This window comes from Aptenodytes patagonicus, chromosome 2 (assembly GCF_965638725.1).
Source record: "Aptenodytes patagonicus chromosome 2, bAptPat1.pri.cur, whole genome shotgun sequence".
NCBI lineage: Eukaryota > Metazoa > Chordata > Aves > Sphenisciformes > Spheniscidae > Aptenodytes > Aptenodytes patagonicus.
This window is the reverse complement of record NC_134950.1, coordinates 51,295,844-51,436,158: the sequence shown is the minus strand read 5'-3', so window position 1 is coordinate 51,436,158 and position 140,315 is coordinate 51,295,844. Positions and strand designations below refer to the sequence as shown.

The following is a 140,315-nucleotide window of genomic DNA, read 5'->3' as shown; positions in this document are numbered from 1 at the left end:
TTAAGGAGAAAAGCAGTGTTTGCAAAGCACAGGATTCACTGCTTTATTTAGAATATTGATTTAATACCTTAATGTGATATAACAGGGAAACTTCCCAAATAGAAAGTATTTAGACAGTTGCCTGGTTTCCATTCAGTGAGGAGGATGACTCCGGATTATTAAGACTGCTATAGATTCAAAGATTTTCTGCTCGCTGGTAAAGACTGCCTTGTGGTCGCAGGAAAAACCTCTGGGTTGCCCTTCTCCCCAGCCTCCAAACATTTTGCCTCCCATGACACAGTGCTGTACAGCATGGCTATTTCCCAGGACCAGTGGGAAAGGCACTGACTGTATTGAGTGGCTTCCTGCTGAAACTTTTTTCTTTTGAGGAACAAGCTTCCTACGGTTATTTGGCATGCTACTTCAAAACTTGAAGCAATGATTCAAACACCCTCCACCGCCAGAACCACTGCAGATAGATAGTTACCAAATTCGATAAGTTTTGAATCGGTTATTTTTTTTGTGTTGGAACAGTAGTAAACAAATCTAGTAAATGAATGCTGTAAATTATTTATATATGTATATATAGCATATATATATATAAGAAAAACAGTACTTTGACTAAGCTATAGTTTGCAAGATATCGATGGCATCAGGCAAAATTGTTTTGTATAATTAAATGCTTAGCTTTACTTTTTATGTAAAGTGCAGCATTTTCCATATTTGTGTACTGTATCTTATTGATCAGATGTTTAAAATTATTTTAAATACTGCATTAAAGCAATTATTTTATTAAAAATAATAAATTGGTAACTTTTGTTTCCTAACGTGAGAAATTCAGCGTCTGAAGCTGTCTCACCATGACTAATGGCGTGGCTCTGAGAGCGAGCCCCGGCTATCTGCCCATCACAGTAATTGGCACGGTTGCTGCACGTGACGTATTAACGATAAGCATCTCTATTTTAAGGTTTTTAAACAGAACTAGGTGACAGAGCAAAGAATTACTTGAAGGGAGGGGTGGGCAGGGAGGAAAAGCAACCTCACATTTGCCTGACTTCCCCCAGTCAGTCAGCACGGAGGCTGGGGTTTGTTTTTTTTTTGTTAACAGCTGGGCAGAGGTGAGCGCTTTGCACGTGTTCTGGGAGGTAAAAACACAGGAACCATCTCAGACTTCAGCAGTGTGCAGTGGAGGCATTGTCCTAAATTATTTTTAAGGCAACTCAATTAAGCGCAGGTTGGAGAACAAAGATGAGCATCTGCATATTGGCCTGCCTCTTTGTCGTCTTTAAACAAATGTGATACTTAAAATGAAAGATGTTGGAGAAAATAACTTACTTATATATAATCTGTTTATCAATTACGACAGATGATTCAGGTGTTTTTATGGCCTGCCTGCGATGCAGATTGCATGCTTTCATTGCTGCCACAGCAAGTTGTCTCCTTCACCAGCAGTTCCTCCCTGTGCGCCTGTTTTTCAGCAGGTCTTTAGGCCTAATTTCAGACAGGGACAGATAAGGCCTCGGTGCAAAGGCTAAAAATACTTGTCTCCCTCCACCTGCCTCTCATTCGAACTCAACTTTGTTTCTGAGAAGAACAAGCGTCCTCTAAAGTGGCACTTGGGAGGCACTTGAGTTTTGCTCAGCCACACCAGGAGTTAAAGGAGAGATGACCGTGGGTTCACTTCCCACCTTTTCCCTGTCTCGTTACCCTTTATGGGAAGGTGGACTGCTCTTTATGCAAACACTAAAAGCCCAGTCATAAGGTGACGAGGACAAACCCTGCCGTCATGCTCCCTTGCCTCTTGGTTCTTGGCATGCTGTGTTCAAGCTTGGGGACCTAGCAGCAGAGCCGTCTATGCCACCGATGCTGCGAGGGCTCTAAAGCTTACTCCAGGCACTTCTTGCTGTCCAGATGGCGTGCTAGCCTAGTGGCTATTTCTGATGCACCGAGCTGCCTGGGGCACTGTTCCTGTCACTCGAGTATTCTGCCTTTAGAGAAAATAGTATGTACAGTTGGAGGGGAAAGCTGTTGTTGCTGGCTCTTAACTACTACTATCTTAAAAGCATAGCATGCCAAGTTTTGTATGTTACATGGTGACAAAAGGGGCCCTGTACTCTTTCTCCTCCAGCTGTTGCTTTTTTCCTTTATTGCCATTTTCAAGTCCTACCACTGAATCCAGCCCTTTGCACTGCCTTTGACTCCAGCTTTTCCCTTCTCCCCCTGGGAAAGACTAGCTGGAGTGCGCTAACACACCTCGCAGCTTTGTTTGAGGTTTAATGAGGAAGGTAGTGGGGGCCCGTGAGAGGTTGCTAGATGATTCCTCAAAGCCGTTGCACTCTCTTGGACACTTTGAAACGAGTAGCTTAAGGCTACTGTTTGCATCAAGTTGTTCTAGGCCCACGCTCTTGTAGGCACCTGTGTCCTGCCATGTGAGTGCACTGCTTGGCAAAAAATGCCGTCAGCTGTTCTGCAGCTACATCTCTTTGTTCTGTTCTTTGCTTTCCTCTTCATTTGTAATCAGTGGGGTGAAGAAGGAAAGGCTAGGGCAAATGAGGATGTCCTGAAGGGGCAGACAGTCCAAGTGATTGGACTTGATGAAATGGGCTTGCTCCCAGCGACTCTTCAAATGAGGGCTGCTGGGTTTCTGAGGCCAAGTGCTGCATACACTTCCCTCTGCACATAGCACACATCATGTCTACACATCCTCCGAGAGCTGGATCGAGCCATTGTTATCCAAAGTCCCGTGGCTGGAGCCTGCAGCTCTGGAGATAACTGCAATCTGCAGTGAAGGCTTTACTCCTTTGGTGAGTGCAAAATTGAGTACCAAGACTGAAGAATGTAGCACACCAGACCTCTCTGTTTTGCCACTTTTGGCACTGGGCTTGTTGCCACCTGTCAGTGGCTTGTCCTACCCTCCTCTAGTGGAAGGCTACCTGTCTGCGGGCCACAATGCCAGTGTTTCACTTGGTGCAGGCCTTTTGTAAGCTAGGCAAGCACCCCTTTTGGCTTTGTAACACTTTGAAGGAATAGGCAAGAAACCTGGTCTTTTCCTTCCAGATACATCAGTCCTTGTTCCTACCACCTCTTCTTTCCTCTTGTACTATAGGCATGAGCTTTTCACTCCTTGCCTGCTCTCTCTAGCTATTCTGGTGTGTTAGCCGCTAACTTCGCTACCCAGTCTCTTCTCAGGATCCCTTGCTTCACAGTTCACAGGTTGCCTCCAGGCAGCCTGCTTTTGAAAGGGTTTTTGCTGTGAAGGAGGGAGGAAAAGGAGGACCTCCATCCTGGACTTGAAAGTTGAATGGCTATTCTGGAGTAGAAGAAGGTGGTGGTTCCTGCTGGAGACCCCATTAGAGCTGGTCATCCATTCTCTTCCCCAACCCCCATCTCGCAGTCCCACAGCTCTTCCAGGTATCTCCTCTTCAGCCTCTTGCTGTTGCAGAAGTAGGAAAGGGTATAGCTATGCCTTGCGTGATTCAGCTGGACATTGGGCGGTATCAGGACCGGTGCTGAGGCCCCAGTGGATGACCAGTAGGTGCTTCTCCAAAGCTCTGCCCATCAGTATTGCCACTGAAAGACTCCTTCCCCTGGGGAAGCCGTGTGTCCCTGCTGTGCCCTGGCGGGAGGGAACAAAGGCGCGGGGTTCTTCTGCTTGGGTACTGCTAAGGCACCAAAGTCGTCTGCATCTCAGCAGCTTGGCATGCATGCCTCTGCTCCGCAGGCTTTCCTTGAAGAACTGCAGTTATCGGTAAGCAGTTACTCTCTCTACCAGGTCACAGGGAATATTATTTAAAATCTATCTGGAATGAAAAAATTATCTGACAGATCATCTGTATCTTTTTGAGAGCTAATTCATAATTATGTGTAGTTCCCCAAGCTTCTTGAGATATTTGCACTTCCACTTTGAAGTGTTTAGCGTGACGGGGTTTATTATTTACAGTTATTTGAAGGTGTTTCTTATTTCTGTCCTTAGAAGCTGGAAGGGAGGAGGGGGAGTATTTTTTTCAAGTAATTACGTGTGAATATACATGTAGTCCATGTATATAAGGTTAGCTAAGTAACTTTTAAAAATACCCTACTTCTTGTAAGGGCTGATTTATAACAGCTCCCAGGTGTGAAACTCCAGCAACAAGGAGAGAGGGAGGAAGGAGACAAATTCTTGAAGAGGTTGCAAGTTTTAATATGTTAAAATCCTTTGATACCTTTGTGCAAAATTGGGCAGAGAATAAAGACTCCCTTAAAGAGCTGATCAGCGGGACTTCTCAAGAAGGGAGGGTAGGAAAAGGAGAAGGCACTCGGAGGATCGGAAACAGAGCTCGCTCCCCTCTCCAGGAGCTTCGGTGATACCTTTATGTGCGTTCTGGCAGGGGCTTTCATTTACAGAAATGACAGAAAAGGGCCTTTCAAAAAAAAAAAAAGATCCATCAAAGTAGGTATGTATTTAATGAAGCAGACTTATTGATTAATTTCTTTTTGGGAAGAAATCCTTAAATCGTTGCTTCCTGTTCAATGCAGTTTTCATTCTTAACTTCATGTTTGCTAAAATTTGGAGAAACCCTCTGTAATCATCTCCTCTGTCTTTGAAGGAGTGGCAGGAAGGATTATCGCCAGCTGCAGCCCGGTGCTGCGGTCCGGCCACAGAGCTGAAGCACTGCAGGATGCGGGACGGGGGGATATGTGCTGTCCGTGGGAGTCGGTGGCCTGACTGATGCTGAAAGAGGGGGACTGGAATGAGCAGAAGCTGCGTAGATACAGCGTGGGCTATTCAGTATCTCAGAGCCAAAGCAGTTTTCCTTTACTGATGTGAATAAACCACAGAATGATGTGAATACAGCCCATGTGAGCATCTGCCTTGTGTCGAGCTGACATGGTAATCAAGGTTGCGCTACTTCTTGTCAAGGCCGGGGCTGTAATTTTCTGCACCCTGCCTTCCACCAGGCATTTCATTAGCCCTTTGCAGCACGGCTGATGGGTGGTGCGAACTCAAACAGGCCTCATCTCACACAGCTCTCAGAGTCTTTGCTTCTAATTTGAAACCTTTAGCCTTCTTTACTGCAGGGGGGAAAAATTGCAAGTGACCCAAACTTCAGGTACAGAGGGCAAATATTAAAATTAAGGTTGGTTTTTGCCTTTGAAATTTCTCGCTTCTTAGAGACTGTTGGTGAGCGATGCCCCAGAGCTGGGGAGGATGGTTCCAGAAAGAGAGCCCCTCGAGTGGGTAATCAGCCCTTCACAGCAGTCTGCTGGGGATGCTGAAACAGAAATCAGTGTTTCGAGTTCTTTTTCCCATGCCATAAAGAAGAACCTGTGGGAAGGTTCTGCCTGTGTCCTTACACAAAACCAGGATATCCAGTAATTAGTGAGAGATACCTCCAGGGCAAGCTCAAATTTTGCAACACTTCCCAAGGCAGGGAAAATGCCCTGGGCTAGGGCAGTCTTGGGAAGAGAGTGAGTCAGGAGGCTTTTTTTTTTTTTTTTCTTTTTTTTCTCTATACTCTTGATCAAGTCAAAACTTAAGAAAACTTTGCAGGGACCCGACTCTTCCAGACCTCCCTGTGTGAGGCTCCTCCACCTCCTGGGGTAGATGGCTGCCTTTTCAGGCTTTTTCTCTGTAACAGGCTAAACTTTTTGCAGTCCTGAGCCGCAGCTGAGTTTCCAACGATGACTGGGGGTGGGGAGGATGGCAGGGGCAGGGTGCTGCCTCTTTTGGTGATTTTTTTCCCCCCAGACACACAGGTTTCTGCTCGAGAAGGGATTTAAAACCCTGTGTAGCTGTCAGCTGCCTTGGGCTGCGCTTCAGCACGTAGAAGAAGTCGAAGCAGCGTGGGGTTCGGGCAGGGTGGGTGGCACGGGTGCGATAGGTGGCGGGGGCCGGCAGCGACTCGCCCGCAGCTCCTGCACGGGGACCCGGTCCCGGGAGGGGCAGTGGGGCTGCGCTGGCAGAGGCGCCCTTGGGAAAGCCGCCCGCTTGGCAGAGGGCCCGGAGGAGCCTGCACCGCCCCACCGCCCCAGGGCCGCCGGGCATGCCCGGCCTGGCCCAGCCTGCCGGGGGCCCGCGGAGCTGCCACGGGACTGCCCTTCCCCTCAGCTGTGCCGGGCCGGGGTCCGGTGGCTCTTGGCCAGAGGATGAGGTCGTAGGCGGGTGGGTGGGAGGCCTGGCTGTGAGGGCTTTGAGCCCACCTTGGGCCGACTGATCCCCCTGGGAGCTCATTGATCTGTCACAACACCGTATGCTCAGCCTCCTCAGACATGTCCCACATTGAGGAGGTCTCCTTGCCAAGCCAGTCTCCATCATGGGCAGTAAGCCATACATAAGGGGCTTGAGCTCCTGATGTCAGGATGCGGCACAAATGCTCCCTGGCTCTTTGAACGAAGAGCCCCAGATGTGTCTGGCTGAGATGCGGGTGCATCAGCTTGTCTTTCCCACTCTTGCCTTTCATCCCTTCCACCTGGTTTCTGTGGTGTTGGATCTCCTTCCCACCTCCCCTCTCTCCCGCCAGCTGCCTTAGTTTTGCGTTTTGCCCTCGTGCTCATGCCTTGCAGCACAAACACACTGTAGCACTGCCTGCCTTCCCTTGCTGGTCTCCCTGGTCACTGCCCTTTCTTAGTATTTTAAGCCCTGGGAATGATTTGCAAACACGAAGTGAACTGTCTGCTTCGTCCAGGCACCCTCCAGCCTGGCTTTAACTTCTGTGCTCAGGTGAAACCTGAGTGAAATGCTCATGGCCAAGCAATGTCCAGACCGGGTGCTCCTACCCTCGTCTTGCACAGCTTGTTGGGCACTTCTGCTCTTCCCAAAAGCTTGCCTTCCTCTTCAGCTTCCATGGCTGCTCCGGTTCTCCTCCCCATCCCCCAAATAATGTTTCCCGTGGATGACTACCATCCCTCCCCAGCCTTCTTCAGGCTCGCTGCTTTGATTGTCTTCCATAGGAGACATCTCCTGCGCAAACAGCTCCTCAGCTGCCACTTGTCTGGGCTAATGGCTCACAGATCTCGATTGCAAACCTGTTGTCCTCTGCACAGGCAGAAATTGTGAGCACCTGGAGACCCTCTGGGCATGCTGAGACATTAAATCAAATCCAACAGGGCTAAAATAGGGCTCAGTTACTTTCTCTTCCCATGATCTGTGTTAATGACTAGGCAATGTCGCTCCCGTTGCACTTGCCCTCTCAAGAGCTTCCAAATCTTGGATGTGACTTCTGGAGAGCGTTGAGGAGTGCTGGCTGCAAAGGTCTCCACTGTCATCTCTGGCCTCCCGAGGTGTCGGTGATGCAGGTTCCCTTTTCCTCAGGGGAGGACAGCTGGCATGGAGCGGTTTTCCTTTCCTAGACACCTATGTGCTCCTACTGCAGAAAGGAGGCAGGCTGTCCCAGGCAGCTGCAGTGCTTTTAGGCTATTAAGCTCTTCCCTTTTGGATGTCTCCTTCAAGTTGTGCTTTGCTGTGATGCCAACAAAAACTTGCTGTTGTTAGGCTTCTGCGGCATCACAGCGAACACCACGAGAAGGAAGCGCTCGCTTGTCAGCAGCTAAAGCCCTGCATTGGGCTTTTCCCTTCATCTAGTTTTGGTAGTTCCCCTTCCAGATGTTCCATCCTCTGAGGATCTCCTTGGCGCATCGCTTGAGGCAGTGGAGTTCCAGGGTGGCGGGGGCTATTTATACTACCCTAATATTTACCATGACGAAGCCCTTTCCTGGAATTAGCTGCAAGTCCCAAACCCACCAACAAGGCCACATCTCATAGCACCTCCTGAGTCTGGCTCCGCATGCTTAGAGCCCGCTGCCGCCCAGTTCAGGGCTGCCACCCCTCAAACCCTCTCCCTCGCAGTGGGGCTCCCTTTTGCTCCCTGCCTGCTGCTCTGTCTTCAAGTGGGCAGGGATGCCTCGCAGAGAATGGAAAACAGTCTCCACTCCCATGGGTGTGGGGTTTTGCCTTCTATCGTGCCAGCAACAGGCTGTCTATGGGAATACAAATGGCGCTCAGCACAGGCTTCAGATAATTAATACTATTTCTTTGAGCTAAGGTAGCAGTTATGCCCCTGATTGATATCTACGGTGATAAAGATACAGTCCTTGCCATGACTGGACGAAAAAAAAATTTGAGAGGAAAAACCAGGATTTTTTGCTACCTGACTGAATATGGGTCCAAAACTCTCACACTTAATCTCCCAAAACAAAACCATCCTCTTTTCATGACCCCAGGAGAGGCCCTTAGATGCTCTCCTAGGGGCTTACGTGCCTGCATGCACCCCAGACCTCCCTCCCCAGAGCAGCTGATGGGGGCAGGAGCTCAGCTTTCCCACAGAAACACATGGGGACAGACAGGTCATGTCCACCACGTCGGTCCAGGACTTGTCCGCCACCCCCAGCGTGGCTGTGGTGGGGAGAGAGCATTTTCCCAGTGCTCCCTGAGGAGAGGAGCCCTCGCCCAGTCTATCCCGTCCCAAGGCAAAGCAAGAGCAGGGAGGAGCCGCTCCAGCCCGCAGTGGTTATTTTAGACTATAAAGTTGTGGGGGATTTTTTTGTTGTTGTTGTTTAGTGAGCAGCTCACTGTGAATTTAACAGATGAGTTTTTCTATTGGTAACAACTCCCCTAACCCCCAAGCAGTTTATTTCATGTGTACAAGAGTAAAAAAGGGAAAAGTAAGAACACCTCTGGGGAAAATAAGGCGTTGGGAAATGGCTGTAAGTGCAAACACAGGATTGCCAAACCCACACGTTCAAAAAGCATGAATCAGATCTCCAAGAATCACAAGACTGGTGGTCTGAATTTCAAATACAAAATCTGGGCAGTTTCTGAAGGGTATTTCCCTCCATGTTTTCAATGCTCTAGGGGAAGCTCCATGCCCTCTGTTTGGGAGCGAGCGCTGGCAGGCTGGAGTCGAGGCTTACACATGCTTATAGGAATCCATCCTTTCTATGTTGGAGCCCGAGACGGTCATCCCACCCTCCCAGTCCCCTAAGCTTGCCTCATTGCTCTACTTTCCCCTGCTGTGGGACATCGCTGCTGCTCCCTCGCAGACCTGCTGAGCCGCCTGGAGGGACAGTTTAGCCCTGGCGCCCATCTTGCCATGGTGGGGATCAACCGCCGCTTTTACTAGGGTTGGTCTTCCCCCCGTGGATAGGTGGTGAGGAAGCAGCGCCTCTATTTTTGTCCCGTAGACTTTAATGAGAGAGAAAGACTGCTTTGAATAGTTCAAAGATGTACATAGCCTGGGCCATAAACCCAAAGCAGCACTGCCCAAGGTAGGAAGAGTTGCCTGCGACACCTGTCTTGGAGGGACATTAATTGCTTTCCACACTATGCAAGACCTCACTATAAGGCAGAGCTGAAGATATTTTATCTGACGGTACAAATTAATACCTCCTCCCCCAAAGTCACCCAAAACCTGAGAAGAAGAGCACTGTGGCAAACCTCCCCAGTGCTAGACTAAGTCGCCCAATTTGCTGGTGCCTGAGCCCCTAGGCAGCGAGCAGCCTTCACCCACACCTCCAAATATGGATGTGCTGGCAGGAGAGGGAAGCTTCTTCCACCTCCTGCCTCACTTGAGGGCCTCTAGATCTATAGCTGATCTAAACTGTTGTTGCCCAACTCAGCCTTGCAGAGTCAGCTTTGCTGCAAGTCCTTTCTTGTCTATTCCTCTGGAGTCCCTCAGCCACTGCCAGCGTCATGATGTTGGTCCTTGCGAGCTCTGTGGTCATCTACAGCTGCTCAGCTACAGCTGTCCACACCAGAGGACCAGCAGGGTGACCTCCATGGGAGAGGCCTCCCAAGGATGATTGCCTACACAGCACCATGAGACGGTCTTCCCAAGCCCACGCACATTAGCATTGCCTCCCCGTGCTGGACCAACATCTCTTCTGCTTCAGCAGAAGCCACTCGCATTCTTGTGCATTGCACCCTTGTCATTCTTACGTCACAGCTCACAGTTACAGGAACGTACCCATCAAGACTCATTGGTGTGAAATGTGGGGAAATCCCAGGCTGCATGGCTCTTCCCGAGCTCCCGTCAGGTAGGCAAATTACTTGTCGCAGGGAGAGGATTCAGGAGCTAGAGGGAATTGCATGCAAATGGGAAGAACAACCGAAGAGCCCCAGTTCTCCCAGACCTGCTGAGGCTGAAGTCTGCAGTTGGCAGTGCACCTGCTTCAGTGAAGGGTGGAGCTGCAGCCGTGCAATGGGTAAAAGGCTGTCATCTTCAAAGCTGAGCACTGTATTTTGCTCCAAAGCACTTGTACCACCCACCCGTGGAAGAGGAATCCGGGTGACTTCCAACCCAGTGGGCAGGGACAGCAACCAGCGGGCAGTGAAACCACTCATGTCTAACAGGAGCAGTAGCTCTTGCAACGGTAGCTCATGAGCAGGAGCTGGTTGGCTTCCAGGGCAGGAATGACTCACAGCCGGTTTATGGTTACCTGTGAGCCATCATGCCCGGCTCCAGGCTCCCCAGGGCCTGGTGCAGCAATGTCTGCTTCCTGAGTTTGGTGAAAGAGAAAAGGTGCCTTGCTCCCTATTGATGAGCGTGAATTAATCCACTCTTGCCCTAGGTTGGAGATAATACCAATAGTACCATGCACTCCCTCCTGCTGCATAACAAGCAAGTGTGGGAGTATCCTTGCCTGAAAGACCAGGCATATTAGCCTGACCTGTAAGTGAAGTAGCTACATCAAAGAAGAAGTGAGAATAAAGTGTACATGCACAGCCAGCGGCAGCGGCACCTTGTAAACATGCCTGCTTGCCTCGGTAGAGGCTCTTTATCTGGTAGATGGTCTCATTTGCCAATATAAATACACACTTGCTAGTGGGAGACAAACATGGTGCGTGTAGCGCAGGAGAAGCTGAAAGAGCAAAGTGAGCCCAGCACATGTGGAGATCCTAGGAAAAGGGCACTGTCAGAGCCCAGGGAGGACAGACCCGGCCATGCCCCAGTGTAGCTCTTGCTTCAATTTCTCTTCTCCCAGTCTCTCTTCAACCGCAGCTACCTGAGGAGGAGAGAGAAGACCAGGAGAAGTCCTTCTCAATGCTCACTGGGGTCACACATGGTACATCACCCTACACTGTTGGTTAGAGCAAAGTGATGATGATGCTCCCAGGCCAACTCTCTGGTGTAGTGTCTCCAGAGGAGGAAAGTTAGCTCTCTCTTCACTCTCAATCCACAGCTGGCCCTCCCAACCCTCTCTTGCTTGCAACATCAGAGCAGCCCATGTGGGCCAAGCTTCCTAGAAGATCTGCCAACACAACGTGTGGGCCTCCTGGTCTCACAGCGCTGGCTCCAGGGATAGAAGATGTGGAGCTCCACGGCAAAGCCATCTCCGGCTGCTCCGTGCCAGCAAGAGCTGTGCTACAGCTGCGTCTCCATCTGAATGCTGCTGTAGGTCAACACAGTGAGCGCCCTCCAGATCTGTATGGGGTTCCCACTCTTCCTCAGGACCGGGAGTACACAGTGCAGGGTGCAAGGCTTAGCCTCCCAAGCCTCTTGTCCACATTGCAAGCCTGGTGAGTGAATCCTACTTGCTCGGTTTCCTGATAGGACTTTCCATGCCCAGATGCTGCCTGCACCCCAGCTGGTGGGCCGTTCCCTGCAGACACTTCTCCCAACTGCCTCTCCCCTGGGATTCACACGCGGTGGTTATTTTGAGACTCAGAACATCAGCCCACAAGTGGCAAGTGAGCGCTTTTACTCACCCCAAGCTCCCCATCAAGTTCTTCAACAGGTGCAAGCTCTGGAAGAGCTCTCAGGCTGTTTCTATGAAGCAATACCTGTCTGGTTTTAGCTACGTGTGCCATCGGCCTGCTGAACTCTCCTTCTTTGAATGGGAGGGATTTCCCACCCGTCGCTGTGAGCTTTCGCTGGTCACAAGGGTACTTCGGTCTGGGCAAGATGGCCTCAGAGGGGATGGCTCTGTTCTTGATTTCTGAATACCACTGACTCTTCGAAAGACTGGGTTTGCTGCTGGGTCTTTGCCCTCAGAGCAGCAGCCCTTACCCAGCTAAATTCAGCTGGGGGAATTCCACCTGTAAGATGTGCAAGTAAGGGCAAAGACATCCTCTGCCTTGTCCCTGTCAAGTTTCTGCTCCCCAAGGCCTTGCTTTCTCTGTTGGTAGTTCCTGCATGCAGCAGCAAGTCTGCTCCCCATGTGTTTCGCTAAAGCCGAGATGCCCACACATTTTTTCCATTGTGAACCTGGCTACATCTCTGCCAGCTCACACAACCGGCTATTGTTAAGTAATTGTTTGAGTCATCCACTGAGCCCACGCCCAAGCAGGCTTTTCAGATTTGACGCATGGGAGATTCACTACTGTTGGCGTGGCTTTGGGGTACTTTGCCACTTGCCTCCGCCCAGAAGGGTGACAGCAACAGAGACACTCCAGATGGGCTAAATGTGGCCATTTTCATGCCCATCCTTGGGTTCCCAGCTCCCAGCCACCACTGACCCTTTTCTCTCTGTAACAGAAACTTAATGCGATACAGAAGGTCCACCAGCTTGCCCCCATGCAGGAGCTTGTGTTTGCCTCCTGATGTTGCTAGAGACCAGAGGTGTCTGTTTCTCTCCCTATCCCCACTGTCATTACCAGGTAATGCAGAGCAAATATCAGAGCTGCTTCCCCCCCACCGGTGATGATGCCTCCTCCTGATCCCTACTTGACATGTGGGATTTATAGTTCAATTTAAGTTTGGCACGGTTGCTACTCTCCAACTCCAGCAATTAGAGGATTTGTGAAGTGCATTATGGAGCCCCGATTTTTCATATGGTCATTCTGGCTGACACCACCCTTTATACTGCCTTTTTACATACACAGCCAAAATGCTCGGCACATTTTCTGAAGAGGGAAGATTAAAAACCCAACCAAAAAAAGCCCAGAAAAGCACCCAAAGTGAATTACTAAAGTTTATAAGGCTAATACTTTATAGGGCTAGTATGCACAGGCCTGGGGCCTTCAAGATAATATAATCTAATACTCGGAGATCCCCTGATGAAAGGCACTATATATGCAAAGTGCTTTATAAACATTAATTAGTTAATGTTGAAAATTTTGCCCAGGGCAAAAAAAAAAGAAAAAAAGAACCAAAAATCCCCCTTCCCTCCCTCCTTCTAGTCCCTAACTATACAAAGTTAATGATTCTGTGTGTGTAAACTTAGAGCATATTTTAATTTCTGTTTACTTCTGGGGAGATGGAAGCACTGGAAGTACTTTCATATACATTATGCTTCTGCAAGCATTGGTAACATGGCTGCTTCTCCTGTCATGTGAATTAAGGTTCATGAATGAGGACACCTCAACACCTACAGCATAATCTTGGCCACAGTGTTTGCAATAAAACTGCCCAAGCTCTACTAGCTCATCCCTTCATACTCTGTAATCACCAACCAACCAACCAACCCATGTGCGAAGGTCTTTGCAACGATAGCTTTCATTCCAGGTCACCTTTCCAAACCTTGGGGAATACTGAGCACAGGGCAGCTGGTTTCAGTGTCATCACCACGTCATATGTCACCATGTAACGTATGCACAGAGAGCAATAGGCAAAGTAATACACTTGTTAGTTATCGCAAAAGAAGGGAAACTGGGCAGTCTGAAGGATAAAGTAGACCTTGCTTTTGTAGCTGGTTGCATGCAGGATGAGGTTGTGTTTCAAAGTAGCTAGTGTAAAAGGCAACAAGTTGTGCATTCAGTGATATTTCCAGCAAGAAACGTATTTCATCTCTCCTTCGTGATCCTTGCTGGGGAAGCATTCAGCTTCTAGATAATGCTACAGGGTCTGCTTTCCCCTGAAGCCCACATATGCGCTGGTCTGCTGGATGCTGTGTAGACCCCCTGGCAGAGCGAGCAGAGCCCACTTTCAGAGCACCATGCTCACCTCCATGCTTTGCAAAGCTTAGGGGCCCTCACAGGCAATACTTTTCCCCAAAAAAACCCTTCACATCCCCGACAAGGCCCTTTCAGACTCTACTCAGCCCAAACAAGTCTGCACCATGCATACTATGCCACAAACCACCACAGCAGCTTGCCTGGCTCTACTTCTCCATACCACGTCCATCAGCAAAAGACCAGCAAGGCCCCTTGACCTGTGGCCAGGACGGGTCACCACCTCCCACTGCTCTTCTCTCCAGCTGCGTGGGTCGCAGACACCCTGAGGTAAGCAGAGGCGCAGGCAAACCACCTCCCTGAAAAACTGGTGGTATCTTTTGGAGCCCCTTTCCCCCATCTGTCCTGTTTAAACCCCAAACTCAAACTCATGCCTGTCAGCCTGGACACTGGGGTAACTGTGCTTGATGGGGCAGGAGAAACTTTAATGATGGAGTGGCAGAATGCAACCTGCTTGCAGCAGCGTGTTCTGAGCCAGCAGTGTTTTTCAGGCCTGGGTCACCCAGGCCCCCGTGGCAGCACCTGGATGTGGGGATGGGGAGCCCCTTTGCTCTGCATCTGCCACCTTCCCTGCCAGCCGGGTTTCTGCATGTGCCTGCTCCTTCCCCCAGCACCCAAAGCAGCCAGCGGTGCCTCCTCGACAGTGGCCCTTTGGTGTGGACCCTTTTGGGCTGCTCTCAGCATTTTGGCTCCCCGCGATGCCACCCTGTGAGATGTTGCTGTGCACTGACAGCAGGACACCCAGCTGGACATTTTCCGTCTGCCTGGACTGTCTCTGGGAGAGGCAGCAGCAAGGGATGAGACCACTGTAAGGTACCACCACTGCCCTTAGACTGAGACTTGTTAACTGCTATGAGCAAAGTCTTAATATGAAGTAAAGTCAGCCCAAATGACCACTGGCCGTGCTGCCAGTGGCTGCCTTGTGCCTCCAGCACAGCCTTCCCCAGCACTCCCTTGCTTCCCCATGCTGCCATGCAAGATCTGCACATGCTGAAGTGCCATCCCTGGCTCAGCACACCTCTAATGGGTCTTTGAATGCAAATCCCACTGGCTGCCAACACATCGAGTTTTGCTTTGGTGCTCCTGCAACTTAAAACCCCTCCACCACACCGCAGTCACTCATGGAGGTGCCTCTTGCCTGGCCAGACTCGTCCAGCACTGGTGTCCCCGGGGCCTCTCACACCACTGGAGAGCAGCGCTCAGCGGCCAGGCAGGTGCATGACCTGAGAACGCATCTCCTCTTCTCCAACTCGTGAGGAGGTGAGTTATCAAGCGTTAATGCTTGTTGGCGCAGCACTGTGCTCAGCAGGTGAAATGATGGGTCCACGAATCCGATGCATTCCCAAGGATCTCAGCCTTAATGACAGCCCCCCTTAGTATCAATGACATCTATTGATGGGGTCTTCGGAGAATCAAAGGCTGCAAAGGTTTGCCCTGCCCTAGTCCAATCGCTGCCACCTCCAGGCATAGTTACGGCTCATCTGAACATCCGACTCGTGCGAGCCGTCTCGGGGGAGTTTTGCCTGTACACAAATGCAAGATCAAGTGAGCGGAGAGCAATCGCTTGCACACATATCTAATACAGATGTACCTGAATGAGCTAAACTATACTTGCACCTCATGCAGTTAAGGATGTTTAATTTTAATCCTATGTCAAGGGGGAGAAAAAAAAATGGTATGAAGTTTTAATAAATAAATCATGCCACCAAGTGCTCAGATCAGTACGTCCTTGCTAGAAACAGTACAGAAAAAGCCGCCTTCCAGCACCACAGAGTGCTTTAAAACATCCCTTCAAATAGATGCTGTTGCAAGCCAGCGATACACCAGTGCTGTTGTGTTGACTTCAGATCATGAAGCATTCGCCATTCTGAGGGCATGCAACACTGAGGAAGAAGAAAAATGTGAAATATTTAGTAGTTTTGATGATCAACTTGAGAACTCTTGAAGACCTCTGATTTTCCGAAACCATTGTGCATCCGCTCTCAGACAGCCTGGCTGCTTTCAGGTGCATCACGCTGGGCACCTGCCAAGGCAGCCGCTGAAATCACCAGTCTGCTTGGAAAATCTAGATGGGAGATTGCGGTGGAGGAAACTGTCTATGCTGCTACTGCTGAAGTTACTGATTTTTACCTCCTCTGTTTTTAAATTACTTGGCGGCATTATTTGCTCTCAAGGAGACAACTGGAAATTTAAAATGCGAGGGACGTCTTTTGTAGTGCAACAGGCAAAAGACTTGATTTTCCTGGGATTTCTTGAGCGTTCAGACCCTGGTTAGGCTCTCACGATAGCAACTAGCATGGGGAACTGTTGTGTCTCAGTCAGATGCTACCAATTTCACCAAAGCCGTCAGTCTGTGCTACAGCAGAATATTTGCAATATGTATTAGGACGAAAGCTGTTTACCACCCACTGATGAGCTTTTATGTGTAAAACCTCCCTTTCACTCTGTGCTGAAGCAAACACTTGCTTTGATAGTTATATGAAAAAAACCTTAACTTTGCTTCGGGATATTTATAACCAAAACATGCAGAATTATTGCAACATAAAGTCTGCTTCACTGGGTCTTGCTGATATAAAAAGGAAAAAAAAAGGAAGAAAAAGAAGGTTAATATAATAAAGAAAAAAAGACAGATGAGTACACGGAACACAGTTCAGATCTACAGCACTATATGGTCCCAGCAATGCCACCAATTCAATTTAAATCCTAAGGAAAAAGCTAATGCTATTGAAGCACTGCAAATTAACAACAGCCCTGGCCTTGTACATCACCCCTCCACGACAACCGGCACATCGAACACCTTCGCTGCTCTGCGCGGAGACAGAGCGGAGGAGAAGTAGTATGGAAGTGAAATGGTTTCTCGTCCTCTGCCCTGCCAAAGGCAAATGCCAGCTCTCGCTGTTGTAAACTGTAAGGCAAGGCAGTCTACAGTGTTACGGAAAGAAAATGAATACCACACTAGCAGGCAGGCAGGCAAGAAGGCAGGCAGAATGAGACAGAAATATTTTTAATTGATGCTAGACGAACATAAATAGATGAAGCTGGCATTAAACAGCACAGCCCTTTTTCTCTCTCTGCCAGGTACACATTTACCCGGGCTCATAACCAAAGGCCAACATGACATCAGAAGCCCTATGGTGTTTTGCCTTTGGGCAACAGCCGGTAAAACTGGTTTCATCTGGCAGATGAGCGTGTGAGCTGAGGTAATTGGTGTGTTCTTTTCTGCCTCAGATTCCTTATCTCATCCTGAATATTCCCATAACCTCCCTTTTTCCAGCCCTTTTGTTTCTCAACAAAAAAAATATTTACATTGAAATAAACAGTGGGAGCCTCTAGATCGCATCGCATCTAGGGGAGACACAGGTGCCGGTAACTTCACAAACAATGAGCAGCGCAATGACAGCTGCAGAAAAGATGAGCTGGAAATGGGGGACTTTTTCTAGTGGGACATTGCCTACTGAACAGAAGGAAGGATAAAGGAGCCTCGCTCAAAAACAGCTGCCGCTCCATTTTTCTTTCACTCCTGAGATCGGTTTGGATTATTTTTCTGCAGTGTTTTGCAACTAAAGAATAAAAAACATCTGAACGTGATGGGACCACAATGTGGGAGTGGGAGTCTGTCTTTCTACACACCGAGGCTGGAAACATCGAGGGTTGCCTATTTCCAGGGCTGCATTAGCAGTGCTTTGCCAGCGCAGCCATCCCAGGTTATGCAGATGTTGAGCGGGCTTCCTGCGGGCATCCCTCGCATCAGTCCCTGCTTTGCTGGCTGAGGAGAGCAGTGATGGAATAAATCCCACCAGCAAAAGCATATTTTCTAGCATATCACTGAATATACATTATGGGGGGTTTTTTGTTAGACTAGCTATGTGGATGAGTGGCTTCATCCATCATAGCTGCTGGTTTGGGATGGCCACAGCATGTCTACAGGGCACACATGCTCAGAAAACTACCGTGGGGCAGCACCACAGTCAGGTAACGTGTGAGTGTGTAAACTGGGTGATGGAACAGACATTTCTGGCTTGTCTGAAACACGTGAACCTCTACGAGCTGCCCCTGGAAAGAAGTTGGAAGGCAAAAAAGATTTTCTCCTCCCTTCCAAATGCACTACTGATAAATATAAACGTAGCAGAAGGACTGGGCACGATGCCTAGCAGAGACTCGCTGGAGATAAGGTCCCTGCTATGACACGTTGGATCAAATCAGGTAGGATGCTGCCTCTGTCATCTGTAACCTAAGGAAACGTGGCCTGCTTTTCAGAAATGTTGTTCTTTCTACTGTTTGCAGGTCCCTCTGGAGCTGGGGGTGCTGGAAGCGTGGAGTCCTTGAGAAATCTGGCCATAGACAAACCCAGACACTTAGTTTTAGCCTCTCACATTGGAACATTTTGAATGTTTTCCCCCTGCTCCCAAGGAAATCACTGGTAAAGCTTCCCACTGAAGTTGAGCTGGATCCCAAGTCTGTCAACCCTGGCCTGTATTGAGGGGGAGAAGAAAATGCAGAACATAAGATAGAAAAGGGAGCCTTTAACCTGCCAAACAAGGCTAAAACACAAATCTAGTGGTTATGTTAAACAGTCCAAATGAAAATTATCCAAATGTACAGGATTATAGGAGAAGAAAGAAAACAGATGACTGGAAAAAGATGATGAAAAATGGGTTGAGGGAGGAGGAAGATATAAAAGGTGGGAAAATGAATGGGAAAATCTACTCCGGGATGAGGGAGACGCCAAAGAAGACGTGAAAACAGGCGACAAGTGGAGGGTCGTCGGTGTGAAACACAGGAGGTGCTGGGTGGAGGGATAGACACAGAGGCCTTGACATCAGGGTCTGAGCCCCATCGGTGACATGAAGAGACTCCACCAAGCAGTACTGTCACCTCCAGAGAGGCTGGAAAATGTCTGAGCTGTTTGTGGTCTCTATGGAAAAAGACAGGGGTAATGGGGCAGGGAAGGAACCGAGGGGGGGTCCCCTTGTTCTACTCACCCTGCTGGATGTGCCTCAGGGACTGAGCCCAGGCAGGTGCTTCAGGAGCCCCTGCTTTTTCCTGAGGGGCTTCAGGGCTTCCTGCAGGACTGAGGAGCACAGGGCAGGGGTGTGCAGCACGATGGGCAGGGCAGACCCAGGTCACTCCTCCACCACGTCCCCTCTGCCCCAACACACACATGTGCACCCCTCTTTGCAGCACCCTGCTGCTCCCAGCCTTTGAGCCAGCGGGGGTGGTGGTGCCTGTGGCCTGCTGGGGGTACCTCAAGTACTTGGGGGGGGGGGGTGCACCAGGTGGCCAAGGGGCTGCACCACTGCTGTGATGTGTCACTGCTACACCCCTATATGTCACATAGATATTTGGGAGCCAGGGGGCTTGAGAGGTTGCTGAGCTAACCCGGGAGGGTGGCTCTCGCCACAGACCCAGCCCCGTAACTGCCAGGCAGCTCAGTGATGGCACGCGATGCTCCTTGGCCACCAGGTTTTAAACCAGGTCCATGAATATGAAGTTGGGAGAGCAGTTTTGAACTCTCCTCCTGTTCGTGTCCTTTCTTCTGTGCTCGGAAATTTTTGGCCACAGTTTGGCCAGGGTCTCGGCATCAGAGCAACATGCTCCCCCCCTGGCTTCCCCTTCCCTTCGGTGAAATACTCGCCAGCACACCACTTCGGCAAGGAGGCAAATACCTCAGGTTCAGAAAACCCATTTTGGACTTTCAAGAACAGTGAAATGAAGCAGCTGCCCATTGTGGGCAATTTAGCTTAATGTGATACTGAAGTCAGCTGTTTAATACACCCAGATGCTCCAGCAGCGAGTGTATTAAAAAAATCTTCAATAAATAATGGAGATGTGAATAGGGTTTTGTTTGTTTGTTTCCTTTTTTAATGAAAATGGCAAAACCAGTAATTTGCTACTGTACATCTGCATCAGTTATTTAATATGACATTTTGCTGTAGTAATAATCCATCAACATCCAGTATTACATATGGATTCATAAAAAGGTTTATGCTTGTGTTGGTGCATTTGCTGTCTGCCAAACCAATTATATACATTTCACAATAAATTATACATATTGAACTGAGAACCTGCTGTGTTAATTGCTCACATTTTTATAGGGGAAAAATGTAGTCATGGAGTGATTTTTCTTTTTAAGCATATTGAGAACATGACAGAAGAAGATGCTATGTCTTCAGATTGTCAGAACTGAAAAATCAATATTTAGCCTTACAATCAGTAAAACAAACAAAAAAATCAGGAAGAACGAACTTTGGGGAAGCTTTCTCTGGTGTCTTCTTACCCCTGTTTCTTTTAGGCGTCTGTGTCTTAGCTTGGTGAGGTATGGAAATATATGCACAATTTCAGTACTGTGGGTGTCCTATTGAAACGAAGACTAAACTTCTACCATACTGATGGCTAAGGACACCCTGAAACGCCTTCCCAAACCGGGGCCCCACAAGGGAGCTGTGAGGAGCACTGGGTCTACCTTTCTCGAAGCTCTGCTGTTCGTTTGTTCGTTCTTCAGCAGCAATGTCATATAATTATGAGCTGCAGCTTTACTGTTCACAGACTTTCTATGAGTAATACTTTAAATATAGTTTATTACATCAAGCTCAGCACTGGCACCCGATGGCTTTCAACCCCCATTAGGACTGAATCCCCATTCTGTTCCCTACTGAAAAAAAAGTTGTAAAAGATCTCTCTCAATTGAAAAAAACGAGAGGACAGAATTAAAACCCCAGATAATACGACAAGGGGAGGAAAGCAGAATGAAGTGATGTCTTACTTTTAAGAAGATGCAAGACAATTGTGATGCTCCAGAAAAAAACAGCATAACTTAAGCATGACACTCAGATGAAGAAATGCATTTGTGGCCTCTTCGGGTCTCTGAGAAGCGAAGGAAGCATGAAAGCCCTTTCCCTGCTGTTTTTTATTTTTGAGGCAACACATGCAGACTATTCTGTTTCTGATGTTGCTTGAAAGGCTCTGTTTTTATTTATGCTTGTTTCATGAGAGTTCCTAGTTGTCACCTGGGAGAAGAGCTCTTCCTGCAAGCGAGTATCAACTTTATCCCACCGCATGGAGCAGAGAAGTTTTCCTTTCCTGCACTTCCCAAAGCAAACCTTTACTCAGGCTCTGCCCTGCCCAGGTTCTCTCAAAACACAATTAAATGCCAAGGTGGGGGAATGGACAGACACAGAGTGCATATTCATTTTTAAGAAAAACAGTCGTGTGTTAGTGTAAATAATGATTGTTTCTGGAAAAAATCTATATATTGTTTCTATTTCTTTTGATGAACTTTCTTACAGTCCACAGCACATGTTAGGCAAGACGGAATGAAGTGATGGCCAGGCAGAAGATTGACTTTGTAATTAATGTACAGATGGTGGCAGGAGAAAGTAATAAGAACATCATCTGTAACAAAACATGCTTTTTCAGGATGTCTCTTCTTTTTTGCCAAGCATAAAGTGGCTGGCTTGTATTTTTTGTTGCAGTAACAGGTGTAACAGTTAAGTTTTTCTTCTTTAAAGAATGAAAGTGATCAAGATAAGATAATTTTCTCCTGCATGCACTTTCACTCAAATTACTGCCCTTCTCTCACTCTGGCATGCTAAGGAAAAAGTACGTGCTAATTACTTCCTCACATGCACGTTTTACTTGCCCTCATCGTTTATCATTTGCACATTTTGCCATCGGTAACCTGAATTAACAAGTGGCATACAAAACATAGACCTAATACCAGAGTTGCCAGTGATCCTAAACGCTTCACCTGTGACGCTGCCGTTAACCATTTTTGATGACTTATAGCTTCGTTTTCGCACATTAAGATCCTTTCTTGTTTGCACAGTGTTCTTCCTTCTGTACGCTACTTCCACCCCTGCAGAGCTGAGCTTCCACTGCAGAGCGGCAGGACTGGGACCCAGGGCGCTGAGCCCTCCATCCAGCTAACTACTCAAGCATGCACTAATTGTCACTCGGGGACACAGCTGGCCCGTCCCAGTAATGCCCTGCTCACACCCCTTTGTGCCTCGCCAGCACCCTCGGCCCCCAGGAGGCCTCAGTGCCTTTCCACGACAGACTTTGATGCCCTTCTCCAGCCTGCTTTCCCTGGTGTAATTTTTTTTAAACAAGTCTTGCTGGTTTATTCAAGGTGCCGGGAGCACCAGGCTTACAGTAACGCTGTTTCATGCAGATAGATAGCACTTTTCCTGGCCTGGCCACAACTTCTGTAGCCAGCACTATTGCCTCTCTGGAAATTTTTTGCACTACTGGTGTGTTGCTCTGCAGAAAGAAGAGGACCTTGACAGCAACAAGTAGAGGGGTAGGGCCACGTTTCTCTCCCTGACAAACCTTTCACATCTTGATCAGTCCAGTCCTCCTGGGAATGACAGAAACACAGAGTGGTTGAGGTTGGAAGGGACCTCTGAAGATCACCTTGTCCACCCCCCCTGCTCAAGCAGTGACACCTCAAGCCAGTTGCCCAGGACTGTGTCCAGGCAGCTTTTGAGTATCTCCAGGGGATCCAGAGGATTTGCCTGAAGGTGGAACAGGGAGCTGGGCACCCAGGACACCCCGCAGCACCCCTCCCACCCCTGCAGCCTGGGCAGTCCCCAACAGCTGGTACAGGAGCTGCCCCAGCCTGCTGCTCCTGGACGGTTACAGCCACGGCAACTTTTGGGTGGTTTCTCCTCACTGGTGCTGCTCTTGCAGCACTCGCTCATGCAGCAAGGCCCAGCGAGCTGGAGAGGGCACCATTACAAGGGGGCCCTTGGTCACCCATGCCAATCGGCCACCACATCTGCTGCACGGAGCACCAGATGAGACTGGACCAGCTGAGTGCTGCAACAAAAATAAAGCCAAGCCAAATACTGAGGACAAGTAAAAGCCCTAATTTTTAATGACATGCATCGAAAGCGGCGGTTCATCTTATATTGCAGCTGTTATCAGGCCAGTTGAGAAAGACAACAAAAAAAGCAACAACCAAGGATGTGGCTAAATGTCTCAAGTTAAAAAACAGATGATGTTTTAAATGAAGGCATACTAACTAAAAGATGCTAGAAAAAGACTAAAACAAAGAGTAACTTTTACTACCAATATGTGCAGAAACATCTTGCTTCTCAGCTCCTCATCACAATATGGCCCCATACCATGTCTTTGGTAGTTCTCATGGACGAGATTAGAAAAGACCCATACCAGACACAAGAGGAAACAGGAAAGAAGCATTTCCTAAACACTTTGAGAAATGCACTTTTTTCCCCTACCAAAACAAACTATATCCTACTCTGACTGATTTATTATCATCTCAGCAGTGCCCTTTGGGCTCAGTGGATATATTAACATTAAGCAGGTAAAGACTTAAGAATAATTTAAAATAGAGCTTACAGCAGAGTTGCAGATCAGACTGATTTCTGCTGTTGTATGGTGAAACTCCCTGCATAACATCAGGGAGGCGGAGAAGGAGCTAGATAGCTTGTTCTAAGCGCAGTCTGCAGCGGACCCGCAGCCCATGGCCAAACAGCCAAAAACTCCCCTACCGGCACATGCAGAAAAAAGCGGGGGGGGCAATAATGCAGAAGAATGGACGGTTGCAAAGGCAAGGACCGGCAGGAGGAAGAGACTTCCCCCGAAGCCTGAGGTGCCCTTGCAGAACCGCTTCACCGCTCTGCAGGCCGAAGAGGAAAGTCCTGTCACACCAGGAGAAGTGCTTGGAGTTGAGTATGCAGCCCGATCTGCCCCCCACATAACAACCAGCGCCACTAAGAAAAGGCGATGGGTGATAGCAGTAGGCAACTCTCTTCTCAGAGGTACGGAGGCACCCATTTGCCGACTGGACGCACTCTCTAGAGAGGTGTGCTGCTTACCAGGGGCTCACATCAGGGATGTCACCGAGAGGTTACCAAGCCTCGTACAGTCCACTGACTATTATCCGCTGCTGCTGTTTCACGTGGGCACCAGTGACACAGCCAGGAGCAGTCTGAGGACTGTCAAGAAGGACTACAGAGCCCTGGGAGCAGCGGTAAGAGACTAGGGAGCACAGGTAATTTTTTCATCAATCCTGCCGGTGAAAGGGAAGGGGTTTGAAAGGGTCAGTCGAATCTGGTGAGTCAACAAATGGTTATGGGACTGGTGCCACAGCCAGGGGTTCGGCTATTTAGACCATGGGACTCACTTTGAGAAACCTGGCCTACTGGGGGCTGACGGGGTCCATCTGTCAGAGGAGGGGAAGAGCATCTTCGGTCATAGGCTTGCCAAGCTGGTGAAGAGGGCTTTAAACTAGAGATGCCGGGGGAGGGGAACCTCGATCCATCCCACTCCTACCAGTTTGATGCCAGGGCCAGCAATAGATGCCCAGAGCCTGGAGAAGGAACACAGGTCAGCAGGAGAGCGCCTGAAGAGCAGCACAAAGGAACTCCAGCCAATAAGACAGCCTCATCGGGGGCCCAACTTAAATGCCTCTATGCAAATGCACGTAGCGTGGGGAATAAACAAGAGGAGTTGGAGATGTGTGCACACCTGCAGGACTATGACCTTATTGGCATCACGGAGACATGGTGGGATGGCTCCTATGACTGAAGTGCTGGAATGGAGGGGTACAGGCTCTTTAGGAAGGACAGGCAGGGGAGACAAGGAGGGGCTGTCGCCCTCTGTGTCAATGAGCAGCTGGAGTGCATGGAGCTCTGCCTGGGGATGGATGAGGAGCCGACCGAGAGCTTGTGGGTCAGGATTAAAGGCAAGGCAGGGACAGGTGACATTATGGTGGGGGTCTGCTACAGGCCACCTGAGCAGGAAGACCGAGCGGATGAGGCCCTCTATAGACAGATAGGAGCAGCCTCACGCTCACAAGCCCTGGTCCTCATGGGGGACTTCAACCACCCCGATACCTGTTGGAGGGACAACACGGCAGGGCATAAGCAATCCGGGAGGTTCCTGGAATGTGTCGATGATAACTTCCTTCTCCAAGTGGTACAGGAGTCAACGAGGAGAGGTGCTATGCTGGACCTTGTTCTCACCAACAAGGAGGGGCTGGTGGGGAATGTGAAGCTCAAGGGCAGCCTGGGCTGCAGTGACCACGAAATGGTGGAGTTCCAGATCCTTAGGGCACCGAGGAGGGCACACAGCAAGCTCACTACCCTGGACTTCAGGAGAGCGGACTTTGGCCTCTTCAGGGATCTGCTTGGTAGAGTGCCATGGGACAAAGCCCTGGAGGGAAGAGGGGCCCAAGAAAGCTGGGTAATAGTCAAGGATCACCTCCTCCAAGCTCAGGAGCGATGCATCCCAACAAAGAGGAAGTCAGGCAAAAACGCCAGGAGGCCTGCATGGATCAACAAAGAGCTCCTGGACAAACTCAAACACAAAAAGGAAGCTTACAGAGGGTGGAAGCAAGGACAGGTAGCCTGGGAGGAATACAGAGAAATTTTCCGAGCAGCCAGGGATGAGGTTAGGAAAGCTAAAGCCCTGATAGAATTAAATCTGGCCAGGGACATCAAGGGCAACAACAAAAGCTTCGATAGGTACATCAGGGATAAAAGGAAGTTGAGGGAAAATGTGGGCCCTCTCCGGAATGAAACGGGAGACCTGGTTACCCGGGACATGGAGAAGGTGGAGGTACTTAATGACTTTTTTGCCCCAGTCTTCACCGGCAAGTGCTCGAGCCTCACCACCCAAGCTGCAGAAGGCAAAAGCGGGGACTGGGAGGATGAAGAGCCGCCCACTGTGGGAGAACATCAGGTTCAAGACCATCTAAGGCACCTGAAGGTGCACAAGTCCATGGGACCTGATGAGATCCATCCGTGGGCCCTGAGGGAACTGGTGGATGAAGTTGCTAAGCCACTATCCATCGTATTTGAGAAGTCGTGGCAGTCCGGTGAAATTCCCACTGACTGGAAAAGGGGAAACATAACCCCATTTTCAAAAAGGGGAAAAAAGGAAGACCTGGGGAACTACAGGCCAGTCAGTCTCACCTCTGTGCCTGGGAAGATCATGGAACAGATCCTCCTGGAAGCTATGCTAAGGCACATGGAGGACAGGGAGGTGGTTTGAGACAGCCAGCAAGGCTTCACCAAGGGCAAGTCCTGCCTGACCAACCTAGTGGCCTTCTATGATGGAGTGACTGCATCAGTGGACACGGGAAGGGCTACAGATGTCATCTATCTGGACCTCTGTAAGGCCTTTGACACGGTCCCCCACAACAGCCTTCTCTCTAAACTGGAGAGGTATGGATTTGATGGGTGGACTGTCCGGTGGGTGAGGAATTAGTTAGATGGTCACATCCAGAGGGTAGTGGTCAACGGCTCAATGTCCAGATGAAAACTGGTGACGAGTGGCGTCCCGCAGGGGTCCGTATTGGGACCGGTCCTGTTTAATATCTTCATCAATGACATAGACAGTGGGATCGAGTGCACCCTCAGCAAGTTTGCAGATGACACCAAGCTGAGTGATGCGGTTGACATGCCAGAGGGATGGGATGCCATCCAGAGGGACCTGGACAAGCTCGAGAAGCGGGCCCATGTGAACCTCATGAGGTTCAACAAGGCCAAGTGCAAGGTCCTGCACCTGGGTCGGGGCAACCCCCGGTCTCAATACAGGCTGGGGGATGAAGGGATTGAGAGCAGTCCTGCCGAGAAGGACTTGGGCAAGGTACTGGTGGATGAAAAGCTGGACATGAGCCAGCAATGTGTGTGCTCGCAGCCCAGAAGGCCAATCGTACCCTGGGCTGCATCAAAAGAAGCATGGCCAGCAGGTCGAGGGAGGTGATTCTGCCCCTCTACTCTGCTCTGCTGAGACCCCACCTGGAGTACTGCGTCCAGCTCTGGAGCCCTCAGCTTAAGAAAGACACGGACCTGTTGGAGCAGGTCCAGAGGAGGGCCACGAAAATGATCAGGGGGATGGTACACCTCTCCTATGAAGAAAGGCTGAGAGAGTTGGGGTTGCTCAGCCTGGAGAAGAGAAGGCTCCGGGGAGACTTGATTGCAGCCTCTCAGTACTTCAAGGGGGCTTATAAAAAAGATGGCGGCAAACTTTTTAGCAGGGCCTGTTGTGACAGGACAAGGGGGAATGGCTTTAAACTAAAGGGGGGGAGATTGAGACTAGATCTAAGGAAGAAATTTTTTACGCTGTGGGTGGTGAAACACTGGCACAGGTTGCCCAGAGAGGTGGTGGATGCCCCATCCCTGGAAACATTCCAGGTCAGGTTGGACGGGGCTCTGAGCAACCTGATCTAGTTGAAGATGTCCCTGCCCACGGCAGGGGGGTTGGACTAGATGACCTTTAGAGGTCCCTTCCAACCCAAACCATTCTATGATTCTATGAAAAAAACCAGAAATGCTCTATTAAATGTAGAGAACAAGACAGTTGTGTTTAAAGGTGTCAGTGAGAAGGTGGTGAGACTCCGTGTGGCAGCGAATTCACTGCTAAGCTGGTGCATGAACAATGTGGTGCCATTGGTTTGGTCTCACAGAGGAGGTTCTTCTCTGAGCCTGACATTCATTCACTCTCCAAAGAGCAACTGGAGGATTTTTCCCTTATTTTTCCAGAAAGTGGCAGATCAATCAGGATTGAACTTGAATGCATGAAACATGTTAAACCACCAAGTTACATGCACTGTATTTGATTTTTCTTAAACTTTGTTTCTTTGTACTTCCTCACCAGCCTTCAAAGTACTCCAAGTACTCTGCTCATGCAATATCTGGTTTCAGGCAAACAGCATGGCAGTTTGCCTGAGCTGAGAAAATATGCTTGAAGTCTGCACTCACAGGCGGCTTCTACATCCTAAGGAAAATGCTTTGTTTTTGTAGCCTGAAAGTATGTCACAAACATGAATAGAATTATACACTCGCTCTCCCTCGCCCTCAATCCTCTTTACCTTAGGAAAAAATTATACACTTCCAATTACAGGGCCAGTTAAAATCAATACAAAGGTGGGAGAAAACGGATCATTTTTCTTATGGAAGTAACTATTTTCATTAATTTTTCATTAGTCCTGCTTTTGTTGTGCCATCCATCACTGGAGGAGCTGGTATGCAGTAGATTACATTTAGGTTATCTTACATGCTTCCAGGATTTAGTAGATATTGCCTGATAAAGCTGCGAGCTTTATGGCTTTAACTTACATCTATCAATAATGCATCAGAAGAGAATTCTTCTGCGGAACAGCTGTCCCTAAGCCAAGCAGCTTTCTCCTGGAATAGCTGCACTGGTTATGGCTGAGACGATAGCACAGCTTTTAAACTGCTCATCTAAAGGCTACAACCGCGAGAAAGAGGAGCAGATGCTTAAGGAGGAAGATAATCTGTGAGGGTTTGAGCCCTTGTTTCCTGCTGTTGTCATTTTCACTTTGGAGCATTTGAAGCCAAGAGCCAGCTGTGCCTTGCCCCATCTCAGCAACCACACCTGAAAAACGTTCCTGCCATCGACCATCCTGGCGTGTCAGGATTTTGTTGTGACCACTATATGAGCGACCAAAGCTCTTTTACAAATTGCACTGGAACTTTTTGTTGCTATTTCCCGCCTCCACCCCCACCCCATAATGCCCGAGTTCTGTGGTAACGAACTGAAACATCATAAACAGAAAATTATAGTCACTACTGAAGAGCTGAGCCAGAGGAAGGAGGTGAAGCCGTCAGTAGACCCTGCTTGAAACATGAAAGGTGAAGGGAATTTTATTTATTTTTCTCTCACTTGGGAAGGAATTAGAAAAAAATCCCAAAGGTATATCAAGCCTAACATGGTTGTAGTGTTACATTTTAAGCTTATTCAGGCATCTCAGGGTCTGAAGTATTTGCTTGAATAGCCTGCAACTCTCAGCTTTAAAAACCACGTGTCATAGCACCTCACCGATTCCAGCCTCTTTCTATACCTCAAGAGGGGTTGTGAAATAGGGTGGCAGCTGAGCATGACTCTTGAAGTGCAGCTTGCCACCCGGGTGGTTGGAAGTCAAGCCTCTTCAGCCTCCCCAGCTGCAAGATGAGCTTATTGCTACCTTCTTCCCTTACAGGTAGAGAGGAGCTTAATTGAAGGTTTGTACAATGCTTTGAAGAGACTAAGCGCTGCATTAGGGCCAAAACTATTACTCTTGAGCTGCCCAGGCACAGCCCCAAGCAGAAGAAAAACAAGCCTCCCGAACTGGAGAAGGCGAGGGAAAGAAATGTTATTTACCTGGTAATAAATGTTTTTAATGTGAGCCACCCAGAGCTGAAGTATTTATTCAGAAACAGCAGCGATTAGTGAAATTACAGCTACAGATCTTCAGAACTAGTGTTCACACTCTGGTTGTTTTGTCTTTTGTTTTTGCATTGAGTGTAATTGCTTGGAGGTTAATCAAATGAAGTATCTACCATCCATTGGTGATCCCCGCTAAGCCCCCTGGTTTGAACTAAAGCCAGAATGAGTGCAGTACATGAGTTTTGGGGACTTCAGCATGTGTAGTTTTTGTTTTAAGTCAATGCCCAAAGCAAGGTGCACACTCAACAGGTCGCTGCCCTGCCCTTTAGACTGCATCCTAACAGCGAGCAGGCAAGGCCAGGCATCCCACGCTACGCACTTTCCTCAGGAAAATTAATAACAACACTGACAAGCCACATAATAGAACAGAAGCTAGAAGACCATTTGGGGCTGTAGATAAGATCATTTATCAGTCCAAACTCCAGAGCACAGAGACAAATCTCCCTCCCTCCATCTCTCCCCTGACCAGCAAGCCAGAGCTGTGCTCCAAGGACCAGGGGATGGGACTCGCTGGGTTGGGCAAGGGCACCAACGCCCCACGCTCCCTGAAGGGCACAAACCCAGCCTGTTCACACCAGTGACAGCCTTTCTGGAGAGAAGAGCTCATGGACCTATAGTTTCAACGGGGCTGAGAGAGAAAAGTCTGATCGAACCATGCTTCCTCTGACCTGCAGTGGAGAATACTGTACTTTGTAGATGCAACATGCAACAGAGACGACGTACAATTGCTGTCGATGCAACAGTACCAACAGCCGATCACCATGCCACGCCTCTTCCCATAATCCCTAAATTACACTAATCTGTAATTCAACTCATAACTTGGGTGTGGGGCAAGTTCACCATGAATACAGAGGACAGAAGATGGGATCTGGCCCATAATATCTGACATCAGCTGAAAAATTATATACTCTTTCTTATTTTAGGTGTATTAAGTCCCTAGTCAACAGACATATGAAAAAAACCCACAGACTCAAGGAAAAGTGGACTTTTCCCCATCTGTCAGAGGACACCTCCATTTCTGGAGCTCACACCCTTGTACAAAGAGAGGATGCTTCAGCAGGTTGGTACTAGGGTTTCCCCCCAGCATGGACGTTAGCATCCTGGTTACCAGCTAGCAGTGCTAGCTCACCTTACAAGGGGATGACTTTTTGTGCTATGTGCCTGCACCTTTTTTTTTGGAAGAGGGATAGGGATACAATTTTAGCAGTTTCAATCTCAAATAGAGGGCCCCAAATGCTGTCAGTTTTGGGGTCTTCAATAACCAGATCAATGAGGTAGCAGCCAAAGCCAACACAGGGACCTGATGCAACGTATTGATTTTTGATGGTGGCGATCCCTCCAGCCCCTCAAGAAATAATAAACCACTCAAACTGAAGTCTGAGAAAAAGCAACTGGTCTACAGGCCCTGAGGATGTCTTGGTTTCATTTCCACTGTAAATAAACCTCAGGCAGTGAGAATGCCTACATACAAATACCAGTTGTCCCTAGAAATAATTCATAATACAGAATTCCACAGTCAAGAAATGACAGATGGAAATAAATGTTTTTATTTCTCTGAAAAACTGACCATTGGTCAATAAAAATTCTTTTCTCACCCCCCAGAATGAAACCCTTCCCCAAAAATGTGAACATTAAAGAAAAACGCACTTGCAAGTCGTTTGGGTGATGGTAAAAACCCTGTAATTAGCATAGCAATCAATTTTTAAAGGTTGCTGCAAAAAATTATGCTCATGAACAAAATGTTTCTCTACAAATTGAAATCAATGCCTGTTTAGCATAAAGAAAAATAATTGAATGGGTGGCTCAACTTTCATCTTTTCAGAGGGTAGTAGGTTGTCCCCATTGGATTTCGTTACGGATACTGTCAGGCATCAAAAAACAATGCCTCACCTATGCCTGCTTGTGCCAATCAAGCACTGAAATGATCAGCTTGCTTCTAGACACGTGGCAATGGAGAGGGAAAACATTCGCTGGGCCAGACTACCTGGCCAATAAGTACCTGGAGATAGAAAAACTTAGCAGCACCTATTTACAAGTAGTACTTCTGGAAAGAGAGATTAACCTAGTGACTAAGTGGGACTTCACTTTCTCCGAAGCAGGGTAAATTAACTCAGTCCTCAATGGAACACTCACAGTTTAAAGGTTCATCCAAGCGTGCCAGGATCCGTACTTACGTTGCGTAGCTGTTTGGTACATTAAGGAGGCAATAGGGGAAGAATTAAACCCTGGGTTGATGGTTATTGCAGAAATCCAGCATTCACGTTACCAAAAAAAAAGGGTGAAGACCCAGTTCCTCTGCCTATGTCTCATTGTGGGAAGGGGTGTTAGGTGGCACCTGCAATCTCTGCATGTCCACAGCAGTTCTCCTGACAGCTGCTTAACCAAGTTGCTGAAGTACAATGTCGGCAGCTACTGTTCACTGCAGCTCTTCCTCTTGTTATTAAATACAGCACCACTGATAGCATGAAATGGAGTCATACTTTTTAATAAAAAATTAGATAAATTTAAACTATTGTACATGTCAAAATTACTAACCTTCAGAAAAGAGCTGACCGTAATCTGGTTGTCCTTGGTTCCCCCCACTCCCCCCTTCCTGGATATATTGCTCATTTGTCTCTTGATCAGTTTTTCTAAAGAACATTTTAAAAACACATGGTTACAAGCCTCAGTTGCGAACAGGACTAATCTCATTTGCTCTCTAAAATCTACATCTAGCTTATATTCCTGCATACATTTTTCATCAGCCATCGCTTTCTTTATTCATGACCTCTTACTCCATGACCGCACCATAATTGCAGTGACATTTACATTCAGGGTCTCGGAGTGATTTTTGGACTCCATCAACAACAAACGTGGGCTCGGTGGGAGGGTGACCAGCCAGTTGGGGATTTGGGAGGAGCACAAAGGTATCCTTGGTGTCATCAAGTCAGACAGGTATGTGCTGAGCAAGCAAAACCGCCAGCTGAGCACAACCTGCCGGCTTCGGAAGCAATGCAACGAAAAGCATTAGTGGCAAAGCTCCTCACCCTCCACACCCAGCCTGTGCAAAGGCTGCGGGCGGCGTGGGTGCTGCCAGCCTTGGGGCAGGCACTGCGGGGCCAATTTCGGGGTCTCTCATGCTCCTGGGCAGGCAGGCTTGGGGTACCTGCTGGCCCAGTGGCAGGGAGCAGGGAAAGGAGCTGCAGCACCCCGGCTCCAGCCTGCACTGGAGCACATGCCCGTATGTAAACATGCTGGCTAGCAGGGCAGGTCTGGATTTGAGAGTACCTTTGGGCTTAACAGGCAGTGTAAACATATCCCCGGGTACACTGCGGAGGCCCCAGAAAGTGAGGCTCCACCTGGAAATGCAGGGAGGGTTTCTGCAGCAAACAGTCTCTGAAACATCACGTCGCCTTGCAGTGGTATCCCCTGTACTCTCAACCCATGGGGACTGGCGTCTTTTTCAACATCACAAATTTCATACCACTTCCAACAGCTTGAAGATCTGTTAAAAATATTTATTTCCCAGGATTTTAGCTTTCTGACTTCTATGCAAACTAACAACCAAATTGTGGGCAGTAAGAGCAAGCATTTGTTTACTTTGTAAGAAGACTACTTGCTGCTAATTGAAAACAAGCATTTTCAATGAGGCAGCTGTTTCAGGACTGTGAATAGACAGATCAGAATCACATTGAAGATCTAATAACCCGCTAATGAACCTTAATTTTTGGAGCCCCCTCCCTCACCCATTTCCACATTTCAATAATTTCAAAACCATTGATATGTGCTGCCAGAGAGTTAAGTATGCCCTCTGACATCTTTTAATAAAAAACAGAAAAATGGTAGCTTTTTTTTTTGAGTTATCAGACTATATTAAAAACCTTGTTACATGTATTTAACAATTTCTTTTTTTTCCTTTTCTTAAATAAATAGCAAAGTGTCACCAAAATGAATGGAACGCCGGCACCATTGCGTCAATAGAAACTTCCATACTAGGATGAATACACAGTCATATTCTGGAATATTGCATAAAAAGATACTTTGGAGGAAAGGTGGTGGTTGCTGGTGCATCTTAGGTGGTGAAAGCATCAACCTGTGAGCAGTCCGTGCAGCGGTATCGTGATGTGGCGCCTTTGCAAAATCTCACCGGCCCAAACCAGGTGGCTGCAGAGGTGGCCTCGGTGAGACCCTGCAAGAGAACAACTCGCAGGACATCTACGCAGGACATCAACTTACCGCCTGCTATCAAGAGCAACACAGCCGATGGCGTAACACGAGGGGCTGACCGTCTCACTCTCTAGGCAGAAGAACACTAGCTTTAAATGAGGGAAATGAACAACATTAAAAACAAACAGGTTGTCTAACACTCAGCAGGGCAAGGGCTTGGAGAGTTGAAGCTGCCAACTCCTTCGTCAAGAGGGAAGGATGCAACTATTCACTGTTACATTGAAGCTTACAGAACCAGGCGTCATTTTTTGACGGGTTTCCCTGGGCTGAGCTGGTGTTATTTTTAAGTCTGACCAACAGCCTCTCTTCAAACCGGGACAAAGCTTAAAAAGGACAGCGCTGAAGGAAGATGAGCAACGTGCGGCACACCAGACAGATCCCGCAACGGCGTCTGCTGCCTTTAACTCGCTCCACCGTGCGCGGGCAGCGCTGCCCACCCGCTGCCTGCCGGAGCGGCCGCCACTCCACGCGCTAGAGTGCAGTGAGCTAAATCCCACCTCTCTGCTTCTGTTGGCTTAAATCAGACCCTCGTTATTTTAAACAGAGTTTATTGTATTTAATACATTATAAAATTTGAAAAAATTGTAGGAAAGCAGCAGATTCAAACCAGAGCATCTCTACCAAATATTAATTATTCTGGCCCCCTTTGAAAAAACACAAAACAAAACAAAAACAACAAAAAACTCATTCAAAAGAAAAGTTAACCTTTCACATCTGTGAGGGCAGACAAAAAGTGTGCGAATTCTGTACAAACTACATTTAAAATTTCAGTCGACTAGCTTTCCAATGCAATGGATGGTCGTCTCCTGAACACCTGCCCATCCACCTCTAAAAAAGACAGACATAAACCTCCATATGCAAATGAAGTTGAGTCAAGGTGTGTACACATTAAAAAGTGGATGGCTGTTTGGCAATGGAAAATGGGTGAAGAGTAGTCTATGTATCCCCCAATGGTAATGGCTTGTACACCGTTAAGTGGGCCCAAGTAAGGCCTAGGACACTTAATGGCCATCAGAGCACCAACCTCAACTACCACTTTTTTGTTGTTGCATTTCCTACCCTTTGACATATACATACATATATATATGTACATACATACATATACATACATATTTTTTCTATATATATGTGTGTGTGTGTTTTCTTTTACACCTTGAGGTTATTATTATTACTACTATTCCAAATGTTCCCATATGAATTCAGGTGTGGTCTCTATATTTGATATAAATGTGTCTTTTATTCAATTTTAGTTCCAGGACTTGTTTGGAGTCCAAACTGCACATGAAACGTCCCCCTTTTTTTTCCTCTCTCTTTTCCTTTTTTTTTTCTTTTTTTTTTTTTTTGCATAAAGAAACATGTCCATTTTAGTCCAGAGGCTCTTGCTTTATTCGAATGACGGAGGGTGCACGAGATGTCCTTCTGAGTTCTCGTCTCAGTACGTATTCACTGAATTGGGAAGAGTCCACCCCACCTCCACATGAGCCAACAATCTCAAACCCTCTTTGCTGTAACCTCTCAAGTACCTGCAAAAAAGAAGAAACAAACACCAATGTGTAAGTAAACAAACAGACTATTTGCTGTCTGAGGACAATAACTGCTGTTTTCAAATGGATCCAGCTAGGAAACAAAAGTGGTTACGCAGATCCGCTAACTGGTTCCCTCAGCTTCGTTATATTGGACTGATTTCTGCTGACTTTGGCCACTGAGCAATAAGAAGAAAAATATATTTTTTTTTTAGTACTGTCAACAAATCCAATATTCTTCCAGCCACAGAAACATGCCTGGAAAGATGCATTCTCTGCTTCACAAAATTTACAATATAAAAGTGTAAATACAGGATTGCACAGCAGATACCGGAGGATGCTGAGCATACACCTCAACTAAATGGTGACAATGTAGGTACTGCAGTCATAATTTCAGAAAAGTTACCATCATATTTTAGAATCATAGAATCATAGAATCGTTTAGGTTGGAAAAGACCTTTAAGATTGTCAAGTCCAACCGTAAACCTAACACTGCCAAGTCCACCACTAAACCATGTCCCTAAGCACCACATCTACACACCTTTTAAATACCTCCAGGGATGGTGACTCAACCACTTCCCTGGGCAGCCTGTTCCAACGCTTGACAACCCTTTCGGTGAAGAAATTTCTCCTAATATCCAGTCTAAACCTCCCCTGGCACAACTTGAGGCCATTTCCTCTTGTTCTATTGCTTGTTCCTTAGGAGAAGAGACTGACACCCACCTCGCTACAACCTCCCTTCAGGTAGTTGTAGAGAGACAGATTTTCTAGAGACTTAAAAACCAACCATGACTACAAAGGTTTGTGGCTACAGTTACCTGTGGTAAAACCTGGGACCTTTTAACTTTAATTATGGCACTAACGAGTTCTACCTATTCACCTTCTTTCCTCCCTTTTCACAACCTGAGTGTTGCTTCCAGTGGGAAATACAATGGCAAAAAAAAGAAAAAAAAAAAACCACAAGGAAAAAAGAAGAGTCAGGCAGGGCTCTCAGAGCGGCCGGGGGGTGTGCCCAACACAGCTCACACAACAAACGATGGTGCAAAGACCTCAGCTCCCAGCACCAGCTCCAGGCTGCTAAGAACATGGTCTCCTTCCACACCACTATTCCACTACTTTATTTTTTTTTTAAATAACCCATGTTCATGCTGGTTTACTGTAACTGCAGGGCTGAGGCATTCTTTCCCTTGTTTATACTCTTTGCTACTTTTATCATCATCTGTATCTGTTCTGCTGCCTAGGCTTCCTTCGCCTCACCTGTGAAGGAGACTCTTCCAGGGCTTCACCAGGGTCGGCTTGTGATGGCCACCAGCCCCAAGGGGGGGCTGATGCTCCTGCACACCACAGGACGTGGGACCCTCTGTCCAGCATGACCAGACCTCACTGGGGTTGTGCTGGGAGCGGGTGCCTACCGAGTCTTTCCCAGCTATTTCACCAATTAGCAAATTGGCTTGCATGTGTGCTGGGACAGCAAGGGCAAGCAGAGCAGCAGAAGGCTGCAGAGGATTGGGGTGGGGGGAGAAGCGAGCTGTGGTTTAAAAACGCTTAAAACAAGACATGCCACATCTTTACATGTATTGCTTCAGGTCGGCAAATGTCTTTCCAAAATACCTGAGCACGGCTAATTGCACAGCAGACAAATCTCAAAAAAGGAGGGGGTGGGAAAAGAGACTCGGAAGCAACCATCAAAACATCTGTGCAATTTTTGTTTACCCTGATCTTTAGCTTTTAACAATATAAGCCAAAATCCCCCAAAAATGTCTCAGTGCAAGCCACTGAGAAATAGAGCAGGAGAACTTAGGTCCTGAGAAAAAATGCGGTGGAAGCAACAGGTCAGGGAGCTAGCCTAGCCCTGGACAAACCATTTGGTCTGTACCTCACTCTCCAGGTCTATTCATAGTCCCTGTCGTGCCTTACATTGTTATTAGGACTGGGAGATGCTTACGTCCCCCAAAAATGGAAGATGCAGCATTATCAACATGGGATCATCATCTCTCTTGAAGCCTGTGCCACTCTGACTCGGGTTTTTCACATCAGTAAATATGCTTGGCAATTCTTATTTGTGTGACAAAAATGTAAGCATCAGAATAAGTGACAAACAGCTAAAGGATACAACTGCTTTGAGAACTATCATATGACATGTGGCTAAATAACCCTCCTTGAAAGTCCTATCCCTTTTCAGATGTAATCTTACATCTAAGGCTGTTCTAAATTTGCATTAGTCACTATGACAAAACAACTCTGATGTTTCAGCATGACAGTAAAGGCCAGTAAGAGACAACTGTCCAAGCGTAACATGGGTTAACCATATCTCAGTAGGTCTAGATAGGTCTATCCAGACTCCTGTGTTAAGTGCTAGCACATATGCAGTGCCTGGCGAGCCTGCAGTGCATACTGCGGCGCTCAGCTCGATTCCTCTGGGGAGAGAGCAGAGCAGAGCTGCTCTATCTGGACAGCAGGACCTGGCAGATGGAAAGACGCCAAGCTCAGCTTGCAAGTCTCTCCTGTGTAAGAACTTGCTGATGAGTCTGCAGCATTTAGGAGGTTTATCTAAACCAAACAGCATCAATAGTGCTAGTGACAACTCCAGACGTGAAGAAATCTTCTCACTCCAAAGTGCTGGCTGTGCAGGATGTGCTAACTAGGTGGAGACAGGTGTGTGAGGTTGTTTGTTTTTAACCAACGAAGGATAAAACAGATGACACTATAACTTATAAGTTTATTATAATTATTCCAGAAGTTACCTGCATTTGTCTCCCAGATTTTTTCTTATCCATTTCATAACAGCTACTGATTTTAGATATTGCTACATAGAATCATAGAATAGTTTGGGTTGGAAAGGGACCTCTAAAGGTCATCTAAGTCCAACCCCCCTGCTGTGGGCAGGGACATCTTCAACTAGATCAGGTTGCTCAGAGCCCCGTCCAACCTGGCCTTCAATGTTTCCAGGGATGGGGCATCCACCACCTCTCTGGGCAACCTCTGCCAGTGCTTCACCACCCTCAGCGTAAAAAATTTCTTCCTTATATCTAGTCTAAATCTACCCTCTTTTAGTTTAAAACCATTACCCCTTGTCCTATTGCAACAGGCCTCTACTATGCCATAAAAAATTAGGAAAAACTGCTGAAAGAGGAGGGTCTTCCCTGACACCGCAGAAATGCATGGGTCCCTATTTGCAATAAGCAGTCGCGCCTTTGTTTTTGTTACCACAGCAAAGACAGGAAGACCGAACATGTTTTCTTCATCCAAAGTAAAAAGTATACGGTGATTTATTCAAGAAGTATTAGAGAGGTCTTTATCAAATGCAAAAGACCCGGGTAACACCGGAAAAAGGACACACTCATTTTTAACCACACCTGTGATAACTTCCCCCCCGCTGTACCCTTCACATTACACGCCTTGCCTGATAGTCTCGTTGAAGGGTCAAAATCCTCCTAGGATGTCACGGTTTGAAATATAGCAGAGGGGGCTGAGGCAAAGTCCCCTCTACGAGGGTAAGACTCAACAGATGCCTTCTCCTGTAGCTGCAGGCTGCTCCCTTCTCCAGAAATACTGGGTCCTGTTTCAGGAGGAAGGAGGAGGAAGAAGGAGGACGCTGGCTGTGTTCTCCCTCTGTGGAAGCGTGGCCCTCCTTTCAGTAGCTAGCCAATGCTACTGTCCCATCGTCTCTTTCTCACATTAATTCCCCTTTCCCCTCACTTCTCACCTGTTACACCCAGAATAAGAGAGCGGGGCTTCACGTTTTTGCTCCTCCGTTCTTCCTATTTAGTTTCAGAGCTCCTGTGGACTCTGGCAAATCGGAACATCTCCGCTACCTTTCTCAGGTGAAGGGACAGCTCCTGATGCCCTCACAACAGGCTCTGTGGGGATGTGGCATCTTCCCTCCCTGGCTTGAGATGTCCCTGTGCCCTCTCATCAAGCCAGAAAACAATTTATAACAAGCAAGGCAAGGGACTGGAAGCAGGCTTGAAAGGTTGCCCTATATTCAAATGTCAAAAAAACGTTTCTCCAAATATGCAATGTCTTTATATTGAGGCAAACATGTATCTCCTACAGCAGGTTTTTAACACTACTGTAGTTTGCTTGCAATGAGATTTGGCGATGACGTGTGCGAATTAAGTCAAGAAAGCAGCCCTGACCCATAGAAGTAAATAACTAGCTGAAAGCCTCCAGCTGATTTTGTTCACCAAAATGCTCCAGCGACAGGGAAGAGGGTCAACCCACTGGTACCTGGCCAGCAGGCTCCCTTCCAAAAAATGCATACGTGACTTCCTACCTGAACTGAGTTGAGGTGACAGTATCCGTTCAGTGGAAATCGGATGACATGCGTCGAGTCGTGATTCCAGCCGGCGTTGACAGAATTACACATCACGTCACCGATTTCTGGAAACACTTCTTCTATCAACGACTTATCGCCACTCAGTGTAATCCTCTCTCCAAGATCTGGGGCAACTCGCACCACCAGGCACTCACACGACTTTGAGAAGCGGCCACTCTCCCGGTCCTGTTTCCACCTTTCCATCTCTCCCAGCATGGGCTGAAGCTGGAAATACTTTGCTTCTTCATATAACAAACTGTAGTCCTGAAAGACACATATATTACTGTGCACAGTTAAGAAAGAGGCATTGCTAATGTGCCGCTTAATGTATACGGTTATTCAGGCTAACGCTGCTCTAGGTCTGGAACCCTTCAGACATAGTTCGTAATTATTGTGTAGGAAGGTGTAATAAAGTAACAGTGCAAGCAAAAAATAACCATCAGCCACTTGAAACAGACTGGGTATAGCAGCACTCGTGAGGGGAGGGGGAGGCTATGCTTGCTCAACTCCCTCCTGCTATGGAATAATCCAGGCAAAAATCCCACTTTTCCCCGTATTTTATCCCCATAGTGATGTCATAGAATAATGACCTCATGGAACAGATGGAACAGAATTCAATCAGGATTCAGAAAATTCATCACTAGGATCCATCGCGTCTTACAGCAATACTAGCAGGCATTGTAACAGGTATAAGAATGTAAATGAGGGAGCCTGCAATGGTTCTTAGTGTAAAATGATTCAGATATTTGCATAATGGATTGCACATATTACTGCATTTTAAAAATTAAGTATTTTTTAATACCTCCCCATTTTGCCAACAGTATTGTTTACTACATCGTTTCAAATGCCAGCACAGAGAGAACGCATTTCTAAGCATAGCCAGTACAGAAGTAATTTAGAACTGATGATCTGGAGTCTGTCTATTGCCATTTTTTAAATTGAAAAAAAAAAAAAAAAAAATCTTGTTTTTCTAGGTTTAAGAGCATAAGAGCATTTGGAAAATACAGAGAAAAGCAATATATGAGAACTAGGGAAGACAGAGGAATAGAATGACAACAAGAGAAGACTGCTAACAGTCAATATGGCCCTGAATTTGAGCTAGAAACCAAATACTCTATGAGAATGGGACACCTAAATCATGCTCAAAATGCTGCTTACATTTAACATGTAACAAAAAAGTCACCTAATCTATATATTTCTAAGAAACAAGTACCACTGTTCACTTTAAGCACCAATCTTTTGGACACCTTAAAGCATAACTGGGAAGGACACCCCTTCGAACATCATGTTGGTTGGGTGAGCTTACCAGGAGTTAAATTTTTAATTTCAGCACAGCTACAGTATATTTATGTGTTTAAAAGGCTCTGCATATATAACTTCTTTATATTGCATGGAATGTGGCTTTTCCTTTTTTCTGCATTTCTGATTACCTTCAGGACGAACGCTGAGAGCAGCACAAAGCCATGCTAAGGCTTCAAAAGAGGGATATGATGCTTATCGGCTACTTCCAAACTCCCACATTATTCAGGTAGGTCTACCCTTGTCACGCACGGGAGCAGTAAGTATGCATCTCTAGCAGATGATTCAAAGGCTGCCGTAATATGGCTCTTGAACTCAACTTCACATCTATTATGCCCCAAACACCTGAAAATCTGTCTCAGGTGCGAGGGATTAAAGACTGCACACCAGCGTGAACTGCTCTAACCCTTCCCCATCACCTCTCCTGGTCAATCTGAATTGCTGTATTTCCTACGGTGAACTAATGGTGCAGCCAGCTACGCTGACATACATTCGTTAAGTAACGATAAGGATCTGTTCTGATGGCAACCGCGGTCTCCAGCACTCTCTTCGCTGACACCACATATACGCCCACATACCTACAAGCGGATAAACACAGAACATCACATGGAGTCTGAAACCCTACCTCTGTAGGCTAATATCTAACATGGTGAACTACCACAAATTTAATTTGTTATTAAAAAGAAAAAAAGCAGGCTCTTTAATAACATTTAAATAATGAACGTGGAACTGTTCAGCCCTGACTTCTCTAAAACTCCAAAATTAAACTTGCAGTATGCGTTCAAGAGTCTGAAGGAGAAAATATTCTATGACTTAACGCTCAAATATTACCACGTGTGCAGTTTATTTTGTCAGTACTGTGATTCCCACACCATTCTCTGCATTTCAGTGTGGGAGTGGAAGCTGGAGCTGCTGCAATCAGAGGGGAAGCATAAAAGCAGATGAGAGGACAAATAATCAGCAAAGCTCACGAGCAGTCAGTTCCAGATTGTAACGTCCTTTCTGTCTCCATCAGCATCCTACGATATTTATTTCCCCTAGGTCAAACACGGCAAGGTTGCTCCATTATGCTATAGCCAGGAGGGGAAAATTTAAGATTGATGCCACTCTAGGAAAGGCTGACAGATGCCACTTTAGCAACCCCACACTTACTTCTGCCACGTACCTGAAATCAAACACCATACCCTAAAAGTCTGCCCCCCCCACCCCCGTCTAGGGCTCTGTTTTGACTACATGCCAGATACTTGCTTTACCAAGGCACATGCAAAACACCCAAGTCCCTTGAAATCTCACCTTGAAATCATCAGGAATGAGGAGTTTCGATGTCCTTAAAAAATTCAAGATATATCTGAACATCTGCCCATCTCTGTCGATGAAATAATGCTGCTTGAGACTGTCGAGGACAATGGGCTCCGTGCCATCGAAAAGCCGGCCGATTCTGGAGAGGAAACAAGAGGCGAGCGGCAGGGTCAGACCAAGCTCGGCTCAGCAGCCGCTCAAACGGCCTGACGCTGCAAAACCTCCTTGCACCGACTTCACCGAAGCAGCTCTGCCGCTCCACTTCATAAGAAAAGGGTTGGTTTCAAACCACAATTTAAGCTGGTGTTTTCCAGTGCGGCCTCAGAAACTTAAGTAGCACAGGTCTGCTGGGGAGGTGGAGGGGGAAGCAGCTGGGGCAGGAGCCTCTCGCACCAGCCTTGCTGCCCAAATCATGTCTCATGATACGACACCCCTTCAATGATTTTGGACATCTCTCCCCATCAGCAGACCCCATCCCCCTAGATGCACCAACCCCCTTGCCTGACTTCATTCTGCTTTCCAGGGGACTGCACCGTGAACCTGATTTAGTTTGGAAATTGCACTTGGGAAATGGGGTTTTTTGGTTGTTTGCTTGGGTTTTGTTTGTTTTTAAACCCAGTTCATTTTTTTGGATGCCATTTACTGCAACCAACACTTGGACAGGCACAACTGAGGGGGCAGCACACTGTGGGAATAAGAAGCTGGGGATACAAAGGCTATTTAGGTTTCAATGTGAGGTAACGATTTCACAGTAAAAATTAACTGTTTGTGGCAGGTATCAATTAGCACATACTAAAATAATCAGGAAAAAATGCTCAGTTTTGACAGAGACCACCCAACAACCACCAGAACCACACAGCCACCTAGAGAACCTCCGTCTGCCAACAGTTCTTGCAACATCAACCGCCGGGCACACACATGTTTTCTAGACGTGTGCCCCACAAACCTGCTTTTGTTAGAGCAGCAGGAAGGGCTGAAAACTCCGAAGAAAAACCCCGCCAGAGTAACACGAAATACATGTTGTGTTTCTGCATTTGCAAAATGCTCCTGAGTCACCTGCAGTTTCCCAATGAAATCAGCAGGAGTAACTAGTAGGTTTGATTTTGTGCGCCTGTTTATACATCTGCACGTGCAATGTGGAAGTACTTTTTTGATTCTTTCCAACACCAGAACTGTAAACAAAATGGTCTCAAAATAGCTTCCTTGCGATACATCACACGGACACGCTGCGTGAAATACTACCGACAATTTGGGATGCGATTTCAGGGCCTTGTCATAACCTGTTACATTCTGAAATACTCTGCAGATTCTGCATTTTCATTATTTTAATGAAAAGGCTCATTCGTATGTAGTTTTTGTCCCAATATAACCAATCTGTTTTGGGAAGCAGCACAGCAAAATCTCTGCAGGTTACTAAAGAGCATACAATAGCATCACCATACATCAGTATGGAGCTAGGGGACTAACAGGCACTTTTGTTCCCTGATCACGCTCAGTTTGTGGCATAGGTAAGGTACAACTCTGTCTTCTCACGAAAAGCATACAGCAAGCAAAACGAACAGTCATGGCATACTATTTTTGTTATAAAAGAAGTGAAGAAACAACCATTCCCCACCACCGGTAGAAAAAAAAAAAAGCCAAAAACTCAGAGGTGATCGGCCCTCCTGGCTGCACAAAGCGTCCCAGGCCAAGAGACACCCCATCCATCAGCCAGCAGAAGGGGATCTCCAGGAAAGGTTCAAGAGGCAAAAGACAGAAGTGGTTCCCAAAGAGGGGGAGACGGCAGGGCTTGCAGCTGGGTCTTGGGGAACTGCAGATGGACGGGGGCTCCAGGTGACCACATGACACTTCACACCCACAGCCATACACCCTCCCTTTGAAAATGGCACAGCCAACCCAAACGGAGTTTGAAGTGATGCCTGTACCCGCAGCAGGAACCTTGGTAGTACACCCGGTAATAAGTTGTGAACAGAATACAAGTCTCACATATTCTTTCTCACCAGCTGGGAGAGATGAAGACTAGGAAAGAAATAAAACCCCATTAACCTCAACTGGCCATTTACAATTCTGTAGGAAATGCCTGAATCAATTCAAGTCACATGAAATCTGTAACATATTTTGCAGAATGATCAGGTACAAAGTATTTTTTTCAAAGTCATCCCTTAGAACAATTCAAGCTTTCTTCCTCAGATACTTGTTACTGCCTGCCCTGATGCTCAAAATTTAAGCTGTGACAGGCCTTATAATACAGGTTCCTTTCACTAGGTGGATGAGCAACATTTATGCCTAATATGGATGCTCTTGGCATTTAGAATTAATTTTCCCCTATACTCAAGCAAGTTGTCTTGGAATCTAGCATGGAATCCACACACAAAACATATATATTTGGCCAAGTCAGTCATTACTGAAATGTATAATGGTAATTGGTTTCTGCAGCATTTTCCCAGTTCTAAATTACTACTATAATTACATATCTACTGCGTTCAGCTCTGGGGCCCCCAACATAAGGAGGACATGGAGCTGTTGGAGCGGGTGCAGAGGAGGGCCACAAAGATGATCAGAGGGCTGGAGCACCTCTCCTATGAAGAAAGGCTGAGAGAGTTGGGGTTGTTCAGCCTGGAGAAGAGAAGGCTCTGGGGAGACCTCATAGCAGCCTTCCAGTACCTGAAGGGGGCCCACAAGAAAGCTGGAGAGGGACTTTTTACAAGGGCATGTAGTGATAGGACAAGGGGTAATGGCTTTAAACTGAAAGAGGGTAGATTTAGATTAGATATAAGGAAAAGATTCTTCACTATGAGGGCGGTGAGGCACTGGAACAGCCCAGAGAAGTTGTGGTTGCCCCATCCCTGGAAATGTTCAAGGCCAGGTTGGACGGGGCTTTGAGCAACCTGGTCTAGTGGAAGGCGTCCCTGCCCATGGTAGGGAGGTTGGAACTAGATGATCTTTAAGGTCCCTTCCAACCCAAACCATTCTATGATTTTATGATTTTAAACCTCTAGGCTTTTTGTCTTCATTTTATTAACTGTTTAGGAGAAGAACAAGATAGTACCAGAGGATGGAGCCTTCTGACAAAACCATAATGCTGACAAGAGTGCACAATCATCAGGAGTGCTACCTGGGACCTGAAAGCCGTTGGGTCTGGGCTGGAAGAATTAACAGAAAGTGCTACCTTAGTGCACTGCTGCTTTGCAGCAGCAGAAAAACCCAAGGAATTGCAAAGTCCCAATTCCCCTCCCATTCCCCCCCCAGGATCACTTTGCAATACACAACTGCACTTTCACATGTTAAAATAGCTTTGGAAGGGTAGACTCCCAGCAGAGAGACTTCTGTAAACAAAATTAAAGCCTTTTTCCTTTTCAGATGGAAAAATGTAAATTCCAAGCTTCCTATATGTGGCCTCCAGGGAAAGACTTGAGATAATATGGGACCCAAATCTGGTGGCATGGTCCTTCTAAGCTGCATTTGCTACACCCATCAGGAGAGGAGATGGGGCTATGCCAGGATTTGGGGAACCACTACCGCCTTCACCCTCCAGCCTCCCCCTGTACTCTTGGCTTCCTGGAAGCACAGTGGCAAGTTCTCTGCTGTGCCTCGCTTGGCAACTTTTCTATACAATAATATTTGAGTAACTCTCCTCCCTGTCACCCATAGCTCCGCTGTTACTCCTGCTCGGTCTGACACTGCAATTATCAATGCTTAAGAGACATCAATCCGCTGGCACGAGAAGGGATTGTTAAGTCATGTTTATTATAATTTCACTTCCCAAGAAAACCTGAAAGATGTTTTTCCCCATCTCCTTCTTGACAACGTTGGCCGATGATTGGCAAAGATAATTTTTTTTTAAAAATGACAAATATGTAACAGCTGAATGGATTGCCAAACAGGAAAGTGCGTTGAAGGAGGCTTGCAAAATAAGCTGATAATTATATGCAGAATTAGCTAAATATCAAGGGTAAAGGATAAAAAAACCGTAGTCCATTTACAAGAAAATGTAGTTTTAATTAAATATTTCAGAAGTAACAGGCTGGAATTTTCTGTATATCAGGAAAATTAATGTCCCATGGGTTGAAAGTGCGACCTCCAATGGGTAATAATTAATGTCTGTGGCTTTAAGTATCATATTCCACTGTCAGAAATCAAACGCTTCAAGGGTTGAAAACATAACCAGTGGAAAACTCTGCTTCCATCAGAGAATTTGGTTTTACTTCAAGGACACAAAACAGGTACAGCCACAAGCCTGGTTTTAGTGGGGAGAAAACAACAGGACATGGAAGAGATCAGTGTTTTAATTCCGTAAAATACTACAGAGATGGACCCTTCTCCCCACAGACCAGCACTCCTGTAACAGCGTTTCTAGACCAAAGAGCTAGCACGGGAAGATGACATTGCTTACAGGATTTCTCAAATTCTTCAGAAAGAAGTCCTGTTTGTCAAGTATAAAAATATACTCAGTCTGCAGCAAAACTGTATACATAGTGTAAGTGTTTATAACCTTGCTCTCTCAGTGTATAAATATTTATATATATTATTATACACATAAAGAGAAAGACTTCCCTTTAGTATATTCTGCCTCAGTTGAGAATTTGGGAAAGCAGCAATAATTAGGAACAAGATGGCAAATATTAATTAAACAAGTCAAATATTGCACATCTTTCTTAACACTAAGAAAAATGACACAGTTCTGCAGATTGTTTTAGTGGCTTCAGTAGACAGAGCTAAAGTTAGTCACTTTTGTAATCAAAGGGATACAAGGAACATGGAAAAGATGCAAGCTTTGATGTCTGCAAGCATGCAGAATATTGCATTACTTTCAATCTAAGGTAGAAATAAACCCTTCTTTTCTCAGAGAAAACAGAGATTCCTTATTATTTAATATATTCAGCATATTATTTTTCATACTGTTGTCATTATCAGAGGACACTACTAACTCAAAACTAACTGAAAATCTTTTGCAATAAACCATTTTCAAGAGTTCTAAGCTGTCAGCTTTCCCTGCTCTCTGTGTCTTTCGCAGAACAACATCAAAGGGAGAAAAACTCCCGGTGTGAAGCCCTTTTAATAACCCGGCAGAGGGAACCGTGCAGCAGCAGGAGCATCGGCAATGCCCTGGCACCCGCAATCCCGCGCTAACGGCAGGGCAAGTAACTGCCTGGGACTCCACCGAGGCTGGATATTCAGCGGCTGGCAAGGGGCAAAGTACTCATGAAAACACATCTCCCTCCCTCCAATAATGAATGACATGGCAAAGAAAAAGTGTTTCAGTTGAAATCTTACTCACCTGGTCGGAGCCACTGTGGCAAAGTGAGTAGGGGTTTGGCCCTTAAAAGGATAAGTGAATGCAAGTTTTATTATCACATCATTATATTTATGTGGCTAATGGGAATGCTTATTTAACACTCTGGGGTGTGCGGAGAGTGAGCTGGAATAGGCTTTTACTTTTTTTTCTCTGAGACTTTTTAGTCCACGTTGTCCTTATTAATTTCTTTTCATTTTCTTTTACTGAGTGCTCAAAGGCAATTTGCATAAGAGCCCATTATAAATTAGATCTATTAAATGGTATGCTCATCTCATGGCTATTTAATTTTACTTCCTCGTATGTCTAAATTACATAATTTTGCACTGTCCCCTAGAAGCTAGTACATTTGAAGAGGTATCCACACCAGGGACAAATGCTGTCCTACCCAAATAAAGAACGATGAGGTTTCTATTCTTTTTTCAGAGGACCATTATGACGGTAACAACCTGCTCTTCTTTTTTTAATACCTCACATCATTTGGATCCACAGTAACCAAATACCTAGCAATCTTTATAACTCTGCATAACAAAAGTTGGCTCATAAACATGATATAACAGAATACGTTTGCAATTTTCAGGAACATATATTATGAAAACCACATTTTAACCAAATACCCTGTTGTAATCTCTTGCTCTCAGTGCTATTATAATTTGTTCTTATCTCATCCTCCTTACATTTAATTTAAGGTTTCATGTCCATGAGTCTCAGGAATTCCTTGGCACAGACAGTTCCTACATTATCAGAAGAGGCATGAATACAATGATTATAAAGCAAAGGTAACAGGGGAAAAATGTATTAAAACCTAAAATCTCATTAAACCTTCTATAGAAAAGGTATTTATATAGAGGCCAAAATGACAGAGCAAGAAGGATGTACGGGAGAAGGTATTAAAACACCAGTTCTTATGAGATTTAAAAGAAAATGTTACATGGCATTTTAAAGAACAGATAAATCCCAGATACCAAGTAGAAGGATGTCAAACCTTTGTGGAAATATTTGCTAAAGATTAAAGAACTGAATCATTTACATGGAGATCATTTCAAACATCTTAAGATTGTTATTCGAGCATGGAAGCAAAAGAAAAGGTAAGGGCAAGCTCAGAGGGCCAATAAAACATTTAGAAGAAATTGAGATAGACAAGAAGTGGTAAATAATCTTAAATGCAGAGTAAAGCATGTGAGGAGCAGATGGGAAGGATCTGAAATGATGAGTCGGGTGGTACCGTCAGGGAACGCATAAGAGACCAAAAAAAAAAAAAAAAAGAAACATGGGATTTTGGGATTTGCTATAACCTGCCTGATCAGAGGCAGCACCAGGAGCAGAGATGAAAGCAAATCAGATGTATTACAAAATGAACTAATAGTCATTGGATCTAACCCACATGGACAAACTGACACATTAACTGGAAAAGAATAAGTTGCACAACACCGTGTAGTCATGTTGCAGGAATGCTACCTACACGAGACCTAACTATGGCTTTCTATGACGCAGATGAGCATAGAGATGATGAGACGTGTAAGTAAACGACAGCCGAACAAAAGAGGATATATGGGTCACAGGAAACATTGGGGTGAACTAAAAAATGGATGGCTAAGGCTCCAGAAGTCAATAGCAACACCCTAACCTCTGTTTGCCTGAAAAGGAAGTTTTTCCAAGAAAAATTAAACCCTGTATTTTCCCTGCTAAACAGGTGATCTAGCTACCTAGGAGATTCACACCAGAAGTAGTAATTACACTATCAAATACAGCCAATACAGGAACTGCCCCGATGTACATAACATACTGGTTGACAGCCTTATGGTGGGTGCAGGGTGCCTGAATGTCCAACAGAAGTAGACCAAAAAACGTAGGCTCTGTCACAGCCTTCTCCCAGGATGTTCAAACCCCCATTCCCAAACTCAGGACCGTCATCCACCCAGACCCAAATGGCACGTGTAGAAACGCTGACATTTTAGGAAAGAAAGGAATAAATAGTTGGGATGGGATGTCAAGAGCTGGCGACTCATGTCCAGAAAACTATATATGTGGACAGATAGAAACCATCTCCCACATCGCAGGATGGCAGCAAGGGTGAGGCCAGGAGAGCACTATCCCCAGGACTGCGGATGACAGGCCGGGGAGTTTCTGTTTACCATATACCTTCTCTCTCTTCTCTGGTATACCAAAGAGATACAGACAGATAAGAGGAACAGGCTGCAACCCAAATCTGCATCTTTTCACACAAGGCTGGGCAGGTAAGTGTTTTAAAAGCAATTTCAATACCGTGGCAGCCAAACCTCCTGAACCTCTAGGCTGCGTTACAGGCTTCAGATGTGGCTGAGGGGTGTCTGTCCTCTGCTCTCCAGCTGTTCCCCCACCCCAAACCAGGATCCTCATCCCCGCAATCCCCATCACTTTTGACAAAGTGAGGTTCCTCCATCTGACAGATACTGAAGTTGATGACACTTCCCAAGACATCCCGTCTATCCCTGACCCTCACAGTTTTGCTTGTCTCCAGACACCAAGCACTCCCTCAAGCCCTTTGGGTACCATACAGACCCATCTCCAGAAAACGTAAGTCTTGCAATCCCAAAACAGGCTGTTCCTTCAGCCAGACCACTATCTACAGAGTGGTACCACAGCCCCTCTTTTCCTCTAGGACCCTGAGACACCTCTCCGACCGGCTGGCTCTCTGATTGACCCACCCTGCATGCCAAGTCAAGGAGACTCGGAGCAGGGGAGGAAGCTGCAGATACCTGCCGCCGTCCCTCTCACCACGAGAGGTGTTTTGCTTCAGCCATTTGTGAGGACATCAGGCAATGAGCAGCTACACACAACAGCTCGCCTGCACACCCGCTGCTCCATAGCCGCAGCTTGACCACCGGTATTTTATGCTTTACGACACCATCTCTCCTTGCGCTTTTTTTTCAGGCTCGCTCACGCACTGGATATACTGAAGAGCAGACGGCAAGCCTCTAAGCCCCACATCTCCTACAGTGTTTGGTATCTTGCAAGTAAGTCCTTAAAAACTTTTTAGTTTTCCAGAGCATATCAAAACCACTTTTCCTAAAATCATTTAAAGCAATGAAATGTTAAATCAATTATTCATGCAAATACTTTTTCCATCTCTGTTTTTTGTAACCAAGTTTTCTTGGCAATGATAACATTTCACAGAAAAATTAACAAATATTCTCTTTGCTTGCCAAGATAATTTTACTAAGCTTGAATCCGATTTCATTGAGGTATGTTATTTATGTTTTATCTTGAGGGAAGCTGCCTATTAAGTTAGTAGCAACCGTGTCCTTTTGCTTATGACACGGTTATTACCAAGTTATCAGGAGTACCTTTAAGTTATTAGGGTGCAATGACAAATTAAGTACTTTGCGTCATAATTAGCTAATAACTTTTGAATTATATTTTAATCATGTTTAAGATGGCCAGGTTTGCTGTGAGTACAGATAATGGAGGATATGAGCAGAACCTGAGTGTTTATTGTTCAATACCAAAAGCCAGAAAGTAGCTAAACCGGTGGATGCAACAACATCCCAAAGGCCATGACAATCTATATATTCAGAACACTGAACCCCTTCGCAGGCAGCAATGTAAAAAAAGTAGGACTTGTGTCTCGGGATCATGTTTAAGTAAAAAGCAAAAATATATCAGCTCCAACCCACTCTCCTTTGAGCCTATCAATTTTTCTTAAAAAAAGACATTAGCAATACCCATCTTCAAATCCCCATCGATAAACCTGTAAATGCAGATTCCACAAAGAGAGAACACTGTTAAAGCAACTTAGAAAAAGCTACCAGAGCCATTTCCCTTTCAAAAAATCTGGATGTTGGAAAAAAACCCAAACAACCAACAAAAAAAATCTTCTCAGAATGGGGAAATTCTTTGATGTATTCCTTCATACATCAAGTTTGCCCCTCAGCTTTCACAAATTTCATTCAAACCACTATTAGCTCTCAGTATTTCCTCTGTACCCTCGAGAAGACTCAGCATCAAAAATCCACGTACAAATCACTGGAAATTAGGAAACACTCTGAGATTCTCCATGAAATCCCTTAGAAAAGTAGCAGCAAAATGAGTTCTGGATCCAAAACCAACAGATACCCCAGTTAAGCACATATATGCTATGTGAGAAGCGCTGTGATATCACTAACTCTGCCCCTTTCCAGGATGTTACTTTGGGAACCAGGCATCACACTTCATTATGCCTGGAGCCCGTGCCCCTGTAAACGACAATCATTGCAATGAAACCATAACGAATCAAGCTTTCCAAGATCTTCACAACTCTGACTACTTAGCCAGAAATCCTGTCTATGTTGTTCTGTTAACTGCTGCCTCCTCCAAGAGAAAGGACAACACGTTTCCATAGGCACGACAAGAACACACTTGCCCTTCCCTTTGCAAGAGTTGCACAGACTCCTCCTGCGTTGCAGCCCATAAAGGCAAGAAATTGTACAACTAACCTCTGCGTGCTGTACGGGGGATCCTATGGGGAAAGAGGCCACTTCTACATTAAAGCCTAAGTAAAAGCTTCTCATTAATGAATAAAATTCAGAGAGAGAAAGTGCTTCTAAAACCTTTAGCTGTTAACTATGGCGAGCCTGTATCCCCAGAAAACGCCATCCTCCAGAGCCCAGAATGGAATGAAGTATTCCCAAACATCCTCGCTCCTCTGCTCTCAATAAATACCCGTGAAAGTCACTTGCAAAGTTCGTAACATCCTTCTCAAGTGCAGTTCACGCAGAGGACAACAATTTGCTACTGCTAGCTTGTGCAGCAGAAGCCTGTAAAACAGATTAACAGGTTTCAGCCCTGCTGCTGAACTTGGGCTCGGACTGTCACAAGACAAATTTGCCAGGAAAGGTGGAAAGGATGTTCAGCCTGCTTTTTTAAAGCCCTGCAAGAACAGACAAAGGAAAAAAATACACATATAAAGAACGTCATTAAGGTAGTCAAAACAAGCTTCACGAGTTAAGATATGTCAGATATTAGAGACGCTCCTGCAACTTTCATTTGCAAACTTCCCTCTGCACTTTAGACTTGGTCTTTAATGACCTACTGTTTTCTGACGGCGCCCTCAATCCAGGCAGCACGCGATCTGGGGAGAAGCCAGGGTTGTAGAGTGTAGCAGGCTGTTGCCCATGGGACCCCCGCTTCATCTGTTGGAGGAGTAGGAGAAGGTCTAACGGATAAGGAAGGGGTTTCAGGAAGGGAACGCAGGTAAGGCTGACGGGGGCTGCCCTGGAGAAATGAACTCTGTCCAAGCGTGTGTCAGATTTCCTGCACGATGCTACCACTAAGCGTGCCTGCCTTATCTTTTGAGTTCCTTTGAATGAAGCAAGAAGGTACTAGACTAAAGAATGCTGCAAAGAAAGCATGCAGGAATGACTTTTCAGAACAGGACTCCAATAATATGCAGAAAATACAACCCAAGGACACATGCTGAACTGTGAGGAGGAACAGGAGCTGCTGATGACCTGTTTATTAATTAAGCACCACATCCCTCTGTGCACAGCAGCAGGTAATCACGTATTGGAGATGGTATTACTACACATACACCATGAAGATGACAAACTAAGGTCATCCTGGCTGCCCTAATAATGTTTTCCTATAAAGCTGACTTTAATTGCAAAGAGAAAAGCTGCAAGGCCAGCTATACAATAACACATTTATTATACTTCTCTTGAACATTTGTGTTTCTCTTTACTATTTAGCACACCTGCTCACAGATTCCTCCACCTAGACCGAAAATGGTACTTCCAAGCTAACATTCTAGATTATAAATTCTTTGAGAAAGGCAATCCAGATAGCATGAGAGCATACACAACAGAGGCAACTAAGATGGGGGTGTTATGAGCACAGAATTTAGTATGAGAAACAAAGGACCGTACACTGCTCTTGTTTTGGTTAACTCTGACTTATATACATTACAGTTACATTGCTGTGATTCTTAGTGTGGACACACACATGTGCCTACATAGAGAGACATGTTTATACCCGTATAACTCATTCCCATACATTTACATGTTTAACTGCTTCCATGCTAGAGGTTGAAATGATTTAAGCATTTCAGTAACTAGGAAAATCACACCATTAACCAAATCAGTTAATACAAAACCTGTGCGCTAATCAGTTAAGAGGACAGGAAAGTCCACCTAAAACAGCTTAGACAGTGGCTCTGAGCAATAAATAACGCTTAATGCATAGGTTACAAATGCCAAAGTCACGCCTGCACATTCTGCTGGTGGTGGGGGTGATAAAAAGCACACAGATAACATTATTTCCATTGACAAACTTTACATATACAAAACAGCGGCTTTATTGTTTATTAAATTAGATGCTGTCATGGTGTAATCATCCCTGCAGCCATACCAAACCCAACAGTATGGCAGATGTATTTCTGTGGAGGAGGTAAAGAGAGAAGAAAGGAAGAGAACTGAGATACAGTACAGAAGCAATATAGCCCCATAAATAATGGTGGAAGGAATAATTAATCCACGTATGTGAAAACAGATGCTATAATTGCAGCCAGTGAAATCCTCAAAAATACCACATGACAAAACTAAATGTTACAACATGATGCCTTTAATACATGACAGCCAGGATGTGATTCAGCTGCTTAAGCACAGGTGGCTGGTGCCACTTGAGATGCTCTAGGGCATCTCTGGGACTCCCAAAGGGCTGGGGGATGGCACAGGGACACTACTGCAGACTCCTGCCCTCCTGGAGCAGCCACAAGAGTCCAGGCTGGAACCATGCACGGGCACTAGCTGCCCATGTTAAGGCAAACATATCCCACTCACAAAATGACCAGAAACTAACTGTACTGAAATCTATATATTAAACACAGTTTAACACTGTTCTTCCTAGATACTCATTTCAATGGAAAACTAGGCTTTGTTAAATAAAAAATAACAAATTTATATGATATGAAGTTGCGAGCAATAGTTTGCAGTGCTCCTAAAATGCACAGGAATCTGTAACGTTTTTAATCTAAGTGCTGTTTTACCCTGCAATTCAGGTTACCCTCACACAGAGGGGCTGACTGTTCTCTAGCTTCTTCCCGAGATGCAGCTTTACCAGAGGAAATACAGAAGAGTGCCATCCGAAGTCGTATGACACTGCAAGTGTGTTAGGGTCGCCGTTTCCTAAATGCAGGCAGTCAGCCTCAAGTATTTTAGCAGGGTGCTGAAGTGAGCTGACTCTAGGATTGAGCTACAGCCAATGGACAGACACAGACACCGAGGGAGGGCAGCCCAGCCCAGGCCAGCCCACCTACACGGGACTGGATCTCGTTCCACGTACGCCTCGTGCACCGCTTCACTGGTGATCGCACAGCTGAAAAATTACGACAGCTCTGTCATGTAGCAACTAATAAATTCTGAATGCAGGCAAACAAACGGGAAACGATCTGTGGAGAAACAGTCAAATAAGCATAACTCCATCAGTCTGAAGGATTTACAACAGTGAGGATATAGATCTTACCTCTGTTGTGATCTTCCTGGTAGAAACCAGCACAGCCCAACAGCCAAAATTCCCCTGTGGCAATTCCAGCCTGCTAATAAACAAGAAGTTGCCTACCAAGCTGAGCACTGCTTTTAAACTAGCAGAAAGATGGTGATCATGGAGCAGCCTACTGCTTGAGTTTGTACGTTTTCATTCTCTCATTCACTTAATTTTGAAGCCTTTCTCTAAAAAGACAGAACCGAATTTAACTACAGTTGGATTAAAAAAGGAAAAAAAAAAAAAAGCCATTGCCTAAGGGTCTTTCTATACAGCATCTGCCCTTGTCCCCAGACACTGGTACCACCGCACAACTCTTGTATCAGTAGATTAAGTTGCAGCTTGCACTAACTAATGACTGGTACTGAAAAAAACCCTGATCAACAACCAACACAGGTATGTATGCCAAAAGGTTATGACTCTGCTACCAACAAGAAGAAGAAAAAAAGCTAACATTTTAGTGAGAAAAATCCTGAATTTCAAAACTACAGTTTTTCAGAATAATGCAGGTTCCAATACACGTTCAAGGAGAGAAAACTGTTTCAAAAAGGTCTCTTCCTCTCTGTGCTTGCTGAAAATAAAACATGTTACAACAACCTTGCATTACCCCCTCCACTTGTGTAGCTACTTAATACCAATACCTTTTGCTCTACATCTGAATGTAATAAAATTTTAATTTAGCAGAAATCCAGGTGTTTTGGCAGATTTCTGATTTTTTTTTCTCTTGCGTCACCAAAAGGCATAGATATAATTGTTTTCTACTATCTTTACAGGAGATCTACAGAACCACATTATCGAAAGGTGCAGAAGCCTGAAAATAGTTTGGGGTAATCAAGAGCTGCACTGTTTCATCAAAGCTCTCCACCCCCATCTCTCCAGAAGCCGCTGATGTTACAATAAACAGTTTGGGGCTACGGGAACATTCTCATTATTTTCCATTACCTTCCTAAAGAACTACTTTTTGAGAGTTTACAAGCAGGCAGAATCCAATTAACACAATGAAAGGAAAGGATCTAGAGAAAGAGAATGTCTTAAAACAACCAACTCTGACTATGGAGCCGGACCATCAAACTGTATTCTCTTGCTAACCGCCACATGCACGAAAGTCTGTATTTATTTGCATCAAACAGTCCCATGATGGAAACCTACAGTGCAGTCCTTGGCCACTTGCTTTTGCACAGCTTTTCTTCCCCCAGTGTATACCACAAGATGCCTACCAAAAAAATCACAGGAGGTGAAATGGCCCTGGGTGCCCAGTTGTGAAGCAGCAGGCAGAACCTGCTGCTGAGCACCAGCTTCGTGATGGGTTTTAACAGGAGGGAGAAGGCACCTGAGGTCAGATTGGGCTCCGATATTACCACTGATACTGCAGCGATACAGTCAACAGAAAAGCAGCAAGAGGACTGAGATTTGCTTGCAGCTGCCCCTGTCAGATCCTTGCCCTAAGCCCTACTGTATCCATAAGCCCCACTCCATCCCTGCATCCAGCACCCCACCCAGAGCTCCAGCCGCAGCGGGCGGCAGCAGCGCAAGCACACGAGTGATCTTTGCCACCTCTAACTGCCACCAGCCGATACCTACCTGCTTGGATGTTAAAAGACCTCTGGCAGAGATATGCCCCGGGGATTTACACTGCTGTAAGGAAGGAAGGAGTCTGCCATATCTACGCCAGTAGTGCAAAGGCAGTTAGCGACAGCTTCGCAGGGATCGGTGAGAAGTGTTGACTAAGACTTGAGCCTCATAACAGGCTGTCAAAAGGAAGTGGTATTTCTCCACTACGCTTCAAGGGCTGGTTGATCTTCACGGAAAATCCTCTGCTAAACAATACTGAGGGGTACAGAAACAGCCACTGTATGATTGCAGACAGCAGCTCAGACTTCTTTGCAGGATCAAAGTCAGACAAGACATGTTTGCTCCTTAGAGTCTGTGAACATGGCCAACATTAAACTCCACATCTAATTTTGGGAGCACATAACTGGCTTATTATTTATTATCACTGGACGCTTAGATAAGACAAAGAAGGTGTTTCACCTCAGTCTCTGAAGCAGGGAAAGCTGACAGGAACGCATTCCTGCCAGCTGAACCGCGCGGAGTCACTTCTTACCACGGGGACCGGCTCTCCCCTGCACTACCCGCCCTCCCAGCCCTGCCATGCCATGCCGCCACAAGTGTGTTGTTACTACGGCAGAATAGTATTAGGACAGCAATGAGGAAAATAAACTCTCTCTGCTATGATGGATGTGCCCTCATTTCAGACGTACATTTAGTCAGCATGTGCTACAACAAACTTGACCTTTACTGGGACTAGATTTCACTGACCCTGTTTTTTTCAGGACCTCACCCCATTTATTTTGTTCTGTCTGCAGCCTCTGCAATTTCCAGCTGACAAAGCTTTCATCACCGCTCACATTTCCCAGCGGAAGCACGCTGCAAAGAAAAATATTCAGGCATGCAAGGCCAAGGGACAGTCGCCTTCCTGTGGTCCTTCATAGCAACAGAAAGGGCCCTTGGAAGAAATGCTCCCGGAGGAGCTGCGGCCAAGCTGTCCCGATCGGGAACAGCCCAGCATGCCCCGGCAGAGCTTCTGCAGGCTCGGGGACAGGCTTGGAGAACAACATGACTAATTTTTTTCTTTGAATGAGAACTGCGCTATCAGCTTTATGCTTTTTGCATGGTACAGAAGCCTGTTATATGTTCTTCATCACTCCTAGGGCCCTTCATGTTTGTCATGTTTTCAGGACTTCGTTAATAAGGAGAAGGAAGAAGGACTCACACCTCTGATTTAACTCTTAGCATTTTAATAGGAAATAAAGTGACCCACATGGAAGCTAAATGCAATTGAAAGTTGCAGCCATACCAGCTGTTTCTATTTTCAAGCCGATGCTTTGTGCCTTGTAATGATACCAGACAAGCAGCGACTTCCAATAGCATCCTTTTCACCCTTCCTTTTGTTGAGCCTCCTGAAGAGAGAAGCATGAAACATACCTGATTAGGGCTTTTATTTCTACTTCCCAAGCGGGGAATTAAATGCTCACCTGGAACTGGACCTCTGCGGGTCCAGAGAGCAGCATCCATTCAGTTTCGGAGAGCTATACCATTAATCCAAAGCAGAAGCAGGAACGTGCAATTGTAGCTCTGCTGATGAGTTTATCGGGGTTAGCTACTAAGCAAGAAAGGGCCAGTATGAAGGGCATGGCCCAAGGCCCAGCTTTATGGGACAACAATATTAGAAGCTGGGAAAATGAGAATGCCTGATACAAAGCGGAGCCTCCAAATACGCTTTAGCTACAGAAAGCGGCAGTTTTTCCTCCTATTCCTTTCCTGTGAGTTAGGTCTTCCATGGGGGGAAAATACAAGCAGGGACGTAGCTTTCCTGCCACCGTTCCCCCAGCTTACATGTTCCTAGAATAGCATTTATCACCACTTCCCTACTCGTGTGTCTCCTTCACACTGAAAAGACGGACACTATCACGGGGTTTTCCTCTGTGGCAGCATGCTGGAGCCAACACGACTCCCTACAGCATTACTGCAGCAGGGCTAGAAACAGGCATGAGCAGGGATACGGCACACCACCTTCGTCAGATTTTGGAAGGCCAGAGGGAAGATTAACACTCAGGGGAGCTTATTCACAGGAGAAGCTGGTAAAGTAAAATTAAACCTTAATATTCTGCAAAGGATGAGGACCTTGTTTTTGAGAACGTTAGCAAGACATGAGAAAAATCCATTTAAAAGTCAGGCACTGGTATATCAGGAGCCAATCATGATGGACAGCAAAATGTTTTGAAAAACTAGAAGAGGAAAATAAATACAGTCTACATGTTTGAAGAGTATACATGCTAACTGTCTGCTTTTCATATGCTTGATGGTGACTTCAGTCATATGCAGCTGTATCCACAGCACTTGGAGAACAAGCAAATCATCTTACTGTTTCAAACAGAACATGAGCAGTTTCATGTGACAGGCTCCAAGTATAAAATTGAAAAAAAAAATACATTTTTCTAAAACGCTGAAATTATACTGCTAGTAAACTAGAACTTCATAGCAAAAGTGAATAAACACTAGCTTTTGAGGCTGGAGAAATTACCATCATGGTGTTATCTAATCTCTCCCCAGAAGTCAAGAATTATGACTAAACCCTTCCAACACAGATATAGCCTGAAATTCTATGTCAGAAATACGTCCAATTGCATTTGGCAACACTTCGTCAAGAGAGAGGCTGACTATAATTGGATGAATATTTGAAGTGCTTCATTATTCATGTAGGAAGGCTAGGTAAAAAGTGTTTTGTAGTCCCAAGACACTGGAGGGTGTGCGTTATTGGGTAATAACCAATTAGGAATGTTGACAGCGCTCTGCCTTTAGGATCACCCTGGCCAACAAAGCACCTGGGTGTATGTTGTTGTGCAAAGGCACACACCCACTGCCTACTGCTCAGTTTATTTAAGCAAACCCTTCACCAGAGGAAATGGAGGACACCCCAAAGGATGTGCGTTTGACAACTGAGTTGCATTCAAAAATACTGCTTCTTCATTCTTCCCTTTTCCCTTCAAAAATACATTTTTTCAACAGCTCTTCTGAATTATTGATACTACTGGTTATTGGAAACAAATCTGATTTTTTCTCTGTTTTATTGCACATAATCTACCAAAGAGCAACATTATTATTATTATTATCATCATCCTTATTATTTGCAGTAAGGAAACACAGACAGCAGAAGATCAACTCCTAACCACATAATCTGGTAAAAAACACCACTGTGCCATTAAGTAAATACTGCAAACTCAGAACAACAGAAATCAAAGATCTTCCTTTCATGCTAGTCTAAGAAGAACATACGAATCATTCGTACAGGCATGCAAAAGATTTAAAAAAACTTCAGTGTTTAAAAACTAACAGTTCTGACACTTGCTCACAAGAACCAGAAATTCAACACCAATTCAGCTCATGATAGAGCAGTCCAACCCTTTCACTACCTCCCAAAACAAGGCTAGAATGCATTGATGGTACAAACACCGATTTTTCTTTCCTCCTTTATTTTCTTTATCATTGTAATGCAAAAAAAATCTGAAAGTTTGTATTCTGATTGAAAGCAAAGCAATTTTGTATGAGATGCCCAACAGGGCTTTCATACCCACAAAAGAAACATTCAAAACTTTTCCTGAATGATTTGCTTGTTTCAAACATGTAAAATATGAATTCTATTTGTTATAAGTAGGAACATATCAGTTTTTCTGCAGCTCTCATTTTCTGGCTTGTATTTAGCCTGTCCTGTGGCACTGAGAGTACTGCAGCATTTTCTCTGAATTCCCCTGATTGCCACCTCACCCTCTCCCCCATGTATCACAGACAATGATGTTTTGATGAAGCATCACGCACGGGCCCTCAAGATAATGGATTCAATGGGATACACTTAAAAGATCATTTTTCTCTTTTGTATTGACTGCTTGCGCTGCTCTAAGACAGGAAGGGCTTTCATTTTTTATGTAAGCTGTAAGACCCCGAGGGCCCTCTAAACTGTTTAAGAGGGATCAATTTTCAGATGGGTAGAAGGGGCCCGGCAGACCTTCACGGTTTGGAACGCCTTCTTCCCCTCGGATTGCTGACAAGTTTGGGCAAACCTAAAACCAGCTCCCAGCAGAGCCGCTCTCTGGCAGGGCAGCGCTTCCTACTGTTTAGGATTTGTGGTTAGCATTCACACAGAACTATAATTTATAGTATGCATACAGGGAACAAAATAAGAAAAAAAAAGTTTCACAGAAGCAAAATAATCACTACCGCTGATGGAGATAAACAGCAATAGAGCTGCTAAGCAAAGCAGTCCTTGGCACTGGTGTAGCGGCAGGAAACCATTACCCCGTGACAAGGGTTTAATACACTGACATCGCTGCAATTACATCCAGGCAACCTAACAAAACAAATTCATTGTATGGCAGAAAATATTTCCAATTCAACATTGCAACATTTATTTTTTAATTACAGCACAAAGAAGGCTTTTGGGGTGTGGAAGGACGTAATCCATCATTTGCTCTGAAGTGACACACTTATGGCAAATGCTGTGTATTATAACTTTCTATGCCACAATAAGTAACTACAAGCAATTTCTTAGGCAAGGAATGCAAAGGGTTTGGGTGTGGTCCTGGGAGATGCTGCTTATCCCTCCATCTCCCTCCGTGTCAGTGGGAGCCGAAGGCAAGCCACATGTTGCTGCACTGGGACTTCAATCACTCCTGTTTCACGCGTGTGTCACACAGCTCATGACAGCTCTCTACCTGCAACGTGCCTCATATGAAAAGAGTTTTTACCGTTCAAATATGGCCTGCGCGAGAACACAAATACAATTTTTAATTAAAAGGAATGGTATTTTAATAGGTCACTTAAAGAACATTTATGTCTACCATTTGACTGACAGGCATGTCACATTTTAACATGAAAATCCCACTGGGGTTTAAGAGAGAGAATTAATCTTTATCTTTATAAATTGATGAACTACTGAGGTATACCCCATTGCATTTAATACCACTATGCTCAACCACCTCATCTTACGAACAAAACCCCTGTAATCTTTCTATTACTTTCCCCTTTCACCTTCTTAATCCTTCACAAACAGAAAGTTAATTCATGGAAACGAATTGCCAGTGTTGCTCCCCTTCACCGAGTGCCTGTTCTGCAAAATGCAGCGGTGTGTAGAAATATAAGAGACAGGTCTTCAGTAATTAGCTTGGGTACCAGATGCGGCACAGCTGAGTTAGCTGGAAGCAGGATAAACGAGTCCAGGTGGAGTGTTGCACTATATTGCTTTGAGCATCTGAACTAGCCCAAGCGTCTACGCACATGGCACTGCACAGTGGAAGGATGGGGTGGGAAGGTGACCATGAGACCACTGCTTTCCTAAAGGTGTGCCCCTACAAGGCATGCCACAAGAAGTAGCTACAAGCTCATCTTAAATACTTTCAAACTGTTGGAGGAGCCCCCCAGTTCTCTGAAGCAGGCAGAAAGTGCCTAGAAAATTGTCCAAATGAGGTGTAGAGACAACTGCGCTGGAAGAGTCCTACAGATCCAAGCTAATGTACACATCACAGCTGGAAATAGTTTACTTTTATTATCAATTCAAAGACTCAATGAAATAGATCAATATCAATGAGCCTCAGAGCATCCTTCCAACTGATGTCACTAAGTGTGAAAGCATCATCTACAAAATCTATAAAATATGTTGGCTGCTTAACTACTCAAAAGAAAGCTCACCATTAACAGCAGCCAGAAAACCAAGGATGTGTGGGGAGAAAGGGACAAGCAAGCAAGCAATGTGCCTTGATCTGGTCAGGTAAAGATCACCTGTGACCTTTGTGAGCTCTGACTCCTTCCAAGAAAGATAGAAAAGTATAGATGAAAAAGAAATTAAGACAAAGCAATGAGTGAATTCAGACGATAGAAGTAGGGTTGATGTTCAGAGCAGAATGGGGACAGAAAAAAAGATATTGAAGGGCAGGAGTCTGAGATAGTCTACAGCTCTCGGGATGTTGCTAAGGGGAAAGAAAGATTGAGAACAAATGACAAAGGAGAAATAAAGCTTGCCAGATGACAGTTGTCTGGTTATGACATGACCACATTCGAATAAACAGCAAAACAGTTAAGTTAGAGGACACGTCCACATAACAGGAACTGGTGACTTTCCCCTGGCCAACACAGCATTTATGTGTTATTTGCATTAAAACAAGTGCAGCTAACCATTGGGTCCTAAGCATTTTTCACCATTTCCTGTGCAACCCTTGCAAATAATCCCCAAATGGCAAACAGACTTGTATACGTGAAACCCAGCCAGAAGGTTGATCATTACCAGAAAGAAGTAAGCCAGAAATTGGAATCTATATCCTAAAGCTCCAAACACACCCAAGAGGTGGCCTGGTGTTGACGGTAAAACTGGAAGCCAAATGTTTACTTCTGCAATTATGTACGTACTAGATGCCAATTTGCTTAGCAACTACATTGCAATTTATGAACGACCAATGAAGTACAAACAGTTCATGTGGGAGCAGGATGAGAACCTAGTGCTAACATACAGAGGTTCCTGAGTGCAGGGACTGAGTGTAACAAAAGGCAAAACAAACCACTGAACCTCAAGACTATGGTTCAAACCTGGACCCTATCAGAAATGACCAATAAGCAGAATACTTCAGTGCCACCTCAGTTTCTAATGGGCTTTTCCTTATCAGACCAGCAAGACCCATAGACTCAACACTCCTTTTTTCCTTCCCGAGTATTTTCTTGGTCGGTTAGAATGAGAAATACTGCTTGGGTGCCTTCAGCCTGGTTTATGAAGCCATGCTACTGGGTAGAAAAGTGCAAACACTACAACAACAAACTGTTCCTCACCAACAAACTTCCATCCACGGAGCTGATATCAAGCATCCTTTGCAATAAAAGGATTTCTCAGAGCACAGACTGTTCAACTAGTTATTGACAACCTCCCCTCTCCCTGACTTACAGGTTGATCCAACCCATACAACCTCACACATACCTACTGGGAAAGGGATCTATGAGCCATACTGACAATACGGATATGGATTTTCTTCTTTCCCCTCAAGAAAAATGTTTGTTATTTCAGAGGACTACTAGCCTCAGAAATAAGGAGCTGAAGACTTTAGCTTTGTAACACTCCTGAATGTAGAAATTTATTCCCCTGAATATTTCCATCCACAGTGTCATAGCCATGCAGCCGTAGTTAAGCATGACATGAACCCCTGCGATGTAAAGTCTGCACATCTACTTTCTCTGGGTCTGTGTATCTGCAAAGAGTACTCTAACAGTCCACTATCTTGATTTTGCTCTCATTTTACACATGTGAGTGCAAAAGCATTGAACAAGTAGAAAACACTGCTTTTTATCCTCCAAATAAGTAATACACAAAACCACTTTTACTGACACTTAGAACAGGAAGACGTCAACTCCGGCCCCTTTCAGTGATGACTCACCACCAGTTACTGACCACATGATGTGAGAACCTGCTAATCTGACCATGGTATTTCTTTCACCTAGTCACCAGCCACAAGCAAGAGCAACGACTTGCTGACCTTGCAAGTTAGACATATTACAGGACTAAGATTCGGAAAATATTCACTTCTGAGGCGACAGTGATGACTGACCTGTGGTGATCATTAATTGAGGCAAAATGAGGTCAATATATACCCTGAGTTCAATATATACACCTAGAGATACAATTAATCTTGGTTCAGCCAGGACCAGAAAATACGCCTCTGAGCTCTTTATTGACAGATGTGTGTTACAAAAGATTTCTCTTTACAGAGTCAGTTGTGTAAATTCTCTGAATTTCTTGAAATAGGCATAAAGTATACTATCATTCACAGTTCTGTTTCTATTTTTCCCCCAAGTTTGTATATGTGGTTACACCAACCAAAACAACTGTACTGCCTAACTGTATTGAGTCTGGTCCTCATGAATCAACATTTCATTTTTTACTAATACATGTTACTGATGATACCAACATCATCAACTGTTTCTATCTCAGTTACTGACATCTATAAATATTTATGCTTTGAGATAGTAATCTTTTACACTTTCAATCATCATCCCAAAGCATTTTACAAATTGCTTTTTTGTTAACCTTGGTAGGAAGCAACCAAAGCTCAAAGTTAAATCAGTTATCTTTGGTCACAGAATGGGTCAGTAAGAGAGTCAATGTATTTCCCTGTCCCAAGCCCTCCCTTTCCCTTACCACAAGACCATGAAACAATCAAATGATGAAATATAAAAGGTGAATAACTAGATGAGCAAGCCAGGATAGGTAATGAAGATTAAACTGAGCCTCTGCCAACTTCTTCTGCCTATTCCCCCCTGCCAGGAATGTTACAAAATATTAAAAATCTGTGACCTGGACCATTCAGACTAACACAGCTGATCTAGTGTATAGCAATATTGAAAACTCTGAAGGAAGCTTGCTCTCCACAATTTGCAACGCAATGTTTGTTCTTAAAAAGTGCAAGCCTACTGTAGTCTTTAGCTACTGTAGTGTCACGGTGATTTAAGAACTACCACCTCATCAGGCTTTGATATTGCTACTCGAGAAAGATCACCAGATACCTCCACAGATTGGGATGTACCTTTCAGGAAGATGAATCCAAATAAGGAGAGTGGAAATAAAAATGTAGTAACACCCATTCTGTTAGTATTTCCTTAAAAAAAAACCAAACAAAAAACCCAACCAAATTCTCATTAGTTAGAAAACTTTGGATTTCTTTCTTTAGCCAGTTAGCATCACATGACAGCAGTTTGAGAGGTACTATCCAAGGTGAGTATGAAACGTGCAACAGGGCTGCTCTCGTGGAGACATTGCAGAGGGAGTCCTACGCAAAGTGCAGAACACCCCCACCACAAGAGACCTCCTACCGAACCACAAGTCTCCAGCATGGTGTTGCAACCTGCAGAAGTTTGAACTAAGGGCCACGTTGGTGTCTTATTTTGGAACCAGGGACAGTCTACAGACAACAGAAACTGCCAAAGCTCTGAAACAGGTAAACAGTGCTAACCTGCCTAATTTGCAGCGTGTCCTTGGAGGTCCACCTACGTAACCTATAAAGTGTAAGTCTTGCTTGCAAACTGTCAAAAAAGGCCAAGGACAGTCTGGGCATTCTCCTAAGAAATTCTCTGCTCTTGATGCAAAAGAAACCCTTACCAACCAAAAAATGCCAGTGTCCTAACTGGATCCAAGTGTGTGAAATTTAATTTCCCTGAGGGCTGACAGTGAAGATTGGGTAAGAAAACTGGGACATGATTGGATTGGTTCATATGAAAACCTGAAACAGCCCTGGGCAGAAATTTGGAAGTATTGTGAAATACCATATAAGAAGAATCCATCTTCATATGCAGGTAGTAACTCAAGATGGGAGATGTAGCAATGCAAACAGATATCCCGAAAGGTTCTACAAAGAAATATATACAAGGATTTTAATGAATTCTTCCCATTCTGTGGTGGGAATACAGGATGTGGCAATCCAATGCCATGGTGTTATGCAAATATTTGTACTAGATGACTTGGACAGAACTAATTAAAAGTCCAGATACTTTGAACCTATGAGATAGACAACACTGCTGATATTACTGATATCAGACAGCTGATGCTCATATGATCGAAGTTAAACATCTTCCCATTTAGTTCTGATAGCCAGTTGAGGTTGTCTTAGCCTGGTGCACAATAACGTTTGGTAGATACCATACAGACAGCATTAAGGCTGAGAGGTGTAGGAATGCCGACTCCAAGCAAAGGGTTCGATCCTACTGCAAGATGATAATGCACTGAAAGAAGGTTCAAATATCAGAACTAACAGGCCTGTGCTTCCTCTACTCATAATCATAAATCCTAAAACCTCAAACCGTTTTCCTCAGACTCTTTGGTGACCATAGGGAACAATGGGACAGCATGCATGTGCCTCAGCTCTCGGGGAGAAATGCTCCTTTAGCAGACCCTCATCTTGTATCCATCTTCCCTGGCATAAAAAAATTTGAGTTTTATTCTGGGCAGCAGAAAGCAGACCTATTTTTAAAAATCTTTACTTGCAAAACCAAAATAATAAAAAATTTAGTGCATCCAAATCTTTAACAGATAACTTTGTGTTGCCAAGTATCATCCTGCAGATCTGGTAACTTCAAGTAAACCAAAGGTTGTTGAGAAGAGGAGGGCATGAGCTAGTTCAAAACAGAACAAATTCCCAAGACTCCTCCAAGAACAGAAACAATTTGTGTGGTCCATTCACACGGACATATGAATAACCATCAGTTGACAACTCAAAAACAGGAGAAACAATCTGTATATGGGTGAATGCATCAAGGTCTACAGTCTTGGTGGAGAGCTGCACAAAAGGACACCTGCCCCCTCCTTAGGCATTTAAAGAAAATTACTACTTCTTTCAGCAGACTGACCTTACATTAGGTCTTCTTGGTAGATATACTGATTCAAATTGCCTCTTCTTGAAGCCTAAGTCTGGCAAATTGTATTATTCAGCTGCATGAGATCATGTCTGAGGCATGGTCTCACTGGTGGCTTAGGAGAACCTGAAGCCTGTTGACAAAATAAAATAATCATATGGGATCTTCCTTGTGAAAACAGTATGTTCTCCCTAGTTTGGAATATAACTGGGCTCCTTTGAGTTCCATGCTACTGGATTTTAAAATGAATTTTGGGGGGGGTTTTAGCATTATTTCAGCTTCAGAATTTAAAATTCTAGGATACTCAATTCAAACCATCTGTTAGATAAGCTGCTTGTCTATTGGATTGCTTCACTGTATCAATCTTTGGCCAAGACACAGATAGGCGCCGATTCCTTGCAATCACAAGAGCATTTGAGAGAAGCCCTCAACGGTCTTTCCACAGCAAAGGGAAATGGTCCCCACCCAAAGGGCAGGGACCCAGCATCAGTAGCAAGATGCTTTTATAGTCTCACCTGGGTTTCTTTGGAGGAATGAATGGATACCTTTCAGTAGGCTTTCTACATATCAAGTCACAAACCAGTTTGGGGGATCTAACAAAAGAACTATGGAAAATGAGCCCTGCGAGCTACAAGTCTTTACCTGATAGCATTTAAGGAACCCTTTTTAAAGTACTCTTTCCAATTCCTACTCTACTGTCCAAGAAGGAGAAAACAGAGAGGCACAAGATGAGATGCTACTGAACGCATAAGGAGAAGGAAGAGTACACTTGCTCCAAAGCAGAGACTGCTCTATCAGGATAGGTCTCCTTCACACCAGCAAGTCACAGTGACTCCAAAGCTGCTGGTTTGGATATCACCCTTTCAATCTCTCAAAGAAAGATGACTCTGGTACCTGGCCCACAGATGAAAGGTTCATTTTAGGCTTCTGGCCCTTAGACTACAGGTAATATGAGTCAGAAGCCTAATGACTTTCATGTCTCAACCTGTTAGATGCTGGAGCCTGCAACCTATGCCTTGACTCATCCCTGGAGCAGTGCTCTTTCAGGCAAGATAATCAAGACCTTATTTTTCATAGACAACACTTCATGTGACAGTAAGCCTCAGGAGGCTTCAACTGGCCCAAAGATATATATGAGATCCTGCCTTAGTTTTGATCTCATTCACACACATGGTATCAGCAGAAAAAGAAAACATACAAGCAATGTTGACCAAAACCTTGGATTAACTAACACTAACAAAGTTAGACTGTAGATATAGACTGACCGGGCCAGGCTCCAATGAACAATTTGTATTAAGGTCCAAATATTACTGGGTAATTTGTACCCAGCACTCACCACGTATATAGATAGATACATACACACACACCCCCCCCTTGGAAAAAAACATTAAGGTAAAATTTCATAGACAAAAACCAAACGACTGTAATGTGATTGCCAGCTTATTGCTTCATGCCATTGTCTTGACATCCAATCAAGTTTCGTAATTGCTCTTTTGAAGCTACTAATGTTAAAAAAAAAAATCTCAAGTTCTGGAAGTGGCTGGGAATTCCAGGTTCTAACAGCTATGCTGTAAATACTCATTCGTCAAGGGTTCAAAAGACACTTACTGTCAGAACTGAAACACAAACGCATGTCAGAAAGATTTGAAACAGAATGACTATAACTCAGAGTTTGGGTTTTCTTTAAATTATGTTTGAAGAGCTCCAAAATGTTTAATTTATTAAACCGGCTTTGATACTACAGTCATAACTTCCACTTTCATGTGCTACAATGGCTCAATTGAACACAGAATACATTAAGCTTAAATTCCACTGCCACTATACACACTTAAGAAAGACATTTTAGTGTTTCTTCACTTAAAGTAATATGCTGTCCCGGTAAATTTGACATGGAAACAGAAGCTGCATGTATTAATAGCAGCAGCCTCTCATGCTGCACACACAACGGTTTCAGACACCATCACTACTCCAACTACTGAAAAAACGCTAAGTAATCACAACTCCTAGTAGCTGAACACAAGCAGGTCCTAAAAAAAAAGTTCCCCAAAATGACAGATTTGGTTTTTGAAGAACAGTTCAAGTTTTTCCAGACATTGCTTCAATCTCTCCTGGCAGGCCTGCGCTTTGGCATGGCTTCTATTACTTCCCTCTGCCTGGCTTTCCTTGAGGAGGTTGTCATAAGAAAGGCCATATGCCCAGCTGTTTCTCTTTCATACGCTTTTATTTACTGTTCTCTTCCTCTAGCACTGTCACCTCTTAGTGTTAGAAGCACTACTCCAGTCCCACCTAAAACTACATAGGCAACGCTGCAGAGACAGTGGTACCAGTGAAACCCACGCTTAGAACAAAATCACATCCCATGAAGTGTGCCTTGTACCCTTTGGAAAGGCAAGTCAGAGTTGCGGGATCGAGAAACTCAAAGGCTCCCCTCTCAAATGCTGGAAAGACCACAAAGGTAACACCGCCTTCCCTCTAGAGGAGGATTGGGCAGTGAAGGGCAAGGTATAGACTAATACTGTGGACACAATCAACACCTGCTAACTGATAACCAACTCTCAGAAATACAATATCACTACGGTGTTTATCTGCCATCACCACCATGTAATATCCACACACACTGTGTTCAATGCACTGTTGTTTTCTTAAAGCTGCACTCATTTCATCTACTCTACATACACCACTTGCTCATGCACGCAGAAGTTTTCGAACTGCTTAATACCAGTAAGCTACCAGAGTCACAAAGGTTTCATTTAGAAGGTACGTGAGAGTTAAGAGTCTAATTATTTGAAAAGTCCTAAGATTCTATAAAAAGTATTCAGTTACTGGTGTCCTATATTTTGTTACATACAACCTTGCCTTTACCTCAAGTGACACATCCAAGATGACATGTTGATACTATGGGAGAGCGGTTACTGCTCCAAAAGAAACAAAACAAATACCCCAACACCCCCACCTTTGGACTTAAATGCAGTATCGCCACAGTTTTTGAATGTAATAAACCACAGAACGGGTGCCCTGGCATAAAACCACAATTCTAGGAGGTAGAAAGTAAGTGCTCTCTACCATCGACTTTGTTTTAGTACATACGCATAGGGATTTGCAGCGGTGCCATTTGTCTGAAACATAGTGGAGCAGGGAAAGAAAAGTCAGTCTCTAACCCCCTACGAACAAAGAAACCTAATTTAATTTGAAACAAAAGGAACTAAATTTATCATTCTAAGACAGCCCCAGGACGTCCAAGCATGAAATGGAAGAAAAGGAGTTGCCAAAGACATGCAGAACAAGCTTTTTAAAGTTACCTGGAATCGGGATATTTTGTAAGCGTGGCCAAGCTGCTGGTATACATGTGCCCACCCACATCAATGTGAACTGGTGCGTTGGATTTTGTGAGCTGTGCTGGAGTGGGGATGCCTTGATTGTTCAATGGAGATGCAGGGGATCTAGTGATCAGAGGTCTTGACATATTGGGCCGACTGTCCTGTGAAGAGATAGACCTGGGTTAATGATCTCCTTAAAAACCTCACAGAAACCCACAGTCTCGAGTCAATAGCACTGTCTCATAGTCTCGGCTTATGATTTTCATCTTATTAAAGCACAGACAAACATTTGGCAGTTTTTAGAATCAGTCCAGCTCTAAGAGTATTAGCTGGCTACCGTTTTAAATAAGTGGGGCAAAATGCAGTGATAAAACCCACAAAGTAGAAATCATGTTCAATAAAACAAGTTCTTCCTGAATACTGCTCGTGACAGACAACCCATACCAAAAAAAAGCTCATTCTCATATTTAAGAGCTGATAAAGGCTCTCAGAGAAAGAGCTGCAGACAGAAAGACCAAGAAAAAATACTATTTTCCTTAATTAAGATGACCCCAGGTAGACTTTCTGTTCCTTCCCAAGCCCTCTGTCACTGCCGTACAGTCAGAACAGAAATACAAACCCTCAACTCCTCCATCCTGCACACTCTTCTCTCGAATTCCCAATTCACATAGCACGGAAACAGAAGCAGAAACACCTGGACTAGTCAACTGCTCATGGACTGCAGACCACTGGACATCGACAGCCTTTGAGAAAGACATTTTCCATTTAAAAGTTATACGTATGGCGACAGATGCCCCTGCGTGCCCCGCATAGGCTGCAGGTCTGAGCGACTTCCCGAGGCAGGCGAGCTCCGAGAGCGGAGCGGGAGCCGATGCTTTGCTGATGAAACCAACTTTTAGTCACAAAGGAAGAGATGTAACGCCAGCAAACAGCAGACACAGCCTGCGCGCGCGGCGGGTGGGGCAGGGCAGGGCGATTTGCTGGAGCCAGTAAGGCAGGCTGCATTCAAAGTTGGCGATTAAAATAGAAATGCATTCGAGAGCGGTTTTGAGACAACCCCGCTTGCGACTGAAGGAAAGCTCCATACGGGGTGGAATCTTACAGGGATGCCTTGAGAACTAAACGTCCTTGCAAATTACAAAGTTTTACACTTAAAAGGTAAGCAAAGCAGCGAGAAGTCAGATACACTTCATCACAAAACTCTCTTTGTTCTTTCGACACGTCTTTCAGCCGTGAAAGGTAATGGATTCCTTGTAAACATCTCGGCAGAGCTGGGCAGCAAACCTCGCAGAAGCGGAGCACGACCGTGAGAGAGTTACGGGGTATTCGGACCAGCAAAGCCCTTCACTGCCGAAAACATCATTTCTCCATTTTTCATGGCTGTTAAAAGATTCAAACCATAAAGGCAACACGAGCCAGGTAAATGTCTAACTGAAATGATTTACAGGCCAGCGTTGCACAATAAATCCAAGTAATACGTAACAAAAGGCATCTATAAACCACAAGGTACTTAACTAATTTTCTTTCATACGCAAAAGCAAGCTTAGGTCAAATACCGATAAAAACGAAGGGGATGAAGAAAAACATCTAGTTTAGATGTTGGGGGGGGGAGGGTTGGTTTTTCTTCTGTTTCTTTATAAGCAGAAGTTAATATAAATCTGCAGAAATACCATGCTTAATCACTACAATTGCTTGAGGAGGTGCCTGCAGCGCAATGAAGACAAGTCCAGACAAAATAAGGTACACACGCTATGCAAAACTAATGTCTGCTATAAATGCCATGTGGTACTATAACCACCACCCAAGATGCTACTGATCTGGAGTATGATATTCAGTAAAATAATGAAGAAAAAATTAAAAACAACAACTGGAAAGGTGAAACTGAGAAAGCAAGGAGTGATACAAACCGGGGCGGGGAGGGAGGCACGGGGAGAAGCACGCGTTGGACAATTAGCAGGAGGACAGCAGCGGGTGTGACGAAGGGAACACATTTCAGTGCTTAAAATCAGAAAAACAGTTTAAAAAAAAAAAAGTCATCATCAACGAAGGCTGAGACTAAAACAAAAAACAAATTCTGTAACTTGTATGAGACAGAAACCACCAGCTCCCTTCGCAGGACCCTCTCTGGCAGAAAAACACAGCCCTGTTGCAATTTAGCACACTGCAGCACCACCGAGTCTCTAATAGTTTTTCAATTGGACACATTCTCCTGTATACCCTGCCTGGGGCTGCTCGGGAGAAAATGAACAGATTTGCAGGGTTAATATTGTAGTTAGGCTGGGACCTCCTTCAGCATAGCTGCGATAGCACCGGCTGCATGAAATGGTACAAGAATGTGTGTAGTATAAACATCACTGCCAGGATGGGAGATAGGTCAAAGGATTGTACGCATTTTACAAGGCAGGGGGGAAAAAGAAAAATCACCAAAAACCCAAAATCCATAAGAAAAGGGAACCAGTTTCCAAAAACTAAATGTAACCAAGCTGCCATTTACAGTTTACCTACTAAAACTCCCAAGAAATAAAAATGCTTTATAATGAAACCTTTTGCTGTCTTATTTTACCCTCCTCCTTTTCAACAGTCCCCCTTCAAGTTACCTGCATTTATTGTGCCTCAAGAAACAACGCCCATCTGCTCAATGTTTAGCTATTAAATACAATAATGCTAGCCTTGCTCCAGCCTTAGCTCACGAAGCACATTTCCCCTGGATAAAACCAGTTCACTACTGTTTTGGAGACCACTTTGAAATTAGGCAATGGTATTTCTACTGCAGTTGCCCCAGAGAAATTAAAGCAGAAACTGGATTCAGAGAACCAGATGCTTAAAAAAGTTTCTTTTATGTGGCACAACCCACTAGCGCAGCCACAGCACAGAAGATCACCATCCAATAGGTATGGAACTAAGACCACTGACATTTCATTAACAGATCAGAGTTAAACCACTGCATTAGTTAAGCCACTGTATTGTTTCAGCTATGGAAAGGATAACACAGGGGCAAACAGTCTCTCTGAAGAAATACACTGCTTGCGTTGTATTACTGCAAACACAGAAGTGACAAGCTTAGGTAAAAAGTGGTTAGAACAAGGCACTGCTGGTAAATTAAGCTTCTACTACCTAAAGTGATTACAAATATAATTCCTTAGAAACAATTACAGGAGGAGAGAAGGGAGTTGTAGAAACTAAAGTCAATGGGATCCAGCAAGCTATCTGGAACAGCTGATGACAAAAAGGATGAAAAAGCTCTTCAGAAGCCTTCCGTGGTATGCTTGGTGTCAGGCAGGTGAGACCGGCACCCAGGAAGGGTTTATAGCTCAGCCGTGGCTGTTCCCACACGGGAGATCACAGAGGTTGTCATCTGCCTCAGGAACCGCACCAACTTTATTCACGAGTGGGACACAAAGCACAGCTAGAGCCTGTGCAGGCTGGATGGGCAGCAACATTCCTGATCTGACAACAGCCCGTTTTCCACTTGGTACCTTTTCTTCTCAAACATTTTAACGTTGACCCTACAAAAAATCAAATAAGAACAGGAAATCCCAGGTTTTACAATGCTTCCCGTGGACCAAAACACTTGAAATACCCTGTAAAACATTTATCATTATTAGTACTCAAAGATTTTTTTGCAACAACTTTTCAAAATAATGAGTTCTGATTTCCAATCAGAATGAATTTATTACTGAAACTACATACTCGAATGTGCTAAAATCTATGTGCTAGGCAGGTTAAAAACATTTAGGTCATAGAAAACTTTTCAGTTTTGGTTCAGCATACAAAACCACTGCTCTATTAAAGCAGTTTGGGGCTCCTCCACTTTCTTGCCGATATTTGAAGGAGTCTTTCAACAACAAGCAGTTGGTAGGCCCAGGTCTTTTGAGTATATCTGAACCTGCTTCTCATTTTCTGCCCTGGGCAAGCCCTCCCATAGGCTCAACCCAAGCAAAGGTAGCCCTGCCTAAACTCCTCCTCTCTGGGATTTACAAAAATCCTTAGGATTTAGAAGTCTTTCTACCAAAGGGGATTGAGGATCATGGAGGATAGCTTTCAGATCTCTTCTCCTCCCTGCCTTTTTCTTCTATACCACCTCCTCCGCAACTCCATTCAAGAATATAGTTAAAGAATAAGCCTTTACATCTGGGTTGAAAAAACACAGTAGCTGTGGGGCTGAGATGTGCACCCATGCAACTGGTCTACCAAAGAACAACACAAGAACCATGTCAATCTTCTGGTAGCAAGTGGAAGAAATAAGAGATATCTGAAGAACATGAGTTATACAACATGCTGCTAAGTGTGCAAAAATCAAAGAGACAGGAGGCTTCCTCCTCTCCTCAAAATACTCGCTCATGTTAGACTGCTATGATTAGCAGTGGTTTCAGAAATGTTATTTACACTCTGTGGTCTTAAGTCATTCCAGTCCCCTTCTTAAGCCAGAAACCTTGACAAAAACCATGCCACTACAAGACAACCTGAGCTCACTCACAGAAGGACTGACATTCATGTACAAAACATCTAGTTGACTCACCAGACTGTGGGGATCATTTTACGTTGTAGGTCAAAGCATTGCTGGCTAGCATTATTATAGCCAACATCTTCCCCGTGAGCCAGCCCAGCTCAAGCAGGAGTGTATACATGCTACTCAATATACTGTAGCTTTAGCCTTTGATTCAAATCCTAAAATTATCGGATGCTCCCAGCCCAAGCAATTATCGCTGCTGAGAAACTCAAAGTTACATATTTCAAACTCTTGGATTTTTTGGGGGGAAGTGAGGGCAAGCTTGTCTCATCTAGCCCGGACATTAGAAATGATAATCATGCAGTAGTTTATTCTAAAGCATCAAATCTATCTGTATTCATTATCTTTTTTTCACAACAGAAAGCCACGAGACAGATGTTTCTCCTCACAAAAGCCTGGTGCCCAGGAACAGCTGGCAGCAGCAGTCAGCACATCCGCATCAGCCACCTCCAGCAGAAAAGTCTCCTCTGAACACATACATCCCACCGTATGGGGAACGAACCCAAACAGCGAGCAAACCTCAGAAGTTGGAGAAAAATCCCTTTTCCTTCAGTACAAAGCAGAAATCACTCAAGTGTCATGGACAGCTATGCGCCCGACTCCGAAATAAACAGCAGGCTGATGCTTAGGGGTGCTTGTGGGATGCGGGAAAGCCCAGTTCAAGTCCCTCATCCAAACCAGGAACATTAGGACTACTCTCAGATTAGGCTCCCGCACAAGTGTCCCCATTTTGAGGATGCACTTTTTCAAAACAAACATTTCATTAAAGATTAAAAAAAAAAAAAAAATCATGATCATGTCTCACCACAATGCTTAAACAAGTACCCCCCACTTTTTTCAATTCAGCAAAAACAGTCGCCACAACAAAGAGGCTGGAGAAAGCATTTATTCAATGTAAACAATATCAGTACAGTACAAACAGCACTTCTGGAAGGTGTAGCAAGCAGGCAGAGATACAGAGCTACGTGTCCAGGAAGCCCAGGTGCGCGTCCTGCTGGAAGGGGAAAGCCCCACCCTGGGCACCTCTGTGGGCTGGCGACGTCCTCACACTGAATTCTCTGGCTATGGCCATGGTACGCTGCATCCACAGATGACACCAGGTTGTGCTGGTCCCTCAGACAGAGCCCTGCAAGGTGGTCAAAGACGACCACGTGCACAGTGCGGAGCATGCAAGCTGCATTTTGGTCTCTTAAGGCGTGTGTGCCATTGCGGTGCCTTCTCTTCACCTTCGCTCTGAAGAGTGCGGAAGCACAAAGAAGTTGCCCAGATCTTTGGCAAAAAGTCTTTACACGTGAGCACATCCATGCCCTTTCTGCTTCTTCACCCTTACACTGATGGCTGGTAGCTCTCTGAGGAGATGGTTGGGCTGTACTGGTGTCACTGGGTCTGCAAAACAAAGAAATAGTACATCATTTCCCCCAGCAAAAATATGCCAGTTGCACTGTCATGTTTTGCCTTTCATCAATATAATCCAACTGCTCTTTCCCTCGCAGCTGCGAGCTTTAGGATTGCCGACTCTGAACATTACGAATTATGTTTATAAAGCAAAACTCAAAAGCAATTGTGTTTGAGTGCTGCGTGAGAAACAGGCCCAAAACACTATCAGCTGCAATTTAGTGCCACAGTAAGCAGAGATACGAGGTCCCCTGAGACTCAGCAGTAGTACCTGAATTATTATTTTAGACCTCTGGAGGAAAAGCCTCATTTTAAATCCTGAATGTCTGTCAACATGTGACAGAGGGTCAAATTATCCTATACAAGACAGTCAAATACAATGGAGAGCTTGAGAAGTTAGGAAGGTTTTCTTGAGACACTGAAGCACCCAAGCGCAGCAGAAGACCTACTATGATACCAAGCAGCTGCTCACTTCTCCCACCACCAGTGCCATGTTTGCAGCACTCAGTACTATTTGCAGAAATACATGCAGCAATGCATTTAGGAAAGTGGAAGATGCTACAAGACTGCCTGAGAGAGGACAGATACCCAGAGGGGTCCATCAGAGCCAGGGTGTAAGGTATAGGCCACCATGAAACAAAGCCTTGGCTGAAGCCCGTGCCTGGAGGTGCCAGGAACTGCGTTAGGCTGTCTTCTGTATCCTGCGATAGCCCAAATACAGATCAAAAGCCTACAAAGGCAATGATGGACCTCTTGTCACACCAGAGTGACTACAGCAGTGGTGACTGGAACACTTACCTGACAGGACAATTTTAACTGCTACATCCTCCTTGTCCCAGAGGCACTGGCCCCGGGGTGGAGCACCGATCCGGCCCCTCGAGACGGGGATCCCTTGCTCCACATCCCGGCACGCTGGCTGCTCACAGCCTCCTCCTCCTCGAGATGCCGGCGCTGCTAGGCACGTGCACCCGCTCAGTGCCGCGAGTGCCAGAGAGATTGTGGTTGCATTTCCTTGGTAAAACGAGCCTTGCTGGGATTTCATCAGAGCTGATCAGGACCTAGAATAAATGCCACAGGTGCAGAGAACCAAATGCAAGGCAAGGGGCTGAGGGAAGCGAGGTATTTGTGCTGGATGGAAAGAGCTGCCTACCTGGAGAGGCAGGACAGTCAAAAATGCCCTTGGACGAGAGTTTGAAGACACTTTGAGAATCCCAGCACCCAGTAGCCGAGTCTGCAGCAGAACAGCTCTAACCACACCTTCATCGGAAACTGGCCACTGAGAGTTTAAGAAAAATCTCTAACTAACTGGAGAAAAAGGATTTAGCGATCAGGGCAGGAGTCAAATGAGCACCTGTGCTTATACCAGTACGGCAGCAAAGGCGAGGCCAAAATCTGGAAAAGGTCAAGTTTACAGAGACAGGATGTATCTTCTCAAGTGCTTATAAACTTCTCTGAAGATTCCCCTAAGCCTTGAAACTGCAGACAGAAGTTTAATATCTCCTTCAAGATATTCTATAAATCTGTACTCTTTATGGAAGATTAACTCAGCCCCTTGCTTGTTTGGGTAAGCAGTGATGAGGCCAGCCCAAATGTTTTAATTTATTACATTCAAGGACCTGCAAGTAAAGCTCTGTTCTTCTGTACTGCCTAACCATTTCTTGCTGTGCACACCCTCTATTCTTTGGTCAAGCAAGTGGTAAACGTGGCTGACACAGGACTTGACTTAAGCCCATAATGCAAGCAGGACCTTTGGCATATATCCAACCCACTGCACTATTAAAAAAAAAATCCACATATAACTTGGGGGTCCAGCCCAGATTCACTATCCCCCAAACACACACACTTCCACTAGCCACTTTGGCTTTCATAATGGAAGTAGATGACTTTTACGGTCTTCAGACATGCTGCTGATTCGATTCTTGCTTAGTAAAAGCGGCCATTTAATTTACAAGCAAAACCGGATTTGAAAGCTGCTCTCAATTACTGCACAGCACACCACTGCCCACCCAACACTGTATAATCACAGGGTGTTTACCCCAGGATGCAGCAGGCAAAAACATCCCCTAACCATGCCGGAAGATGCAGTGTTTAGATGCAGGAGGACATCGGACCAAAGGTCAACAGACCTGCTGTGCTGCTTCTAATGGCGTCCTATGATAGGGGCAGACTGGATACCTGGCATTTCAGGCCACTTGCTCCACCGGGAGCTTGTCTGTTCTGCACCGGCTTCTACTCAAACTAGCAATAAAACTGATTTAGGAGTGACCCAAAGGAAGCGTAATTCCCCAGCCTGAGCCTTCTCTAACTAGACATGCCCAGCTCAAAATATTTCTGAGGTGCATAGCGAGGCACCTCAGTGACCTTCACTCAGCCTTCTTTATTCTCACAGGCAAAAAGGGGATCCTGCCAGATACTGCAGAAACTATTACAAGCCAGTAAATGCCAACAGATCCCTCAGTCTCAGCGAAGAAAGGCTGCAGTCACCGTGGACACTTTTTAAAAAAAAGGAAACGCTATTAAAAAGATGAGCAGTCCCTGGGAAAGAGGCTGCCAGGTCTGAAGAGCCTTTAGCAGCCTGGCAGCCCTGCCCACAACACTACAGCAAAGACAAAAGTCTTCGCTTCTGCTGCCCCGAGGACAGTTTCATTTACTTTCCTTTAAACCTGGAAAATAGGTCGCTTTTCTTCTCTTACCTCTATCAAACCTCAGGTAGCAGAGACAACGTGAATTTACCTGTACCTCATAGGAAAGGAAGCACGCAAAAGGAATTTCACCTTTTGGCAAAGGACAGAGACAACAGACCAGTTCTCCTCCATACAAGGCTTCGCTCATTCTGGCGAGCAGCAGCATCGATCCAAACACCTTGGACCACTTAATCCGTGCCGCAGGAGGTGTGGCCTGCCAGCGCCTTTGCAGATAACATACCTACGTACGTAGTCTGGGGCTCCATCCAGAATCCATACCTCCCTCCCTGAAAGAGGCAGCCGCTCGGGCAGCTCTCCCCAGTTACCGGGAATAGCCCAGCACAGAGCAGCCAACAGCTCCTGCTGCCTCCGTGAGGGATGGAGGACCTCCCAGCTCATCTCCTGCACCAGCGAGGACTGGCATGCAACAGCCATCCCCACCCCACGCATGTATGTGGGGTTTGGGGCAGGAATGGACACGGGAAAGGACAGGGGAGTTCTGAACACTGGAATCCATCTTCCAGCTGTTCCCAGGTGGATGCCTCATAGGTTGAGATCTATTAATAATGTAGTTTTTGGTCAGATTTCTCACTCAAGCGTTGCCTTTTATCCACTTCTAGCAGGCACTCTGCACGTATTTTGTAAGAGTCTTTACGTAAGAAAAGGACAAGAACAAAACCCCCACTCTCTCCTGGGTTTAAAGGGACTTCAGTTCGCCAGAACCACGCTGGTACATTTGAATGCAAAGTTAAACAAATCCTCCAAGATGGTGTCAACATTTGAGTGGGAAAGAAACAAACTGGTTACATTCTTCTCGGACGAAGTTTGCAATTTGTCCGATAATCTTCTGGTGAGAAGCAACACCAAAAAACAAGCATTGTTAAAATCTGTCTGTTTTGTTTGCAAGTTAAGATCCTATCTGTAGTACCTGAATAAAGATTAACATCTTGAATTGCAGTCATATCTGAAGATTTTAAAGACCCATAAAAATGCAGACTGCAGTGCGATAACTGGAAGACCATCATGAACTGTCGGAATTTGAGAAATGGGTTTTTCTTCCTTAAATTTGACTCAGACTGAACAAAAATAAGCCCATACTGCCTTATTTGAAGTTAATTTACACTCTAGTTTGAATAGCACCTGCCCTTGGGTATGTTCCAGAAGAACGTCTACCTTTCCACAAAGGGAGGCTAACACCCATTGTAAAACTTCCAGAGGCACATTAGATGTCTGTTCCCCCCCTAGCAATTTCACCCTTAGAAGTAGAAGGAACGCTGCCAGTTACAGCCTGTGCTGAGGAAACATGAGTTATAATTTTACCCTGGGAAAATTGCTGAACTGGGAGCTTCTGGTGTGGCATAGGTCTTGCCTTCGCAATCCAATGGTTCTTTTGATTCAGAGAGGCTTTGAAAGGGTGGTGATGAAAAACATAGCCTCTCCCTTTGAATCAGCCAGCTGCCTGCTTTCCTTTGCACTTTTTAAATTTGGTTTATTAATTTGCCTAGGAGCAGAAAGAGATAATACTGACCCATCTAGAGAAGATGCGTTTTTGGACATATCAACAGAACATTATCTACTTCAGATCGAACATGCAAACAATAAAAAAAAAAATCCACTTTTGGACTATCTGAAGGATTTTATATCGGGAGTCACCTCACTGGACTTAAAAACACAAAAAAGCCTCTATTAGCTCTTCCTGCCATATGAAGAGGAAAAAGGAAAGGGGCAAACAAGGATCCAATAAATCCGTGCCTTTGAAATGCTGTAACGCACAAGAGCTCTAAGCACTCTCCAGATGTTTCTTGCCACAACCAATAATAAAATATTCTCAGACTGAATCGTAATTTTGAAGACATTGCATCCACTTAGTAATTACGAGGCTAGACAATAAAACAGATAGATAGCTTCATCTATAACCGCACTGCAGAAAAAAAGGCACAAAAGGGCTTCAAAGCCATACATTCATAATTATCTAATTTATGACAAAGATGTAAACAGAACTGCAATTTTGACAGTTACAGATCAGGCTGGTAGAGAATTAGAAATACAGTGTGAAATTGTAATCCTAAATTATACATCCCTCGCTCTAGTATCGATGCAATGCAACATTACGGGCAAAAAAGACCGCCTTTAGGAGCCCTGGGTCATTGCTGGGTTCTCCTCCTCCCTCCCGTCCACCTCCCCTTCCAGCAGGTCTCTGAAGCTGAACTTAGCAAAGCAACGACCCTACCTCTCAAAAATGATAACCTCCTGAAACCCCACCAGACGGACAGAGACTGCCAAAAGGGAGGACAGTGCGAGGAAAGGATAAAAGCTGAACTTACTGAAACGACGGGCTTTTTGGAAGTTCTTGTTAAGACGGACTGCAAGAGGGAGCATTTACTCGGCTCTACCTGTATATAGCCCATGCATTTCCAGGGCTAGCTAGGACTTTTTCCTCTCCTCTTGTAACTCCTATTAAAATTATCAGCCTACAGATTTCATAACAAGCAGGAGAATGAAAAAAGTCCGAACACTATCACAAGAGAAATCATATTATCGTTAGCTATTTCAAAACACACGTGGGTTACTTAACACCTCCGGACAGGCGGCATGACACCACACAGGTGCTCCCGGTGCAGGGACAGGAAACAGGCTCCTGCTGAAAATACGTGTACGAGGCAGCAGGCAACAACCGGGGCCTCCCCAGAGCTCCTAAAAATGGGCTATGCACACGGCACCCGAACCGAAAACTGTCAGCGACCCAGATACTTCCCTACCCCCACCCCATACTAAAAATTGGACCATCTTGGGATTTTAAATCCCTCGCAGGAGTAGGTAGGCTTTTTGATGGCTGGTAGGAAGGGGCTGAAGTCCTGAATTAAGCTAAATACAGCTGTGGTTAAATTCAAAAGGCTCCTTCAATGCAATAGCGCATGAAGGTTTTTAGTTTGGTTTACCTCTTTTCTGGTGTTTGAGGTTTTCTTAGATGCTGGGAAAACACTTAGGGATGAAGGGAGAAAAGGAATGGTAGGCATATGACGATAGGGTCAAGCGGCAATTTTTTTGGTTAGCGTGAAGGGCAGGATTTGAGGAAAGGAGAACACAGGAGTCTGCTCTGGAAGGCAAGAAGAGTGCTTGGCAAGACGACGACCATATGGCATATGAACAAAGCATATTTTAGATTTGGTTCATTTGATTCCATTATGTGTAAAAGATACTTTAGGATCCAAGGCTAAGAAATACAATTTTGATTATTATTGTTTTCAGACCTGTAGGGATTTCTCCAAGTAGTCATTGTAGCTGGTATGACAAAAGCATCCATTTGGCAGCTAATTTTAGCCCACAAGGGTAGATTAACCCTGAATCTATATAACCACGTGCTATACGCTAACAGAAGCCATCATTGCCACCGTCAACCTCATGAAGCAGCAACCTGCTATCTAGGTGTAGACAGAATGACCTGCTAACTACCTCAGCAAACTCTTAGTTTTATATTAAAAGGCTTTTACTTGATCTGACACCACAACAGACCACACACATAACGTTAGAATAGTGGATGAAATCTTATACAATATACATTTCTCTGGGTGGCATGGCCTGCTTCTACGTCTGCATTTATGCTTCTCTGGTCATTACTAACATGCAAAGCACCAGTGCTTGGACAACAAAAGGACCTGAAAATGTTTAAAGAAGCAGAAAAGACTATGCCTGTCAATCAACAAGAAATGCCTATCTCACTTTCTCTGGCTATTGGCTTTTATTGCCTCCAATGTACAACACATTTCAATAAAATTGAAAAACAAGAAATAAAGACACATTAACATAAACTGATAGTACAGATAGCTGTGTTATGACACAGAAGCCAACACCAGAGAAGAATCACATCATTAGATGATTCTGAGGTACAGCTCAAAATTAAAAAGGCAACCAGCAGCTTCACTAAGAAAGTGAAAGCTAAACAAAATACACAGTTATTTTATTTTTAAAACATATAGAAGTTAAGTGAGACAACCCAGGACACACACTGTCACGTACCACAGCTGGACCAACTACCATGGGGTAAGCATTTAGGTATGAAATTTCTCTTTTGGTAGGCTGTTCTGTAACAGGGCTCTTGGAGAAGCTGGCCCTTGCCAAGAGTCTCAGCTCAGCTAATTTAACCACTGATGAGGCAGTAAGCTTTACGTGAAATTATCCTCATTCAAAATAATACTTGAAGAAATCTTTTATTGGGATAGGGGAGAAGACTTAATCTAACTAAAGCTAGAGAAAACAAACCCACTGAATACCTTGAGTGGTAATAACCAGTACGACCATGCCAATAAGGGGAAACATCCTCTATAGGTCCAAACTGACAACTCTGAACTACACCTGGCTTCTGCAATAGAGAAAAAACAACTTTAAAGAAGGATCAAGACTATAAGATCTGGAAGTATCTAAAAAAAAAAAAAGTCTTTAAAAGACCAGTTTGAGTATCAAAAGTGGGAGAAGGTGTCAGGTAGAGACAATGACCAACTATGATGAAATAATATGAATGAAATCACGTGCAAAAAACTCACTACATTCCAATAAAGACCTGAAAAGTGGAAGAAACCATCACAAGAGGAGGACTTGACAGGTAAAGGAGCAGATAAAGGGACAGTCGCACACAGTGACACATCCAGTCTTTAACAGACCAATTCCAGATAAAGTCGGGGAGATAACCTCTGCAAAGGGTTTTATCTGGAACCAGGTAAGTTTGCAGGAAACATCAGGAAGGCCTTACAGCTTGTGCCTTAATTGATGCTTGTCTCCTGCCCAGAGGAGCAGTGCAGGAAACCATCAGCTCCCTCCCTGCCATGGCAGGGGAGGAAAGCAGAGAGGCCGAAGCACCGCTGTTCCTGCAAGAGGCAAGGAAAGGAGGCAACAGAGACACAAAGCATCTGTTAGGAGTGAGAAACCGAAGCATCCCCCGTTGGAACAACAAAGCCCTGCAAGAAAAAGAAAAGGGCAGGCAGAAGAAGGAGAAGGCATTTAATCAGTAAGACTGTGGAGAAGGGTGGTGAAATAAAAAAAAAAAACCCAAACCAAAAACATTTGACAGGCTTTGGTCTCCCCTCTGGAACAAATACTCAAAAAGCTTACAATTCATCTGTTCCTGAAGGCAATGTCAGAAATAAAAGAGCATTTGAAACAAACAGGAAAGGTTTCAGGGGTCTTGTGGTGATCATCTAGTAGAGGGCAGCAGAAATTAACCTCAGCAACAATTCCTAAATTATGGATTTGTCTCATGGCAGCCGTCTTCTGTCCCACTACAGACACACTCGACTGAGCGCTTGATTTCTGCTGAACACCACCCTGGAGCTGAAGAACTGAAGGGGATTAGTTTGGGAGAGGTTTTTCTGGGGGGAGAGGGGGTGAAGTGGGAGGATGCGTGCTGAGATTGTTTTGTTTTTCAGCAGAAACACTGAACCTCATGATTCCCACCCGCGCTGCCTTGCACAGCGAACAGAGCTTCAATCCAGAAGACAACGGGTGAGGGTATGTGTGTGCCTTATTCCACATATTTGACAAGCAGTGTGGAATGAGGTGTGGCGAGTGGAATTCGTAACTCCAGCCCTGGCCGGGAATGGTGGCTGGATGCCAACCACACCATAAAGGTCCCATCATCTAAACTTCAAGTAAGGCCCTGAGGATCCCGACATTTTCTCATATCGAGGTGTGCCACAGATACAGAAAAAAAATTATATTGCAGTCATGGGGTTTGATAGCCACAGGAGTCTTACCTGCCACACACTTGCTTTAACAAGACCTCTTAACCCATCTAACAGTGACGAGCCTTACGAAGTGCTCAGCACCAAGTAGCTTCACCGAGAATAATACACTCCTGCCAACAACAACTTCACTTGACCACAAGCAAGTCTGGAAGTTTCTAGGAGGCTGAAGCTGTGGAAACTGGTGGAAGGCACCTATCACTAAGAATGGAGGTTCACCTAGTGGGGTCAAAACGAAGCAAACCAGGAGATTCATCCCCGGCACTATGAAACCCAGAAGAAATCTGAACACATGGCTGAGCTTAAGCAGTAGCATTTACATTAGAAATGGTTTTAAACACAAAAAGGGAACAGAAGACAACCAGATAAACTCTAATAACTCACGTGCAAATTAGAATCGATGATGACAATTGATTTTTATAAAGGTCTAATGATACAGTGCAAACTAATTCCTCCCATCTGAAGCCTGGCACCATTTGATATCTTTGATTCAGAAAAACCCTGAGTGCCTTTTTTCTTCCTCTCCTTCTTCTGGCTTTTTTGCCATGCTGACGCTTGTTTGCATTACATTTATTTTGAGCTAAATTAAATAGGAGAAGCAGAGTTTTGATTCAGTAGTAGCAATAAATGGGGTTAGCTTGGCATTGATCTGTGTAAAGGGGCCAAAGCTAGGACTGCCAGAAGCAAAATGTGGTCAGTGAACTCTACAGCACCAAGAGTGACCCTGCAGCTGAATTCCTAGCCCTGATTACAACAGAAAGAGACTTGCTTTCCTGAACAAAGAGTATTTCAGGCAGCAGATTAGCAAGAGAAAGTCTACTTGCAACAGCAGACCGAGGAAACAGACCAAATGTAAGAACCACAGCACAAGTCAGAGGATTTTCGAAAGCTTCTGAACAGTGGAAAACAAATGCCTTTCTTGCTCTATGTTTCTTGTAAGCCAACTTTAGGTCCAAATGCTGAAGAAACAGCATTTTTCTTTTGCATCTCAGTTAAATAGCTTCACTAAGTAAGCGTGCAGCAGGAAAGATGAGCCAAAACCACGTTAAGGATAGCACACTGAAAAAGTTACCTTGCAGACTAAGAACATTTGTCTTACAGCCCTACAGAAAGGGAAATCATGTTTACTATAAGAGGAAAGGCCCCTTTTATAAATCATGCTTAAAATTCAGCCAGCAAATTTATACAGGAGAATTTCACAATCCTTAGGAAACACGGATCAAATTTGCTCGCTCTCTGGATGTTTGTGCTGTTGTGCAACGCAAAACAGCGAGAGCACAGCAGTAAATCTAGCCTCATAACCATCGAGTTTAATCGCAGTGTATCTGCGATGGAGAACAAAGTGTCTCTTATTCCCGCTGCAGTGTGATCCCACCAGATCGCAGGCCAAGCAGGGTTGGTTTAGGCCAGCATTTGGATAGAGTCCGGCAGAGCGCTGGAATTGGCCGCTCCAAGGCTGAAGCAAGCTCGCACCTCGCTCCCAGCGAGGCTCCTTCACACAGGAGCACACAAGGTGTTGGGCGCTTGCAGACATCCCTATCAGCACCTACAGCCACTGCTCCCACCACTTTGGCAGGTCCGCTGGTTATTCTCAAGTCCTGTACACAGCAAGAAGCTGTTAAGAAGCACAGCCCTGCCAAGCGATCTGAGGCTGCTGAGCAGCGCTGCTTCCTATCCTCATTTTTTAATCCGGGACATTTGGGTGGCACCGGGCTGCGTGTCCGGAGCTCACCCTTCATGGAAACCCTGAGACGGGCCAGTCGCCCAGCGGTGTGGCCTCGCTTCTTGCGCTGGCTTCACCAGGAGCAGTAGGGACCTCAGCCCCCCAGAGCAGCGAGAGAAAAACAGAGAATCACTCATCGTCACTACTTTGGCTTTTAACCTATTTCTTTTCCATATTTTATAATAAATGCCCATTAACATGAGCATTTCCTTAAAAACAAGGATCACAAAATACTGAGCCATGTCAAATCCTTATGAACAAGCCATCAAAGGTCTTCAGCCCATTTCCGCCCCCCCCCCAGAGTCCCATAATGGATTTTTGCTTGCTGCTTTACCAAGTAGCAACGGGCAAAGTGAGGGCCCCACAGAGGAAAGAGAGGGTGATTTAAAGAGTCTGTCAGTGTACTGACAGACTGCAAAAAATTAAGTCAGAAGTCTGCAAGACAGTACCCTGCTTTTTTAATGCTACTCATTTGACTTGCCACTCTCATTATGGGTTGATTGCACCCTTCACTAGAATTTTGCGGTGGCTGCAATGTCAGAGCATGGGACATGGTTGTCATGACTGGGAACTTGCTGACTGATTTATGGGAACTTACAAACCCACAAAACCAAAAGATAATTGTTATTCACTTACGTTCTGAATGTTCCTTTCACCTCTCGTTGAATAATTCTCAGGCAAGTGAAAGTTTATTTCTGGTTCAAAATTCGGTTTCCCTTCTGTAGAAGGGAGCCTAAGCATATTATACCTTTGCTATGGAAATCACCCCACAATATCCCCCCTAAACAGCTCAAGGTCAATATACCTACATCAGTAACAGCATCCTGAAACTAAGTTGTCATTTTAACTGTTCAGCAGGCATTGAGACGTCTCAAATAGATCGGTTCATTATTAAAAGCGGCAATTATTGTAAATTACACTCTTCACAAGAAGAACAGCCTAAACTTTAAATACGTTATGATACCTGCCTGACCATTCTTTTTACATGAGGATAGCTGAGGGCTCAGACTCACCATCATGCAGCAAACAGCTGTGCAATTTAGGACTGCTCTTTTTTTAACCACTCCTCTCCCCAGGGCTACCACCCCCGTAGCAGAGCTGGCAAAACAGACCATATACCCATGCCTCCTGCGTTCCAGTTCACAGACTAAACATGGCAACTCAAATTGCTGGTGACAAGGACAGCACCCAAAAAATAATAAATAATCCCTTGACCGAAGTTAGCTGTAGCCGCTGAAGTGCAGGCACACGGTACCTCTTGCTGACTCTGCAAGGGAGCAAAAGCGTTCCGCAAAGGAGGAAGGCAGCCAAGGGCAGTAACATCAAGCTAAGATTTGCCAGGGCTTGTCTCTCAGAGGATGAAGTCTTGCATTTTAACCATTTTTGGCACATTCCACATTCGGTATTTTCAGCAGCTTTCTAGGATGTTTATGAAACGGCAAGGTAGGCAACTAAATTGATGGCGGCACAAAGAATCCTTCCCACATTCCTCTCCCATGCTCTACCATCGAAGTAAATGAAGATGCAGTTTATGTTTCTGTAATTACAGTTTGTTAAAAGGAGAACAGGTTGTTAAGTTATGGTAAGGAATCCCCGAGCCTGTACCCTGCTTTGAATACCACAGCAATGTAGATTTTACCGAATAAAAAGACCGGTCAAAACATTACACAGAAGGAATCCAGGCTCTGATATCGTCCAGCATAAAATGATCTACCTTTAAACTAGTCACATTAATCAAACCAATCAATTGGAAATTGTTCTTATGAGAGCTATTTTAACATAGGTGGCATTCAGAACACTGTCAAGTTTCAGTCATTTAATATTAAATACCAAAAGGATAATATTACACATTTGGTTTATGACATTTTTGTACCGTACATCATCTGCTCTTTGCTTTTAATCCTGCATTTCCCCCATTAAATACTTACAGTATTTATATAGCCTTGTAAAACTCCAATACAAAAGAATAAGCAACAAGAACTTTTCCCCATACATTACTTACCAACTTAATTATGTAATGTAATGTGAAAGGTTTATGCACACCAGCTGGATCTCATTATAGCTAAGTTTCTGCCTTTTTAAAGTGTACTTTATCTGGAATATGGAAGTCACTAAGAATTTCACTTAAAAATATGTTGAGCTGGCATACGCACAAGTTTATACTGCAGGACACTAACTCACTAAATAGGTTCACAACAAGCCAAGTTTGCGGACACTTATTTCTGAAGTTTAAAATGCATCAGCTAAATTTAAATATTGGCAGCCAAGTATGGATTATGAACTGAACGACAGCCTGTTTCGGTCTTCCCCTCCTAAGAATCACACTAACCAGAGAGATGCTACTCCCTGTACGATAAGAAAACTAGCAAGAAAAGCAAGAAAGGAAAAGTTTCAAGATACCATTGGTATCACCTCCCTACTGATCAGTGCTAAGACTCAGAGGTGCACCAGCTCTATATACTGACTAAGATGCATCTAAAAAGTAGGAGTTTCAGAGCTGTGAAGAATTCAATTGCAAGACCTTCAAAGAAGTTATTGAATACCCAGCTGAACTTGTAGCACACTTTGGTATCACCAATTGAGAGACTCCTGTTCAATTGTGAGGCAAGAATTGTGGTTTAATAAATGCAGAGAACAAAACCAAGCATAAAAAAAATCATGTGCAGTGATTTTATTTTTGTTGTATATTTGACTGTAATTACTGTCTTAAGTACTTTAATTGCCTGGCATCTCCTCAAGTGCCTTGCCTGTGGGGAGGGGAGGCAGGGCACTTTATAGTTTGTTATTAATGAATAAAGTACAAACAAGTTTACCTTGTCTGTAATCAACATTCCCATCAAAACAGTCTGAGAGGAAAATGCAAAGGGGTCTGTTCATCCCACAGACCCAAGTGATTGTGTTAATACCTGCTTTTTAATGATTAATGTCCTTCTGCCGTGTCACTTACACTTCAGAGGGGGACTGGGCAAACATCTTTATAAGACCCGCATGAGGAGCATCACTTACTCGCCCATTCCTATTCCTTCTACAGACATCTGCTCTTGGCCACTGCTCTGGGGATGGGGTATGGGGACAGACACCCCTCGGGTCCGGCCCCATATGACCTTTCTTGCATGCATTCTAGGTGAGAAAAGGGGGTGTGCACCAAGGGGAAATATGTTCTGCTTTTCGCAAGAGAATCTGTAGGGTCATTTACAATTGCTCTGGAATGACACGCATCCAGCCCCTCTCAGCTGGAAATAATTTTTGCCTGGAGTGGAAATGGAGTGGAGGGAAACAAGAATGAGTGACAAAAAGAAGCCCATGCAGGATAAAATAAAATATACTCGCCTGCTTCATTATGAAATGATGGGACACAAGAAGCCATCAGTAAAAGTCAGCGCAGTTATATGAAGAAGATGGTAAAGCCAGGAGGATGGAGAAGCAAACTGCTATTTTTCATGATTAGTGAAAAACATGGAGTACAAATTTGGCCATTAGTCTTGTTTTTCCACTTAAATTGATACAGGAGTCTTCTACTTTTAGATAACATTGCATTCACAGCCCAGCAGACCATCCAGACAGCAAGTGCAGCACCAGCAGAGCAAGCTTTCTCACGTGGCTGTCAGCCCGTCCTGATGGTCAGGAGCTCACCTCTGGGGCAAGGGCAGCTCTTCCCCACCACCACCACCACTCAGCCTGCCAACAGGAGTGACAATTAGTGTCAGTTCTGGTGGCCTCCTCCGCTGTGAGGATACTTGTCCACTAGGATCCGACTGAGACCACTAATTTTTACATAAGTCACAAAAAAACCTGCTTTAAGAACAGCTAACAACTTTCCGTTATTACAGATGAGGACTTTCTTCCCCCATCCACTTTTGGGCTAGATTGCTGGTGCAACCAGCTAACATCTCTTGCCAGCTTTCTCAGCCATGTAGCCTGTCTCCTCCTTATAGCCTTTAATCAGCTGGTACACTATCTCCAACACTGCCATCTCCTATCTCTTGAAGCACAACTTCGTCCTCTCATGGTATTGTCCCGCTGGCACATGGGTGGCACGCTTCTCGCTCCAGGGAGGCTTTATGTTGTGGTGGCCACCTCTCATACTTTTCCCCCCCCCACAGTAAAACACAAAGCTTTAATTTTCAAGTCACAACAAAACCAGCATATTTGACAGTGTCTCCAAAACACAATACTACCGCTTTTACAACAGTGCTCAAAGCATCCCCCTACCATTGCCAACCAGTAAATATTGCTGATCAGATGAACACTGATCAGATGAACACTGATCAGATGAACACTGATCAGATGAACACTGATCAGATGAACACTTCTCCTTGAATAAGTTTCTTATAAAGTGCATAACCATGTATCTTGATATAGCTGCATATATAAAGCACGGAAGGAGATGCTGTAAATACTGATCTGAGGTCTCCTACTCATTAAGATACATAGGCAGAAACTTGATAGAAGAGAGATCTGAAATGAGCCTGTATAGAAGTTTAAAATATATTTATGAAAAAAGTGGAATACAGTATGATAGCAGCTTAACTTCTCAAGAATGGGTTGCTGAAAGCTAGCATCCAGCCATCTACCACCAGAACCGACGAGAAACTCCCGACTTTTCAGAGCTATGACCCTACATTTGTTTCCTTAGGGGGAAAAAAACATGTTTTGATCAAGCACACGACTGAGGCATTTAAGGTTGTCATATGAACTGACTATACAACAAAAATACAGGCATTAACATAGACTAGCACAGAATAGACTAGCATACACAAGTCATTTTGGATGCAGACAGCTACTCATGGAAATAATTCAACAATCCTAGTCTTCCACTAGGAAACTGCGAGTCAGATAAACCTGGGAAAAACAAGACCCTCCAACTGCCTCCCCTCCTCTAGACCCCGTAAACCTCCCACGTGCCCTCCCATCACACAGTGGAGCTGCTCTCTCTCTGTTTGGCATCCAGGTGGGATGAAGCTGTCTTTGAAAGCAGGAACCTACTGGGGCTCTTCTCGGGTATTTTATGAAGTAGCTTAAAAATTAATGGAGTAGATGACTAGTTTATACAGCCCTTTGATCCAAAACATGTTTTCCCAACTTCCTCAGTGAGTTTTAATAAGATGCGAATGAGAAATTGATCTGGACACTTTAGTTTACAAGGAGTATTTCAAGTAGCTTGAGGAAACTAGTTTATTGTCCATTAGACATAAAAACAAAACACAATGCTTATAGGCCATCTTACCACAGCGCTGACAGTGGGTTTCTTTTGGGATACATACTCAAAAACTAACACTTTCTCTGACACAAAACTATATAGGAAACCACTGGTTTAAATGTCACATTTAAGGTTAATTTCCATAAGAGGCAATAATACAATGTACTTAATTTAAGTCATACTCATTTTATTTTAACTAACCTTAAAGTTGAAGAAAACCAAGACTTCCCCCCCTTCACTGTTCTTTTACATTTTCTTCCAGCATTTCTACTTTAAAGAAAAAAATGCACAATTTTTCTTTCCCATCTCTCTGGGTCTACCTTTTCCTTGATCAAGTCTTGCTTCAGTGAACCTACTACATTTGTTATTTAGCATTAGGAGAGAAGGATTTTATTTTTTAATCCTAATTTCTTCCTCCAATTTTAGCCCCTCTCCACACAGAAGCATTATTTCCCACCCCTTGAATCCATTAAACTAATCCAGCAGAAGCACACTGGTATACAGAAATTAATCTAGTTTCCAAACTGACATGCTGCAACAAGATAGTTGGTAACATTTTCTCACCCTGCTTTCCCTCTCCTCCTTATTTTCCATTTCAACTTATTTCCAGATCTTTTTCTTCTCACAAAATTCTTATGTTCCACCTTCAAAATCCTGCTAGCACAATTATTTAACCTGTTTTCTGACTTCCAGATAGGTCAGTAAGCTCATCCTCTCCTCCCAAAAATCTAGTCCCTTCAGGTAAAGGAGGTAACAGCTATTTCAGACCACTGTCATTAACATTAAAGAGAATAAAAGGTTTTCAGACTGGGGCTTGTTTTTGGAGCTTTTTGGTTTTATAAAGAATTGGGGGGGAAAAAAAAAAACAAAAAAAAGACATTTTAGTTTTTCCTTACAGTATTAGTTTCCTTTTTTGGAGGAAAGCCTGAGAAGACCCAAGGAGTCCAGAGCCACAGGCTGTCAGCAGCGGTGCCCAGCATCCCTGCGGCGGGGACGCACGGTCGCTGCTCAAGCGGCGGCATTCATTTGTGCTGGAGCCCGAACCGACTCGCCGCAGGAAGGACGGGGCCACAGAGGACTCGGCCACCCCACGTGCCAAGCAAGGGGCCGCTGCTGTGAAGGCAAGGGTAGCTGGGTAGTCATTGCGGCTCTGTCACTGGAAATCTTCACAGAAGACTGCCAGAAAATCACCACACCTGAGCATTTTTACAGCAAGTAACATCGGTAAGATCACAACCCTGTAGCAAAAAAGTGTCCAGTGGAATCAGTCCAGCACTTTAGGGAAACAGAAGTGCCTTAACAAGTTAGAATATTCATCAGCTAAGTTAACAAGCACAAAAGTAGGGTGGGGTGTTTTGCTTTTTTAGCAAAAATTTGGACATGGGCTTTGTGAAATCTAAAAAAAAAAAAAAATTATTTATCAGCTATTATATCTTTTCCTGGAAAGATATGGGTTTGACCTGATGCTTTAGTATCTCTCAACAATTAAAACAACACACATAAGCTTCTGAAAGTGTCTGCCGTACATTTTACGTGACTGCAACAATTACTACCATATCATTATCCTGTACTGCAAGTCTAGCCTACTATTATATTGATGATCCTGAATATATCTATTAGCAGTTTGGAAGTGAATATACCATACTGAGGAAAACTGCCTGGTTAAAATTACACTTTAGCACAGGCATGAGGAATCCTTTCCTAATGAATTACCATAGTAAACTTCTTTTTTTAAAGTGTTGAATTACCCTCCTCTGTACCATGGGGATACTTTTGCCATTTACATGCTACTTCCATACACCAATGCATTAGCATTTCAATTAATACTATGTTTAGTATTATTTGAGTCACTGTACATTTTAAACTCAACACCCATTTTGACACATTTGTACTTGCTAGTTAAAAGCTAACAAAAAGCCAGGTTTGCTGGAGTTTTTTTGGCATTTCTTACTTTTGATACTTTTCAATACCTAAAAGTGAAGGGAACAGCTTATATCTAAAAGTACTTTCAGTAGAAACATTTGTATCCCGGCCCTACTTAAAAGATATCAAAAAGCCTCACAATGTTTTATTTGAAACCAGCTGGCAAATGCAGATGCATTTCAAAAATATTGCATTTAAAAATAAAATAGAAAAAAAAGGTAACTTGCAAAGACTTCTAAACAGATAAAACCAGAAGTAAGGCTGCTTTGGAAGTGTGTCAAATACCCCCGAAGGAAGGCAAAACTACAAAGTTCTGACAGGACATTAAAGTTGTTTCTGCTTTTTAAAAATCAAATTGTAACTGTGTTACACATACTGCTTTGGATTGGCAGCAGCTTCAGAAAGCCGATTTTGAAGCAGTTCAAGTCTGACACTGAAACTATGTTAGTCCCACTCTGCCTGTTTTATTTTCAAACACTACTTGGGCAAAAGAATCAGAGTCAAAGGCTGGGGGATTTGCATTGCCATCCCTGCTAAGGAATATAAATTTTTCAAGTGTTTGTGCTGGAAGGAGATCATATTCCTACCAATATCCGACATTTCTACAAAACTTAGTTGTCCTCACGTGGCTTCATGGACCACAGAGCTTTTGCATTATCACTTTTGCCTCCAAGAACAGTTAACTTTTCCAGTCCCAAGTTTGCCAGTCACTGATTAGTGTCCATTTTCAGAGATAGAGAGTGGGTTTTTTTTCCAGAGAAACTGTATTTTCAAAGAGAGGTAATCAGCAAGATACATGCTTCAGCATTACCAAATTAAAAGACAAGAGAAAGTGCAAAATATACTAAAAGGCTACACAGTTCTTTCTGAACTGGTTATTTGCCAAAACCCACATGCTTAGGGCATTTTATTATCCCCCCCCCCCCCCCCCAAAAGCATTTTAAGGAATTGAGCAGAAACGTGAACCTGGTCTTGCAACGGTCTAGGGAGAGCTTCCAGAAACTAGCGTTATGATGACAGGAAAAAGACGACGCGTTTTCTAAACCCAAGATGGAAACTAGTACTGATAAACTTGAGAAAAGCCTACATGAATCATCATCTCCCGATCACCACAAATGCGGTCAGTAATAATTTTCTAGCTAACTCCTGTGATGAACAACTGCAGCCAGTATCGCTGCCGTAGCTGAGATGAGGAGGAGGAACACACAGGCATCCTTTACGTAAGCAATGCTAGTCATAAAATTATTAGAAACACTGGGAAACTCTCAAAAAGGCAACCAATTCAGGCAGGTTCCCTCTTTATCTGACATTCACACACCATTCGTACTACAGCTGTAGGTTTGTCTGTCACGGCATCTGTGCTCCCATTTATACTTTCCAACTTGTCAACCTAACTCTCTCAGTTAGGTCCTCCTAATTTGGCATCAAAACTATCTGGGTTAATTACACCACTTCAGATGACTCGCATACTTCTGAACAGGGCGATTTCAATATGAGGGAAGGAATTTATCAGGCATGTCACAGGTAACAGCCAGCCCTTGTAAGAAGGGAGGAAGGAAGCTATTTAAGCCCACTTCACTTTCCTCGCTCCTCCTCTTCCCCACATTTCAGGCACAAGGAGAAAATGGTCTCAACCCACCCCAAGGAGAACCGGGGTGAGGAGGGCAACACAAGCGGATTTCCCCTTCTCTTTCATGCTAAACCCACATACCCCATTTCCCACCCCCGTGTCAGCCAGACACACCACATGCTTCCGTTGCTGCTTCTTCAGGAGAGCTTTAAGCCAGAGGACGCTCGGTAATTAACCACTGATGATTTCCTATTGCACCCGAGAGTTTCGGTGCTGTTCCTTCGGGCGCACTGCAGACACCTCACTCGGGAGACAAGAGCTCACACCAGCACGGTGAGCACAGGCTTCGCAACCAGTAACCCTGGATCAGAGTAAGAGCTCAGGACGACTACACTGGACCTTAATAACTCAGAAGCAAAGCATCAGACACAGTATGTCCTCCTTACTCCAGACCAACCTCTCCCTGCCACTTTCGAAGCCTGCTAGAAACATATGGAGAAAAGTCAACAGCAGCAAAAGCAGCAGCTATATATATCGCTGCGGTGAGTAAGAGCTCAGGATTCAGCTGAAGGGTGTTGAGAAATCACTCTTGAAATTTCTCCAGCAATCCTTAATTTTAAACATACATAAATGGACACACATAAAAAAAAAAAAGAGGAGCTTAAAATACAGTGGCGTTTTAGGGAAGTCATTTATGCGTTACATTTCTGACAGATGCAAAAGCAGTAACAGCATATACAGGCGCCAATTTGCAGGGAAGCCCAAGAGCTGTGGCTCCTTCATTAGAGCTACCAAGCACAAGAGTCCCAACTACACAGCCTCCTCCTCTTCCCACTCTCCATATCGAAAAACAAACTAAACCAAATGACAGCATCATCAGACCCGGTTCCTGGGCGCTTTAAGGAGGAGAGTGTGAAATGAAGCACTGTGCTAGACATCAGGCCCAGCTCAGAAACCACCCCAGCACCTCCACAAGATCTGTGGGATAAGAAAACAAAAGGAAAGCCAAAATTCATCCTCGCCTCCCACAAAGAGATTTCTGCCCTCCTCCTTTTGCAAGGGCAAGTGCTCCAGCCTGTGTTACCTGAACAGCACCTACCCGACAAACTACCTACCCCCATAAACTACCCCCACTACCAAAAAACTTACACTCAAACCTCCTCTCCTACCCCCACCTTGGGGAAGCTTCACCAAGGGATTTATAGTGCATTCCTCCCTGCAGATCACATCAGCTTTGTCTTCCTGGATTCCTGTTGTTCCCCAATGGAAAACCGTAAGAGTATTCAAGAGAAGCATCGGTTTCACACTGCTGGTGCCACTGTTTGAAGAGAAGTGATTACCCTTTGCCAAAAGCTACACGTAACGCATTACCCAGGCTACACTACCCAGTTTAAGTACCAGAAACACTGCAAACCACATCAGCGCAGTGCACCACTCGGGCCAGTACAAGAAGCGAGTCAGAAGTCCCGAGGAGGCGCTAGCTCAGGTATCTATGCACAGGACTCTGCTATACGGGGCAGATGTGCCCTAAGCATACTGTGAAAAAGTGTTTTCATAGATTGGTTAAGTGAATAGGGCTTAAAAATTTCACTCGATTTCAATGTAATTAAAATGATCTGTCCCAGCTACAGAAGCGTACAGATGCATACAATAGGTAAGCATATCAATTAACTAAGAATTCACTGGAAATGTATATACTGCATCTGTGCACTACAACTTTTTTTATTTCCCAAACTAAAAATAGCATTAAGAACACAAAGGCACTTGTTCTCGTTAGGGATTAAGTCCTTAGCAAGTTTGAAGGTTTTCAGATCAACTAACTAAAACTGGCTGAGTGCAAAAGCACGTGAATTTCTAAAAGCCCGGAAAAGCCATTTTTCCTTGTGGATAATCCCCCAAAAAACAACCAGAACAGAATTCAGTTGTACGTCTTCCCATGTTACTTTTAAATCAAGGTATTATGAGAATTTCCAATCTCTTCCTTACTCCTCCCTCAAATGCCTGGAAGAGCATTCCCTGGAAACATGATTATAAATTTTTACTATCACAACACTAATAAATCTCTTCTACATCAGATAAAATGCAGTTACCAACACTTGTCCCTTGAATCCAAAATATGATAAAAAATTATCTTGCACGTACATATTTGGCTAAATGCCCTTAACGATTTCCTTTGAAAAGAAAGGTGCATTTATTGCTTCAGAAACAGAAAAGCGAAATAATAAGAAAGAAAGGACACGGGGAAAAAGATGAACAGAAGGGCTTCGAAAGTGACTGAAAATCTACAACATCGCTAATTAGGTTCCAGCTTCTAACACAATAGCGGGTGTACCATGGTCTGTTATCAAGTTTATAGCCAAGGGCACAAGACAATACAACCCCACATTCAATTTAATTACAGCCTATGGCTTTTGCAGTAGTGGTGTGTTTCAAAGGGTTTAAGCACTCATTTATTTCTACACCATACATGAAATAAGGCAGCTCACTGTCATACAGACTCACCAATTAGACTGAACAGTTTCTGATCTCTTGCTCTCTAGAAGGAGAGCAGCGAGCAATGGGAAATCTTTTACAGGATAATCACAGAACACTTTTTGTCAAAAAAAAAAATCTCTCTGCTGCCCTTAAGTTTGTGCATTTTATCTTTGATGTGCACAGAGGAAGAGTACCAACATAGTCATTTCAGATTCTATAGAATTTAAAAAAAAGTGTCAAAATACAGCAGCACTTCAATGATGCTGTTTTTTCTTCCTGATTGTACTAAAAAGGTCATCTTCATTTGAGTTACACAAAATAGATCACCTCTTGCATTCTTACCGTCACTGAAGGCTAGACCAAGCAAGTTCTCCGACTAGCTCACATGATGCAACTAAGTAAAAGGAGTCTAATTTCTAAAAAGTAAAAATATTTTCAAAATTAAAGTGATAGTGGAAGAAATCACCATCTGAAATAGTTACAAAATTTAACACCTCCAATATATCGTGCCAATGCAACTAAGAGGACCTACAAAGACAGTATTGGACTTTAAACTCCACAACCACAATTCTAAATGCATGTATCGAAACACCAGTCAGACCTTCTGTGAAATACGCTCCTGAGTCACCTTAAATCAACTCCCTCCCCCATAGCTGTTCCAAAATGGACCAACTTCAGTCTAGGAAAGAAAAACCTTCATTTCTTTGAGTGCATATACAGCCACCAAAGCTGTATACGAGATCACTAAGCCTAATCTCTATTCTGCTTTTCTTGCACTCATCTTGGGAAACATTCACACGCCTACCAAACCACACGTTAGTTATAAGGAACATAACCTGGAATATCCTCCTCTCTTCAAAAAAACCCATCTCTGTTCAACGACCCTTAGAAGCATTCAGTTACAAACAACACTGACTTCCACTGAAGAGAGCAATAGCCAGGATTGATGTGTTTTGCTATGGAAATTGATGAGAAAGCTGTCTTTGGGGACCATATTTGACACCCCTGCTACCCTACCCCCCCGCCTCCTGAGGATTTCAGAGCAATTTTGATGACTATCAGGTATAATAGGTCCCTTCTACGGTTAATCACTTTCCACATCTGTAACTCAGTAGGGTATGAAAATCTTCCCCATTAAAAAAACCCCACAAACAACCACCAAGAAACAGTAGCCTCTGAGGTAGGCACAGTTTTTACAGTTCCTTTAATCCTCACACTTTTAAGATTTTAACCTCAGTGTTTCTTTTTAAAAAGACGCCAAGCAAATCCTAGATTTTCTTGCAACCTGGGGTAATCCATTAATCAACGAGAATGGCACTAACTAGGCAGTAGGGCAGCCAGTACTAACCTCTGAAACCAGATCAACAGAAGTACTGCCACAAGAACTAACAAGGTATTTAGCAGTCATCAGTCTTAATAGCTGCTGTACTTTAAGCCTTTAAGATAGGGATATTGCCCCATCTATTATCTGTATAGAAATAAAGCCTAGCATCCTAACACCACCATCCTAAGCATCCTTCCCTGGAGCTGTCTGATGAGTTCTCCTACCCTATATACTCGGAAAGCACCTAGCAATGATTCTAGTCAGAGTACTACAAACATTTGTACAGAATAGAAGCCTTTTTGTGGCCATTTTATGGAAATGTAGGATGTTCCCAAACCAAAGATCAAGCAGAAAGATTCTTATCCACCTCCAAAAAAAACCCAAAGAGCTAGACTAACTTATCAGTTACTTTGATTTGCTCCCAGTTGTGCCTGCTGCCTACTTATATTTGTCACGTGCTACCGTTCCACGTTCTTCTGCGAAACCTGCAGTCAGAACCAGATTTCTGGTTCTGGTCAAAGTAAGCCCTTCAAAGGGAGTGTAAGGCAATGAAAAGACATGTGCCAGATCAAAAGAAAAGAAAAACCCAGCTCTGGATTTAAAACAGGAGGAAAAATGGTTAAGGATTCCCCGGAACAGCCAAGACAAATGCATGTGGGTCATGTTTTAATGACTGTTTGGTAGATATCTTAATAGCTGACGAAATTCTTCTCTAACTCAGTCAGGTTTCTCTGGGCTGCTTGTGAACTGACATAACAGAAGTATTTTCAAGTGACACACAACTCTCTTCACCCATGGCAGAAGCCAATCTATTTTCTTAGACCTATTTTTGGGCATTACTACTATAGTAAGTTCAGTGTGTACCAGATCTATAAATCTCAACAGCTACCACCACATTGTAGCTTCAAAAGCTTAAACTTTAGCTATTGTTCATCTTTCAGTAACACATGAGATGAACAACAGCCAAATTACATCCCTCTGTCATCAACTTGAACTGAAGTACTGCTGTCAGTAGCAGGAAAATTGCTACACTTCAGAGCAAATAAGGACTGAAGTTGTGCCATGATGGCACAGTGCTGTATGCTTAAGATACACTCTATAAATGCTGCTCTCAAGGCTGCAACCTAAAGCAATACTTGGGTCAAGGTGAACATTTAACGTACCTTTCCCTAGCTCTGGAGGAGGCTCCTACAAACCCAGCATTGAAAAGACATTTAGGGGCTAAAACAAAAGATGGGAGCAGCCACGATAGAAAAGCATAAAACTAACATCCTTGCTGAGATTCTTACACTTGAAGTTTGTAGTCAGTGCAAATTTAAGACACCCCATTTAGTGCCTTCGTTTAACCTTTCCATACCTTGCTTGATGCAACCAATGCTATAAAAAAAGGAGTGTATGTCCATGCTAAGAAACCCACTCATCATGCCACCATTTATTCACCAGAGTATTGCACAAGTCTGAGGGCAGCAGAATCTGTCCCCTGGAAGAATAATTACAAAGATGACCAATAAACCACGAACTTACAACCTTCATGTTTTCAAGGAATCAGTAATATTTGTCAACAGTGGAATTTAGTGTCACATTACTTGATGAGATGTATTCAGTAAAAAGGCCTGGAAAGTCTTTTTTTATAATTAAGCAGTAACAATTGAGGGCCAGGGCATTTCCTGGGGAAATTAATGACTGGCCGGGGTTAATGGCCCAAGGCATTGCCTCAAGCCATTGACTCTCCCAGCCAGTCATTAATCCCCAGGAAATGCCCTGGACCTCAATTAGGGTAACTATTGTAAAAGGTAGCTAGGGAGAAAAAGTTTAGCATTAGCATTCTCCCAAGGAAATCTATTCCATGGCCAATATTTTTTCATTTTGTCACATCCCAGAAGAAGTGCATAAGTTAAAACTGACACAAGAAGAATCGGTGGTTAAAAAGGAAAAAGAGACACTTTTCCTTCTCCTAAAGACTTAAATTAATGAGTTTTGTAGCGAAGGCAAGATTCAGCTACAAAAGTGGCTGGGCAGCTTGTTTAGCTCATTAAATTGTGATTGGAGATGAACATTTCCATATAATTACTGAAAAAACCCACACTGTCTAGTATCCTTGCTGATTGCTCATTTTCTTTCTTGATACACTTAAGAAAACAGCACATGCCTGTGTACTCTATCATCTATTTTAGATATTTCTCCCCTTCTCCCCAGAGCCCGCCACTAATGAGAATTACAGCTCCGAATGCTTCACGTAGGAAGTGCAGGTCTGCGACAAACAGCACAGCAGCTGGATTTCTCCTCACCTAAGCTTTATGCAAGTGAGAAGAGATTTGCGGACCGAGGTGGAGATCCAGCTCTCCAGCCTGATGACTGAAGGTACCAAGACACCTCATTTAACAGGTTAAAAACACACATACTCTGTTACCGCTAACTGGATCAGAACTGCTCTTCCCTCTTCCCCTTCCTGTACTCACGTGCGCTGCTGCTCTAAAAAAGCTAACCTGTGCCTGAAGTTTCAAAATTACTTTCAAGGTCATTAAAAGCAAGGGAAAGAGGAGTCTAGGGTTAAATACAGCAAAGAGCATTAGCTTATACCTGAAATAATGAGCTAGAACAAAAACATTATCTGCACATAATCAAGCCTCTAAGCCATTCAGAGACACCAGATACACACAGCAGGAGATCAAACTACAGCACTCCACTGAAGTGGTCAACCCCCCCCCCCAAAACCCTGCTAGAAAGGAGAGGTCACAGGTATTTTAAAGAACATAGATGCTTATGCAGGCATTCACTGGGAGCCCCCCCCCCCCCCCCTCCCTCCCGCAATTAGCCTTCAGGCTGGTTGATTAGCTGGCAAACTCTTTGAAAGGGTCAGTCTGTCCAGAACTGGTATTTCCACTTGGGAAACAGCTCAGGCATGTCATATACCTGTGCTCGCCGAGCTCTCCGGCTGACGGCTGCGATCCCTGTTATTACTTGACACAAGAATGTCGGAGAGGTTTTGTAATCGTGTAGGGCAGCCAGCAGTAAAGTTCTTGCCTGAAACACGGTATTTTACAGGGCACAACATAACTGCATACACTTTATAGATTCAGTTAGAATGATTTCCAAACTTCAAGCCAAATTGCAGAGGTGCAGCGAGTCTTTAATTGAAGTAATTTAGCTCTAGTGCTCCAACACCCGAAAGGACAGTAGTTTTGGAGGGGGACGGGGAGCAGGCACCAGCACGTGCCAGCACACAGCAGAGGGGGTTCGCACGGCACGCATTAAGGCACAGCTCAGCAGCGTTTTTGGCAAGACCGCTTTACCTCAATGAAACACATCTAATGAACTTGGGCTTGTTCCACAGTTAAGCTGCACCTAAACCCGTTTAATTGTGCTCTTACTGTATATTTCACCACTATGGCAACTAACACAACTAAAGCCAATTTGACTTATAAAAAAAAAAAAGGAAAAAAAAAAAGAAGAGGATCACTGCCAGGAAACAGAGCTATTTTAAATAAACAAATACAAGATGAATGCAATTGCCATATTAACCCTCTTGTTAACTTCTGAAGTTTAAAATTACACCCTCATTACTAGTGTGTAATTGAGTATTCTCCTGGCTGTTTCCTGCATTTGAGGTTATTCAAATAGTTCATTAGCACATCAAGAACACCACACACACTAACGATACCTGACACCCTTATCTACTATTTTGGCCCGACTTTTCATAACTCACATCTCCCGCAAAAAAAAAAAGAAAAAAAGGGGAAAAAGAAAGAAAAAGAAGGGAAAAGGGGAGCCTGCAGGGCTGAGCCATCGGTGCCCAGGGGGAGCACGGCAGCACGTGGGCACCCCTCACATCCAACCCGCAGGCACGCAGTGAGTGGCCACCGGACTTGGTGGTGGGGGGTGAGGAACTTGGGGGGTGAAGAAGTTGGATAACTTGCGTCCGGGCTTGTTGGGTGCCTGAACAGTGAGAGTCACCCCAGGAGCCACCCCGGGGCTGGCAGTGTGCATCGACACCCAGCCTCAGGGGAGACGGGGAAGAAAGGAGGGGTGCAGTGGGGGCTACGTGGGATGGGGTGCAGGGTCGCCACCTTGCTTTTTTTTTTTTTTTCTCCTTTCTTTTTTCTTTTTCCAGTTACCTGTGTGGGGGAAACAATAGCAGGTGAAACTACTGTGGGTGAGGTGGTGCTTCTGTGCCCATTGGCTTCGGGGAGTAGGTGAGGCAGGGGGTCGTGTTTCACTGAGACCACCACCACGGCAGGTGCGGCGGTGTCCAGGGGCTCAGCGGGGCGGCGACAGAGTCTTTTGGGGGAGGCGGAAGGCCCGCACGCATCACCACCAGCTGCAGCCCCCGCCGGGAACACTGCCTCGTAGAGTGCCCGCTTGGCCGGGGCCACCGCAGCCGCTTCTGCCTTCACCGGCGCAGCGTCACCGTCTTTGGGCAGCACGTAGGGGTTGGCGGTGGGCGGCCGGGGCCGCGGTCCACCGTTGAGGGCGGCAGGGGTGTAGCAGCCCCCGCCAGCGGGGTGGTGGAGGAGGTGGTGGTGGGGAGGGGGGTGGTGGTGGGGCGGCTGTGGTCCCCCCAGCTTGGTGCCGATGCCAGCGATGCTGTTGAGGGTGGCGATGGAGACGGCGCCGATGCAGTGGTTGGTGTAGGTCTTGGAGAGTTTGGCTGCCTTGGAGAGCATCTGCATGCGGGTGCCCAGGAGGTTCTTGCCGATGGCCTTATTCTCGTACCAGGTGATGTCACCCTCACTGCAGTGGTCCCGCGGGCGCTGGAAGAAGGCCTTGCAGAGGGGGTTGCGCTTGGAGAGGTACTTGACGAAGCTGGCATAGGGGCAGAACTCGGTGCCAGTCTCATACATGCGGGGCAGGTTCTCCTCGTCGCTGCTCTCCGCCCGCTTCTTGCTCCAGGAGGATGAGCGTGACTTGTGGTAGGGCCCCAGTGCCTTGAAGTAGACGAACTTGCGTCCGTCCTCATCCACGGCCAGCCCAAAGGAGTCCTCCTCCAGCTCCCGCTGGTTCTCCCGGCCCCGGGTGCAGAAGTACATGCAGGTCTCGAACCAGACCTTGTTGAGGAGCCCGAAGGGGCTCTGGGTGCTGAAGACGCTGCAGGTGTAGAGCTTGCGGAGGTCGGCGCGGGTGATGGCCTGCTTCTGCACCACCGGCCCGGCGCCCTGCTCCTCCAGCTTGCGGATGACGGCGGCCAGGGTGAGGTTGGCGGCGCGGAGCTCGGGGTCCTTGGTGAGGTCGAGGGTGCGGCAGTAGGGCGGCTCGTTGAGGTAGCGGTTGAGGGAGCTGCGGATGCTGATGAGGGAGGACTTGGAGTAAAGCTGCCCGCTCTTGGAGCGCGCCTCGGCGTAGAAGGAGCGCAGGACCCGGCAGAGCGCCCCCTTGTCCATCGTCTCGAAGTCGGGGCTCTGCGCCTTCTCGCTCAGGTACTCGCGGAAGATGCGCACGGCGTAGCGGGTGGCCAGCCGCGTGTTCTCGCTCAGCCGCGCCCGCTCCGGCCGCTGCAGCAGCAGGGCCGCCTCCAGCTCCGCGTCCTCCGCCGCCCCCCCGGGGCCACCGCCGCCGCCGCCCCCCGGGGCAGCCGCCGCGGCGCCCCCCGGGGCAGCCCCGACGCCGCTGCCGCCGCCGCTGCTGCCGCCGCCCGGCGTACGGCCCGGGGCGGGCGGCAGCGGCTCCGTCTCCTCCTCGCCGTCCCACTCCAGACCCATCTCCTCTTCCTCCTCCTCCTCCTCGTCCAGCAGCAGCCCCCCATCGGCTCCGTCCTCCTCCTCCTCGTCCCCCGTTATCTGCACCTCCTGGATCTCATCCTCCTCCTCGCCCTCCTCCTCCTCGCCGGCGCTGCAGTAGCGGTGCGGGCGGGGGGCGACGCCGCGGCCGCGGCCGGGCGGCCGGTCCCCCGCATTGTTCCCGCCGCCGCCGCCTCCGCCTCCCCCTCCGCCGCCGCCGCTCCACTCTCCGCCGCCGCCGCCGCTGCCAGGCATTCTCGCCATATTGCCGTCTCCCTGCCAGTCCTCGGGCAGGGCGCATGCGCTATATTGGACCGCAGCGCTGGAGCGCTTTTGTGTTTTAATGACCTTCAGCTACCGGGAGGCAAAGCCGGGCTCTTAAAGGGGCCGCGCTCCCAGTGGCGGCGGCGGGGAAGGGGCGGGAGGGGTTGGGATGGATGGGGAGGAGGCTGAGACGCGCTAAAGGGGGTACCGGGGGGGAAGGGAGAAGGTACTTACCGCGCCCGCCGCTCACCTCGGGTCCGTCCCGTCGAGCAACGGAGATGGGCGCCGGGGGCGGGGGGGGGGAACCGCCGGGCCGGGGCGGACGCCCCGGCCCGGCGGTTCCCCCCCCCCCCCCCCCCCGCCCCCGGCGCTCGTCCCGCCTCCCCATACCCGAAAAAACCCCCACTCCTTCTGCAGAGCAGCTCTTTCGGTAGCGACGGACCGCCACCAAGCAGCTGGGACGGAGGTCGACGCGCCTCGCACCTCCTCAACCATCGCACGTCCTCATTTCACAGTAACTCAAAAACAAACATAGGGAGAAAAAAAAAAAACCAAGACACCCAACCCACCCAAAAAACTCGGGCTGTGCTTGCCCGGCAGAACGGCTCTGCCCTCGACGGGATGCTGGCGGGGCGGACGCGGCCCCCGCCTCCGCGGCATCGCCCGCCGCCGGCCTCGCACCTTTAGCCGGGCGCCTGGATTTCGGTGGAGGGGCTCGGGAGGAGATGGACGCTCGGGACTTTGCATCCGTGCGGCTCGGAGCCCGCCCGGGAAAAGCCGGTTGAGTAGCCGCGGCGCTCGCTTGGATTGTGGGAGCCTCGGCGAGGTTGGTTGCGGGGAGGGAGAAATAAGGACTCGGGGGCTGACGGGCGCCCGCCACGGGCCACCCTCGAGCTCGCTGGGGCTGCAGACTTTAGGGCAGCCGGAGGGCCCTCGGCCCCCCGTGCCACCGCCGCCTCCCAGGGAGCCCGGCTCCTTCCTCAGCTGTCCCCTTCGGCGACGGGGCAAAAACCCGATGAGGACCCCCGCAACCCACGCCAGAGAGCACGGGGGTACGGAGCCGCCGGACCCAGCGAGGCCGCTCTGCGGGGCTTTCGCGGAGGGGAGTCCCCGGGCAGCCCAGCGCGGGCGGGGAGCGGAGTCTCGGCCCTGCCCTCCGCCGGCTCCGCGCCCCTCTCCCCGTGCCCGCCGGCGGGGAGCTCCTGCCCGCCGCCCGGCTCTTCTCCGGGGAAGCCGTACCCAGCGGCGCCGCAGCCAGCCGCCTGGCTGCACGCTGCCTTACCCTTCCTTCCCCGGGAAGGGTCCTTTGCCGGGCTGGGCAGGAGGGCACAAGCCCCGCGGCCGCGCACCGCGAGCGAGGGAGCTGAGCCCGTCCCGCCCAGTGACAGGAGGGGACGAGGTGGCCGTGCCTCACCAGCTCCCCTCCGGCAGCACCCGCGCTGCACGCGCCAAGCTACCCCACAAACCTCCCTGTGCCGCCTAGCCGGGCAATTTCTTTTATTTGGCACGTTGAAATAAATATTCATTACGACTACTGGCTACACCTGAAATTATAGCCTTAATTGCAGAGCTGCTGGCCTGAGTTACCGCACTTGGTGCTTACTCATCCGTAGGCAATTGCTCAGCGCCGGGCCCCAGCTTACCCGGGGGGGGGAACTCGGTGCCGGTGCCGGAGGCGGGCAGCGCCAAGCCCCGCGGCCGCCCCCCCGGGGCGGAGGCCGGCGGCCACGGACGGAGCGCCCGGAGCAGCCCCAGCCCTCGCCGTCCAGGCAAACGTGGGATCCCAAAGAAGGGATGCGCAAATTGTTGAGCAAATTAGGCCAATTCGAAACAAATAAGCACTCCGGGAAGAGAACCTGCCACTCCCAGAAAATAATTGAAAAGAATCCCAGCACTGTTATATTGATGTAAGCCTGGAGTAATTACACCGAGGTCAAAGTTGTTGCATGCACTAAAGAAGTTGTACTAGCTCTGTAGTTTGAGAGCGGATTATGTTCCCTCTTAGATCGATGGCATATATATATATTCTAGAGAATTTTTTTCCTGTGCACATAAAGAGGATATAAATAACTTTTTCTTCCCCTGTCATATGCTATCTGCAACCCAATCCTGAAACAAAGTCTCAAAGACCTTCCAATGGTGGACCAGGTGCTGAAACAGATAGCTAAAAGCAGCAAGACCGTGTTGTGGTTAGAACCTAAATGCCCCAGACAAGCTCCTTTCAGGAGCTCTGACAACCCACCTTAGAAGACAGAGAACCGCAGGGCTTGTGGCATATACCTTTTCTATGGGGATCTTTTTTTTTTCCTTTATTGTTCCCATAAATGCTAAAAATGACACGGTTAACATTGACCTTTGAACTTGATTATGTCTTAAGATCATAGAAGAGATGAAGCCACTTTCTTTTTGTAAGAAGAGCTTTTCAGAGCCACATGAGTGCAAAAGGTAATTGAACATTTGGTTTTTTTAACTTTAAAAAAGATGAACACCAGGTTGACAGCTTCTGTACTTGGGTGTTCATTTAATCACTATTTCCTGATTACAGGAGGTGAACTATGTTGACAGACTTGGAGATGAATATGGAGCCCAGTATACTAATAGTATAAAGGACACGAACTTGCAGTGAGGTTGGAGGGGAAAAATATATATGGAGCATCCATATTACACACATCAGTTGGAAGCACCTCAGCAACCAGGGGGAATTCAGAGTAGCAAGTGAGGTATTTAAAGTGCTGCAGGCACTCATAATTGCAAAGACACCTGCATAAGGTATATATACCTGTATAACCTATATGTATATATGTGTGTGTATGTGTATATATACATAAGTTAATCACATATATATGTTAACTTACCTATCTGTCTACATTCCTGAAGATAAGATTTAGCCTAGTCAGTTGTATTCCAGAAGTTCAAATCCTATTGTTCAAGCTCTCAAGTTAGAAGAGGTAACTGAACTGCATTCCAAAACTGCCCGAGTTGCACAAGGTTGTCTAATGGAAGTTGGCATAATAACATTAAATTTACATCCACTCCACCCTCCACATCACTAATCAGAGTTTTATCCTGCCAAGAGCTCTGCACAGGCATAGACAGCACTCTCCCCTAGGACTCAAGGTTTGAGGCTGATGCTAATATAGGTCCTGTCCACACTTGGAGAATACATTTTATTACCGCTGTCAGTAAAGAAGAGGTAATACCCACAGAACACTAACAATGCACCTGCCCCACTAAGGTTGCAACCCTAGACCGGATTATCCTTCCTTTTGTATACTTGGAGATCAGTCCATAAGCCACAGAATTAGCATGCCAGGTTAAAAACCAAAACCAAAAAACCTTCTCCATGAGTCAGTTGGTTTACAATAAAGGTAATGCTTGTAACCACATTACCAAATAGTTTCAGGCCTTTTCTCACTTCTTTTTTTAAGCTACTCTTCCCCCTGGCCCCCGGTCTCGCTACTGGCAAGCAGAGAGCTTGCTAGAGCCACGCTCTTTGACAATCTGACTGTTGTGCTAAAGCTCTCCACAGCCTTATCCTCCTTCAGACTAAGACAGGCTCCTTCTCCTGTAGCCTCCGTAAGTGGTTATTTCACTTACAGTCACCTAAGCCTTCCTGGTTTGGTGTTTCTTGGTAGGTGTTTCACCATGAAGCTTCACTAGGAACTAAACTGGAATATCCCCCAAAAGCCAAGAAGCAAAGGAAATCCATTGGGCTCGTTTGCTCCCCGGGATCCAGTCTAGGCATCTAGAAAAGATTTTAAAAAACAGTGCTTAAAACAAGCTTGTTGGTTAACCCTAAGGCTGACCACATGGCACCTTTTTAAGAAAATAGCTTTTTCTCCATGTACACTTTTACTGTTAGTTTAAATGCAATAAATATGTTCTTAAAATGTGTTAATATGTTTTCTAAACACAAGATATTTTCACTGTAGAAGCAGGCTATGCAGAAATTGGTATGAGAAATCCATATTGACACTACAGAACTAGAAGGCAAATAACACTTGGGACTCTTGGAAAATTCACTTAGGGAAAAAGCATGTCCTAGAAATCCTTCTCCCACCCAGAAACATGCAGTTTTGAGATTAGCTTTTTTAGCATTTCAGAACTGTCACTTCAAAATGCTAATTCCATTTTTATTTTACTCTTTTACTTGTGTATATGATATTTCTAGTTGTTTCATTACTTCTTGATACTAGGGACAGCTGATGCTGACATATAATGTGCTATAATAGATTTCAAATGTCTTTTATTTTAAATTTTTCTTTTTTAGATTAGCATCTCCTGTCTGCGTGGCAATGAAACGGCTTTATATAACTTAACAAAGGAGACACTGATTTAGGAAAGTAGTGATGTATCCATCAGCACTAAGTTGCAGCTGTTCTTAATGAATTTTAAAATACAAAAGGTATTTCACCTCTTAGATTGTCATATTATGAAATGTTAGTGGTAGTTGCACATATCAAAGCACCAGCTACTACTGACACTTTGTGAAACGTGAAGGCAGCATCAAACCAGCCCTCTCACGAAGCTCCACGGTGCCAATCGAAAGCATATTTCCGAAGTACGCTCGTATTTTTTTCCCTGCAGGTATTTGCCGTTATTCACTTGACTGCTTTTTTTTTCTTTTACAAAGATTTTTGTTGCTGAGGCCAGGATTTGTTTCCCGATTGCTCCTTTTTCAAAAAAAAAAAACAGAGAAAACCTGAGTCATCATCTTTGTAAGAAAGCACGCGTTTAGTGCCTGGCAAATTAAAAGTCAAGACTGTGTGAATCATCATTATTTTCAGTGACAAGCAGCTGGAGCATTTTTGCTTCCAAAAATATAGAAGAGCTATGTTGTCAGACAGCTTGGAGAGAGGCAGGTAATAAATTGCATTGCACTGCATAAAGGTTTTAAAGGTCTTTTAAAATGTGCTGGAGGTAAGTTGCCAGGAGATATATTAATGTTTTATTTAGCTGTGTTTCGGTTTATGTTTGTCTTTGCTTCTGTGGTGATGAGGGCACTTGAAACAAATTGGCTGGTCTGTGAGGCACAGCAGTAGCTGGTTATAGTTGCTCAAGCAGTTGTCTGGTCGTTTCTATGAACTACTGACACCGAGCAAGCCGGCATGTTAGTGGCATAACCTTTATCCTCCGTGGAGAGAAAGAGCTCTTTCCATCCAGGCTGATAATTTAAGTTAGTTTTCAGTCCTTCTCAACTGGGTCCATAAATTCTACGTGGAGGTGAGGGAAATATCTCAACTGGGTCCATAAATTCTACGTGGAGGTGAGGGAAATTTAGAAGGACCAAGACAGCAACTCAAGAAAGGAACCTCCAAAGAGAGATCCCTGTGAAACCACAAAGCCTTGTTTATAGGTGTTGTAGGTCTGTGTAAGTACAAGTTTTTACTTTATACAATGTTTTTAGTACTATGTAATAGAGCACAAATTAATGCTGTATTGGATATGGAGTTCTTGAAATCCTATTTTCCATTCATAATCTTCCAATACAAATATATTTTGAACTAAAAGTTCAGGCTGGAAGTCACACTGGGCTGGATGAAGTCTAGAAATGCAGGGAGGGATGACTGGTTATATGATAACAGGGTCTGGCTGAGAAAGTTCCTTAAACATTCCTTTAAGAAAAAAGGAAGAAAAAACCTGAGTCCTTTCAATTTAACAAACAAAAATGTAATGTAATGAGACTGAAGAAATGCACTTTCCACCTTGTTCCTGTACTATATGGATTCTATCTTGTTTATTTTTTCCATCCCCGTTGCATGACCCGAAGTTTCCGTGTTGCCACAAGGTGTGCTGAGCGCTGATTCCCGCGCAGGGCCAGAGGTAGGGCTTTGCAGCCCACAAAACTTATTCACGCCAGGCTTTTCTCAGAGCTGGGGGTCCTTGAAGGACAGAACAACAGCTGGCCTTCAGCACAGCCTGGAAAAGGGAATCTTCTGCTGACCATCGGCTGGTGGCTTTAACGCCTTTCTATACCATGAATTCACTGTCAATATACTTTTGTTTTGACTTTGTGACTGAAATAAACTGATTATTCCCCTTTTCCACCAGTATTATGTCTGTGTCATAGTGAATTTGAAAATTCCTTTTCAGGTATTTATGTAGCAAAAACCCCAGCACCAATGGCCTGTCTACTTGGATCTTCCTTTCTCGATTGAGTTATCTCAGCTGGGTTGACACAAACCCAGTTTAAGCAACTTTAAAACTGGGGGAGTTCAAGCAAAGCCCACAGAGAGCGTAACCATACTGTTAAACAGTGTCAGAGACCCGCTCAGGCTGTCACCCAGACCCACCTTTCTGTTGCTGAAACAGTAACTTACAATTAAATACAACTCTAATTTTTGTATGCCTCCCCTTCATTCTCCCCCATGTTATTTGATATGATGTTTGCAAATCTGACCTGTGCAAATTTTGCACCTATTTTCTTTTAAACCATTATCTGGTCATGATGTTTTCTGGCCCTAATAATAGAATGCCACATTCCCTTCTCAATGTGTGAGGTGCTAAAGCATCTCTAGTTATCCTGTGAGATCTAAACACACAGAAACTGCCTAAATAAGGCTTGCATCACAGATTACACTAACTTTTAAAGCAGCATTTGAGTAGAAGGGAATAAATTCATAGGTCATATGGAAGAAGAGTACAGGGATAAAAAAGTATAGCAGTTTACCACCAGCCCCCGTCATATCCTTTATCAGAGCATGATTTGATTCATATGAAGAAAAAAGTGGTAGAACATGTGGCAGAATATTAATAGATATGGAAAATTTGCGTGCTGATTTTGATTTGACTGGTCCTTTATGCAAAAACACTTTCACAAACTAAATGTTGCTAGTGTATGTGATTTCAGGTAAAAACTGGGGGAAAATCTTCAGGATATTGTCAGGACTTTCATTTGAGGTTTAAAGCCGGAGGCCATGAAGTAAAAGAGACCTGAAAGGTCTCTTTGCAATTTGCACCTGTATTTTGCTGTATTTTAAGTTATAGAGGGTGAAGACTGAAAAAGTAGAAAAACTGAAATGATTCAGAGAGAAGATAAAGAAAGCTTACAAAGTTTAGTGAAAAATACTGGATGCATTGGGCATACCTCTTGTTTTTCGGTATCAGGTAATACTAAACCAGATGAAAAATACCTTCTAACAGCAAGGTAAGCATCAGTATTTTGTTAGAGTTTGGCATTTAAAAAAAAAACACACTTCTGCAACTGTTGAGAATGCTTAAGTGCAAAAATTTTTCGTCTATCCCTGAGTTGTACCTTGCTTTGAATAGCCTTGCCTTTTTCTATCCATGAAAGATTAAGCTGGGCTTGATTCAAAGTTTCCTTATTTGAAGATCAAGGCTAAAATTCAGTTTCTTTCCACAGAACTAAAGGTGTCATCAAATAAACAAAAATCATTTTTAAAGCCCTCAGAGCCAACACTTTGCACATTCATGGACCGAATTATTTAATCACAAGCAGGTAGTTATTTGCTAGTAAAGACCCTGGGTTTTAGCATCAATGAGCATTGTTAAAATAAGCAAGAAAAAAATTGTAAGCTCTTCTTTTGCCTTGGACAAAACAAGGTCACATTTGCAATTTGCAGTGCACGATCTCTCCATTAGCAATCTTGGCAAAGGTTTATCAAGTTATTCTGAACAATTTCCTCCAAGTTATGAGTGTGTCATTTGGCCTGTTATGAACCTGTCCCTACAGTTTACTCCGCTGTTTACCTGTGTATTGCCAGACTCATTCTTGCTGATTGGTGTCAAAGGAAAAAAAGCAGTTTTTAAAATCAAAGCTTCAGTCTGGAAGGATATAAAGTGTGAAATCCAGACCCATTGCTTTCATTCTGGCTTTAGTGATCATAGAAACCTGCTGTAGGGCAGGACTAATCTGCCAGAAAATTATTATTGAGCCCTGGTAACTCAGATATATGTGCAGACTTGAAAATGTTGTTCTTTGTGCCAACTCCAGGTCCTACAAGAACCTCACATGGTATCCTCCACCTGGCTCAGAAATATGCTGCATTCCACCGTAAAGAGGAGGAAGTTTGTTAATTCCCAGGCAGCTGTGAACAATTTAATCTCTTTCCAAACAGCCCGGCATCCTATTCCAATTGCGAAGTTTCTTGGGGGATGAATAGTTTGAAGAGATGGTGAGAGATAATAGGGCCTTTATTTCAAGGTCATTCCTATGGATTTGGCCTTGACAGTAACATCTTGATAACAGGGTTGCCAAATCTCACAGCCTCATGATACTTAGTGGTTTTGGAGTTTCCTCCTCCATGTGCTGGAACGGAGGGGTTAAAAGTTAGTGTTCGGAAGACAAGTTTGAAACCTTGAATGACCGCTCTGTAAAAACTTGGAAATCAGGTGGAGAACCACAGTTTTGTAATTTTAGGAAGAAGAAATCCCTGTGATTTTTAAGATAGACTTCTTATTCTGAAGACTGGTGGTTGGCACTCCTGGGATTTCCCAGATAAACTTGCCTATGAGAACCGAGCTGGTGACTTGACTTGGTTTTCTGGACAAGTCTCTAAATTACTGACTTCTTTTCCTCTCAAGATTTCTTTATCAAAAAATCACCATCCAAATCCTACGCAATCCATTTTTGCCACCTCTTTGGCAATGTGTTTAGGAGAGTCAAAGAATCGCAAGGAACTACTTCAAGAAATTCATATCCAGATTTCTTCAAGTTCTCAGAACCAATACTCTGTGCATTCAAAAACTGTTGTATAGGTATTTAAGCCAGCTGTACTTTTAAACAGGCTTGCACCTGATATGGTTTCCATGGGAGCTGCTTGGTGCTTAGCCATTTGCAAACATGGCTGCTTATGTAGATAATTAAATTAGAGTTAGTAAACACAGTGTTCTTCTGAAAACTTGGTCTTCGGTCTTTCTGGCACACTGGTAGAAGAGTGAAGGAAAACACATCCTTTCTGTGCTTTACATATTCTGTACCACAATTTTTTTTCCTCTAGAACTAGTTAGATGTGACTTTCAAGTTACTTCTACCAAAAGCTCCTGCTATATCACTGCATTTTCAGCAGTTACAGTTGGATTGTTCTGCCCAACTTTAGATACAGCATTTAACCCACTCAGTTCTTCTATTTGCACTGGAGTTCCCAAATTTTAAAGCTTTTCTTTTGTTCAGCAAGATATATTGGGCTTTGCTTACACTAAAATGTTTAGTAATATTCTCTACGAGTTAGTTTTATTCCATCAGAAAGTACTGGTGTTTAAGTACTTAGGAATCTAAGTTATACATAAAGTGGAGAGGCAGAATTACAGGAGCTTTGTTTGTGAAGCTAAAGGGATCAAAGTATCTGGATTAATTTGTAATGTTTTGGGGATGAGCACTTTATTTGAAAGGAAGTTCTAGATTCAATTTGTTAACCCATCACTTCAAATGAGCTTCTCATATCCCAAACAGCGAGGGACAGGATTTTGTCTTCTGAATTCCAGTTTGGCCACTAGTGCATGGGCTAATTAGGGCCAGGTAGAGAGAACCCCACACGCTGCTGAATAAACTAGAAAAATCCTGATGTCCCACTGAGGTCAGCAGCACTAATTAGCAGCCACGGACAGAAATTCTGCTTGAACCTGCCTGCTGCGCTTCCTGGCTTTGGCCACATCCAAAATCTTATGGGAAAACAATTCTGATGCTATACCATTGCAGAAACACATGGTGGGTTGCTCATGGGCTAACCTGTCCACCTAGGATTTTTATAATCATTCTCATCTACTGGAGTTGCTGAAATATTGTTGTACGGAGGGTACAAGCCCAGAGGCTTTTTGGCTGCCCAACAGAACAAGTTTGCCCCTTGCAGGGGTACGTCTCTGCCCGGCTCTTAAGCCCTGTGAGGTCCAAGAAGCCTGGTACCATTTTGGGAAGTCATGGCAAGAGTGTCAGCTCTCAGCAGTAGTATCAGCAACACACAGAAGCTACACAACCACCCCACGTTGGGGAAGTCTGTCAGGTCTTCATTTCTTCATGCTTTCCAGCCACAAACTCTGAGCTTTCATGAAGGTTGTCCCTAATGCCATGGACAAATGCCACTACCTCCCTTCCCTGTCCCGCTCAGAAGCCCAACCGAGGCACAGGCTGCTGAATGCTAGTCTTGTGCACGCTCTCTGAAGGGCTATCCCGTCTCTTAGGCTTTATCTAGAGCTGGGTGACTGTCGTTAAAACAACAAATGTATCCAAAACCAATACTTTTTCAGTATTTTTGGATATGTTGGTGGAGTAACACCTGCAAGTTTATAGTATTTTTACTTTTTTATCTGCTGGTCAACAGGAGAATTTTGAAATAAAAAAGTAAGAAGAGTTTTCACCCTCTGAAAGCTTCAGAAAAGTCAAACAACATTTTTCATCATAATTTGAATGTAAGCACTCTGATATTTGTCTTAGGCAAGTCTCCTCTACGTAGTATATCAGTAATAATATATTTTTTAATGAAAGGTGGTAAATACTGGCCCTAGAGTAGTTTCTCAAAGTCCTATGCATAAATGATTATTTTAATAGGCAGTAGGCAAGCTAGCACTTGCCTATATGAATGGTTTACCCTTCATTTTAACCTCAGAGAGAGAACCATTCCTCTCAATTTCTTCTGCTTTGCAACAAGGACATGAAACAACCAAAAAAATGTTGTGAATGATCTACAACTTTGGATATGTTTTAAAATAGGATAAAAACCCAAACCAAAACAAAAAACACCTAAGCTGAAAATAGACTAATGTAAATAAGGAAACAAACAAAACCAGGTAATAAAACTTCTGGCTTGGATGACACAAGAGTTTTACACAGTGCTAAAAGAGGATATTTTCCCTCAAGTGTATCTAAAATGTCACTGAGTCAACAGAACAGTACACAGAAATGGGCAGTAATTGCATTGTGTTGGCATAATTGGTTTGAAGACACTCTGCTAGATAATGAAGAGGACATATTTATCATGTGGAAATTACTTATTACTGCAAAGCACCTATGACCTAATACTGCAAAGCAAAGGACTTCAAGAAGCACCCCAAAAGCAAGAAAAGAGAAAAGCCCGAATCTAAGACCACTGGTTGCACCTCTTCTTTTGCATCCTACCATGGAGCGTGTCCTTGTGTTATGGGCTGATGCAGTCTGGGTTGACTCTGTTGAATCTGCCAACAGAGTATGGCTTAGCAAATAGACTGGGGAAATGAGAATTCAGTCTCAGCTGTTTGCAGTCATCTGAGAGCTTGTGGTGATCCATGCCACGCTGTTTGTGCTCGCTGCAAAATGTATACACCTTGGGGGAAAACGTTAGTAATCTGGGCACCAGAGCTAAAGACTTTCCGGTAGAATAATCTGCATCACATATTTGGCTTCGTTTCCTCATGGAAGAAATAAGAAGCCCCCTTGCTCTGTGTAGTCAAGCATCATTCAACTTACTATTATATTTTTAAAGGACATTCTCAGTTAACAGCAAGGATGCCAAGACTGCTGCTGTACCCTAATGATATACGTGAGACCCCCATGTCCCCCTGTTAATACAGAGCTCGGAGTCATGAAGATTTTCTGGGAGAGAGCAGGAACTCTAGAAAATCTCCCACCATGTTTGCAAAACCAGCAATATGAGGGGGAGCTCATCGTGGACTCGTGACAACCAGTCTGACACATGGTGACTTGCAAAGTCATAACAGAGAGAAGTACAATTTCACGATGGACATTCCTCTTGAATAACCACCCCCCAAAAAAACCCCCCAGAATTCCAGACCAAACAGATGGCTATTTTCTCCATTAGCATCCTGTCTTGCTCCTTTTGAACCACTGCCGCAGCTGTATCACAGAAGATCTGATACCAGGATGTCAGGGCTGGGTTGGGTTAACCAAGGAAAATAAGTTGGAACAACGGTGAATGACAGGAAAAGGGTGAGCGGGGGGGCTGCAGTTGGACTACAAAAGAATATGAAGTGGTTCTGAAATTACTCCCACTCAGGTTGCGCTTTCCTCCAACAATCCCTGCGTGCCCCCTAAGTCTGTTGGCAATTATCCGAACCTTTACAGCCCTAAAGCCATCCTGTTGTCAAACTGTGTGCAATTCATCCTGTACTTTGCTGAGAAGAGCATTTAATAGAAGAAGATGTGGGCTGGCTGCCTGCAGTTTCTTCCCATCAGCAGTCCCAGTGGATAGAAAGAGTCACCACGGGAGCATTCCTATAGCCCTGATCCGTCTATGATCCTTGGGCATGTACAGGCATATTCATGAGCTCTGTACCCAGAACAGGTGAATGCTTCTCAGTAGCACAACTAAATTTGAACTCTGCTGTCCCAGTGAAGGGGCAGTGGTGGACAGGGTTCAAGGCCAGAGCACATTTTAGACAGAAAAGGGAGGGGACAGATGTGACAGAGACAGAAAAAGGGTGCTGTAGAGCCAGACTTCCTTCATCCCACAGCTGACAAGAAGTGGGATCTGACTCTTTTTCCTCCCAGCAGTGAAGGCAGCAGCAGGAGCCAGTCTCATTTTCTAGGGCTCTGGCACAGGTGACATAGAATTGGGGCCAGAGCTGGTTTGTTCCTCAAGGCAATCTGCTGCCCTCAGAAGCTTCTGCGTTGCTAGAGCCTCAGGTCAGCTCTGCTCAAAACCTCCAGCAACCTTCTCTCAAGTCAAACTGCTGGTGTCACAACCAAAGCCTAAGTAAATTTGCTGTGCCTGCAGAAGCAAGAGAGGATTTCTCCTGGGACACTGATAAGGACTCTAGACAGTGGTGCCAAGCAGCACACATCTTGCCGAGGTCATGCAAGTGCCGTTGTTGGCAGACAGGGTCACATTGCCCTGAAGGTGATTGAAAATGAACAAGAAGTCTGGTTTTAAGGCATACCAAGGCTTCTTGCATTTGCCTTTTTTTACAACCCCCAAAGGGGTACAAAACCTACTCGTTTCTCTTTGTTCACTCCAATTAAAAGCAACCATGGAGAAATTTATCTTAGGCCCCTTCTCCTGCTTTTCTTCCACTGATGCCACTCTTGACAGTTCAGTCTCATGCTGGCAAAATTGCCTGATAAATGTCCTGGGCCTGGCACTCTTCTTTCTGCTGTTATTATTCTATGAGAAACTCCCTAGTTTTTCCCCTCTCCCTTGTGCATCACACCCATGTAACGGAAATGCTGCACATCAGTCCCAGCTTGGACAATGCTTCCTCTCCTCATCTGTCCTCCACTCTTTCCAAATCACCTCATTCTTTCTCCCATACCCTCTCCTTCACCACCTATTCTTCCTTCGGGAATAAGCAGAGGTATGTGCCCAGCTGCCTGAACTGTTTCCTAGATTTCTGTTAGTGGTGATTGGGAAGATGAAAGACAGGGAAAGGTGGGGCAGAAAATACACTGAGTTGATATGCAAAGCTACCCTGAACATCTCTTCTACTATCTCCTCCTTCTGCATTATCTCTTCTCCTTTGCAATCCCTTGAAAACTGCATGCCTGTCAGCTTCAAAGCACGAGAAAAGAAAAACCCCTTCCTCTCTGAGCTGTGATTGTATCTCCGGATGGACAACTTCCCACACTTCTCCGGGAGAATCCCTGGCTGCTTTGTTGTTCCTATGGAGGCACACAAAAAGCTGAACAGACAGTGCTAATATCTGTGGGAAAGACAGGATGATCCTCCTCCCCTTTCTCCAACTCCATTTTTGTATAACCCTGCCTGCCTCCTCAGGAGGTTCCAACTCCTTACCTTGGCACATGGCACAAAACAACTGTGATGCTCTCTACTCAAGGTGGCACCAAGCGCTGCAGCAGTCTGCCAGTACTGATCTCCCTCGCCATGCGTAGGAGAATCTCCGTGCTTTCAGCCGTGTGTCCTTGCAAGTGTTTGGGCACAACAGTGCCCAGTCCTTGCCAATCTTAAGTACTCATGACCACAAGATGTTTCCAAACAAAGCATGAAGAAAGAGAAAAAGCCTTGATTATTTTTTAAACACTGTATTTGGGAGTGTTCACTTCTGGTTTTGAGTTTTCAGATTGCGTTTCTTTTGTTTTCAAGTCCTATTCTGCCTTCCTCTTCTCCCACTGCCCTATTGATTCGCCCTCCATCCCAAACATAAGGGCTAAGGATGATTGTTTCTCCCTTTGAAATCTGAGAATCTCTTGATTCCTGGGTATGAGGCACTGGGAAATATACTGGGAGGTGAGATGAGGGAAGAGGCTTGGCAACCCAAGAAAGAACGTAATAAATCAGTCATTTCCTTCCAAAGCATTACACTCCATACCCTAGAGTTAGTGGTCTTTATGACAGCCTAGTCAAATAGAAAGACTCAGAAAAGCGGGGGAGAAATGTCCTATGTTTCCAAACTGGTGCCTGGACAAGGTGCCAAATGATTGCATTTCTTTCATTTGCCACAAACTGGGTTAGCTTTGAGCTTGAAGGAGAGAGAATAGCAGGTTTTTAAGTACTGCTTCTGGGCCTGGCATCAACACTTCTGTTGCCATAACGAGTCAGACATCAGAGGCAATACACACGAAAGGATGCAGGCCAATGCCTAGGCAAATAGAAGTGGGAAAGAAGGACTAAAAAATAAGTGCACATGGCAGGGAAGAAGGACTCCATTCCCACAAACGTTTTGAAATTATAACCTCAATTTCCTGCATTTCAGCAAATAAAGTCACTTCAAAACAAAACTAATGAAAAAACCCTCTAAAATTCTGTGCAAGGTTAATTTGCCAGAGGCAGACTTTGTTCTCTTAATTGCCATTTGCCATGTACCAGAGCCACAGTCCCCAAATGCTCTTGCACATTTCCCATCAGACAAGCACACACACGATTAAGAACGTTTGAGCAGTCATCCTTAGAACTGTGAAAAAGATAAAACCTTAAATGAAGGGAAATTAGTCTTCTCGGCCACAGAAACCACGGCCTCAGATGCTCCTTCCCCCTGCCACCTATCAGGGCTCCTGAAGGGCTGTTGGATGACTGGGGGTAGATAACTGGTTCTGGGGACAGACTATGGGAGGGAAAGTGCATTGATGGAAAACATTTGAAACTTTGATTTGCACACTTACTTGGGGGCTTCAGCGAGAACTCAGGGCAGTTGAGAGAGTCGTATTTGGCAGTTCTCACCTACCTCAGCTGTCAAGTAACTCCCTGATTTGTTCTCTTCTGCCTCATACTTCCACTGCTTTTTCTTCCTCCTGTTCATTTTCAGACCATCCCTTCTTCTTTGCCCCCTCTTTCAACTTTTATCACCATGACCTGGAGAATTGATACGCACTGCCTGGTGCTCTTCTTTACTTTCCCTTGTTCTCTCTAACATTTCATCAAACATAACTGTCATGAAGAAAATATTTACTACAAGAAATTGCAGTGATGTGCCAATCAGCTAGTACCAAATGACCAACTACAGACCCCCAAAAAGACCTCCCAGGTCCCTTCCATTCCCTGTTACTAGGCTTCCTGTACCATTTCAGGACTTGTCTACCCTTGACAGTTTTACTAATGTGACTGATTAACGGAAGAGTTTTCATTTTATTTTGACCAACAGTTGTACGGATAGAGTCTCATCACCGTTATCACAGCTGCATTGCTGTGAAGATGACCTACGCAAGCCACCTTTCTGATGAGAACACCACCATCCAAGTGCTGTGCAGCTACAAATGGGTATCACTTCTTTGATCTCGGATACATCATGGAGCCTGCCTTCCACCTTAGGAATCAGAGCGACACGCTACACACTTTTGTCTTACAAGATTGTGTGACATAAAAATCCTCTACTAAAGCACACAGAATTCAATAACCATGTTTTAAAACCTCTGGTACCTCCATTTCCACAGTGTTAGACAGTGCTGACACGGTACAAGCCAAAATGGTGAGGTCACTGCTCCAACGGGAACAGAGTAATGAGGTCCAATATCCACAAAGAATTTGCATTCACATGCCATTGTTCTGGAGTCAGTTAATGATTAACATGGATTAACTCCCGTGCCTTATGGACATAATATCAGGGTTTCTCTAAAATGCAGGGATACACAGATATACTGTAGGGATTTCGAAATAGCTGATCTTCTTTAAGACTGCATAGTGGAAAAGCAAAAATCTTACAGAATATTAAAAATGTGCATAATTCCCGACTTTGCTGTCAAGGACGAGCCATTGTTTTACATGTAGTGCCTTGGTATTTCAGGTCATGCCTGCCTTGTGTGATCCCACGCGCATGCTGCAAATAAAGAGAACGTGATAAGGCAGCAGGAACATGATTAAGCTTTGATCTGAGGATGGATCCTGACTCTTACGTTGCTGAGAGTTTGTCGGCACCAAAGAGAATATGGTAAGTTTGCTCAGCAAACTAAGGGTGTGACGTTAATGCAAGTCACCCAACACTGGAGTCTTCCATACAGCCACATCTACAATAAAACCGTTTCCCCGCTAGTTAGATTGAAGCCAGCATGGCTATGCTTCTTCTCCTACTGCCACATTTTCTTTTGCACTTAATGATCTAATCACATCCTCTTTTTTCTACAGGGCCTTTGCCTCATTCAGTGCCCAGGATGGATGGGACTCATTGAATAGGCATCTGTAGTCTGACAGTTTGTCTGCAGATTTGCCTGAAGCTGAAGATACATCCTTTGATTCTATCCCTGGCTCTGCCACAAAGTTCCTATGTTAAGATACTGGACTAGTCACTTAAACCAAACGAAAGCGGGCACCAAGAGCCTCTTTTTTTTATGTTGTGGGTGCCTGACTCAAATCACTTTCACATTTGTGAAAGAGCTAAGCACTCATTGCATGCAACTGGGGCAGAATGCTACAAAAATGTTAAATATTCTGAAAAAGATAGACGCTCAGCAGCTCAAATGTAAAATTAGTAGACAGTTTTAGCCATGATCTCCCTGGACTTCCTTTCCTGTATGCAGAAGACTTCTTCCAGCATGGGGACAGTATGACAGTTACAAGTAAGTCTTTGGGAAACGGTATTTTATAGGTTTCAAATCCCCATCAGGACAAAAAGAAAACCACTCTCAGTTCTAGGGGAGGACCTCTCATACAGCTTCCAGCTGTTCAGGTTGTCCTATGTAGTTGCTCAAATCAGCAGACTTTTGGCATTTCTAAGTCATTTGTACACTCAGTTTAACTGAGAAACCTTTCCCTGTCGGGATTTCGTCAAAACTGAAAAATGCCAGCAAAAACCGTCAGTTTTGACAGAACTTTTCTTGTCAGACAGCTGCTTTGTACACTTTTCCTGTCTGGACTGTGGAGACTATGGCAGGACTCTCTGGGAAGAGTGTACCAGTCCCACTGTACAAGTTTCTTTTGTTGTTCTGGGTGAAGTCAAACTAGGCTTGCAAAGGCACCTCTTTCATCTGAACTCTGCTGTACCAGCTACGGATGGTTCACAGCTCCAGGGGAGCTCACCTGGCTCAGGTCATCGTGCCATGCTACAGACACAGAGGGTGACCAATCTCCTTGGAAAGCCCAGTAACTCTGGGCCATCTATCCAACTTGCAAGGCCTTCAGATTTGCTCAGAAGGATACGCTGCTTCAGACTTAAAGTAGTCAATTGGTGCAACATTATATAAACCATTTGAATGAAGCTGCCACCTATGTAAATGTCAAAGCTTTATACCTTCTTCACATACATATGTCCCTGTTCATGCTACATCTGAATCTCTTCGTGTTTCAGGAACAGACAATCTCTCAGAAGAGAGATCACCTGTCCTTCAAGGCCAGTGTCCAAGGGTGGCAAGGAGCACCTTGAATGGCCCTATTTACTAGGCAGTACAAAAGCAGGTGTAATCAAAGCTGTTCCGAGGAGAGGAGACAGTCATCCCATCCCTCTTGGACTCCAGCCAGGTATTTCTACATTCTTTTTCAGCAAAGCTTCCCACCCCTGGAGAACAACAGAATTTAGGCAAGACTATTAAAAGAGGTGGAACAATTTCAGCAGGTTGTGGCAGCAACTACAGGCTTTGCTGTCTCAGTACTGTGCACACCACTTCTAACAGGGATCAGTGCAATCTGGCATTTAAATAATGGTACTGTGGGGGCGGTTCTTTTCTGCAGTGTGCTACAGTTTCTTGTGCAGTGTCAAATTTGGTATCATTTTGACATCTGGTCTGTGGCACTCATCCATCTGTTGTAACTGAGTAGGTGTTGGGTGGGGTTGGCAGGAGAGGCTTGTTTAAGTGTTTGTTTTCATCCTGTAGAGGAACTGCAGAGCCAGCTCAGTAATTAGTTAAATACTCATCTTTAAAAAAATGTGTGTACTAGTATTCTAAAGAAATGGTGAATAAGGCAGCTGGTGCTTCTCACTGCTGAATGCAGAGACTTTGCTCCCATTTCTCCCTGGTTCCATGTTGTTTTAGGAAGCCTTCCCCACTGGGCTGGCACTCTGGTTTCTATTCCTGACTCAGCCAAATGCCTCCTGGCTGAATTTGGATAGGTCACTCCATCTTCTGTGCAGCAGTCTCCCTCTCTGTAAAATGCATCCAAAGTTAAACACCCTTTTGTTATAAACTTTGAAATCTGCTGATAAAAAATGCAACAGAAGAGGTGGCCACTATCATTGCTATCATTATCTCGCTTTGTGGTTATTCTATTCAAATAATCATCGTTTTAAATTAACCTTTGGTGTCATCTGCTCATAGCAAAAGAGAGGTTCTCCTGAGCACAGTGGAAACACGTCCACAATTTCCATGGCTGCCTCTCCAGGTAAATCGTGTCCTTTGGGAACTTGTTTCTCTCATTTCTCTCAGAACAGAGCACAAAAGCACTTCTCTCTGTTTAACTGCCTACCCATAACCTTTCATAAATGCGTGGTGCACCAAGCAACTCTTTCCTCCTCCGTGTGTGACTAAGGAATGCTCCACCTGCTCGGTTTTAACTTCTGGACAGACCCTGGTATTCATTTCTTTGCCTTGGGACAGTGGCTCCTGCTCTGTTTGACAATCTACCTGGACGTAGTTGCACTTTCTATCTAGCCATCAGTTTTACCCTGCTCTGTGATCAGTTTATGGACTGAAGAAGTTATTGATAGCACTTATTAATGCCTTCAGCAAAACATTTATTTGCAAATGTAATAGATAACCAAGGAAATGGGGGAACTCCCTATGCACAGCTAAATATAGCAGGTTTTGTCTAGTGTGTCTAATCCTGTGAGTTTCTGACCACCTCCACGGAAACCCTGGCACAGCGAGGGATGCTAGAAGCAGCTTGCAGATTGCTATTTTGTGGCTGGCAGACACGAATGCCAAATTCATTAATACTCAGAATATATTTAAAGATGTGCACCCACCTATAGAGATTACACGATCTGCCCTTGAGAACAGAAGAGAAAACTGTGATCTGGCTGTTCTTTTTCCTCCCTTGCCCTTCTCACGTACTTGTAGCAATAGGTGTTACCCTAAGAGTCTCTGTAAAACAGTTTGTGGGAAGTTCATCACATGTTGAATGCTTCCTATTTTCTGGTGGCCCCTGTAAGACCTGGCATCTCAGCACTCTCACAGGTTAGCGATTTTGCACCTAAGATTATCAGTCCTGTTAGACAAAAACAAAAGTCAAATACTGGGCTTTCAAATGCAGTTTCTTATAAAATACTCTGTAAGAGCAAGAGCAGAAGCATCCACTGGGGACACTGATTAAAAAGGACAAAATGTGACCTTCCTTTTTTTTTTTAGCTAAATAACAAAAAAAATCAGTGTTGGCAATATCACCCTGAAGTCACCTACATTTTACCTATACTGTCACTCTTTACTGCCAGGGAAAGGTGGAGGAATTCAATTGATTCTATTTGTAGATCAGGTTAGGCAGAGAGGTTTTGTATTATTATTTCTTAGCTTGCAGAATAAAGCATGCGCTGTATGTGGGAACAAAATTCATCTTCCGTTTCTCCACTGTGATTTGTGTCATAATAAACTTTTAGTTTCTTCTCTAAATTATTTCCCTCTCTGTAATTTCCTCTGGTGACTCTTGGACCCCGAAGTGCCACTAGCCACAAAATTACAAATAGGAGTATTTTGAACTCTAGTCATTCACAAGAAACTCATACTCCTGACATCTTGCAAATATTGTATTTGCTGTGAGATGAAAAGAGCTTACTCTCTGCTTTAATCATGTCTTATTCATTTCCATAAATTAGAATTTCTTCTCATTCAAGTATATCCCCATTTCTTTCTTGCCCACCCCAGGACTGACAAAATTTCAAATAATCCATACAAAACTGAAGATTTTTTGCTAGTAATTTTGCAGCAGAAAATGACCACTGCAGGAGTAAGGGAAGGAAAATACACAAGAACAATGAAAGGAACCTTTGAATCACAAAATTTAGTCATTCTTATGGACAAAAAATATGAAGGGACGGGTATAGTTCTCCTTAAAAACGGATCACAGCTTTGTTGTAGGTAGGGCACTAAGTCCAGTCTTTGCACAACCTTCTCTCCTGCCTCTCTCCCAAGGACCAGCCTGGGTGAACCTCGTTGTGCCAGCCCGTGCTGAGCAAAATGGTATTTGCTGTCAGTTATGTCCTGCACCAGGGAGTTTCCATTTGGTATCAAAATATAATTCGTCTTATCAGCTTTAGACTTGCTGGCTTTATGTTTTATTGTACTTCTGATCTTTGTGAGAACATTGCCCCAGCTGTTTCAGTTTGCAAAGTTAGAGAAACACACGGAAATGGGCGGGAGTGATGCTGTAGCCAGCTCTGGGCAGAAATTTAGAAAAGCTGAGTCTTCCAGGAATAACACCAGTTTCTGTGTTACAAACCAACACTGCCACACAAACCTTTTCCTAATATTATGAAAGAGTAAAATGAAACATATAATTTCTTTTCTCGACTGTATTCTTTATATCATCTACCTTTATCATACTCTCAGTCTTCTCTCTAACCAAACCAGCTTGCACACAGCCAGGTGGTGACTTTCCATGCCTCTGTGTTTTTGTGCGTTTTGGGTCCCTTCTGTGTTTACTCTAACTTTTGTACAACAGGGTGACCAGACCTGCTCAGTCAGGTCAGAGGCTCTCTCTTTGCAGGCTGGGCTTTGTAGCCCCCTGGTCCTGGGCAGCCCCCCAGCACAGGGCGAGGAGCCTGGCTGCCTTACGGGAGCCCCCTCTCACTGTCCTCCGGGTCCCGGTGCTGCTTGGAGTCTCTGCAGCTCTGCCTCCAGCGACCGGGCACCACAGTCTGCCCCTTCCACCGCTGCTCTGCTCTCACATGACATGTAAAATAAGGCTTTAAGAGGTTTTTCATAACCTGATGGTGTATGCAGAGAACTCAAAATATTTATTCTTACATTTGTCACTGTCTGTGTTATCAAAGTAAAAAATGAATGTCATCTTCCTTTTCACACAACTGTATTTGGGTCCCCAAGTTTTTCAGAGTCTTGTCTCACCCTGGGTGACCAAGCGGCCAGACAATTTTGACAATGTTGTTACCTCCAAATGTCCCAGCTTATTGTTCTGATAATTCATCGAAGTTTTAAAGGTCACCCCTAGGGTCTATCTGTGGGTATTCTACTGCCTTCCTTGCTAACCTTTCACTCTTCATTACTGCAACACTTGCTTTCTTTTGTAAAACAGACGCTAGGGCAGAATTTTGCATATCACCTCATGACTGCTAGGTTTTCTTAATAGCATCTTGTGAGCAAAGTTATCAAAGACTTTCTGAAATTTCCTCTAACATTTATATTAAATGGTTCTGCATAATCCATGGCTTCATTGAGGTACTTCAAGGTTTTTGTAGGAAGTTAAAAAAGGCATGCTTTTCTGTTACTGGATCAGTCATGCTTAGCATTAAGCTCATGTGCAGATTTTATAACTCACTAACTTATATTTCAACCTTTCTTTCTTTTTCATGTGGCTGAGATGATCTTGATTTTAAAGTAAAATGCATGCCATGTTCCATTGATTTGGTATAGCAGAATAGTCTATTTTTAAGGGAAACCTGGGTGATTTTGTTAACAGCTATCAGCCTTGATTGATGCCATCTGCTCTGGGAGGTTTGTTACTTTAGCATGTCAATCCTGCAGTTTCTCTTCTGATACCTCAATGTTTGACAGGCCCCCGTCTTTAGTAATTAAATAAAATATGTAGAGAGTGAATGTATTTCCAATCAGTAAAGACTGATGGGAGGATATAATGTAGTCTCTGCAATACCCTTGTCATTTTTAACTGCCCCTTTGATCCAGCAAATCCACTAATTCTCTTTCAGATATTTATATTTCTCATTTCTTTGCAGAAATGTGTCTGTCTGCCCTTGAAATTTCCTCTCAGTCCTCCTGTTTCCCATCTTTCATTTTTCCTTGCCAGTTTACGTTCCTTTCTTTCGGGTTAGCCAGGGCTAGATTTCCTTTTCCCGAAGGTTACCTGTTTGGTTCATCATACTTTGTTTGTTTTTTCTTGCCTTCCTGCTTCCTTTTTGGTTTCGGGGTATGCATACCTTCTGTGATGCAATTATGGTATGCTTAAGTAGTTCCATGTTGAGGCTAAGGATTGTAATGTCTTCACTTCTGACTCATTTCCTTCTCTGTACCTCTTTCCAATGCTCTCCTCCCTCCAAATCCAAGAAATTTAAAGGGTTATATTTTAATTGCAGTGCAGCTTAAGTGTTAGCTCGCTATTAGAATTCTATCTCCACCCTAGAAGGCTTTGTATGAAGTTTTGCATTTCTTGTGTTTTACTGGGGTGGGGGGTATTTCCATTAGCTTCTTTATTTAAGACTGGCCCAGACCCAAGTCTCTATGCTTCTAGATCCTGCATGAAACGCAGCTGTGACACAAACAAGCGGCAAATGCAACTTCAAATAAAGGTCCTTCCAAGGCACTTTGAAGGGAAATGACAAATTCAGATCGGTCAGACCATTCGATGCTGGAGTGTGCTTCAGTAAGTTCAAGGGCACTAGCAGGGTTTTGGAAAAAAGCTGGATGTGTTATCAGGCTGGCGCTCTGCAGGAAGGGAGGAGTTGCTTTGGTTTTTTTACACCATGATCCTGTTTAACCATGTTTGCTAAACAAGAAACTGGGAAAAGAGTAAGAAAAATCCTGGTTTAAAACCAAGAGACACACATGCTTTGTTTTAGCATCTCCCTGCCACGGTAGGACAAACTGCTTTAATCAGTTTCAAAAACCATGCACAGCTCTGGAACCTAGAGGAAGAAAAGAGGCATTTAAAGGAAAATGCCAGGAGCACTGAGAAGGGGGGAAACGAGAGGATCAGGGAGGAAAGAAGTGACATCTTGCCTTCTGCTCGCACACTGAAAGCAGGAGCATGATCTGTACAGGAGGTGAAAAGGGGGAAAAATGAGGAAAGGGTCAGGCGAGGTTCTGAATACGAACAAACGGTTTGCATATAAAGGCTGGCCATAAACGACACCAAATCACTGGACTGCAAAGCTGCAACCAAATCCACACAGGTCCAACTTAGAGCGGGGCACCTGGGAGTGTTTCAAATCTGGATGCCTGATCCAGTCCCATCCCAGCTCTGCTCTGGGCAAGAACCTGCTTCCCTTCCCTGCGAGCCGGCGTGGCAGCCAGGTGGGAGCTGGTGGACCCTTCAAGCCACATCCCTGGTGGGATCACTCAGGAGCACAGCAGGCACGAGTGCCACCTCACACAGCGGAGGTCACTTCAGAAAGAGTGTCATCGACTTCGGCACAGTGGTATGGGGCCTATTTGGCTGTGGCTGACTGAAGTCAATGGGAAAAGTGTCCTTCCTGATATAAGTGCAGGACTGAGACCTGCATGGGAGAGGAAGAAGCAACCTCCAGTTTTATATTAAGTTATCTGTGGCCTTGGCAGTAAGGCAACATTATGTTCACTTGACTTTGACTTTAAAAGGAGATGTATAAAAGAAGAATAGCACCAACATATTTTTAGGGCACAGAAAATTAAAAAAATATACATATTTTGAAACTGACCCTTGGCAGCCTGTTTAAAAGAGCTTGCAACTATCTGAACTACACAAGGGGAAGAAAAAAAAAGAAAAACATGCCCATGAGGGCTGAAAAATCACTTCAGTAATAGATAACTTTTAACTTTACATCAGAAAATATTCGGCAGGCATAATTTTAAAGTGTTAGGGAAATGTGTGCGATAACTGCTTGGGTGAAAGAGCAAATGTAGTCCACAGTGAGATTTATCAAATGTTCACATAAGCAATCAGAATCTGGCAGGGCCAGCTGCCCGTGGAGAGGGGCAAAGAGGATCACAGCTCTAAACTTTGAAAATTTAATGAAGCCCACTGATTTCTCACAGGAAATTTTTCTTTGAGCGTGTTCATGTGTCATGGGAATGCTAGTGAGCAGAAGGCTCTGACAAAATGCCAGCTATAAGGCATAAGGGAAACAAAACCCTCCAAGCCCCATCGAAGGCCAAACCACCCTTTTCCTCTTTTAAAGCTGCAAAGGTTCTTGATGCACCAAACCCCTAAGCATCCTTACGTGTACCCCTATCACACAAACAGGCCTATTGACATGATTTGGGTTACCAGGAGAGTCTTGTAGGAGAGCAGAAGAGCACCGAACTTCCCGGGGCTTGGGCGGGAATGTGCACAGAGGCTTGAGCCAGCCAGCAAAAGGAGCAGGCAGTGCCATCTGGGGTATTCAGGGGAGCAGTAGCTGACTACCTGCTTACAAAAGGAAAGAGGGACATCAACGCAAAAAAGGAGGTACAGGGCTGGGAGGATAACAAGCAGACAAAAAAATGCAGTTTAAACCAGACTTCAGTTATCCTTAGTTTTATGCTACAAATATCTAAGCAGCTTGCTTTTGCTATTCTGCTGAAGTAGCATCCTATCAAAGAAGTGTATTCCTTTAGCACCTTTTGTGGCACAAGATGTTTTAAAAAAAGTAGGGTTTATAGTTCAGACATCTCCTATCCCAGTGCTTGAGACATGACCGTTTTGCAGCAAGCGATGACATTCGGGAACGCGTTTGCTTGTGAGATCCCTTGGAGCATGGGGCCGTGACAGCAGCGCACACCCAGCTGCAGTGTTGCAGGCTCCTGTGTGCCAGAAATGACGAGGCACTTCACCAAGGCAGTGAGGTGCCCCAGACCTGAATTGGGCTTTTGGAGAGCGACAGAGGTGCTAGAAATATGTAACAGCCAGGCCTCGCTGCAAACGTCAGAGGAGGGAACCAGATGGGCGAGTCTTACGTTCCTCGTTAGAGTCTTGACAGGTTGTGGATAATTAGTTCATTTAGACTGGAGACAAGCCAGCAATACCTTAGTCTTGATCCCACATGTGCAAAGTATGAGTGGGAGTGAGGGGTACCCAGCGCCTCCCAGGAATGGGCCATGTCCTACAAGTAAAAGGTCGGAATTTGATTCTGTTTTTCACTTTCAGCAGGACTGCGCTGGCTTTCCAAGTCCCCAAGGACGCATGAAAGCCATGTGTCTGTTTGGCCCAAATCATTTGTAACTCATACTTTCCATATGAAGTTCACCATAAAATAACAAAGAGAAATGACTTAATTGAATTTGTTTGGAACCCAATATCAGAGCAGTGTAACAAATAGAAAACAGTCAAGCACCATACAATCAAACAGTTAGGGAGAAGTTACAAATTTCAACACACATGCAGCTGCCTTGTGGAAAAACAATCGAAACTACCACATTTAATATGGCTGTGCTTCTATAATAATTTCCATCCAGGCGTGGAGAAACACAACATATTTTGCTTGAAATTTCCCCATACCATTTCCTGGGAGTAAAAGGGAAACTGTGGATCTCTGCAGCCGAGTGATTAGCCCAAGGTCATGGGGCAGGAGATCTGGAAGCAAAACTTTGGACTCTCGGTGATGTACTTTAACCACAAGACCATCCTTCAGTCTCCTTCACGCTGATGACTTTGGAACTAGCTTTAAAAGATCCAGTGAGACGCAATGATGGGAGTGCTAGATAGCTACACTAGATAGCCAGAGGCAACAAAAATTATTAGAGACATGTGGGGGTATTTCTAAACAAAAAGATTAAGACCAGAACTATTTCATTTAGAAAGGAAAACAGTAAAAGATGATAGAATTGAGGTATATAAAATAATGAATGGTGTGAAGGAGAAATCAGATGCCCTTCATAAAACAAGAGGGCACCGAATGGAATTTAAAAAGGCATTAGCCTATAAATGGATAAGGATATCGCTCTCCAGCTTATCTCTAAGCAACCCGTGGAACTCTCAGTTGCAGGACATTGATGTAAATTGTTCAAGGAGATTAAGGAAAAAAGGAAAGATTGTATGTATCCAGTAATAAATACGGAAGATTTTTGAGCTAAAGAAAATATTCAAAGCTACAGTTTTCCCCTAAAAAAAAAGTCTTTCCCTGAGAAAGAGCTAACTCTTTTTATTCCAGATTGAGTCTCACCTGCCCAAGTGCAGAAGGCCTTGCAAAAACCGCAGCTTGTTTCTCATATGTCCCCAAACCAGGAACACTCCAGCCTACGTGTTTTCTAGGAAGCCTCTTCCTCAGAACAGCATCAACAGCCTTAGAAATTCAGTTTTCTGTTAATAGTAAAAATCACATCCTCATTTTGCCTCCAGAAATCCCAAGCTGTCTTTGTACCACAGAGGCCACTGTAAGGAAAAGCTGGAGGGTAAGGAAGGTTGCACCATCTTGTTCTTTTCCCCTCAGCTCACATCTGCAGCCACCTCCAAACTCCACTGCTTCTTTCCCTCCCTTTCCCTCTTTCTCCAGAGCCAAGCTGCAGATCTACGTAAGATCCCACCTGGATCTCATCAATGACCATCTCTTGGATGTCTAGGGTAAATCCATCAGTCTTTTGTTTGTCTACACAGAATGGAGCCCTAACTGCCCAGCTCTCCCATTTGACTCTCTGAATCCCTCCGTTGATGCTGCATCTGCCGATTTTCACCAATCTTCAAGGCTCTCCCTAACTTCCCCGCATCTGTGAGCTGCCTTTGATAATCAGGGTGTTAATTGTCCTCTGTCGATCTAGTCTGCCCTTTTCTCATTTTCTCCTATAATGGTCTTCATGCCTTCACCTACAGTCACCAGCTGGTACAGCTGCCTCGACGTCACCCGTAGGGCCCCCTCCGATACAGATGGTAAGCCCGTCTAACCCCTTTCCCCTTTTGCCATACCACTTACAGTGAAACAGGCTGCTACAGATAAATGGTGTCAAATTTGCCTGTTACTGGCAAGCTAGGAAGGTCTGTTTACCTTGTGTGGGTGGTCCTTAGAGCATGGATTATCTCTCTTCAGTGTTTAGAAAAGTGTTTGGTATAATGGGCTACAGAGATGATAATGATCCTCTGAATTATTCAGCACTAGTTCCTGGTGCTGAATGGATGGACCATCAGTGTCTCTTAGGACATCTTAACTAAACCTCTAGGTGAGTCTTGGCTTATTTAGAAAGCAGTACACCTTGGGGAGACCGGCATCGGTATTTTAGTCAGAGACCCCCATTTCATTCCTTCCTCTGGGTCTGGGCGACCACGGCACTCCTACCTCTCTCCTTGATGGCTGTGTGATCGTGCTGATGGGCCTGTACTCCCTTTGTAAGACATGATATGCACAGCACCTCTTCCATCGAATGCCGCTGCCAAGTTCAGTTCACACAGGGAAATACAGCTGGGTTTATTCCATAAGAGCACTTTGCCTTAACTTTGAGCTACTTCAGCAGCCCCTGGATATTCGGTTTCCAACAGTTATTTATATGTTCTCAACGTCTGCCACTTCTCTCCTCTCTTCCCCCTGCTCCTCTGGCAACGCTGATAGCAGGAGCTATTATTAATTACTTGTTGAATACCTGCAGTGCTCTGCTGCAGCAGGAGAGACGGTCCTTCCCCGCCAGGATTTAGAAGCTGGGTATACAAGTAAACTAGCACGCAGAAAGTTTGCCAGGTGACTGGATGATGAAGAGGATGTTTTTAAGTTAATGTTTGCAAGAAGGCGAAAAAAAGAGGAAAGGGCTCTTTGTTCATCTTTGTTAAATCTCTCCTCTCCTTGTTATAGAATATGATGAAAATAAAGTGATTGCCACTAACTAAATCAGAAGAAAACTGTATGCATTAAAGGTCTAACTTGGAAAAAATGAAGAACTATAGAAAGATAGTTTTGCAGCTGGAACCGAGAAGAAATGATGGATCCTATCTAAAGAGCAAATCAGAAATTCCTCCCACTGACAAACACGCAAAATTTTCACTGATCATAAAAACAGACATTGAGGATTTTTTTCTGTGAAAAATTCAGGTTATTTTTTTCATTTTTCTGTCAGATGGTCTTTTTCAAATTTTGATCTAATGAAAATTCAAAATAAATAGTGGTTTTCAGGTATGAGAAAGTTCTGGTTTCAGTTTTGTAAAAGAATCTCAAATTGCTTTTTGACAGATTTTTTTTATATATATTAAAATGTATTTTTTCTTTAAAAAACCTAAACCTTTTCTCCACTGACAGAAATGTTGATGAAAAAACTTAGTCAACCATAGCCTATTGGGACTGTGCAAGTAAGGTCACTGAGGTAAAGGGGTGGCAGTGCTTTTTTTGTAAATATTTTCCAAGTAGCCCAGGATTTAAAGATGTGCCCAAAGGAGAGTATTACCAAATTCAAGGTCTCACTGTCAATGCTGAGTCTTCTAGATACTGTCTCAGAAAGCATCCTTGGAAACTATTGCCCAAACAGGGCCGGTTTATATACACGTTTGTTGTCCTTTAGCTTAAACAGTTATTTCTCTCTGGGATTTACTACCTGTGTGTATTTATATAGAATAGTCATATCTTTTTCCAGACTACACTTTGCTAACATGGACATTCAAGCCTGTTCGAATCTCCTTTCAAAGACAGATAGTCCATTCCCCGATCATCCTTCTAGCTGCAGTTCCAGCTTAAGTTCACCTTTCTCAAAGAGGGATGCTCAGAGCTGCACACTGTGCTTTAGATTAAGTTTCGCCTGTGCCTTACACAGAATTATTAACATTTCCTCATGTCTGCTGGAAATACCTCACCTGAGACAGCCTCCCATCATTTCTGCCTGACCAAATCACAACGGGGCTTCACAGTTCTTGGGTGAGAACTAGATGCTATGACAGGTGAGGTCTGGCAAAACCTACAACAGCAGTAGGAGACGGTTTTGTCCCCACACCAGCTGCCTGTTTGATAGAGGCAACCACACTCACACAGAGTCCGGAGTGGGATACACAGGCCTGAGCCTACGTACTACCAGTAACAGTTCTGCATGTTAGCTATCCTGCAAATCATCTTGAATTTACGCCAGTGAAAATTAAGGAAAACCCATAGATGCCTATACTGAACCTGAGGTTTGGGGCAGAACTGAGTCACCGATGCTGGCTGAGGGGGAATGGCCACAATTGTAAAGGTCTCGTTTGAGAATCAGAAGCAGAAAGAGCCATTAAACCTGGGTGAGACAGAACTCGTTTCCTGTCATCTTGGGGCAACCGTGCTGTGCAGTGTTACTTTTTGGTTTTTTAAAGGCTGTTCCTTATTCATGAGTGCATTGGGCAAGGAAAACCAGTTGAGTAAAAGCCACTAAATAATTTGTCAGGATGAGTTGTCGTTTGCCCCAACAAGCACTTCTAAGGTTTGTACCCCTCACCCGTAGACTTCGGCTACATACAAACCACCTGCAAAGCCACATTTGCGCTAACCTGCCAACCACCTCAAACCGGTACCTTCCATTGCCAGTGGGGGTAGCCAGCCAGATGAAGAGCTATCAGGAAAAGGTTATCAGGTGAGCCATTCATTTCATAAACACGGGCTTACAACAACTGAACATGCAACGGCATCAACTTTGGTTCAGTTGGATATGGGATGTTGTTTATTTGACTTCTGGATCAAAAGCATGATTAAAATACACATTAGAGAATCCAAGATTATTAAAGCTACAACATACATCATCAATATGGAATGTGGTAATGGCTTTCACATACATTAAATTTTTTTTTGCAGGTATTATCAGCTAGGAAGATAGTAGTTACTCCCTCCTCCCACCTATAGACATTCTCTAAATGTATATATATATTTTCAACTTAATTTACCAGAGAAGTAGTGAAAGAAGAGGTACCTCTGCCTGCACAGGTAGTGAAGTTGGACAAAATAAAAATGAAGATGTGCATTTTATATTTTTCTCCTTCAAACTGAAAAAAATGAAATTGTATTCCGTGGAAAGTAGGACAACAGAAATCTGTATTTTAACACGGGAAGGCAAATTAATTCTTTGTGAAACAACACAGAAGTCAATGGCACTATACCAGAGATGAATTTTACCCAGGCTGTAAAAAGAAAACATAAGTGCAATGCAGACCAACAGAAGAGATTCCATTTAAAGTAAGAATTATGTTTCTGTCAGAAAAAAACAACAACTAACTAAATTTGTTTCCTGGAAGGAGATCCAACTTGGCTCCGCTGCAGCAGTGTAAAAGGATCCAAAATAAGTAACAGCAGGCATCTCCGCTAAAATTTGCTTCTGATCGACGTTATTTTTCCTCTGGTACCAGACAAGAGTTGAACACATACTGCAAGTGAGGCGCAGTAGTTTACTGCACAGAACGTGAGGAAGGGGGCTAAAGCTCTGGCATTTAAAACTTGGCTCAGCCAGTGAGTCAGTACATGGTCTTGAACAAACCACATACACTCTGTGGGGCTAATTCCCACCCAGATGCTTTCTGTTTCAGAGACATATAAGCTCAAACTGGGGGGTGCGGGGGGGAATATTCTTCGTTACACCCATGTTCTCTGTCTGCTTCCCTACACGTTAAGATGTGGGGTCAGACCCTCACCGCAGGGGTGTTAGCAACACTGAGGGACTATCAGCTCCCTGAAGTATCAGCATCTTACTCAATCCAGCTGATGACTCGTTACACGAAAGCAGGAACTTTACGTTATGCTTTAGTGGTGGCAGTTCGTATATACCAGCACACATTAATAAATGAACAGTGAAGCACCACAATCACAATCTGTGCGTCTGTGTCTGTTTTATGGTATCCTGAAAATGTTTCTAAAGTGGTTGGAATACAGAAAGCAGAAATTATCATTCCTTCCCAGCTGGGCTCATGTGAAATGCTGTCTGACTGTGACTGGCAGATTTGATATTTTGTTAATTGTGAGAGACCCCACTTTGAATAATATACTCACATTTGTTATGATCAGTGAATATTTCCTTTCACATCGCATTTTCTCCATACACAAACTTATCATAATCCAATAAAGAGCCTGTGTGCGCAAGTCTTCTACATGCAACCTTTCCTCCACGCAGGGGAAAGACTGGCTTTTTTGTGTACAATAGTCATGCAATTTTTCATTTCTGCCTGAGTGAGATCCACAATGAATGGAAGTCTTCCTCATGCAAAATCATTTGTTCTCAGGTTGTTCTGACCTAAAACTGAAGGCTTTGTTCAGAGACATCTAGTAAGAAGCGCTTCTCGGAAACCAGTAACAAAAGCTGCACTAGACATGAGGAAATTGTTCATTAAAAAAAAACAATACCAAAAACCAGCTAGGGAACTACACTGATTTGACAGATGAAATTGTAATGGGGGGGGGGGGGGGGGGGGAAGAAGACTCAAGAGCCAACATAGTCCTAAAGTTCCACAGTAATTTGTCTTTTAAAAACTAGATGTACACCAAATATTCCCCCCAAAATCTTGCATTTAATTCAGTCATGTTCAAAATGGAATTCAGGTGAAGGCAGTGTTTCTAAGGGACAGAGCAACACCTAAGGTCTGAATCTGACTTAAATCCAGAAGAATTCCACTGAAATCAATGGCTGCAGCAGTGCAAATCAGCAAGAGATCTAAATCTGTCCTAGCTGATTCCAGATCTATCTTTTATTTGCTATATGGCTTTAGGCAAGTCAGTGACCTTCTTTTTATTTCTCAGTTTCTCCATCCGTAAAATGGTGATAATACTGCTTGTAATACATGAAGACTGGGGGGACTAGTTAGTTCCATAACATGGTCTGGATATGAAAATTGCTGGAGATCAATCATTTTTAGTCGCCTCCATCACCTTTATTGACTTTTTATAATCTTAATACTCGGCTTTTTGCTCGCTTGCATATTTCTCTATTAAAAACCATGAGCCATAGCCTGGAATTCTTATTCAAGTTTTACGGTTTACTTCCATGGCGGGATTCACACGAGAAAAGCGAGTACGAAATTTGGAACTTGGCCCCAACAACAACAAACTGCGAGGATATATCAAACAAAACTCATAAATCACAGCGTGAAATTAATCCCATTTAGATTCGTTTTTTAGAGCGCAAGGGAATGTGCGTATTAACTGACCCCACTGATGCCCAAACAACAAGGGCACAAACAGAAACGTCGCACATCCTTCTTCACCCTTATTTGAATAATGTACGCTGGGCTGATATTTGCAGCAATAGTCAATGCTGTTCAAACAGTGAAACCGGGGGAAAAAAAATAATAAATACAGAACAACCCAACCTGAAAACACCCTGACGGCTCTGAGAGGGACCTCTAGCGTGTGCTAGAACATTTTGTGTTGTGCTTCGGGCGTAATTAATACACCAAAATCACCGCAGTCATTTTGAATAGGCGAGGGGAAGTTTCGCCAAGCGCCTCCGACCCGCGGGGCGAGCATCCTTGCCCGGGCGCTGCTGAACCCAGCCGGCACCCACTGAACTGCCACTTTTTCCCCCGCACTCGGCGTGCGCAAGGCACCAACTTCCTCGGGTCGCCCCGCAGTTTCCCCGCTGCGCCCGCCCGCGGCCCCCGGCCGCCTCCGCCAAGCCACCCCCGGCGCTCGGGGGGAAGATTTAAGATGGAAAGTTGCGTTTCAGGCGCAGCCTTTCCCCCGCGCCTGTGACAAAGAACAAAAATAGTAACTCAAGCCACCAGCCCCAAAGCGCCCGCACCCGCCTGGTGCCGTCCCCCACCCCCCGCCCGCACACCGAGCGATGCTTGAGGTGCACCGGGCGGTTCTGCCCCTTCCCTCCCCCCCCCCGCCAGCCGGCGGGAAGAGCCGGAGGTCTCTCGGCAGCCCCCGCCGCTGAGAAGGGAGAAGCGTTTCGCCCATTTTTAATTTGCCCGAACAATCCGAGCACGCTCGGTGCCCGCAGGGCATGCTCAAATAAACTTGTATCTCGTTGATTGGAAACAGGCGGCGAACGGCTTTTTTTCCTTTTTTTTTTTTTTGGGGGGGGGGGTTTTGAGGCGGCGGACGCGGCTCCCTCTCTTCCGGGACGGCGTCGGACAGCGGGGAACGGGGCAGCGGCGGCCGGTCCCAGGGGGCAACCGCCGTCCCGCCGCCAACGGTCGCGGCGCCTCAGTCACCTCAGCCCCCGCGGCCGCGCGCGGCTGGCGGCAGCGGTGGCGGCGCCTCAGCCGCCTCAGCCCCCGCGGCCGCGGGGGGCCAGCGGGCAGACAGGCGGCGCGGAGGAAGGGCGGCCGCTGCCCCGCGGCCCCGCCGCCTCGCCCCGCGGGCCCCGTGGGGGAAGGGCCGCGGGGCCGCCCTTCCTTTCGCCGCCCCGGCAACAAAGGGCGCCGCGGGGGGCTCCGGAGGGGGTGCGCCGCGGAGGGACGGCGGCGCGGGGGTGGAGCGCGGTGGGGGGGGGAAGGTGCCTCCCGCTCTCTCTCTCGCACACACAATGGCGGCCCCCTCCTGCAGCCCGGCGGAGAACAATGCCAGCCGCGCACCCCCCGCGCGCAAATAGACACATTTAAATTAAATAAATCCCCCCCGCACACACCACCCCCCCCAAGTCCCCCCCTTGGAGAGGCGGTGGGGAAAGGAGGAGCCCCCCCCCCCCCGCCCGCCGCGCGGCCCCCCTCCCTCTCTCCCTCCCTCCCCGCCTCCCCGCGGCGCTGCGCGGGGGCGCGGGTTGCGCGGGGGAGCGCGGCGGGCGAGGCGGCCGCGCCGCGTCCCCGCGCGGGGTGCGAGCGCCCGGCACATGCGTGGAAGCGAGCGGCGCCCGAGTCCCTCCGCACCCTCCGCTGCAAACAACAACAATCCCGAGCAGCCCTTACCTGGAACATCGGAGCCGCGAAAGTGTCCCTCTTTTTTTTTTTTTTTTTTTTTTCCTCCTTTTTTTTTCCCTCTTTCTCCCCTTTCCCCCCCCCCAACTCACACTTCCGATATTTCTCTCTCCCGGCAGCGGTCTGCTCTCCTCGCTACACCAGAGAGAAATGCAATAGCTTGGCTAAGGTAGACAGAGCAAAATACAGAGAATAGTTGCTCCAGGGCTTTGAAACCCCTCAAGGCAAGGATCAGGATACAATTAGCTCATGTCTCTACCTCCAGTCTGAATCAATCTCCGAAATAAAAGTTAAATTAAATTAACTGATCACACGGGCATAAAATTGATCTCCTTCGAAACGTGCATATAGATAGATATACATATATCGCGTGTATTTTTTTTTTCGGATTTTTTTGGTGGAAAAAACAGTCTCATTCCAGCCTCCAACTTGCTTTTTACTCTCCTCTTGCACAGAAAAGCTGATTTTAATCGTTGTGATTAGTTTTGATGTAACGTTTCCGCGGGCGATTTCTGCAAATGGATGGAGTGTTTCTTTGCCAGAAGAGGGAAAAGCAGCAGATGATGATAATTATAAGGATTGTTGGTTGTTTCTTTCTTTCTTTCTGTCTTTCTCTTTCTTTTTATTTGTATTTAGATCTGTCTCTTCACTTTCCCGAGTTGACCTGACATTGCCATCGCGCTAAGGTCGCACAACTTGTTGATTAGGATCACCTCCCGTTTTGATCGAGGGATATGTGATAATTTGGCAGTGGAGCAACACATTTTCTGTTCCCTTGGCTATATAACTTCCCAAATGACGTGTATAAAAATAAGCACATGGAGTCTGCTTTGCCCCAATCAAGTCTGAATCAATGCCTGGGGGTGATACACAAACTCATTTCAAATGTTCAACCATGCAGAATTGCAAAAAGATTGAAGGAGTTGCACTGCATTTTTTTTTTTTTTTTAAAGCAGCAAAATTAAAAGAAAAAAAATCCATGTAAGCAAATCCAGGAATTTACCACTCAGGTTCATGTGACATCGCTCACAAATGCTACTAACTTTCCTCCTCCAATTATCCAATTACAATGGAGCCTTGCCTTTTTCCTCTTCTTCAGGCGGGAGTTTGCAGCTCCCTTCTCCCCAAGAAAACGAAACTGGGGATAACCAAATAATTTACAAACCTTATTCTTGATCAGTGTTCCCTTATTCTACCGTTCCTCACCTCCCACTCCACCGTATATTGCTTTGTTCAAAGCTACTGTGTACAGAAGCTGTATTAATGTTTTGTTGTTGTTGTTAGAGTGGGCTATTTTGTCATAAACCCATGGGTCACCTCCCATTAGTGTCACATCCTCGCAGTACACTTTTGTGAAACGGTATGTTTCTAAGCACTTCACAGTCCATTAATTCAGAGACTTTGCTGACATTTCTTATGAAAAAGACCAGGCTGTGAGGCCAAAACTGCCCAATAAAGCTCCTGAACAGAACCAGACGTGTCCAGCAAATACCTACAATTAGCTTTTTATTACATGTTTTTAGTATTTTGAAGAAAGTGATGCAAAATATAACAATCGCCTTTTTCTCCTAAGGCAGTTGCTGCAGCCTAAGGAATGACTAATTCTCTTGCCTAAAAATACATCCAACCCAATACACTCTCGTTGTCCTTCCTCTTCTCTTTAAATGATAAGCATAAGAAGGTGCTTAGGACTTCTCACGTAGGAATCACACCATTTGCGAATGCTTTGTTACTGCGATATAACGAGCACAAATATGTTAGGTTGATTAACCAGGAATGGCTGACAGAAATTAAAAGGAAAAACTTTAAGTAACCACACACTTACATGCCCCAAGAAACACTCAGCATGGCTTCATCTTCAAATTTTATTTTTAATATTCCTCCAAAAACTAGTAGCACACAAGAGGAAAAACTCCCCCTCAATCATTTATGCCTTCTCCAAGTGGGTTTGTGTGGAACAGAGTCATTACAACCCTTACTAATGTTATGCAGCTTTAGCAACAGAGTCATTTTTAAGTACTTAAAGCTGGTTTAATAACTTAAAGATTCTCATGGCTTGTCAATTAAAACACAGTAAAGAAAATCTGTGAAGTTTGCCATCCAGATGAATAGAACAGTTTACGAAGTTCAGTAGACCTGTGTCTTGAGCTAACTTTATTTCTGTCTTACAGT

The 140,315-nt window shown here is 45.0% G+C and overlaps 1 protein-coding gene across 2 annotated transcripts; it reads right to left on the bottom strand.

Annotated features, from left to right (window-relative positions):
- Positions 1-33,781: 33,781 nt before the first annotated feature.
- Positions 33,782-105,550, bottom strand: KCTD1 (potassium channel tetramerization domain containing 1). 2 transcript variants are annotated; one of them, XM_076329809.1, is made up of 5 exons: positions 105,530-105,550; positions 69,713-69,891; positions 41,684-41,828; positions 39,050-39,355; positions 33,782-34,773 (listed from the first exon to the last, which is right to left on the bottom strand). In XM_076329809.1, exons 2-5 carry the CDS (start codon positions 69,874-69,876, stop codon positions 34,615-34,617), a joined length of 774 nt encoding a protein of 257 aa, XP_076185924.1. In that variant the 5' UTR covers positions 69,877-69,891; positions 105,530-105,550; the 3' UTR covers positions 33,782-34,614. The 2 variants fall into 2 exon arrangements, with proteins under 2 accessions (XP_076185924.1, XP_076185923.1); XM_076329808.1 differs by lacking the exon at positions 105,530-105,550 and adding an exon at positions 70,350-70,601.
- Between the last annotated feature and the right edge of the window lie 34,765 nt (positions 105,551-140,315).

What these genes read in the sequence shown, in the direction of transcription:
- KCTD1 (XM_076329808.1), bottom strand. An exon ending in ACAAAATATCCCGATTCCAG is followed by an intron (nt 41,829 to 69,712) that starts GTAACTTTAAAA and finishes TTTCCTCTCCAG; the next exon opens with AATCGGCCGGCTTTTCGATG. An exon ending in GTCACCTCAACTCAGTTCAG is followed by an intron (nt 34,774 to 39,049) that starts GTAGGAAGTCAC and finishes TCTTTTTTGCAG; the next exon opens with GTACTTGAGAGGTTACAGCA.